Raw genomic sequence first — 144,179 nt, 5'->3', positions numbered from 1 at the left:
TTTCTCTTAACCTTCCCCCATCACTCTACAGAAACTGCTTGCACCAGCTACCAACTATTTGCTAAGCTAAACCCAGCAGCCAATTTTCCATCTTACCTGATCGATGGGGCAGCATGTGACGCAGTGGATCACTTTGTCTCAAAGCTCTTTTTCCACATGGCTTCCGAGACATCACACTTTCTTGATTTTTCTCCTACCTACTCGATGCTTCCTCAGAGTCTCTTCTCCTTGTTCCTCTTTTTCTTCTCGATCGCTGGAGGGCCCCAGGACCTCCTTTTATTTCTGCTCTCTCCTTCAGTCTCACAGCGTGAAAGCTTGTCTATCATGCTCATGATTTCCAAATATGTTCCCCAGCTCAGATCTCTCTCCTGAAGTCCATGCTGCATTATCCAACTGTCTACCTAGCACGACCACGTGAGCATCTAAAAGACATCATAAAATCAACCTTCCAGTCCAAACATCAGTCCAAAGCAGAAATCCAGGTTCTTCCCCATCTTCTCTCCCTCCATTTCTGGTAACCACATCCTTCTTTTCAGGCTTGAATCCTTGCAATCATTCATGACCACTCTCTTTCTCTCACACTCCACCTAGAATCTGTCAGGCAATTTGTTGGCTCTATGTCCACAACTGAACATTTCTCACCTGACCTTACCTTACCTTACCTCAGCCTCTCTCACCTAGATCACTGTAATACCCTCCAAACAGTTCTCCCTGCTTCCACCCATCTGATATTCTCCTCTCCACCCAGCAGCCAGAAAAATTCTTTTAAATGGAAGCCAGAGGAAAAGCCAAAGTCCTGTAATGGCCTACAAGGCTCTCCTTGATTTGGCTTGCTGCCTCCCAACTCCTCACCTCTCTGACCCATCTCCTATCATCTCCCCCTAATTTATTTAGTATGACACACTGACCTGCCAGCTGCTTCTGGGACAAGACAGTCCTGCTCTCACCTGGGCCTTTGCACTGGCTGTTCCCTCTACGTTTCCTTAGACAGCTGCATGGCTAACCTCTGTCACCTTTAAATCTGAGATGTCACTTTTTCAGTGCACCCTATTTTGACCTCCTTAGCCCTGCTCTACTGTGTGAGATTTGCTCTATTAACCTCTAATATATTATACTACATACTTACTTTTAGCAGTTTACTAGAATGTTGAATCCATAAGGCAATATAGTTTTGTCTATTTTGTTCACTTCAATTATTGAGTTCCAAGTGCTTGAAACTAAAAATGCTCAATAAATATCTGGTGAATGAAAAAACTGAATATTGACTTGCTAGATGAATTACCTTCATTTTTTAACTTAGTTTTTCAATAACGTTGAGAGTTATGTGTTATCTCCATTTGATCTTGTTAAATTAATTAAAGAAGGAGGCCATTAGACTGACATGGGTCTAATGCTTTGGTGGCCTACATGAGCAAACCAAAAACTAAGCCCATAATACTTCAAGGTAAAAAATCAAAACCTAAAGATTAGCAATCATAAACTAGGCTTTGAGCTGTAGCCCATCAAATAATTTACTTTCTATGTTTAGCACCTTCCCTGTCTCCCCCCTGGCTCTTGTCAGCAGAGAACTCTTGACTACTTATGGTTGGCGCTAACCGATTCAAATCAATGTTTGCTCAAGTAAACATCAAACTTTTAATATGCCTCAGTTTATCTTCTAAAAACCTGGAAGGACACCAACCTTTAAAAAGCTTAAGTAATTTGTACAAATCATAAGTTATTAAGTTGAAAAGTGAAATTGAGGACCTCGCTTTTTTAACCCCACAAATAGTATTGTTTCCAGCTTCTACATTGCTGCCTCCCTGTTTCTTTTTATGGGAACCTGAGAAATGACAAGTTCACTTGCACCAAAGATGCACTCTTGGATCCATGAGTAAAGCAAATTTCTGTAAATCAAAGCAGAATTTCTTAAAATAACAGCAAAGAAAAAGTTAGGAGTTTCTATTAGTTCCTAAAATAATTCACACATTTAAAAAACATAAATTTAAAATTATTTAAATAGGTAGAAACCTTTAAAAAAAACACATAAAGAGGTAATACATCACTTACTTTTATCAGGTTTAAAAGTTCCCTTGATGAAGTCATGGTCGAAGAGAATCGAGATGAACGTGGTGAAGCTTGATTGGAGCTTTTGGGCACGGGAAAGTGATGGGGAATTGAAAAAGAGTGAAAAAAGATCGAAAAAATAGAAAATGTTACTTAAATAATTTGGACAGATGATATTTCCTAAACCACTAGAGGCTGATAATCTCAGAGAACCTGTCTTCATTTAAAAAAATCTAAAGACCATTTTGCACATGCTACCTTTTGCCTTCAGGAGAACCAAACACTATTGTCCAGATGGAGATTATCTTTACCCAGAAGAGAAAACTAAGACAAAACCAGAAGAAAAACTACTACCCTCTTGTTCCTGGGCTTTTCAACTCAAAACTCAAGCTCCTCCCATTTCTATAGCTGGGAAGCCCTCAAATTTGGAGAAATGACTCTTGAGGAACCTGGTAAATTAAAAAATGAGTGATGCCCAAGGTACACTCATGCCTCTCATTATGAAAATGGCTGGCATTGGCACTAAGATTGGTAGGGAGAAAGATGAGGGATAGTTTTATGGCACCATTAATTCTCAGTTAAAAATCAATTTTAAAACTGCAGAATCTCTACAATAATTAAACATAAGAAGCATCTACCTAGCAATATTAGTATTATGCATTTTTAAAAATCATATGCTGCAGATAACTAAGTAAGCATTATTGTCATTGCATTAATAATGCAACATAAAAAAAGGATAGATAGGACACTTTACTGGGCCTAGAAAGCCCTTAGCTATTTTTCTTCCTTATTCCTTTCAAGCTTAGTTGTTTTAGACAGAAAGAACAAGCTACATAACTCCATGGAATAGGAGGGTGTGAAGTCAGGGCCATTTAGCCTGAACTGCCCCTCCTGACCAAGATAATTGCATTTGAAGGGCTTCTTGGAATTGTTAAATAAATAAATTTTGAAAAAGAATTTAACTGCTTTCCAACCTGGTTCCTCTGTTGCTCTACCCAGAGAATGAGCTTGGGACTATTAGTGACAATGCCTAACTCAAAGCTAGTCCCTGTTCAGGAATCAGCTGTGGAAGAGATGCCTGTGTAACTCCTTTAACCATGGTAAAGCTGCGCCAAAGCACCAAGAACCAAGATTCTGGAATGCCCAGTCTGTTTTTAAAAAAATATATAAGTCACTAAAGGCTCTAGAGCCATGTCTCCTACTGCTCAGCCTAGTAAACACAATTAAGTGAAATATTCACTAAGTATAATCAAGTATTCATTAGTAAAATAAATGAGTAGTAATCCAAGAACTAAGTTCTGGCCCACTCTATACCTATGTGGAAGATATTAATTGAATCAGATTCTTAGCAAATGTCTTTACATTCATCCACAGTGGATCAATAGAATATTTCTGCTTAAAACTTGTTCAAAGTTTGCTAACTTAACTCAAGAGTCATAATTATATTCGATCAGTTAAATCCTCACCACTGGAAAGCTTGGCTTTAGTTTTGAGCAGTTAATCTAAAAGATCATGGCATGGAGCTAATAGGGTAGAGTGAGTTCTAATGGGTTATACAGCTAAATAATATAGTCACCTTTAAGCTAGACATCAAGTCAGGCAACTAGAATTCAAATTCCACTATCCTATTTACGTGGGCAAGTCATTTAACCTCTTTGTATTTCATCTGTTAAATGGAAATGATAATACATCCCTGACTCATTGGTGAGACTAATGTAGGTGAAATAACTCTATTGACTCTAAGTTCTGTGCAAATGTTAGTTATGTTTAGCATCAACTACAATAATTGTCAAAATGGCCAATGTTGGCCAAAAGCCACATAAGATTCTCCCTAATCCCTCAAAATGATTTTTCGATTACATTCTGTATTTTAAAATTTATATGGAAATGAAAAGGGCCAAATAAAGCCAAGACAAACCTGAAGTAGAACAAAGCTTAAATCTTATACTATCAGATATCAAAACTTATATGTTATATTTTATATATTCCCAGTAGATGGACAACAAGAAAAATTTACTAATGTATTATATCTTCCACTTATGACCCTCAAAGGAAACAATTTAAAATATGTTAATATATTTTTTTAATATAATAAAAAATTAGTGGTTAATAGATGGTCACGGGGATGGGGAGCACAGCATAGGGAATGCAGTTAACATTAATATGTTGGATAGGTGGAGGGACAGGAGAGGGAGGGAGCAATTGGGGAGATCATTTTATGAACTATATAGATGGCTAACTAATGTACTATATTCTTGAAACTAATTTAAATAAATAAATTAATTAAAAATATGTAAAATTTTAATGTCTTCATTGGAGGTATGAATGAGAGCAAAATATTGGAACTGACCTAATTGTTCATCAACAGGGGCTAGTAAAATAAATTATGTCTTCCATCTTATAGAATATCATTCAGCTTTCAATATACAAAATAGGGAAGCTCTTTATGTATAGTTGCATAAAGACCTCTGACATATATTATTAAGCAAAAAAAGCAAGATGCAGACCTGTATGTATGATATGCTACTATTTAGAATTTTTAAAAAAGAGCAGTGAGGAACAATCTGCTTCTAAAATTTATATGGAAATCCAAAGAGCCAAATATAGCCAAGACAATCCTAAAGTGGACAAAACTTAAAAACTTATACTACCAGATATCAAAACATATTATGAGGGGGAAAAGAAGTTGAACTCATAGAAACAGAGAATAGAAAAAGCGGTTGCTAGGGGCTGAGAAGTGGCAGAGGTTGGTAAAAAAAAGTGCAAACTTTCAGGTATAAGATGAATAAGTTTTGAGGATTTGATATATAAAAGTTTGACTCTCGTTTATAATACCGTATTAAATAATAGAAATTTGCTAAGAAAGTAGAACTTAAATGTTCTCACACACACAAAATGGTTAATATATGAGGTGATAGATCTGCTAATTAGACTCTATGGGGGAAATCCTCTTACAACGTATACGTATATCAAATTATCATGTTGTATAATTTAAATGTCTCACAATTTTATTTGTTAATTATATCTCAAAAAAATAGGGAAAGAAAGACTTATTATGAGGCTCTATAGTTAAATCAGTGTGGTTTCGGTGCAATGAAAAGCAAATAGACCAATAAAACAGAGTAGAATCCAGAAGCATACATATATGGGCAATCGATTTATAACAAAGGTGTTACCGTAGTGTGGTAGGAAAAGACAATTCTTTAAAAAAAAAAAAAATAGTGCTAAGCAAACTGAATATTCATAAGGAAAAAAAATGAATCTTGACCCCTAACAACATACATAAAACTCAACTGAGATGAATTGGAGTTCTAAAAACATAAAACAATCAGGCTAATAGAAGAATCATAGAAGAATATCTTCATGAGTTTAGGGAAGCAAAATTTTCTATAATATGAAAGAAAAAATGCTAACATAAAAGAAAAAAATTTAAAAATTGGACTACATTAAAACCAAGGACCCCTGGTCGTCAAAGAACACCATTAAGAGGAGTTTTTTTCCCCCGCTTCTCCTCTTATTTATTGAAATATGGAAGATTAAAGGAACTAATTGTTTCAATTTGCAGAGCATAGGCCCCTCTCCACGTAATTAGAACCAGGCAGCTGGGCAGAGAGGAAAAGCTATTTGTAATACACAAATTGAACAAAGAAGTCATAACCAGAAATGTAAAGAATACTAATCAGTAAAAATTAGACAACCTGTTTTTTAAAATGGGCAAAATACCTGAACACCTATTTATGAAGAGGCTATCCAAGTGACCAGTAAACATGAAAATTTCTTCATATTATTTAGAAAAATGTATGTGAAAACCACTCTGAAGAATGAGAAAATGAATAAGATAGTCAATATCAAGTGCTGTCAAGAATGTAGAACAACTAGAACTCAACCTGGAAGAGATTATAAACTGGAAAACTGCCTGCCAGTATATACTGAAGCTGAATATGTATACTCTATGGTTCAGCAATTCTGCTCCTAGGTACAGAAATGCTTACATATATTCACCAAAAGACAAGAATTATTATAGCAGCACTATTCACTCTAGTCTCAAACTGGAAATAATCCAAACGTCCAAAGATAGTATAATGGATAAACAAAGTAAGTATATTATTTACACAATGGAATACTATTTAGCAACAAGAATAAATCGACTACTATAACAGCATAGATAAAAATATCAGCTGAGAGAAAGATATAGGCAGATTGGAATTACTACTGTATTATATAAAGTTCAAAAGCAGGCAAAACTAATCTATGGTGTTAGAAGGGGGAGGGGAGGGAGCCAGTGGGCTGGTTAATGACTGGATATGGGCTTTGAGATTCTGATAAAGTTTTCTTTCTTAATTTAGGATTACATGAATATGTTCACTTTGAGAAAAAAATAATGAGCTGATCGCTTATGATTTGTGCACTTTTTTTTCTCTAGGTATATATATACTTTAATAAAAAGTTTACATTTAAAAACTGGGGTAATATTTATATTCATATGCCATTAAAATCTCTGGGGATATCTGTCACCAAAGTTAACTCTAAATGGATCAAAGACCTAAATATAAGACCTGAAACAACAAATTGCATAAAAGAAAACACAAGTACTAAACCATGGACCTTGGTCTTAGAGAAGATTTTATGAATTTGACCTCAAAGTCAAGGAAAATAAAAGCAAAAATAAATGAATGGGACCATATCAAATTGAAAAGCTTCTGCACAGCAAAAGAAACCATCAACAAAACAAAGAGGTAACCAACTAAATGGGAGAAGATATTTGCAAACAATACCTCAGACAAGGGGCTAAGATCCAAAATATATAGAGAACTCATACAACTCAGTAACAAAAATAACAAACAATCCCATTAAAATATGGGCAGAGGACCTGAACAGACACTTCATCCAAGAAGGTATACAAACAATCAACAGATATAAGAAAAGATGCTCAACTTTACTAGCTATTAGGGAAATGTAAATCAAAAGCACAATAAGAGAGTGATGTCAGAAACATGGCGGAGTGAGAAATGTCCCCAGATCTCTCCCCCTGAAACAACAGTAAACTGAACATCTAAAATTCAACAAAAAAACACCCAGATTGCAAACCAGCACATCTGAGCATGGGATCTGCACATAAGGGCTAACACAGGTCAGAACCCTGGGAGTTAGGCAGTAGACTAGGAGAAACAAGCTGCCTCTCATAGCCAGAGCTCCCTGCAGGAGGAGGGGGAGGGGAGAAGGTGTGGCGGGTTCCCTGAACAGCACTACCTGAGAGAGCTGTGATCTCCACGTGGCCAGTGGCAGCGCCCAGGGATCAGAACAGAGAGCAGAGAAGAGGGGTTGGTAGAAAAGTGGGGATGGCAGAGAAACAATAGTTATTACCAGCCATGGTTGCAAAACGTGAGGCTGAGCTGCAGCCCCCATCTCCCAACCCAGAGGGCCACTCCTCCCATACCCTCCAAGACCGAACAACGAGGAGACCCAGGGGAATCTGAGCAAATGCTACTGAAATTGTCACTAACACTAACAGGGACTGAGACTGAGGGTAGTGAGCATGATTTAATATTTATAAGGAAAAAAAGGCATTATTAAGACTATATAAATTAGGGATCTAAAAGGCTTAGACACCACCTACTGGAAACCAAAAGAAAAATGCCTTTTTTGCAACAAGATAAAGAGGGACCTTTATATAATAAATATATAATACACTTCCATTAATGCCCAAGCAGAGAAATAGTCCATTAAACACAATGAACAACCAAGGTGACAAGGCAGCTCAGAAACAATGAAAAATCTCCAGAAAATAAGCTTAAAGACATAGAAATATGCATCTCAAATGACAGAGAATTCAGATGGTACTCCTGAAAAAACTCAATGAGATCCAAAACAATTCATATCAACAATTTCAGGAATTGAAAAAAATGACTAGATGAGCAGAATGAGTTCTTTAGCAAGGAGATTGAAACCCTCAAAAAGAACCAAATAGAACTTCTGGAAATGAAGAACTCACTGAAACAGTTGAAAAGTGAAATAGCAAGCTTGAGAAATGGAGTTGACCAAATGGAGGAAAGGTTCAGTGATATCGAAGACAGAAATCTAGAAATAAATCAGAAGGAAGAAGAGAGAAACTGAAGAATGAAAAATAATGAACGAGAAATAAAAGAACTAGCTGATATCAGGAGAAGAAACGTAAGAATAATGGGCATTCTCAAAGGGGAGGAAAAGAAACAAGGATTAGAAAGCATTTTCAGGCAAATAGTTGACAAGAATTTCCCAAATCTAAGGAATGAGCTAGAGCTTATAATTCAAGAATTCAACAGAACACCCAATTATCTCAACTCGAAAAGGCTTTCTACAAGACACATTGCATTAAAATGATCAAAAATCAATGACAAAGAAAGAATTCTCAGGGCAGCCAGGGAAAAGAAGATGGTAACCTATAAAGGAAAACCCATTAGATTACCATCAGACTTTGCAACACAAACCTTACAAGCCAGAAAGTAGTAGAATCAAATATTAAAATTATTAAATGAAAGGAACTACCAGCCAAGAATAATGTATCCAGCTAAGCTCTCCTTTAGATACGAAGGAGAAATAAAGACCTTTCCAGATATACAAAAATTGAGGGAATTCTCTACTACAAGGCCTGTATTACAGGAAATACTGAAAGGAATCAGCTCACCTAAAACAAAATGACAAAAAAACAAACAAACAAACAAACATAACTAGGAGCAAGGTGACTAGTAGGGTGATAGAAGCAGAAGAGTACAACCCTTACTAAGAACACAGCATTATAAGTTTAAACAATAAGAAGAGATTTGCTATAACAAGATAGTAATGAACGTTCAGCATACACAGGGACAAATTGAGACAATAATGACTGAAAAGGGGAGGATTCAAAGATATAAATTCACAAAGGGCAATGGAGATAAGGCACACATAGTAGAAAATGGACTACTATATAATAACTATCTTTTTCATAATTGTAATGGCAACCACACACCAGAAATTCCGAACTGAAGTATATAACATAAAACAAGAAGAACTAGGGAGAAAACCCACAGATGCCAACCAAAAAAAAGAAAACAAAAACACAAGGACAAGTAAGCAATGGAAACACCAAGCTACCAGAAAGCAAAAGATAAAATGCTTATAGGAAAACCTCATATTTCAATAATCACCCTAAAAGTAAATGGACTGAACTCACCGATAAAAAGGCACAGAGTTGCAGATTGCAAAAAAACAAAACCCAACCATAAACTGCCTCCAAGAGACACATCTCAGCTCCAAAGACAAATATAGGCTCAAAGTGAAAGGGTGGAAAATGATATTTCAAGCAAATGGCATTTGGAGAAAAGCAGGAATAGTGGTACTAATATTGGATGAAACAGACTTCAAAATAAAAAAGGAACAGAAAGATACTGAGGAACACTTCCTAATGATAAAGGAAATCATGCACCAAGAAGACATAACACTTATTAATATCTATGCTCCCAATCAGGGAGCCATGAAATATATAAAGCAATTACTAACAGAACTAAAGAGAGAAACAGACCAAAACACTATCATAGTAGGGGACCTAAATACTCCACTGTAGGATATGGACACTTCATCCAAACAGAAAATCTATAAGGAAATAACATCTTTAAATGAAACATTAGACCAACTGGGCATAATTGACATTTATAGAGCCTTTTTATCCCAAAACAGCTCCTTATACATTCTTCTCTAGTGCACACGGAACATTCTCAAGGATTGACTACATATTGGGACACAGAGATAGCCTCAACAAATATAAGATGGTTGAAATCATACCAACCATATTCTCTGATCATAATGTTTTGAAATCGGAGGTTAACTGTAAAAAGAAAGTGGAAAGAACCACAAATACATGAAGATTAAACAACACGCTGCTGTAGAATGACTGGGTCAGAAAAGAAATAAAAAGAATGATCAAGAGATACATAGAAACGAATGATAATGAAAGTACAACATATCAAAACTTTTGGGACATGGCAAAAAGTGGTAATAAGAGGAAAGTTCATATCATTACAGGCCTATCTCAAAAAACAAGAACAAGCCCAGATAAACAAACTAATACTTCACCTTAAAAAACTAGAAAAGGAGGAACAAATGAAGCCTTAAGTCAGTAGAAGGAAAGAAATAAAATTAGAGCAAAATTAAATGTAATTGAAAAAAAATAAAAAAAATAAATGCAACGAAGAGCTGATTCTTTGAGAAGGTTAATTAAATTGACAAACCCCTGGCTTGACTCACTAAAGAAAAAAGAGAAAGGACACAAATAAACAAAATCGGGTCGAAAGAGAAGAAATTACAACTGATATCGCAGAAATACAAAGGATTATACAAGAATACAATGAAAAAAGTATATAACACCGAATTCAATAACCTAGAAGAAATGGACAAGTACTTAGAAAAGCACAACCTTCCTAGACTGAATCGTGAAGAACTGGAAAATCTAAATAGACCTATCAGCAGTATGGAAATTGAAACAATCATCAAAAACCTATAAAAAAACCAATGTCACCAAAAAAAAAATAAATTAAAAAAAACTACCAAAAAGTAAAAGTCCAGGACCAGATGGCTTCACCAGTGAATTCTGCCAAACATTCAAAGAAAATCGAATACCTATTCTCTTCAAACTCTTCCAAAAATTTGAAGAGGAAACAATATTTCTCAACTCATTTTATAAGGCCAATATCACTCTGATACCAAAACCTGGTAAAGATATCACAAAAAAAGAAAACTACATCTCTCATGTAAACAGATGCAAAAATCCTAAATAAGATACTAGCGAACCAAATACAGCAACATATTAAAAAGATTATACACCATGATCAAGTGGGCTTCATCCCAGAGGCACAGGAATGGTTCAACATATGTAAATCTATTAATGTGATATACACCATACAAACAAATTAAAAAATAAGAATTATATGATCATGTCAATAGATGCAGAAAAAGCCTTTGACAAGATACAGCATCCATTTATGATCAAAACACTTAACAAAATCAGTATAGAAGGAAGGTACCTTAACATAATAAAGGCCATATGTGACAAACCCTTAGCCAACATTATACTTAATGGTGAAAAACTAAAAACCTTCCCTGTAAGATCAGGAACAAGGCGAGGCTGTCCCCTATTACCACTGTTATTCAGTATAACATTGGAAGTCTTAGTGAGTGCAATCAGGCAAGAGAAAGATATAAAAGCCATCTAAATAGGAAACTGTCACTATTTGCAGACGACATGATTCTCTATATAGAAAACCCTAAAGACTCCACAAGAACACTACTAGAAACAATAAGTAAATACAGTAAAGTTTCTGGATACAAAATCAATGTTCAAAAATCCATAGCATTCCTGTACTCTAATAATGAAGTGTCAGAAAAAGAAATGGAAAAAATAATTCCTTTTGCAATTGCAACAAAAAGAATAAAATGCCTAGGAATAAGTCTAATGAAACATATGAAGGACCTATATAAAAAAAATTATAAGACTTTGTTAAAAGAAATTGAAGAAGATACAAAGAAATGGAAAGATATTCCATGTTCTTGGATTGGAAGAATTAACATAGTTAAAATGACCTTATTACCTAAAGCACTATACAGATTTAATGCAATCCCAATCAAAATCCCATAGGCATTTTTAAAGAAATAGAACAAAATATCAGATTTCTATGGAAGCACAAAAGACCCTGAATTGCCAAAGGCATTCTGAGAAAAAAGAATGAGACTGGAGGTATCACTCTGCCCAACTTCAGATTATACTACAAAGCAACAATAATCAAAACAGCATGGTATTGGCAGAAAAACAGACACACAGACTAGTGGAACAGAATTGAGAGTCCAGAAATAAACTCATGTTTATATGGGCAAATAATTTTCAACAGAAAAACCCAAAAACATGCAGTGGAGGAAGAAAAGTCTGTTCACTAAATGGTGCTAGAAAAACTGGAAAGCTACCTGTAAAAGAATGAAACTAGACTATTGTCTATCACCACACACCAGAATTAACTCAAAATGGATTAAGGACCTGAATATAAGACCTGAAACAATAAAGTACATAGAAGAAAACATAAGAACTAAACTCATGGACCTTGGAATTAAAGAGGATTTTATGAATTTGACTTCAAAGGTAAGGGGAGTAAAGTGAAAATAAATGAATGGGACTGTATCAAACTAAAAAGCTTCTGCACAGCAAAAGAAACCGTCAACAAAGTAAAGAGACAATCATCTGAATGGGAAAATATATTTGCAAGCAACACCCCGATAAAGGCCTAATATCCAAAATATACAAAGAATTCATACAATTCAATAACAACAAAAACCAAACAATCCAATCAAAAATTGGGCAGAGGACCTGAACAGACACTTCTTCCTAGAGAACATACAAATGGCCAACAAACATATGAAAAGATGCTCAACATAACTAGCTATTAGGGGAATGCAAATTAAAACCACAATGAGATACCATCTCTCACCTGTTAGACTAACTATTGTCAATAGGACAAGTAATAACAAATGTTGGAGAAGATGTGGAGAAAAAGAACTCTCATACACTGCTGGTGAGACTGCAAATTGGTATAGCCACTATGGAAAACAGTATGGAGGTTTCTCAAAAAACTAAGACTTGATCTACCATATGATCCAGCAATCCCTCTACTGGGTATTTACCCCAAAGACTTGAAAACTCATATCCGAAAAGATATTTGCACACTGATGTTCATAACAGCATTATTCATGGTGGCCAGGATATGGAAGCAATCGAAGTGTCTTATGAGAGATAAGTGGATAAAGAAACTGTGACACATACATACAATGTAATATTACTCAGCCATAAGAAGACATGAAATACTGTCATTTATGACAACATGGATGGACCTCGAGATAATCATGCTAAGCGAAATGAGCCAGACAAAAAAAGTTGAAAACCACATGATAACACTTATATGTGGGATATAAACCTAAAAGCAACAAACAGGACAAACAAGCAGAGACTCATGGACATGGACAATAGACTAGTGGTAACCAGAGGGTTGGGGGGAAGGGGGAGGAGAGGTAGATGGGGTAATGGGGTGACAGAAAGAAATCTAACTATGGGTGGGGAATACACAATGCAATATATGTATGCCTTACTGTTAAATTGTACACCTGAAAATTACTGGATATTGTTAACCAATGTCACCAAAAAGATAAATAATTAATTAATTTTATTAATTGATTTTTAAAAAAGCACAATGAGATACCACCTCATACCTGTTAGAATGGCTATCATCAACAGGACAAGTCATAACAAGTGTCGATGAGTTTATGTGGAAAAGAACCCTCAGACGCTGCTGGTGGGAATATAAATTGATACAGCTACTACGAAAAACAGCATGGAGTTTCCTGAAAAATTTAAGACTAGAATTACCACATGATCCAGCAATCCCTCTTCTGGGTATCTACTCCCAAAATTTGAAATTATTTATCTGCAAAGATATATGCACTCCTAGGTTTATTGCAGCATTATTCATGGTGCCCAAAACATGGAAACAACAGAAGTGCCCTTTGATAGACAATTGGATTAAGAATATGTGGTACATATATACAATGGAATATTAGTCAGCCCTTAGAAAAGATGAAATACTACCATTTGTGACAACATGGATGGACCTTGAGATTACCGTGCTAAGTGAAATAAGTCAGACAGAAAAAGTTGTGAAACATATGATTTCACTTATATGTGGGATATAAAACTGAAAACAACAAATAAATAAGGCAAACAAATAAAAACTCATAGACACAGACAAATTTAGTGGTGACCAGAGAGAAAGAGTAGAGTGGGGGAGGTAAAAAAGGGTAAAGGGGGTCAAATACATGGTGATGGAAGATTTGACTTTGGGTCGTGAACATGCAGTGCAATACACATATGACATATTATTGAATTGTACACTTGAAATCTATATAATTTTATTAACCAATGTCACCCCAATACATTTAATTAAAAAAATCTCTAGGGAAAAATTACCTTGTTTTAGTGGAGTGGGTGCTGGGCAACAGAGATAACTGTAGAAAGAAAACTTCAGTCTAATACTCTAATTTTTTCTTACTTTCTGAGTCACATTACCCATTCAAACATTTAAAGAATAAACTCAAAAATAAAATTTTAAGATATGAGATGAAATAACACTCTTCTAAAATTCTAAGTTTGATTTCTTGGTGATTATCAAAATTCTTGTTACAAGAGGCAATATTTTATCAACAAATGAGTGATTAGGTATGGAAATGGAAGGTGTAAATAAGGAGATAAGACAGTTCATTATTTTGCTAATCAATCAACTTGAAGTCTTTAACAAATGTACTTTGATCTCATAAAAACCACAGCTCAGTAAAGGACTTAGGATGACATACAGAAGTTGTGATTAGACAGCTCTCCTCGTCTGAAAAGTGTCCTGAGAGGGCCAGAGGATGCGATATGGGACATATTTGCCAAAATATGAAAAGAATTCTCTGCCAGCTGGCAAGGATGCTGACAAGGAAACACCATTGTTTTCTATTTAATTCTTTCTGAATGTTTTCCCATCAATTCTTAGCCGGACTGCTGGCAGTAAAAATACTTATCCATTCTTTCATTTACTTCGATCAATGCAGTCAGATTCTCTAACAAAAACTTCTGGGTCACTGCTTGTTTTGTCCCCAGAACAGGCTGTTCTTGTTAAATCAAGGTGATATCAAATGTTTTGGCCCCTGCTTCCAGCAGCCAGTGCTGAGTCTACAAGAAGAGATGAGCCTTTCTTCACAGAGAACATGAAAAAGGTGAAGAAAAGGGTGACAGCAAAAGAAACTGCTGCTGCTCTGAGATGCACAGCAGAGAAAACAGGAAAGAAAATGAGAATTAGAATTTATCTTTTTGTTTTTCTCCCTGAGGCTGTGGAAACAGACAAGGGAGGCAGTGGTTCTCAAAATTACTTATGACCTTGCACTGATTGGTGTTTGCAAGTTTTTCTTGGTCTCTAGGCTCCAAGCCTGCTCTGCAGAGTATCCTCCCCTCCTCCTCTCTCTCTTTTCCTTCCTTATTCCTTCTCTCTCTTCCTTAGCTCTTGGTTTCATTCTGTTTTGGGTTGTTTTTAAAGTTTGGTTTATTAAAATATAATTTACATAGAGTACAATTCATCCTTTCTGGGTGTACAGTTCAATGAATTTTGACAAATGTATACAGTTACGTAAGTTACTGAGATATAGAACATTTCCAGCAAGATAGGGAACTTCTTCATCACCCATCAAAATTTCCCTTGCTTCTTTGTAGTCAATCCCATCCTTCCACCCTAGGCCCTGTCAACCACTGATCAATTTTCTGTCTTTTTCAGGATGTCGTATAAATGTAATTATAGAGTATATACTCCTTTTGAATCTGGCTTCTTTAACTCAGCATAATTCTTTCATAATTTATCCTTGTTGTTGTATGTATCAAGAGTTTGTTGTTTTGTATTGCTAAGTAATATTCTATTGTATGGCTGTTGGTTTATCCATTCACCTGTTGATGGACTTTTGTGTTGTTTCCAGTTTGGGGCAATTATGAATAAGGCTATCATAAACATTTGCTAAAATATTTTTAAAAAGATACTTGAAATCGTATCGACTCTCTAAAGCCACAATGTTGCTATCACTCCTAGGTTACTTTTTCTTGGTATTACCTACTACATCGCTCATAATCAGGCTTCCTTCATTATCTCAAAAAGTCTTTTTTAAAGTTGGTTTCTTTGAATCAGGATTCACATTACATGAGGTTGTTATGTCTCTTTAGTGTTTTCTCCTAAGGTAGTCCCCTCTCTATTCATCCTCATGTCATTGACTTTCAGAAAACAGGTCTGTTTTCCTATAGAATGTTTCCATATTCTGGATTTGTCTCTTTGCTGCCTTGAGGTGGCATTTAACTTTCTTCTCTATTTCTGGCATTTCATGTAAGTTTACTCTCAGGACATAATTAGATTATTGAGGGTGTTAATGGGTAAATTGAGGCATATTTAAAAAAAATTTTTTTAAATAAGAGTTTATTTAAGCAAAAATCCATTCCACAGTGGGCAGTGCCAAGCCAAAAGTGGTTAGGAACACTCCATCAATAGGAGTAGAAAGAGATTTTTTTTTATAGAGAAAAGGTAGAAGTAAAGCTTAGAAAATTATTGATTGGCTATAGTTTAAAGCCTAGTTAGCTGCTTGTTATTAGTTGTCCTTAGCTTAGATTTCATAATCTTGAGGCATTTATAAGCTTAGATTTGGGGTTGCTTGTGAAAGCCACCATAGTGATGTAAGGTGGGGCAAATCCACCGCCCCCCCGCCCCAACCCACCCACCCAGTAGGGACTCAAGTGCTACACCAAGGGATAAGGCAGGGGTCTTTGACTGTGTGCAGGAAAAAATTTAAGCACACTCCAGAGTTAAGAGACGAAAGGAAAGTTTATAAGAGCAGGAATGATGCTCCACAAACAGAGATACGGTCTTCTCTCAAAAACAGAGAAATGAGAGAGACTGAGAGACAGACAGAGACTGAGTGGGACTGAGAGAGACAAACAACAAGAGGGACCCTGAATGTTCGGGGAATGCAGCGTATATGTGATTCTTAGTTTCTAGGAATTACAGTTTAAAGACTTTTTTTCCCTATTTTCCTTTGACGGTATGGGTAAATAGTTTGTTAGTAATCCCAGCAGGAATCTTTTTCTGTTCCTGTAGGTTCCCTGTGGCCTGGTTCTGTGGTCTGGCAGCACACTGCAGGCTCTGAATATCACTTGGTTAAATATTTAGTTCTCATGCCTCTTTCCTATTTTATTTCTCCCTCAGAGATTTTATTCCCTTAAGGGGATGTTGGGGAATAGGTCTGTCTTCTGTAACTTTTTCAAAGCTGAGATAGGCTTGTAGTCCCTGCCTGTCAGGAATAAAAATGCCTGGAAGCCTGTTCTAAGGACTCTAGAGGCAGAGAATGTGGGGTGGTTTTAGTAACTGGAAACAGTTGGAAGTCTTGCATGACTGTCATCTTTATGTGGAATTAAAGAAGCCTGGAAAGTACAAGATTAAAGAGACAAGGGCCTAAAAGTAATAAAAGTAAGACAGTTACCAGGGGTCCTAGGAGGGGAAAAAGCCAAGTGATATTTGGTAGGTATCCTTTAATGGAGTCCTATATAACTTGAGTGGTGGAGTCATTTTATAGCAAAGAAATTTCTGGTATTAACACAGGGCGGAAGGTGATGAGAGCTGTCTAGACAAGGCTGGATGACAGAGGAAGCCAAGAAAGCTGTGTAGTATAAGGCTGGAGCAGGCGTGGCAGCTCCTTCTTTCCTCAGACTCAGGAGGGACAGAGAATCTCCTTTCCTGGGGGAGGGGGATGTGTGAAGTGGCAGAAGTTAAGTCAGATGAGGGCAGTGTAGAAGTAAAGATCAGGCCGATCCATGAGATTACTTATACTAGCAAGAAGTAAGTCATTATTTTTAAGTTTAAGGTTTCTGAGATCCTTTACTAAGGTACACCCAAAAAGATGGAGACTCTTAATTTAGGTAATAAGTCTTGGCCAATTAAGAAGATGGACACTCAGGAACATATAGGAAGGAATGTGCTATAATCTTAGATCCAGTCTCACAAATAAAGGGAAAAGTAAATTATCCTACCTTAGGCTGGCTGGCCAGTTGTTCCCATCATCGGGTAGTCAGTGTAGTCAGTCTTGGAGAGAGGCCCATGAAACAGGTCAGGACAGAGTAGGCAGCTCCAGGATCTAGTAAAAATTCAGTTTTCCTACCTGCCATGCTGAGGGTGACCTGAGGCTCCACTTTTGTGATGGCAATTGATCTTTCTAGGACTGGAGCTGGCGAGTGCTCTGGCCTCCTCTGTCAGAGAAGGTAGCTCTCTCAGTTGAGAGGCTAGCCATGATGGGAGAGGGCGTAGGAGGCCCACCCCTCCCTGGCTTCCCGGGGCTGGATGGATATTTGCCTTTCTAGAGCCCTTCTTTTTTGCAGTATGTGCATTGATTGTGTCCCAGTCCTGATGATGCCAACCAAGGTCGAGGTTCTCCTGGCCTAAAAGGTTTTTATCGCTTAGGATCACCTCGAGATGGTCCCTGCATTGTGGCAGCTAAAATTTGCACCTTTTTTTTTTTTTTACTCTTTTCTCTGCCTGGTCCCAGTTATTGAGCAGCTTAAAGCCCTCTGACACCAAGGTAGCCTGTGGGGTTTGGGGTTCGGCTCCCAACTTTTGGAGCTTCCTCCAAATATCTGGCACAGCCTGAGTTATGGAATGTATAGCCAGGAGTGCCTGGCCCTCATCAGACTTTAGTATGTTTTCTAAAAGCCTCAGAAAACTGGTTAAGATATATAGCTGTATTCTTATCCTTTTTCTGAGCAATCTCTTTTACTTTATTATAGTTCATCGACTTAGTTTAGCATCTTTTTAAAATTTCTTTCAATATGCATAATAAGAAAGTGACCCATCCTTAGCTGATCTTTCCCATCCTCATAGTTCCACTGAGGATTGTTCTGGGACTGCCTTGCTAGCCACTTGATTGACAGCAAATTCCCCGGCCTTCTCTAGAATCCGAGCCTTTTCATCCTGGATGCAACAGTGGGTCAGAACTACTATAACATCCTGCCAGGTTAGGGAAAAGGTCAGGCCAAATTTAATTAATTCATTCCTAAACTTGTCTGGGGTTTTGGTAGAAACAGCCTAATTGTTCTTTACACTGGCTTATATCTGACATTGAGAAGGGTAACATGAACCCTAGCAGGCGTGAAATATAGAAGTTTACGTAATTATTAGCAAAACTTAGTTTTTACTATTGTAGAGACTTAGTTTTTTCTTTTTCTTCATTTTGTTAAGTAATCAAGAACCTGGTTAAGACAATATAAAACACAGAAAATTATTTTGAGAAAGCACAGGATCCTTGCTTTCTACTCTAAAAACTTTTCCATAACATCAGTAGCAGACCAATAGTCCAAGAAAAATCATCTTATTTAGCAGAGGCAACCCAACTTTAATTTTGTATTAGCTTACTTTTGATATTTAAATTTACTTACTTATAAGAATAAACAAACAAATAAATAAATTTACTTAATTAATTATATTTACTCCAATCTCTTTTAGCTTAACCATATATAAAAGAATTTCTCTTCAAGATTTCTCTTCACAAACCTTCTATTACCAAAATCATACATTTTCTTTTCCATCATAATTAGAGTTCTTAAAAAACTCTTAGAAACTTCAATTTCTAGTGACAGCTAAAGAGTAAGCAATTAGCATTCTTTAGATTGGCAAATTTATGAATACATTTTGTAACCCCTAGAAGAGTAGGATTTTGTTGGCAATATATTTACCACTTTTAAGAAGCATTTTTAATAAAGTAAAAGACATTCATTAACATTCTAATTTACCTTTTAATTTATCCACAATAAGCCAAAAGTAGTGAACTCAGACTTATCTAATAACACTGTTCCAGCATTTCATGTTATTTTGAAATATCTAGATATTTAATAATTTTTATCATTTACTAAACTTAGTAAAACTCTAAAGTTTCGAGCTACCAAAAGAATTTGGAAAACCACATTTCGGTATGTGTATACATATACATACACATATATACATATATATATACTATGACATAATTATTATTTCTTAATAACTCCATTAATAACTCCATGAGATTTTAAAAGTCCATTATTACTAAGCAATTTTTTTTTTGTAAACTCAGGTAAAACAAAAGATACTATATTTAATTTTACCATATTTAATGATAAAAAGTCGAAAAGACATGTCTATTTAACCAAAACTTAAACTGGCCTTAGTATCAAATATTTTCTTAGATCACATGATCTTAAAAAGTATTTGGGTCAGTTTTTATTATTTATTTAATTTATAAAAGCACTTAATTTTTTCAAAGCTGATTAAATATTTTAAATTGGTAATATCATCCAAAAGCAAAGACATTATTTTATATATAGAACACAAACATAGATATCAGAGATCATACACATAAACAGAGTTACCGATGATTGTAGAAGATGCAAATTTTTCATTTGCCCTTGACAGTTTTAAGGAGGCTGGGAAAAAGGCAGGGGCGAGGTATGGGTTGTGAGACTAGCTGCTTGTGTTTTTAAAAGTGTCCCCTTTTTTTTCTTCAATTACCTTGGCCTCAGGCAGTAGTGGCTATGTTTACATTTCTGGTTAGCTGCAAGACCTAGAAAGTTACTGAGAGTTAGAAAAATCTTATAAGACCTTAAATTTTGTGAAGTTTCTGAATTGTAGAAAAATATGAGTTGTTTTTTTTTCTTAAGATTGTTGTGTTTGAATTGGTTCTAGTGATTTAAGAGACAGCCCAATGGAGAGTCTTTGGGGATGCTTGGTCTCCCACCCACGGTTAGTATAGATGTTTGTGGAGGTGGGGGTACTATGGGTCCTAGCTGTGAGGAAAGACCACAGCGGCACCTGACAACTGAGCCCTAGTCCTCGCCATCTTGGAGGGCATGTGCGTGGGCTGGCATGTGTGCTTGCCACAGGAAAAGTGGAAGAGAGGGGAGGGGGTTGTGCACCGCTAGAATTGGGCCAGCAGTGGGGAGGGGGGCCCAGTCTGCTGACAGGGAAGCAGGAGCGTGAGCTCAGCTTAAGGGCTGAAACTGAGGGTGAATCCCTCCACCAGCTGAGGGGAGTGTGTGGGCGGATGTCCCTCGGCCCGCCAGGGGTACAGCGGTCAAAGCCTGATACAGAAGTTGTGGGGCTCTGCTGCTGCACCTTGGAGAGAAAGGGAGGAAAGGGAAAAAGAAGTCTAGCTCCTCCAGAAAGAGCTACCTTATTAGTCTCACACTGCTGGGGATGAAGAGCTAAGTTAAGAATTGTTGGAACATCGAGGGCGGAGAGAGATAAATAAAGGGAAAAAACTACCTTGTTAGTTCCGCACTACTGGAGACGAAAATCGAGAAAACTTGGCCCCATTGGGTGGCAGCTGAACCCAATCCCGAACGATCAGGGCTTTCTCTGGAGATTGCTCTGGCGTTCCAAAGCCAATCGAGAAATGAAAATATGACACAGAGGGGACAGGGTTGGAGAATTTAGCCCAGGTGGCTACCGTATCCCCGCCTCTTCCCCATTACGACTTCCCGCTAGAAAGGGGAGGAGTCAAGGAAAAGGCTAAGGAGCAAGATCAGGAAATTAGTCCAGGTGAGCTCCTGCAGCCTACTACTTCTCCAGTACCGAGCCCCCAGCTAAAAAGAAAACCAGGGGCCAAAAGTAAAAGATAGATGACTCCTTGGTATTCACCTTCCTGTTGTGGCCGAAAGGTTCCTGCGCAGTTTTAATTTGGAGTCCAGGTGGGGTGATCCCTCAGTGGATCTTCTTCTCGATTCCAATGGAGGTGCCGGGTTTCAGGGAAGTTAGAGGAAGAGAAGTAGGAAAGACAGATGAGACTGATAGACTACTCAGTTAGAGGGCTGGTCTCTACTAGATCCCAAGAACGGGGTCAACCGTTGCCCGAAGGACCTTGGGTGGATCGAGTTTATTTCCTTCGGTTCCTTGGTAGTCAGCTAAGAAAGATAACGCAGGACAGGGCGAATCCCCCGAGATTCAAATTCTGCACCGAAAGAGGGAGGGTTCTTGACTGAAAGCAAGAAAGAATTCAAACGCATGCCAGAGTTAGAGTCAAAAGGGAAGCAGTAACGCTCCTCTCAGAGACAAAGAGTGAGAGAGCTGAGAGGGACAGAGAGAAAAGAGAGAGGAACCCTGCGTGTTCAGGGAATTCAGTTTATATATCATTCTTAGTTTCTATGAATTACAGTTTACTTTGCTTTTCTATTTTCTTTTGATGGTATGGGTATGCAGTGTGAAAGCTAAGGGCACGTAGAGTGAAAAGAATGGATATAAAGTGAGAAAGCATGCTGGCAGTCTCCAGCCTTTGACTGTAAGATCCCCATGTTTTTTGGCCATAGGGAATGAACGTAGGGTACAACTTAAAGACTCTGTTTTCCCTTCATGGAATGGGTAAATGGTTTGTTAGTAATCTCGGCAGGAGTCTTCCTTTGTTCTGTAGGTTTCTTTGTGGTTTAGCCATTGGGCTGATCGGCACATTGCAGTCTCCGAATATAGCTTAACATTTAGTTCTCATGCTTCCTCCCTACATTAGTATGACCTCAAACTGATGGGTACAAAACATTATTCTGGTTCAGTCCCCAGACTTTTACAAAGGGATAAGATATTGTTGTTCTCCTCTTAGGAGAGCTAACTGCGGCCCCCAGAGGCTAATCCATTCAAATAAGACGGAGAGAATTGAAGATTTAATGGAAGATGAGAAACGGCGGGCAATGGGATAAATCGTTCGTTATCACGAAACAGCTAAGTGTCAAAAGAGGGTCAGATTTCGGGCTTCCAACTCTAGAGCTCTTTTTAATACATCATAATGTTGATAGATTTATTTGTTCTTTAGATCTTTAGTTGTAGTTAGTGGCAGTAACTGTAGCAATAAGCAAAGACTAAATTGAAAGGGGGAAAAAGCTGCTAAGCCAGTTTTGCAGGAAGTCTACTTCTGTAGCACTTGGTTTGCTCTCAGTTTGGATCTATTTTTTATTTCTGCCTGTCTGCGATAGGTGTTTCCAGAAGGAAGAAGAGAAAAGCATGTTTTTCTCTCCCTGAATATCTGCCTGAGTAGCTAAGGAGCTGTAGTCAGGCCCTGGTAAATGACCCGAGTGGCCTAGGCCTGGAAATGAGCACTCTATTACCTGTGTACCGTCGTCCCTTGCTTGCGAGGCCTGTGAACAAGGTCAAACAATTTAGGGTGCCCTAGAAAAGGCCACCTGCTCACCCAAACCTAACCTTAATGTGTACATACACATATCTCTTTCACTCTTACTAGTCCTACATCTGAAGTACAACTTTGAGAGAATTCTTTCCCTTCAGCCAATGTGTTGTTCCCAAGATTACTTTATTAAAGTGCAAATAGACCTTCGAAGAGCTGTAAGACCTATCGCACCCGTTAACAGTAGCTCAATGCTCCTCTAATCATTCTGATTCGGTTTAGGAGAAGGTCCCTAATATTGGGTAATCATCCTTTCGACAAGGATCCAAGCTTTCATCAGATACTGGTGTTAATTAGCTTTGAGAATATTGTTTGATTTCTGCTGCATTTATTTTTACAATTACTTTATATTTGTGGCAAATGTAATTTCTATTTTATGCTGTCACAAGATATTTTCTTTTGAGATATTTATTTATATTTTTATTTTATTTTTTCCCCCTCTTTAATTCACCCCCGCCCCCACTTTCACCCCTGACCCATGGATGTTGCCGTTTCCCTTTAAAAACTGGATCTCTGAAGGTGGGGCGTTCCCTCCCACACTCGCTGTGTGCACCACACCCAGGGCCAGGGGCACCTGGGGCCAGGCGCACCCTGGGCCAGGCATACCCAGGGTATGGTCCATGGCTCCACGTGGGGCATGAACCCAGGACCTTCTGCTGCAAAACAGATATGCTAACCAATACACCATGGAGCCACCCCAAGATATTCATTTTTTTAAAGTGAACATATTTAATAAAAGCTATTAAGTAAATAATAACAGAGATGATAATAATGACAAAAATCAGGAAGGCTATGTGCAAATGACTGAATATAGAATTATGCCATTCTTGACCTCATAGTAACTTAGCTTAACATTTAGAAATTAATTTTAAATTATAAAATAATGTAACCAATTCGGAGAAAGTTTGGGAAAGAAAGGAAATAAAAACGACTATAAACCTTTCACTTGCAAATATCATCTATGACCCTATTCTCATTTGAGTGTTTCCTAGGAAGGATCTCTGGCAGTAGGGTCCCTGGGATAGAAGAGCCATGGCAGGCATGTCTGATGAAGGGGAGAGAGGGACTAAAACTAAATATTTAATGGAAGCAGTAAAGCATAATAGTTAAATGCACAGGCTTTAGAGTTAGATTCCTTGAATTCAAATCCCCACTCAATCACAAACTAGCTGTGTTATTTTGGGCACACTACTTAATTTCTCTATGTCTGAATTTCTTTATAAAGAGGGGGAGAATATCAGTAACTACTTTATGGAGTTTCTATGAAGATTACATGGAATATTCTAAGTAAAGCACAGTGACTAGCCACAGGGTTATCCTCAGTAAACACTGAGTATTAGTGCCAATGTGCTCATTTCCACATAGACTCTAGTCCCATGGGTGAGATTCCCCACCCTTTTGACTGCATTTGGAAGGAAACTGCCAACTTGGGACTCTATAACTACTATTTCAAAGTTAAGTACATCGGAGGTCTGCAAACTATGGCTCCCAGGGCCAACGTCTTCTGATGCCTGTTTTTGTAAATCCTTCGGTTAAGACTAGTGTTTACACTTTTAAATGTTTGGAAAAAATCAAAATAAGACTATTTCATGACATATGAAAAATATGTAAAATTCAAATTTCAGTGTCCGTAAACAAAGGTTTAGTGGAACACAGCTGCAATCTTCATTTATGGGTTGTTCAGGGCTTCTCTGTTGTTCCAACAGCAGAGTTGAGAAATTTCAACAGAAACCATATAACCTACAAAATTTAAAATATTTGTTATCTGACCCTTTACAGGGAAAATTTGCCAATCTCTGTAATACATCATAATTGTTAGTAGTGTGGGTTTTGGAGACGATGAGTTACCAGAAGCCTGAATTCCCTTCTAAACAAATGGGCACGATGACAACTCATTAACTGATTGCTGTAATTTAGAATACTTATCCTAAATATAATCTAAACTCAACAAAGAGTACCCAGTGTTTTGACAATGAAGAAGAAGATCGTGGTGATGGCGGTGATGATGATGATGATGATGATGATGACGACGACGATGACAATGACAATGTTTCTTTAGCTGATAGTCCATTGTGACACCTTTCCTTCTTAAATTATGTAGATATCTTCCATGGAAACATATTTCCAACCTGGGAGACAGTCTCTCTTTTTCAGTTTATTTTGTACATCTATGCACCCTAATAGTTTAACTCTATGAGTATAATCTTTCCCCCTAATTTTTAAGTTCTTAGAGGGTTTCTTAACTAAACCTCCCAGCATTTAAAAATGTCTTTAGCTACTGAGCTTTCTAACTCACCTCTCCTATCCATGCCCAGGTTTGCAAAAGTTCACAATTCTGTTTGAATGATAAACAGAACACCCCTACAGGCTCAGTTTATTTGATTCTTGACTATGGAGCAAGATATGGTCTTGATTATTTTATGCTATCTTGAGACAAGATAGCAACATACATCATCGGAAGTCAAATGTTCTCCCAAATTCATTGACTTTTTTTTTTGCCTTTAAATAGACTATTTTTTAAAGCAGTTTTAAGTTCACAGCAAAATTGAAGATGAAGTACAAAGTTCCTATATAACCCCTGCCCACACACATGCACACACCCCCCACCCCATCAACATCCCACATCAGAGTGGTACATTTGTCATAACTGATGAACTTACATAGACACATTTGTCACCCAAAGTTTGTATTTTACATTAGGGTTCACTCTCAGTCTGGTACATTCTATGAGCTTTGATAAATATTTAAGAACACGTATCTACTATTGTAGTATCATACTGTATAGTTTAACTGCCCTCAGAGTCTTCTGTGTTCTGCTTATTCATCCCTCCCTCTATCCTCTGGCAACCACTAATTTTTTTTTTACTGCCTTTTCACGAATGTCATATAGATGGAATAATACAACTATATGTAATGTATCCTTTTCAAATTGGCTTCTTTCATTAAGTAATATACATTTAAGATTTGTCCATGTATTTTAATGGCTTAATAACTCATTTATTTTCCCCACCACCCAGCCCCTGGCAACATTTTTCTACTCTCTGTTTCTATGTGTTTGACTTAAATAAATTTGGAAAGGATTGCAATGAATCTTTAGATCACTTTAGGTAGTATGGACTTTTGTTAATTTTTCTGACTCATGAACAAAAATATATCTTTCCACTTGTTTGTCATTTTAAATTTCTTTTATCACTGCCTTATAGTTTTCAGTGTGTAGATCTTTCACCTGCTTAGTTAAATTTATTCTTGGGCATTGTATTCATTGTACTGCTATCATAAAAGAGATTGTTTTCTTAATTTCTCTTTCTGATAGTTTATATTTGGTGTACAGAAACACACCTAATTTTTGTATATTGATTTTATATCTTGCAACTTTACAGAATTTGCTTATTAGTTCTAGCTCATTTCTTTTAGTGTTAAATAATATTCCATCACTATAATATACCACAATTTTTTTATTCATTCACCTACTGAAGGACACCTTGGTTGCTTCCAAGTTTTGGCAAGTATGAATGAAGCTGCTATAAACATCTGTGTGCAGGTTTTTCTGTGGACATGTTTTCGATTCATTAGGGTAAATACCAAAAAGAACAATTGGTGGATCATATGGGAAGAGTATGTTTAGTTTTATAAGAAACTGACGAACTGTCTTCTAAAGTAGCTGTGCCATTTTGCATTTCTACCACCAATGAATTAGAGTTCCTATTGCTCCAAATCTTTGCTAGCATTGGGAGTTATCACTGTTCTGCATTTTGGCCATTCTAATAGGTATGTAATGGTATTGCATTGTTGTTTTAATTTATATTTTCCTAATAGCATATGATGTAGAGCATCTTTTTATGTATGTATTTACCAAATCTGTTTATCTTCTTTGGTGAGGTGTCTGTTCAGGTCTTTTCCTCGTTAAATTGAGTTGTTCATTTTCTTATTATGTTTTAAGAGTTCTCTGTGTATTTTGGATAAAAGTCCTTTATCAGATATGCCTTTTGCAAAAGTTTTCTCCTACTTACTAAACTTTGAAACAAATTATTTGTGATTCTTTTTTTTGGAGAGGGAATATGAATTTTCCAGTATTTAAATATCAGTTAAGAGAACTGACTACAAAATCATGAAGCTAAAATCGTTTTTCCATTTAGCATGCAAAAATTATTTGTTGGAATGACAGTTTTCAGTTTAGGTAATAAAAATGTTGCCATCACTATATTTGTTCATTCAATAATTATTTATTGAGGATTTGCTATACTCCAGGGATTATTCTAATCTATGCCCAGGACAGAGATAAAGAGTACACTAACCATAAACTCTCTGGGGGAATTTTATGGCCATGAAGAAGATGGAAAGATCACTTGTAGCTGCATGAACAAACATTATTAAACTTTCTTATCTCCTGTTCGTTATTCCAGAAATACATTTGAATGAACAGTCTAACAAAATGACTGCTTACTCCCCAAAACTCTTTGAAATAGTCATCTTAAATTCTCTAGAACTGCTGTGTCCACCAGTTCTAAAATATATTACGATCTTTACGAGACCATAATCAAGCCCTTATAATTAAAGACCTGCCTTCAACCCAATTCCCGGACTTCATAAATACCTCAACATCACCCTTCGAGCTTTAGGACTCTGTTGTGCTAGTGCACACGCTTTTTCTCTTAATGTGGTAAGAATAAACTTAGCTTTGTCTTTTTTTTTTTAAAACATCTTATTTATTTATTTTTAAGTTTTTTATTTTCAATTAGAGTTGCCATTCAATATTATTTTATATTCGTTTCAGGTGTACAGCATAGTGGTTAGACATTTATATAATTTATGAAGTAATCCCCCCAATTAGTCTAGTATCTACCTGGTACTACTTACATAGTTATTATAATATTATTGACTATACTCCCTATGCCGTACTTCACCTTCCCATGATAAACTTAGCTTTGCCTTATTAATAGGTTGTTTCTCTGAAAGCCACTGTTTGACAGGACTGAATTAGGGTTTTTAAAATATTCATCAGGTAAGCCTCATTAGAAACATGATATTTGAAAAAAAGCCTCAAAGAAAGGAGTTTTGCTCTAGAAATTGGTTGGGAGGAGAGTGTTCTAAGCAGGGAGAACAGCCAGAGCAAAGGCTGGAATGGTTGTCAGGCTTATGTTGATGATAACAGTGAGACAGGAAAGCGTAGTGAAAGATAAGGTCAGAGATAATGTGTGAGCTTGAGCGAGGGCTGTGTGTCTGTGTCTATGAAGAGAGGCTAGTCATGTAGGCCAAGTATATGTTCTTTTTTGTTTTCCTAAAATCATGCCTGAAAATAATTTCCTCTTTTTTTGGAGATTACTTATACTCAAGCTCTTTTCATCTGCATTTCTCCCAGTATTTTGTCCAATCCTTCCCCAGGCCGCGGCTGCCTCAGAATTTCCCTGCCACCATTACCTTATTTTCTTCATACATTTAGGCCAGTCCTGTCTCCAAGGTCATGACCATTCTGTCACTTGACAAACCTCACTAGTTTGGTTAAAAACTAGGAGGGAATGAAATCTCAGGAGCTGAGAAATAATTTTAATATGAAGAAAGTAGGTATAGTGAGGTCCACCATAGAGGGCTGTGTAAAACATGCAACTTAGTTTCCTTGGTTATTGACTACAGGAACTAACCAGGAAACCAAGAAATTTTCATTAACTTTAGAGAAATGAAGGCCAGTGGAGCAACAGATGGAAACTAGGGAGCCGGATTATATAGAATGAAAAAAACAAAAAAAAGAGACAATAACTATGGAATTAAAGATGGATGGGCAGCAGCTGGAAAGGACAGAGAAGTTAAAATTTTTTCTGAGTAGATGGTTTAACCATATTTAAAAGTAGAATGAAAAGAGGCTGATGACCAACTGTTTGGATAATTAGAATAAAAAGGGTCCTAGTCTTGGATGATTAAAAGCTCATTTTGACTGACATATTCATTATTGGTTCAGTGAAATCCTAAAAGGGTTACTCTCATTTCTAAATATGCTGACCTGGAGCATCGCTGAGCTGGGTAACAGGAGACTCACCACAGAAAGTTCAATGGTGAGAAGGGTTAAAAATTATGGGAATTACTGTCAACGAGTTTCACAAAGGTCTTCAGACAGACAATCTAATTATATAGATAAAAATGCAACACCATCAGGAAGAAAAGAACATCCTTAATATCGTACATATATATATAATATGTATCATCATATTTGGAAATATAGCTAAATCTTTTGGCATATTAAAACCCAACAGATTCCTCTCATTTTAAAAGAACAGAAAAAAGACAGGTAGTCCATAAATACTATAAAATGCAAGAACACTGAAGAATGGGTTACATCTTGGTGTCACTGTACACCATCTCTTTGAGAAAACAGCCCCTGCATGCCCTGGCTTGACAAGTGATCTCTTCTGTGTTCCTCTGCCAGGCTCTCTCACAGCATGCTCCGTATTATACTGACATGCCCTATTTATGTGCTTGTTTCCCTAATCAGAGTGTATGTCGAGATCAGTGGCTGTCTTATTCATATTAGATTTACCAGTACCTAGCACAGTGCCTGATACACAATAGGCGCTCTGAACAGAGGGTGAACTGAAGTGAGCAATATTGGCAGAAGTTAAGTAGGGAATGTCTTCTACTTCTCTTGAATCTGTCTTTAACCAATGTGATTATCACCCTACTAATTAGAAGCATTTATGTAAAAACAAACTTCCATCCATTGTTTGTTTTTCTTTCAGCGCTCCTGTGGGGTTAAGTGATTCTAATGTAGGAAACCTAAAAAAACTTGAGGCATTCTAATATCTGTTAAGCATAAAAATGAAGACCAAAAGCTTTACTGTATTTCTTTTATATTCCAGCAGGGGCTTTTACATAATGAGCAGAATGGGCCACTGAATTTAGGACAGTAAATTAACAATCGACTAGTCAGTCTACAAATATTTATTGAAGGACTACTTTGTGCTGTTCTAAAAATCAGGGACACTGTTACAAGTTAAATCAACTTAATGAACTTACATTCCAGCAAACACACGAAGAAGAACATTTTAGATAATATGGGCTGTGAAGAAGAAAACAGGACAGAAAGCGGCATGAGTAAAGAGGCTATTTTACTAAGTCTGTCAGGGTTGGTTTCTGGAGAAACTGACATTTGGCTGAGTTCCAAGTAAAAAGACGTCATCTCTGTCATCTCCGTCATCTCCAGGATGATTGGGAAAAGAACATTCCAAGAAGAAAGCATAACAATTCAAAAAGCCCCAGAGGAGTTTAGGAATAGCAGGAGGACTGTGGCTTGAGCAGGGTGGATGAGCAGAAGAGAAGAGTTTCTACTTCCTCTTTGAGTCAAACCATCATCGTGCTAAAGGGTTTAGATATCATCCAACACATAATTAAAATCGGAGGATAATGATTAGATTAAGAAAATGTGTATAAGACATTATTCAGATTGACATCTGAGGAAGTGACTGTCAGGAGGGCAAGAATGGAAGCAGGAAGGGAGTTCACTGACGCCGAGAGAAGAAAGAGTTTCCAGAGGGAGAGCCTGTGCAGTCTTGCCAAATGTTGCTGACAGCCCCAGTAACATATGAACAGAGAATAGGCTCAGGTCGTTGGTGATCTCAGTCAGAGCTGTTTAGCAGAAGGATAGGTATTGAGAGACATTTGAGTGGATTGAGAGAAAAAATGAGGATGCGAAAAAACAACTACAGTCAACTCTTTTGAGTTGAGTGGAGTCCAATTTAGTACCCAGACTAAAATTCAAGATTCGTAATGAAAAATTTACTTTTATCAAACATTGCTGGGAGTTAAATAGTCCAAACCATATTTTAAAAGATAGCTATGTTACAAAATTATCTGATTCCGACTGCCAATAACTTGATTCATAATAATGATAGTCAACACTTGCATGAGGAGATCAGGGCTGCTGAGAGAGTAGCCCACAGTCTCTTTGTCTCCCTCGGGGAAGCATCAGGACCAGAGAAGAAAGACCAAGTTCTGAGAATGGGTTTGGGGAAGATACACTAGGAGGAAACTGCCCAGCTCTCTGTCCTCTCACCAGAGCTTCAGGGCAGTTTGCAGAGTGACAGAAATGGGCCCTGAAGTTGGTGGCAAGGGAGCGATCTTAATTATATTGGGTGAAATCCTCCTATGCAGACAGAAAAAATGGTAACACTGTGTCTTTTTGGCCAGAAATGCCTGAGAGAGCTGGAAAATAACTTTTGTTAGAATTGTGGGCTGTATGTACACTTTGAAAAGTTTGAATTAATGATCAGTGCAGTGGTTTAAAAAAAATCAGAGTTTCAGACATAGGCTGAAATGATAAGGTAGTATTTTTCTGGAAAAGCTCTTTTAGGATAGGCAGGGCCAGCTTTGTGTGTCTACAATGTTTGCATTTGCACAGGGTTGTGCACTTGTTTTAATGCTTTACTTTTCTATCTTAAAATTCTTAATTTTTTAACAAGGTGCTCTGCATTTTCATTTTGCATTGAGCTCCACAAATTATTGCCTAAAGTGTAGGTTAGCACTCATCTCTAAGGCAGGCATTTGCTGCCAAATATGGAACAATACTGACATATTTTAGGATCTTGAGTAAATAGGCAATAGTAATATGTTGGTGATTGTATTCGGGAACAAGGCTACGCAATGTGGATGGATAGATAAGTTTAATGTTTCTAGGAATTGCTGCTCTCTTAGACCTTCTTGGAATAGATGTCTTTATTTTCACAATTAAAAGAAACAAGCTAGTTTAAAAATATGGTACTTCTGAATATTATTCAGCCTTAAAGAGAAAGGACATTTTCACACATGCTACAAAATGCACGAAGCTTAAGAATATTATGCTAAGTGAAATAAGCCAGTCATAAAAAGACAAATACTGTATGATTCCACTTATATGAAGTATCTAGAATAGTCAGATTCATAGGGACAGAAAGTGAGTTGGTGGTTGCCAGGGCCTGGGAGGATGAGGAAATGGGGAGTTTTTTTTATGAGTATAGAGTTTCAGTTTTGCAAGATGAAAAGAATTCTGGAGATTGGTTATGCAACGATGTGAATATACTTAACACTACAGAACTGTACACTTAGAAATGGGTAAGATGGTAAATTTTATGTTCGTGTATTTTACCACCACTAAAACAAATTAATTTTAAAAAAATGTAGATACTCCTGAAAACACATAGAGAGGCACTTACGTAGAATACATGAGATATTTTTCTCCATGGTGGAGGAGATAGGAAGGATGAGATTTCTAGGTGGCTCATGAGAGATTTAGTGTCCCAAAAGACAGATTTCAAAGGCTTGGCACATTATTTTATTTTTTTGCCTCCAAAGAACTAGATCATATGAACTACGTTATATTGTTCTGACTTTCCCTAAGTGTGTGTGTGTATTTTTATTATCCTCATAATATTTTATCCTATCTTACAAACAAATAGTTTCAAGAGCCTACAGTGCACAAGGCACTGCCCTTGGCAGTGGATACACAGTAGAGAATCCCACAGTTTCACCTCATTCCCTGCTCTCACTGACCATAGGGCTCCTGTCAGGGAGATAGATTATCACATAACTCACTCGTAATAAATGTTATGAAACGGAAATTTGGGAGCCAAGGAGAGACTGTAATGGGGTTCGAGGCTTTAAACTGGAGGTCTGGGAAGGCTACCCTGATTGTGGTAGATTAAAGATGGCTGCAAATGTTTTTCCCTTCTCGCCATGGAAAGGTAGGGTCTTTTTGCCCTCCCTCTGAAACTAGGCTTGTCCTGCGGCTTGTTTTTACCAGTCGAGTGCCGTGGAAATGAGGCTGTGTAACTGCTGAGGCTGGGCCCCGAGAAATCTGCAGTTCCTGCCTTTGTCACCTGGAATGTTTTCCCCTGGGAGCCAGTCATCATCATATAAGAAGTCTGACCACCCTAAGACCACCATGTGGTGAGAAAGCTCAAGTTAGCATGAGGAAAGAGAGAGGCCCCATGGAGGAGGCCTGAGGCATCAGCCATGCAAGCAAAGCCTTCCTGGACCCTCCGGCCCAGCCTGGCCCAGATGAACACGGCTGAGTTAGTGACCCCAGCTGGTCTCACTCAGAGCAGAAGTACCCAGCTGAGCTGTGCCTGAATTCCTGTCTCATGGAATCATGAGCAAATAAAATCAATGTTGTTTTGAGCCACTATGTTTTGAGTAGTTTCTTATACAACTATAGCTAGCTGACACATTGAGAAGCGATCTTTGAAACAGAAGCGATGTTTGAGCTTTAGCACACGAACAAGATGCCTAATATTGCACGGTGGCAGTGGTTTCCAAATTCCCTAAAGCAGAGTAGGGGAAGAGTATGGAACCTGAGAGGCAACAGATAAATTAGTATTTACTCAAGCAATGAAGACTAGCTTTCTCTGAGCCTCTTGAGTGTAGTGGTGGTGGGATGAATTTGTAACAACTGAAAGCAAAAAGATTAAGAGTTGCTCATAAAGGAATAAATATACCCCAGTGCTTACTCTGATTTTGTGTCACCAGCCTATCTGTAAACTTATAAATTCTCATCTATTCCAGTACTTTTCCTGGTCTCTGGCATCCATTGCTTCAACTCGAAATTCCAGGTGCTGCTATGTGTATACTCCCAAAAGCCCAGTTGTAGGGGAACACTTTGTTGTATACAAATGGAGAAATTTCCTGGAAGACCTAAATCTCTGCTTCTACTGCATCACCAGCCACAACACCTGTGAGGCCTCCAGAAAGCAACATTTGCCAGCCAGGGCTTCTCTCTTCATCTTCCTCAGGAAGGGGACTTAAAATAAGAGGAGAGGTCTGACATTCTTTGTGCTAACACAGCCACATCCAAGTCTCCCATATTTACTGTGTACCGGTAACCTATTTTATATATCACAAGCAGCCCTTGAAGAAGGAAGTATTACCCCGAGGTCAAAGATATAAAACCTGAGATTCAGAAAATGTAAGAGCCTTGTCCACATTTCCACTGCTAGTAAGTGACAGTTCTGGAACGGTGGCCTTTAAAGAAGGCAGGCCCCTCTCCCCATGCACTCCAGACCAGCGGTCCCCAACCTTTTTGGTACCAGGGACCAGCGCTCCTATGAGACTCTAATGCCTAATGATCTGGGGTGGAGCTGAGGTGGTGATGCTAGTGCTGAGGAGTGGCTGCAAATACAGGTGAAGCTTCATTTGCACACCCGCCACTCTCCTCCTGCTGTGCAACCCGGTTCCAAACAGGCCATGGACCGGTACCAGTCCGTGGCACAGGGTTTGGGGACCCCTGCAGACCATTCAGTAAGAAAGGCCTGAGTTCTTTGCACAGGCTCTCGAGGTGTGGGCACACATATTCTTTCAGATAAGGTCTTCATTCAGGGAGTGGGAGGAAGATAAGTTAGTACTTGGAATTCTATTGTCTTGCCACAAATGGCCTTTTCTGAAATAAGTCTATTTATTGATAGAATTTATAAATAGCACATGTTTTACATGTGGCGTTAAGCACAGAGGTCTTCATTTTGAGTCAGAAGGCACAGTTCTACTTCCCATATGAGCTGGAACTCTGGAACAAATAGCCATATTATTCATAATTTTCAGACCTCAGTTTCTGTCTCCTTCACTAGACTGAAAATAATTTAAGGGCAGGGAACGTTCTGGTCTTCTTCTTATCTCTAGCATCTAGGTCAGGGCGCTGAAATGTTTAAGGGTAGAAAGCATTAGGAAAGACAAGAAGAAAGAAGGAAGGGATTTATCACGTAACACCAGTCATGGGGTCAGCGATATGAATTAAAAAAATTTACAGGGTTTGTTGAAAGGCATGAGATCGATCCGGGTGGAAAACTTTTAAGGAGGAAATGAGAGCTGTAGCAAGGACCTCATTTGCAAAAAAGGGCACAGAAAATGGAATTGATAGGTACAGACAATCGAATGTCTTGGCAATCTTCCCTTTCTTTTGTTTCTCTCAAAGCAAGTGATAGCTCAAAATGACAAAACTGTGGAACAGGAGGATGGCTGTCAACAACTCTATCTGGCAGCTTCGTTTTTAGTTACCTTGGTGGACAGCAACAAGAATGGAGAGATCAGAGGAGCCTCTAACACAAATGTGAAATTCTGACTTTTTGTGCCACCATACTTACCTGATATATGTTCTTTGATGTCCCGGATGCTTTTGACCTTTGCAGAGAGAATTGCCATTTTAGGATTGTGCCAGAATTTAAACTGGGAACATCAGCTGCAGAGGACAAAGGAGTCAAGCTAATAAGCTCTCCAATTCTGCTTCTTGCAGGCTGCTTCAGTTTTGAAGGAGAAGGCATTATTTTTAGAATTCCTTCTTGCTTTCATCCTGTACTCTGAATGATTAACTCCTAGTGTCTCCCTTCATATTAACCCATGTTCCCTTTCCAGTTGCTCCTGGAGAAGTAAGTGTATTAAAACCAGATGGATCAAATGTTGTTTTTTTGTTTTTTTGTTTTTTTGTTTTTACCATTTGCAGTCTGTCCCCACCTCTCACCTTGCCATCTTCTGCCCTGATCCTCATCAAAATCATCTTTATTTGATCTCCAGGACAATGGCTTGTTTGAGAGGTGGTAACCTTTTAAGATAAATCTTTAATAATGTTTAAAGTCTAGTTTAACTCTTCTGGTGTCCAGAAAGGGTGACTTCATTGGATCAGCAAGCAGATTGTAGCATTACTCAACTTAATGTCATTAATACACAGTGGCTGAAGTAAAGGGGTGAGGGAAACACACAGTTCAGCATTTGAGGAGTTTGTTTAAAGCTTCCACAGTCTTCATAGAGTAGACAGATGAAGTCACTGTTTACTTATAAATCTACGAATATTTTTAAAATGTAGGTTTATTTTGTGGTTCATTTTTGCTCATTTATTCTTTACTAATCTTAAAATAAATCTCAGAGAGAAAATTATAATTTTCTTCCATTGAGTTCAAAATCTATGACCATCTTTTAGATAAATTTTCTTCAGAGAAAAATACACACAAATGGTTACATTTGGGGAGTATTTGTGCCTAAAACAAAAACCATGTTCTATGTGAGTAGTAAATAGTTCCCCATATTGACTTATCTGATTAAGTGTATTATTTAATGTGACTCTGGTAACCAGTTTAAGAGCCAAAAAAGATGTTTGAAATTAAGAACAAAATCTTAAGTGAATGTGAACTTATAATGGATGCATTTGGTGACCCTGCCAAAATCAGGTGATGTGTTCTTCAAGTTCCTCTGAGTCTGCTTATGGTGGTTCTTGTGATGTAATGATTAAAATTTTAAATAAATATAATTTGTCCTTTAATTCTATAGAATAGGTTTTAAATGAAGACTGAATCTGACATAAAATCTTAGTATTCATTCTTTATAAAGTTTCAAGTAATCCAATCTCAAAAAGAATTTCTCAATTTCTTTGGTATGGGTCACCCAAATGAAAATTGGCATCTGAGATCTGAAGAACACAGTGTTAAACTCTGAAATACAAATGACTTTGGCAGAAGCACAAATGGGTGAGGAGAGGGGAGTCAAAGGGAGAGATTTCTCTCCTATGAACACGTTGTCCCCAAAAAACTGCCACATGTTGACAGTATTGTTGTTAAGACTTTAATAAAAAAAAAGAAAAAAAAAAGTTTGAGGAATCCAGTCTGAAATCCAGTGTGAAACATCAGCAGTGAGATCTCGGTACAAATGAAGAAGGTCATCAAAGTTTGGCATCTCTTTTCTTTGCTCTCCTTTCTACTAAACATCTCTTATCAAGTTAAAGAAGAAGAAAATTTTCTTTGAAAATACATTTGTCCTTACGTGCTATGTGAACGAAGAGAATGTAGTAATAGTATATAACAGAATGTACTGGTTCTTTTGATCTTAAATATCTTTTACAGTCCTTTGCCAAGTTAAAAACTTGTCCAAACAAGTTCTCCCCCTTCAACCCCGCTCACATATGCACATAAACATCAACCTCCCCACTCCTCCAGTAAAACCCCAAAATATCTGATCTGTTTGAAATGATTCTTTCAGTTGCTACCACTACATTCAGGACTTAGTCTGATCTGGCAAGGCAGACACGGCCCCTCCTGAGCGGGCCCCTGGACCCTCTGCACCCATCCATCTCCTCCTCCCTCCTCACAGCTCCACCATATTGACTTTGAGGTCCTTGAACTTGCCATACTCCCTCTTTGCACATCGAAAACTTTGTGTTTCCTGCTCCCTTTACCCCCATGTCTACCTAACACTGATCCATCCTTCCACAGTTGTCACCTCTTTCTGAAATCTTCTCGGATTACCTCCATGCTCAAATCAAGACTGGCACCTCACCAGTGTGTTCTCACCCCCCACTGCTGTCCATGCTTCTAACATGACATCACACTGACTCAAACCCTTTGTCTTTTTCTATTTACTGTTTCTTTTATCACACCACAAAACCTGCCCCATAGCAAGTATCTGATGTACATTCGATGGATAAATTGTTTAATCAGAGTTTGTTTCTAATCTTGTGTTTAGCCCACATTAACTTACTCACTTGTGTGCCTAAGTAGATGAGGACAAATAAATCTTAAATAGTTTGCTTGACTAAGAATATTTTCCTGATAGTGGTGTGGCAACTTGGAAATTAGTGGAGGAAGTAACAATAGTTACTAAACCAACTGCCTTTGATTATCTTCTGTGAATCATTTATTTAACCTATGAATGCTTTAAATTATTTTTCTGGGGATAAGAATAATGATTAAAAATAATAAAGATCGCTTTTATTATATATATATGCTAAACGTTTTTTGTTCCAAGTGCTATAATTATAACTCCAAATTTTATTACCGTCCCTTAAGACAAATGTCACCACATTTCCAAAGTCATTATGGACCCCGTAAAGGAAAGCTATAGAAAATGATGGTAAAGAGACCCACTCAGTTGCTTTACGAGGCTCCTGTTTGACCTCTTTAACCAAACTAAGAAACCAAGCACAAAAATCATCTAAGAAGTTAACATTTGGAACATTCTCCCAATACCATTAAGCCTATCGCACCCAGTAATATTGATCTGTACAACTTCAGTTCTGCAAGTCGGCTGGTAGAGAGAAGAATTATTTTAGAAAGATCATCTCAGGAAACTTATTTATACTCTTTGAAGTAATGAGTCCAATGAACTCTTGAACTGGAGACTTAGAGTCTCTAGTTTTTGCTGTCACTTGGAAAAGAATTACTCGATAATTTTCTATGTAATTTATTGGAGGGCAACAAAAATGACTGACAAAATTATTAGCTCTTGACTTTTTTGGCCTGCCTTGGTACACACCAGATAAAACATTTTAAGGGTGGAGCTTGAAAGTCTAATTAAACATTAAAAATAAATGTCTCAATATCAGATATAGTTTATACTTTAAAATGGACATGAAGGACTGTTAGAATATTTTACCCAGCAATATTGTGTTTCAGAAAAATAAGGTTATAGATCTGGAATAGAATTTGGCATAGAATTTGGCACAGAATCTTTTTCCACAAAGTGTCATGAGAAAAAGCACTGAAACAAGAAACTTAAGACAGAGTTTTAGTTCCAGGTTTGCTTCTGTGACCGTGGCCGTCACTTCAACATGAACTTGGTGTTCCACAGCTCCCAAATGAAGGAGTTGGACTTTTGGAACCCTTATATCTTTGAAGATCTGGGTTGTATTATTCCACATGCAGGTAAAGTTGGTGAAACCAACTACCATTTAAGCAAATAGCCCTTACTCGTCTTAATGGGGAAGGAGGTTTACACATGTCCTGCTGCTTTCCACCCAGGGGAATACAGATGGACCCCAATCAGCAGCTGCAAGCTGACCCAGGCGTCCATAGCCTGTTCCAGAACCACATGGGTCGAGAAGCTTTGGAGTCAGTTGTGTTGTGCCACCCTGACCCAAACTGGCAAAGTGAGAGAGCAGTCAGGTGTGCTAGCAGCTACATACCCCATCCTCAGGCAGGTGAGTGGGGTGAATGAACAACTGTTCTAGGGAAAGCCTCTTTCAGGTTATTTGTTCTGTATGTAGAGCCCAAAGTCCTTCAAGTGGCCTGGACCCACCTACCCCTGCCGTTTTCTTCTGCTTTTCCCCACACCTTTTCTGGATCTTTATTTCCTTTCTCATTAGTGCAGCTAGCTCCTCGCCGGCTCACACAGAAGGTAATGTACCTAAGTCATTCACCAACCGCCCCCCAGCCCTTCTGCCTGTGTTGTCCTTGTTGCCAGAGCCCAGATTTTGTTCAAGGGTGTCTCCAGCCCCATGTGGCTACGTGAAAGGGCTCTCAAGCCTCAGGGGGAAACCCTGACTGGTGTGAGCCAGTCATTGTGCTTCTGTTGACCTATTGTCCTTTCTAGTGCCTGGTTTCGGTACGGGCAAGTACTGCAGTTCTGGCTAAAGGCAGACGTCATTTGCGAGACTTCTGGGAAAACACCTATCTTCCTGTCTGCATGCCGTGCCTTGGATGCCGCGGTCATCTTTTGAAAATGAGAATGATAAGCGTCTGGCTGAGTGAGCCTGGCTGGGTAGAGAAATGGAGAGAATCACCTGGGTCCTTGGTGATATGGCTGAATAGTTTAATAAACCCTGGAATTGAATTCTCTACCTCTTGAACTTTTGTTAACATGACATAACAATTTTTTTCTTACTGCTTTTTTGATAAGAAGCCAAAAACATCTTAATATGGCTCATGCTGGCACACTGGAGAGGCACTGAGAATCCCCCCTGGGCTTTAGAATCACATGGATCTGGTTTTAAGTCTCAGTTCCTCCACTTGTATGTTGTTGTTGAGGAACTTAGTGACTTAAAAAACAAACAAACAGAACACTAACATGCACTACTGCTCAGTTTCTATAGGTTGCAAATTTGGGATGGCGTGAATAAGCAGTTCTGGTTTAGCTTCTCTCCCCGCATGAGACTGTAAACAAGTGTGGTCTGGAGCTGCAGTCACCTGAAGGCTTAACTGGGGCGGATGAATCTGGCTCATTCGCACGGCTGGTGGGAGGCCTCTATCCCTCTCCACCTGGGCTTCTCCGCAGGGCTGCTTGAGTGTCCTCTGTTTTAAATAAAGGTTTTATTATTATTTAGGTATGACAAGGCCAACAGGTGAGGGGTTGTCAAGAGGCAGAGGGGTTGGGGGAAAACATGGGTAAGAACCTTTGCTGCTGTTTCCTCAGGAAGGACCAGGTGAGGCAGGGTAAGCAGGTTTAGGATCGAATCATTTTAACAATTTCAGTGGTCTCTAGTTATCTAGTTCCTGGCCACAGGGTGATTAGGGCGGGTGGATAGTGGGGTTCTGTTAATGAAGAAGAAAGGGAGAATGAGTGGTAACCAGCAGGCGGTCTCAGCATTCACCTGCTCTACTTTCAAAGGGCCCCACGCAGTGTATTCAGACCAAGTCCACGTACAGTATTAAACCAACCACATGGCAGGTGAAGGGCCAAAGAAAGGACATGGAACTACTATCTACATTAACATTTCTTGCTGCCTGCTAATAAGCATTATATGAAAAGGGCAAGCTCTGGGTTAGAACTTGTTCTTTCTACAGGACTTCTGAGAAGTTATATTATGCCTAGATATGTAATGACTTTCCAAGACAGGAATAAACAGGCTGCATTTCCCTAGTTTATTCAACTGCAGAAGCTCTTTAAAAATTTTCCTGGGATGTCTCCCGGAACTAAGTTCCATGGGACTTTTGCCAGCAAACTTTAGTCTATACAGTATCAACTATCAGCGTATTTTCAGAATCTCCATATGTGGAAAAAGCAAGTAAGCTCCTCTCAAGTCAATGGGCTATTTATACACACACACACACACACACACACACACACATATGTATGTATGTATGTATGTATGTATATATATATGTGTGTGTGTGTGTGTGTGTGTGTGTGTGTGTGTGTGTGTTTTATTTTTTTTTTAAGAGAAGGAAATGAAAATAGGAGCAGCTGGTGAGTCAGGACATGGGGCGTGGTGCCGGCCTGCTTTTGGGTGATTGTGTGAGCTTGACAAGCCCCCTGCCCTCTCTGGAGTCTCCCGTTCTTGTTTGCAAAATGAGATCTGTAGGAGATTGCCAGGATGCATCTGAACAAACTAAAATTCTACAACTTCACAGCTCTTAGAAACATCAAGAAGGGAGGTCTGGATAAATTATTGCTAATGGGAAATGAGAAAAATAAAGAAAAAGGTTTAAGATTAAAAAATCTTTTAGAAATCAAGAATAATTTTAAGGGGGAAATATCTTAATGATCATGAAGGATGGGAAATGGGGGGTTGTATTAGCTTCCTCTGGTTATCTTAACAAATTACTGCAAATATGGTGGCTTAAAAAATATATCTTACAGTTCTGGAGGTCAGAGGTCCAACATGGGTCTTACTGGGCTCAACGTGTCAGCAAGGCCAAGTTTATTTTGGAGGCCCTAGGACAGAATGTACTTTCTTGCCTTTTTCGGTTGCTAAAGGCTGCCCACACTCCTTGCCTTGAGGCTCCCTTCAGCCATCTTCAAAACCAATCATATTACATCTCACTGACCATTCTTCCCTGTCACATATACCTCTCTAATCACAACTGGAAGAGGTTCTCCCTTTTTAAGGAACCATGTAAGTAGGTTGGACCCACCCAGATAATCCTAGACTACTCCCCCTCTCAAATTCCTAAAATTTGGCAGAGTCCTCTTTGCCACTTAAAGTAGCAAGAGATTAGGGTGTGGACCTCATGTTGGTAGTGGGGCATTATTTTGCCTACTATGTGATGAAATCTATTGCTTAAAGACTACAGGTGTTGACAAATTAGTAATTGATAGTTGGGCATGGGGATGGGGAGCATGGAGGAGGGAATGTAGTTAGCATAAATATGATGGCTAAGTGGAGGGCCAGGGAAGGGAGGGAGCGAGTGGGGGGATCGTTTTATGAACATTGTAGATGTCTAACCAATGGACTGTCTACTTGAAACTAATTTAAATAAATAAATTTACTTAAAAAAAGAAACTAAAGGATATCACAAAAAATTGAAATTAGGCTTAATAATTTGTGAGGTATGAAGAGGCAGAGAGGGTTGATATGAAAGAAAAAAAAAATCCGAGAAAGATGTTACAACATGAACAAAAATAAGGCAACACAGTTAACAGTGTTAGAGCAGAGGCGTAGTATCGGATTGCCTTTTTCTGTCATATATCATCATACCTTCACAAAACAGAACTAAAAATTGAACACTCATACCATTTAAAAAGTAAGATTGCGTTAGCATTAACTAAGTTGGTCTTGTAAGGCCTCGCTTGACTTTCAGGAGTGGAAGGTGGTAATGGGAGCCCCAGGAATGGCCCAGAATCATTGCAGAGTCCCAAACAGTGTTTGAAAGAATTGGCAGAATCCTGGGGAGGCAGAGGCAGCCTTGCCTTTGTTTCGTGGCTTCTAGATGTGGAACAAAAAAGAACATAGCATTTACCTCCAAGCTGAGAGTAGGCTTGGGACCAAGGGTGGCTAAAGCATCAGTCCTAGGGTCAGTGACATGGAGGAACCTGATTCAAGTAAAGGGATCCAAGTGAGGGCATATACTGAGCTTTCCCAGACTCAGTGCTCTTTGCATTTTGAACCAAGTAATTCTTTGTTGTGGGGAGCTGTCCTGTGCATTGTGAGAAGGTTAGCAGCAACCCTGCTCTCTACCCACCTAATGCTAGTAGTACCCCCTCCCCATGCTGTGACTACCAAAAATGTCCCAGGCATTACCAAGTGTCTCTTGAGAGGCAAAATCCCCCAATTGAGAACTGTTATAGATGAAGAGAACAGGCGCGGGGAAGCAGTGAGCCAGCAGGTGGAGCCCACGAGCCTGGAAAGATTCTTAGGTTTCAAGGACGTCACAGGAGAAACCCTTTCGTGGGGCCTTTTGCTGGAGTTCCTGGGCTGATAGCCACTAAGATCCGCAGGTCAATTTGCATATTGGTCTCTAACCAATGTGGCAGCCTCCAGGTCAGGAGAGCTAAAGTATAATTTGTTTAAGGGTTGTACTCTGGCTATTGTCCATTAGTTATGCAAGGCTTTAAAAGGAAATTCGCCTGGGCGAGTGATATGCTTGTTTGCAGTATAAACAACTTGGCATCTATTATCTTGTTTTACTTCATCTAGGTTAACTGCCAGTACTCCTGATCCCTGATGTGTAGAGGAAGGACAAAAGGAGGACAGTGGAGAAATGCTTCCACAAGCCTATACAGATGATTTTATGCAAATTAGAAAAAGTGCACCCCTGTCGAATAAATTAGAAAAGGGTCTCTGCCTGGGGGGGCGGGGGTCAGCGGTGGGGCTAGGAGAGCAGATCCTACCTCATCAGCAGCCCTGGCCCCGCTCATCAGGGCACACTGAGCTGTGAGCTCTTGCGGGGCCACCAGAGAGGTCAAGCTCTGTCTCCCACACTGCATTTTACATATCAGGGGAGACAGAGGTTTACACAAGCAAACCTTGGGAATCAGACATGCGGCTGGGGAGTCCCTAGCTAGGGCAGGTCCTAAACTTTCTTACCAGCAAAATTCGAATTTTAACACAACAACGCATCATCAGAAACGTAGGCATTAGATTCTATAGGAATGAGTGAAAGGTGGTTTAGAAATACTCTAAGGGAGGAGAAGGCAAAATGGACATCTAGGAGAGGCAGTACCTAGTTGTCTCTGTGTGTCTGGCCAGAGGAGCCCATAATTCATTTATCAATTTAGGACCTAGGCGATGAGGGGGATACATAGATAAACAAGAATGCCGTGCTTTGCGAGGGAGGACAGCCCTCTGAAAGTGCCCCTAAATTTCAAACGCTGATGGCTCCAGGCCTCTGGTTTGAGATGCCAGCAAATCAGGATTTGCTGTGCGCACTACTGTGAACTTCCTCTGATGACCCCAGGACACCAGCAGTGTTGATTCTCCTCCTAGATGGCCTGGGGGTCATCCTGCCAAAGAACAGAGAATGAGATTCTCAATCAAGAAAACTCTCATTTGGTGCAGCTGTTTCTCTGCGTTATGGCTGGAGACCCTGAAGCACAGAGTCAGGCCAGCCCCCAACGTTTGCAGGACCTACGGCAAGAGTACGAATGGAGGCCCGCACATCTAATGTCCAATATTTAAATGCAATTTGCTTCATCTTTGTACTTGGATAAATATATCTTCCCAGTGACAAAATTGGAGAAAAAAAAAAAAACCTATGGTTTTTATATGACTGAGAGTTTGGCAAAAATTTTAAAAATAACTGGATTTCATTGCTATTGCACAACTGTGGGTGTTCTGTTAATGGGCTGACATGTTTAAATGAGCAGTAAAATAAAGACATACACAATTCATATGTAATTATACATTTATTCATAAAATTAATGTTCCTTGCTTTTATTTTAGCAAAATCACTAATTATGTTGTTATAATGAATATTTTCACATAGACCGTGTTCTATTCATGGTAGTGCCAAACTAGATTACCTTTCTTGAAGCTTAGTTTTTATTTTTTTAAGTTTCCATTTGGAGAAACTTTACTCTGTAGCAGCAGCCGCAATTGAAATTGTCAACGAAGTTCTTAAAGTAAAACTTCAATTTGGAAAAAATGAATCGTGAATTTTATATGTTGAACGTTGTAATTGGGTCACATAAGATACATTGTCATCGTCACAGACACTGTTACAAATATTTAAATTTCATCCTATAAATCGCTATCACTTATATCATGATTTTAAAAATCTCTTAAAATATTTTTTTAAGAAGTCTAGAGCTGTACTGTATTATAAAGATTGATGTCCTGTTTCATGCGTATTATTTATGCACCTATATACACATACATTTAAGAGTAACAGGAACTGTCGTCGATATTGTGCTAATCCATGAGTAACTCCAGAATCGTAGATTGGAACATGAAGAGAAACCAGAATTTACTGCATTCAGGCCATGGGAGAGAAGGTTTTGGATAGCTAATTAATTTCCTTTCCTCCCAGGAGCTTCTGCTGCCACAGTTTTCCTCGTTTTCCAAGGCAGTGTCTGTGTCTGATGTCAGCACTAACTAGCACAGCTTTGTACCTTCGAGTGTGGTTACCTTTTGTTTGGAGAACACAGGGCAAAAGATGTAGAGGATTCCTTGGGGCCTGAGCAGTGTTAGTCAGCAGCAGATGTTCAGGGCCTCAGGCTGCACCGAGTCAGTGCTGAGTGCCTCGTGAGGGGGCTTTCCAAAGTGACGGGCCCGGGACTCCCTGCACCGGTCTATAGCCAGTACTACTTGCTAAACAGCCAATACTGTAGTGGGTTGAATGGTGGTCCCCCAGCAGATGTGCTCATGTCCTAATCCCTGGAGCCTGTGAATATGACCTTATTTGGAAAAAATGTCTTTGAGGATGTGTTAAATTAAGGATCTTGAGATATTATCTGGATGGGCCCTAAATACAATAACAAGTGTCCTTACAAGAGACAAACAGAGGATAGACAGAAGGAGAGGAGGAGCAGGCCATGTGAACACGGAGGCAGAGACCGGGGACAGGCAGAGACAGGCAGAGGAATGCTGATCTCCAACAAAAGCTACCAGTGGCAAGAAAACATTCTCCCCGAGAGCCTTCAGAGGTAGCACTGCCCTGCCAACACCTTGATTTCAGACTTCTGGCTCCCAGAACTGTGGGAGAATAAGTTTCTGCTGCTTTAACCCGCCAAATATATGGTAATTTGTATGACAGCCCTAGAAAATCAGGTTTTATTGCAATTACTGATAATGTTAAGCATTTATTAAACATGATTATGTGCTTGGTACTCTGCTGAGCCCTTTTTATACACGTAACTGCATTTAAACCTCACAATAGTCTCATGAGATAGGTGCTATTCTTATGCCCACTTAACAGATGAGTAAAATGTGGTTTAAGCAGACAAAGTAGCTTGCCCAAAGTCATGTGGCTAGTAAACTGGGATTTGAACCCGGGTCTGTCTGAGTCCAAAGATCTTTAAGCAGACAGAAGCCTCCCTGCCCAATCATACATCCAGCTCAGCAGAGACAAACCCCGTGCTTAGTGGTGTCTACTTGAATGCTACGTGTTCTTTGTCCTATTTAAAAAATGCCTGATTCTTTTAGCAACCTCTCTCCCAATTCTCAGCGATTTACCACCACCTCAGAAGTGAGATATAAATTATGATTCACCGTTCTTCTGACTCAGTAGATTAAGGGAACACTGCTTCTGTCAGAAAGAAACATTTTAGGCACACACAATTACATATAGTTCTTTGCATCTACTTAGCCTCTAGGTCATCCGAGTTTATTTGCAGATGTTGCCAAGATGAGTCAGATAACTGGGGAAACTATTTGTCCTTGGGGAGGGACAGCGGTCAGTATGTGTTTTTATTAGTTTCTTTTTGCTGATTTTAAATTTGTGTGCAGACTAGCTCACTGTCCCATGAGAAATAGAGGGAAAAGTTTTCCTTGATACTTATATATTCTCTTTGCTCACCAAGTTATCAGAACAACACTGGACTCTGGTGACGGCATGATTTAGGAAATAAAGATTTCTTTCCTTCTCTACTTTTGTCCTGTCTTTTGGGGACTACAAGGATTGTTCTCATCTGCTGACAAGCCCGAAAACTGTGTGTATGGGGTCGGAGAGTGTGGTGGTAGCAGTGAGGTCTGAATGAAATGGTTACTTTTATTTTGCTATTCTTTATTTACCCCCATTTTACAGGTGGAAACACTGAGTCTTGGTGAATCAAAAGAATTTCCTTTAAGATAACTCAACCAGACAGACTTCATTACAGATGCTGTGCTTGTCCTCTCAAGAAACCATTCCATTTAGTGAAAAACGAGAGCTGTTATACAACGGGTATTGAGGCTAATTTTAAAGCAAGTCATGTGTGCCTCCTGTTGCTCTGACCCAAATATGAGACAAGGATTCAAAGTTGCACACAACATAATCCCAGAATAAATCAGGAAGCCCTACAGGGGCAACTTGGTTGGTTACGGGAATGCAAACCTCATTTTTCTACCACTGCAAGGCTTCCTCGCTGGGGATTCACTTTCTGGTCCAGTTAGGGCACTGCCTGCGAGACATGAGTCCGAGCCAGGCCTAGGGACTGACCTTGCAGCATTGTTCTCTCTGTACCCGGATTTTCAGAGCAGTAAAGAGATGCTTATCTAACCTCTCCCACAAACGAGGCTTTGTACCGTGCTGACCAATGACACAGCTAGTAAGGGTTGAAACCAGGACCAAAAGTGTTCTCTTGTTCTCTTCCGGGGCTGGTGATGAAGATGAAGGACAGAGCTGGGGCTGCTGATAATCATTAAGGCGGCCCAAGGCTGAGAGGCATCAGTGCAGACAAAAGGCGCCAGCCTAATAAGACACAAGTTTACCCCTATCTCACTTTTCTGTCCTGGGGCCCCAGGAGCCTCCCTCTGTCTCGTTTCTTTAAACCAAAACCTTCTCTCAGGAAAGAATCTGATTGATTCATTTGCATCGAGGAAAATGAACAAATTTATCTTCCTAGGAGCATTTGTGTTTTTGAAGACTTAAACAAAAGTAATGGGTATTTGTGCAATTTCAGATGTCAGAGAAGTTAGGCAAGAGGGGTGGGACTGGCTCTGAGGAACAGAGAGTGCTAGAGGGTGGGCAGGAAAGTTAGGGTGAAAACATAACAGTTGTTACGGAAAGGAAGGCGGAAACGTAGAAAGGTGTCCAGAGTGGATGAAGGACAAATGGGAGCTAAGGAGGCAACGAGCTGAAAACTTTGAACTAAAAACTCACGTAGGAAGTTATCTGTCAAGTAAAAGATTCAAGGAAAGAAAGTGCGTATGTAAAACTCACCCATTTATACTTGCATTCATTCATTCATCTACTCAAATGAAATTCCAGGTATTAGAGAGATAGCTAGGAAGAGGACGTATAACATTTCTCTACACACAGAACCATGGAACTTTCTGACTAGTGGGTGAGGCTAACAATAAACACAGACTTTCATGTCATTGTGTTCTGGAGAAATAGAACAGGGTAAGGAGATAAGAGAACATTGGAACTGAAAGGCAGTTGGGGTGGGGGAGAGTGACTGGATAAAGTGATTAGGAAAAGCTTCCTATGTAGGGTTGCCAGATTTAGCAAATAAAAATATGGGACTCCAGTTAAATTTGAGTTTCATATAAATGATGAATAATTTTCCAGTATGTATCATACAATACTTGGGACATATGTGTACTAAAAAATTATTTGCCATTTATGTGAAATTCAAATTTAATGATGTTCTGCATTTTATCTTGTAACTCCTATGAGGCCCCCATGAATGAGACGCGAGAGGCCCTGGGAGAAAAAACAGGAAGTGCAAAACTTCCCAGGCAGAAATGAGCTTTGCTTGTTCAGGAAGAAATCCAGTGTGGCTGAAATAGAGGGAGCGGGGAATGGTAGTAGATATGACCCCACAGAGGTGGGCAATGGCCAGATCACGTGGGGCCCCAGGTCAGCATGAAGAGTTTGCATTTTATTCTGATCTGTGGAATTTTAAGGCATGCCCTCAGCACCGCAATTATTCATTTCCACGAATATTCCAGTTTAGTGCTGTTTCCCCCAAAGCTGGTACCACTAATATTGCTTTAAGACCAGAGTTTTTAGGATGGGAGAGTAGTAGATTCCCTTGCCTTGGAGGAAAGTGAGCACTGTCCCCTCTAACTTCATCTGACTTCTCTCCTCTTCTTCCACCCCACTCACTATTGTCTTCAGTTTTCCTAAGCACCGGAAAGAGTCTTTCACCAAACCAAAAGAAATGAACTTAGAATGCTACTGAGAGAAGAGTCTTAGGGACCCAAATTCTTACTAGTGTATAAATGACTCCTAGGAAGTGTTTTGAAAGTGAAGTAGAGGAGAGCATATAGGTCAAGGAAAGATGGGACGAGAATAAAAAAGGGAAATCTGTGGGCGCCAATGTCAAGTGCTTGGCAGATTGACCAGTTGGCCTAGCTGTGCTCCTGAAGTTGAGTGTAGGCTGAGTAGAACTGAAAACCAGTTCTCCCCACTGTGTTGACATGGCCAATAATCTCTCATGGAAGAGAGATTCAGAACCAGGCTGGCTGTGAACTGATACTGCCAGATGGCAGAGCAGTCAAAATATTTAGCTGTAAAGCCCACACTGTTTGAGAAAACATTGAACCTGTATTCCCGCCACAGACCTTGGTGGGCTCCTCCTGTCTGATAACGTTTCCCGCCTCCTCTGCCATTTGCATCAGTGACTCATGGAGTGACTCATGGCTCATCTCTAGCAGTTTGCTCCTTGCAAGGATCTATCTATCTGAACCAGTCTCTTCTCCTGCTTTCTAGTAAAAGAAAAGGGAGTCTTGACTATTTCTGCGAGAATAACCCTTACTTTCGATGTACTGTGGGGGTTTTTCAGATACAATGCTAATCTTGTGAAATAAACAGAAAAGCAACTATATTGTTTTCTAGCTGGGGAAATTGACTGTGAGAGGGTTGTCTTGCCCCAGGTTTCAAGTGGCAGAGCACGAACTTGGACCTCTGACTTGTGTCTTTTCTAATACACAGAGAGTTGTCAATTCATTTCAAAATTATATAATATGTTGTACAAGATCACACAGTTACTTGCCTCCCTCTAAAATCAAAACTTTTTTTTTCTATGAAACCATGGTTTAGTAGCCAAGAGTGGTATCTGCAAGGTTTCTCTCATTTTTTGAAATTTTTCTTCCATTTTTTTTTGAAAAGGATTCACGTTAGAGGTTGAATTGCTGGGTGATGAACTGATTCTTTCAAAAAAATTTAATGACCCCCCCATCCCCATTATACAAATAGTAAATGTTTATTGCAGAAACTTTGGAAAAGTTAGAAAAACATGAAAGTTAGAAAATAAAAATCACCTGTAATTATCCCACTCAGCTATAATTGCTGTTGATATTTTGATGTGTGTCCCTCTTTTTTTCATACACATGAGCATATTTCAACAAATTGGAAAAAATGTAGTATAAACTGATAACTTGCTTTTTTATTATTTGCATGATCATTTTCTTGCATTATTAAATTTTTTTTCAGAGAATGTTTGACCCATAGCATAGTGTCTATCTGTTAACTTCAAAATCAAAGGCCAAAGAGAGGCAAACAAGCATTTATTTGAGATGAAAGAATAGCTATCTGGGAAGCAGTGATTCAGACAGAAGCCCAAATAATGTTCTGATTAGGAGACTAAGGCAAGGCGTATTTATGAGAAAAGGAAGGGGAACAATTACATCAATAGAAGGAAGGCATTTCTATCGGTGCAGATAAATTAACATACTGATACTAATGATCAATGTTTTCAGTCCAGTAGTCATCAGTCTGGTAGTCATAATACCTGCCTTCTTGTTAGCCTTGCAAACAGTCCAAAGGTTATTTGGCCCAGTTTTAACATTCCAAAGACATGCAATGCAGTTTCTCTGAGATGGCAGCTCTGGCTCCATTTTAAAGTGGCTCTGTCGATATTATCTTTTATATCCTATGAATGATGTCCCTAATTTACTTAGCCCATTAGTATACTTTCAGGTTGTTATTACTATTTTTTTTCTTATTATAAACACCACCACAACAGGCATGCTTAGCCTTATAAATATTCGGTGATGTTTCCACTCAGCGAGTTGTCTGGGCCTTGGTTTGAGATCTTCTCCTTTCCCTGTCACTGCCTGGGAACCCACCTCATCAGAGCCTCCCAGGTCTCAGTGGCTGCTGATGAATGTTTTCTGTCTGCACTCAGTGCCTGAAAAGTTATTTCTAAGAGCAGCAAATGAAGAATCCTTTGTAGGCAGAAGTTATGCCTACAAAACTCTTTTGCAAACCACCGCACCGTTTTGCCCACAGGTACTCCACACTCAGTTGTAACTGTCTGGGGGAAGTAGTAATAAGCTTGAAGTCATCAACGATGGTGTGACCTCTGGGTTTCTTTAATTTCTTCTCTGGACAAAGTTACTATCCCTCCGTTCCCTTCTCATCAAGCACTATCAGTTTGTTAGTTCTAATAACTAGAAAAATTGGGATGATCATTATTCCCAGGCTATAATTCACGAAACAGACAAGAGAGGTCATAAAACCAAATAAAGCTCAACTGAGCGCCTTAAAAAAATCTCATTTGTTGCAGGATTCTAAAAATAGTTGCCAATGCTGTCCTTCACTTTTCACAATTATTTTCTTCAGTTCTAAATCTGAATGGCACGGAGCAGCAGAATTTATACATTGTTCGTAAGAGAACAGACAGCTCATTAATTGTTAACATTGGTGGGATTTGACTGTTCACCATCTCCATTCTGAACTATATCTGGGTCCACTTTTCTGAGATGATTTTATGTCTTATTGATAAGCTTAGGGCTATTAAAAGAACAGTGCCCATCTTATGTGCAGCAAGGTTACAGTGCCTCCCCACCCACCCAAGGAAGAGTGTGGGTAACATCTACACTAATCATCTCATGTTCATTCACAAATTCATTTATTCAAATGTTTGAGACTCTCCCATGTGCCAGGCAAGAGAAAAAGCCCTCGTCTGCCAGGAGGGAGACAAATATTTAACATAATGAAAATGTTAAGAAGAAAAATAAAGCCAAGTAAGAGAATGAAGCATGTGAGTGGATGGGGGAGGGTGATGTTTCAGATTTGGTAGTTAGGGAAGGCCTTTTCGGGGAGGTGGCAATTAAGTGGGGAAACAAGTCACAGAAATAACTATCTGGGGAGGAGCAGCAAGGACAAAGGCTTCTAGATGGAAAAGGCCTCTAGACTGATGGTGGGATTTAAACGAGAGAACCAGCAGAGGTGAGAGTGGCTGAATGCAGTGAGATAGGGAGAGGGAGGGAGATCTGAGAGGACCAGGGCCCAGCTCTGGAAGGGCCTGTAGGCTGCTGAAAGATTTAGGATTTTATTTCCTGTGAAGCAATTGTCTAGAGGTGGCCCTGAGGCAGAGAGGGAAGCTAGTGGCCTCAAACCTTGGTCTGCTCTACCACGCTCTTTCCTAAGTATCCGTTCATTACAGACTCAGTCCCTGAACCCAGCAGTGACCATCTTGGGTCCCAGTAAGCTGAAAGCACTTAGGGATTCTGAGGGGAGTCGCTGGATCCTGTAAAATGATCACGAAGGTTGCCAGGGCCGCCATTTCGGTGGTTTTACAATTCAGATGAGCAGCTCCTAGGTCTACTGGAAGCAGATGAGATTTTTAACGGAAGCAAACTTTATTCCTGCTATACCACCACCACATGTAATCAACTGTTACGTGGGGACTGTCATGCCTTCTAGGTCCTCCCTGTAGGTTATGGGGTGAGGTAACTTGACAAGGGTCAAATTACCTCACCCCATAAGGTCACACTGCGTCTTTGTTCAGACTGTTATAACAAAATAGTATAGACTAGGTGGCTTATAAACAAAAAATTATTTCTCACAGTTCTGGAGGCTGAAATCAAGTCTGAGATCAGGGTGAGGCTCTCTTCTGGGTTGCAGACACTGACTTCTTATTATATCCTCACAGGGCAGAGAAGAGAGAGAAGAAACAAGCTCTCATGACTCTTATAAATGCACTAATCCCTTTCATTGAGGGCTCCACTCTCATAACTTTATCTAATCCTGATTAACTATCAAATCCCATCTCCTAATACCATTGTGTTGTGTGTGTGTGGTGGGGGAGGTGGTGGTGGTGTAGAGTTTCAACATATGAATTCGTGGGGGAGAACACATTTAATCCATGACACGTGGTTATTGATGGTGGGATTTATACCGTGATTTAACTGACTGGAAAGCCTGTTTTTCTTACTCTGCACCACATTGTATTATCTTTCCTAAACTTCCAGTGATCATCTGTTGTGTGTTTGGCACTGTGCTGGGCATGCACTAGGGATGTATATGATAATAAGAGGCAGTTCCTGCCCTCAAGTGTCTTAGAATTGAGTGGGCTGTTTAGAATCTCTACCACATCTCCCAGAACGGAGTGAGATTATAACAAACAGCCCTCCACTCCCCCATCCCACACACAATTTTAGACTTTCTGAAATGGAGTTTTGTCATATTCTTCTCATTAAAGAACCTGCCAGCTGCCAAGCAGGATGTGCCATTGCCATGCATGAAAAGCATTATTGACCCATTTGTCCTTGGTTGACATTGGTACTACTGTTCACAATTGGATGTTGCTTAAATTTGGATCCTTAATTATCACTTAAAAAAAAAAATCTTCAGAGAGATAACTCTATGATGCAGGGCTAAAATGACAAGTTATTCTTGTAGAAGCCTACCTGTCATATGTCTGCAATGCAACGGAGGGCAGCAGGAATCGCCAAGTCCCTGACTGATCACACAATTGTCAGAGCCAAGTGCAGGATCCACTCATGCATGATGAGGGACCATAATTCAGGTGGAGAACAGACAGCTCTAGCAAAGCTTCCAGATGACTTTTATAGAAGGTGTGAAATTTCCAGTGGTATCTTATTCAGCTCAGGAAAATATAAACTACCCACTAACACACACATAGGTAAAAATTCCAATATCCTTCCTTATGCCTCAAAATGACCGCAGTTATAAATAAAATTACTTGTAACTTCAGTACCCTCATTTCCTTTAGAATAGTTAACCAGAATTTTTAATTATTTTGTCTTCGTCTTTCTTCCAGAATGAGGTTATTTTTTCCATTGTTTCCTCAGCAAAATGCCTAGAGCAGAGTAGGCACATGTCTTCTCATTGTAGAATCATTAGCAGGGGTTGGGGGAAGCGGCACATTTCTGAGATGCTATATACCTACCCATGGCCCAAACGATTTGGAACTGTCTTTAGTGTCTGGGAGATACTTAGACTCAAAAATCTTATTATGATGCTGAAAAAAAATAAGTGCTATGTAGTTGCCTATAGTCTTCTCAATTAATCCATTTTTTATTTTGAAAAATTTGAGTTCTCTTACCAAAAGCTATTATTGAGCTCCAAATAATGTGTTGAGCAATAGCATTTAAAATCTGATGCAAAATTGACCATGTATCCTCTTTCTTGTTTACTTACCTATTTGGGCTTTCTTCCTTGATAATAAGTGACTATTACTGTACAGCCCTGTACTAAACACTTCATATTGCATGTTGGCCATCTGAGCTAAGCATCCATATTTTTCTTTACCATTGAAGAAACTCAGGTTCAGAAAAGTGAGGTAACTCCCTTTCACACCCATAGTAAATACCAAGCTTTTACTCTCACAGGTGTGCTATGCTGCCTCCAAACATACACAAATTCCTTCTAGCACAGATAGGAGTGTTGTCTGTACCCTAAGACATGCATTCTTTGACGCCAGTTCTAAAATAAGGGTGGAATTTATGGTCTGGTTTGGGACCATAACAATTTCCCTCTTCTGGTACTCTTTTAAGAAAGGCACTGTGTTCTGAAGATTTGGATTCCAACTACTCTCTTGTAAGGGCATGGTGTGACTGTTGGCCTTGGTCTTAAAATACATTTTACCCTGCACTCCTAGAGCAGAGGCGAGAGCTCTGCATGAACAGCACAAGTGAGCAGGCAGCAGGGCTTGATCAGCCCCTGGTCATGTGGCCTTCCAAAGGACTGACAACGTAGCACTTCATGAGGGAAACAGAAAGGCACGAGGTCTTTGGAACCTGGAGTTGATGGTTTGCTGCACATAGGCACATGTTTCATTGGGAATGTTGTCAAGGCCAAGACATACAATTTGCTCAAAAGTAAATTGTAATATGTGTGACATAATCACCTAAGAACTTTTGTTTACAAGCCAACATGGAATCCTACCCATGACATACTTCTCCAGGTGCCCCAAGTTTTCAGACTTCAAATGCCATGTCTGGTTAGGAGGAATTTTCAGAAGGTCTGAGGCATCCTTTGAATCTGCCTGTCTGACAAATAATTCCCATCAACTTATAACTAAGACTTGAGTCGCAAGTCTTGTTACAGTCACCTTCCTGCCCCTGCACAGCACAGCTGCTAAGGGAGAGCAGCAGGGTGTCTGGGCAGGAGGCACAGCTAAGGAAGAGTCTTTCGAGGAGTAATTACTACTTCCCCAGGGAACTCCGTTCTACACATTGCATCGATAAGAACACCCAAATTCTACCCTCTTCTCGCTTTGCTTATTTAAAAAAAATAAGCAGTTTCTCTCACACATTCAATAGCTCAGTGATAGGTGTTGTGTCTCACCATCTCGGCCTTCTACTCATTAACTCATGCCCTCTCCTGTACCTGGAATGCTGTCTCCCAGGCAACCTTCGGCCACCAACTACTAAAATCCGGACTGCCTTTGAAGGCTCAGATTAAGCCCATTCCTTCACAGAGCTCTTCTTAATCACCTTGCTAGAAGAGTTCTCTCTCCACAGACTCTTACAGCTGATTTATATCAATCACATGGCGCTTGACACAAACCATCCTGTGCCGAAGTCATCTCTGTGTGTATTTGATCCCGAACTAGCAAAGGCTCCTGCCGGTATTGAAGTCATTTCTCACAGATTCCTGCTGGCTCAATACACCTGGCTCAGCCCTCTGTACCAAGCACTCTTCTAGTGAACCTGGCAACATGCTTTAAAGGTCTCAGGAACATAAACTCAAGAACATAAATGGGCGAGAGAGGACAGCAAGCGCTGTTCAGAAGAGTCCAGATGAGCTGAGAAAGGGAACAACTGCCGACAACCATATGATTGGATCTCTGCCAACACTACATCATCAGTTTCTGGGTTCCACTCTGCTTGCTCCTACAACTTTCAGTCTGGGGCCCAAGCTGTCTTTGATGACCTTAGATCACAAGCCGGGTACAGACACAACGATGGCAAAATCGGCCTGGGAACTTTCTCCCTCTGGGTGAGTGCCATAAACACACTGGAAAAAAAGAGATGAAGCTCCTAAAAATGTCAAGGATGACAAAAATGAGTTTCAAATCTATATCTGGAATGAGAACTAGTGGCTGGTGGTGCAATGCTATGAGAGCAGAGAGCAAACAAAGGCACAAACACTAGTTTGTTCCTACCTTCTCCATCAGGGACAATATTTTCCAAATTAAAAGTATAAAGAACAATCGGGTTAGTATTTGAAATCTAAGACTGATGAAGGGATGGTAGGAGACACCTGTTTAAAATGAGTTCAGACAAAAATATATCCAGGTACTGTAACAATCTGTGGGTGTGAATGTGGCACTGCTGTCAGAACTCTGGAGAAATGATGAATAATAGAAGACTAGAGACTGAAAACGCTGCCCTATTTCCCAAAGAACAAATAAATCAGATTCTAGAAACTCCAGAATGGTGAGTTTAATGTGAAACTCTGGTAAAATCTAGAATAATAGAGATGGTGAACATTTTGACACCTAACGATTGCTAGTTGCTATTCAATTTTTGATTCAACAAAGTGTCATACCAAACTAACTTCCTTCCCTTTCCTGAAAGGATTATTAGAACAATCAACCAAGGAAGTAACAGAAAAACAATAGCTGATAATTCAGAGATCAGTGAGGTGGACTGAGTAGAACACAATCTTGTAACAGCTGACACTTTGTTTACTTTGTGCTAGATGTGGTTCCAAGGGCTTTTCATAGAATCCATTTAACTCTCATAAAAACCCTATAATGTCTGTATTAATGTTATTCTCACTGTCATTTGCCTGAAGGCCATACAGGTAGGGTTCCAATCAGGCAAGAATGGCAAGGCTGATAACAAGAGGGGAAACGGAAATCCTTCCTTTTCCACACAGGTGAGCAAACTTATTCTCTCACTTCCACACAGGAAAGGGAAAAGTGTGAGAACTCTTCTTACCCACTCGCTTTTCTGAGGAAGGGACAGTGACATTCTGATTGCCAGGACTGGGAGATGCCGCTGAGCATACTTTCTTGGCATGGTAAGGTCACTGGGCAAAATCTGACACTGCAAAGGGAGTTTGTAGGTTTAAGTGGGTAAATTCCATGGCTGATATTCAATATTTTAACAACCAGTTTACTACCCCTAGACCAACAATCAGAACAGAGGCAGGTCATAAACCATTGTCGTGGCTAGCATCAGCCCAGGTAAAGTTTATGTCAGTAGGATTATTAGCCTGGGTATTGAGAGCCTCGTTGTGATTTTAGCTTCACCAAAACAGTCTTCTTAGTAAGAGACAAGCTATTTTGATTTCCATTAGTCTGACTTCTATGTCTTATTTTTTCAGTTCGTTCCAGGGCTTAGAGGGGAAAGACAAGGATATGATTAATGGTCACCACCAAACCCCCAATAGTCCTTTGTACTTTTCAGATAATAATGCAGTTTCAGGTGACATTTTAAAGGTGATACTGACAACTAAAAGGCATTCAAAAGTCAGGATCAAGCCTACACTGTGGACTGTGTGGTATGAATTAGATGGAAAGAAGACGGGCCATTCATGTCAACCTCCTATTTAGACACAGATGGACCCGAAAGTCCACCACAGGGTAGGTGAGGAGGGGCCAGGATCTGTGACATGAAATGATCTTTGGCAAAGAAAGTGAAAGAGCTTTGGGACCGAGGTAGCACCCCCATTACTCTAAGAGTAAGGGTTCAGCAAACTATGTGCACTACATGGCTCTTAACAAGAAATGTGCGAACCTCTGGACTAGAGTTAGGAAAGTAACTCTATAGCCTGGGGTGTGGGGAGAGGGAGGGAAGGAGAGAAGGAAGAGAGGGAGGGAAGCAAGAAGGAACAAGTATGCTTAGAGCTGAGACCTTTACTGGGAGAACTGGGAAAAGGCAGAGAGGAAAGAATGAGGGCAGAACTCTCACCATATCTTACTACGTGGGGATCCCTTTGCATGTGAGCTGAGCAATACTATAACCTTTCAAGCTGAATTATTTGTATCTATTTGGGTGAGTTCCTAGAAGGTGAAGAAAGTGGATTTTCCCGTCTTTCATAATTGGGAGCACAAAAACAATGTAAAAGGCAAAGACAGGTAATCAAAAATGTTTTAATGATTAACGTTTGGACATTATTTAACAGTATGGGTATATCCAGATGAGCTGAAGCACATTTTGACAGCACACTATTGAATGTTATAGTTTGTTTTGAAATATGTAAAGACTTTCACAATCTAGTACCTAGGAAGACATACATTTACAAATATACACATTCTAGATTTGATAAGGTAAATGTAAACAGATGCTGTGACTCCTTCTAAACAGAAAACCATGAGGCTAGTAAGAGAACCAACTGGCTCCCTATAATATGAATGTGCAAAATTAAAGCATGATAAACTGATATTTACATAAATATCAAACCAACAATTAGTCTATACATTGTCAATGACCTTCTAAGATGTGTCATGAGTGGTTCAATGAATAATTTTTTCCCCAGTGGAGAAGGTATTCAGAGACTAAATTCCGACACTTTAAAATGACACACACAATATAGTCTCTTTATCTGTTTGACCACTGCCTCAAGGATGTGAGACATGATTTTATGATGAGTAGTCTATTATTTTTAAACAAGCGGTTCTAAACAAATCTTTAGATTCTAAGCAGAAAAAATTGCAGGTGCTATTACATTTACATTAAAAAAAAAAAAACCCAATCCAATTTCCCAGTTCTCTTATGCTGTAGCTATCTGTTTAATTTTACCTTAAATTTTTTAAAGGAAGGTCCTCTTTTCCCCCTTTATTAATTTTGGTAAACTAGGCACATTTTAAAAGGAAGTTTGTGTCAAAACAGATAGCAGTACAGAAATCAATCCATATTTGGACCCTGGCAACCAGTTCCCTATTGCTCATCTATAGGACTCTGTCAAATGGTAAATAATCAATCATTTCTCTTGAAAAGTATATCTCCTCTTTCTCAAGAGTGGAAAGAAACATGGGCTTTGTTTCCTGTATAAAAACATTTAGCACTTCAGAAATTAAAAACGGCCTACTCATCCTACACACTTCCTAAAATCTTGAAGATAAAGAATATATATTTAAGTTTCACCAAGACTGCTTTAGAGCCCCACCCCCCGCTTTTTACATTATTAATAGTGGCACTCAAAATAAAAAAATAAGATCTGTTAAAAAGTTAAACTGCCTGTTTGTTCCACTAGGTTTGAGCCTGCCTGATTTAAAGCCAATATTATAAAACTGAAGGTGCCGTTTCTGATTTCACATGTACAAGTCACTTGAAATTGTGTCACACACTAGTTTCATAAATCACGGTCTTTGATTCTTCTAAACAGAGCTATTAAAAATGAATAAAAACTTGAAACATACCCTAATTTAAACTAATAAGCTTTGGGCCCTGCTTTTTAAATCTTAAGGCATGTGTGTTTCTCTACTGTAACAACATTATACAAATTTACAATCACATGCATGATCTACAGTAAAAAAAAAAGTTTGGATAACAGTGTTTTTAAATTGTGAATCACAATTCAGCACCTATCATGTTATAACTAATAAGGCAACAGCAGTGTCGTATACTATAATAACGTCCCCTACGCAATCTGAGCGCGGGGGTCGGTGAGAGCCCAGAAATGTTAAAAATCTTACGCCTACTTGTCTAATCTGTATACATTTTCTAGGGGTTTTGAACTGATGAAAGAGGTCCTACACGAATCACACTATTGTAGGCCGCACTAGTTACAGCAGCTGTTAACGAGCATCGGGCACAACTCATACTGTGCTTACAATCAGACGACGTGGTTTGGAGGTTTGCAACTCTCCGACCTCAATCCTTCCGTTGCTTCCTCGGCTTCACATTGTTTTCCAGGGAAGCAAAGCTGTTGGTGTGTCCGTTCACAGCAGCCACGGACCCGTTCTGGTGGTCCCTCAAGTGCTCTTTCCTCCGGGAGGCCCCCTTCTTGTTGTAAGTCTGAAATGCACAAGGGCAGGTGGGAACATACGACTCGGGAGCTCTTTGGGGAAACTGCATCCCTAACACTAGGCCTAGCTTCCTTTTAGGACCAAATGCTATCAAGAAGGAACTAGTTGAGCAATATGAAAATGTTTTTTTTGTTTGTTTGTTTGTTTGTTTGTTTTTCCACAGGTTTCAATTACTCTTCTATTTTTTGAGGCTTAGCATAGGGTAAGTTCACTGAATCATAGGCTACAACACAAATACTATTTTCAAAATTAAGTAGGAAACTGAATTTATACTTCGTTATTTTGCCCTTTCAGTATCTAGAAAGCAGGGGATAGGAGTTGTGTGGCCCAACTGGTTTCTCCCACTCTGCAGTACCTCTCCTGCCACTCATCTTCCTTGTCTACAAGATTTGCTCATTACTACAGCAACTATTTTGGCCTTATGTACAAAGTGCCATGCTACTGAAAGCAGTTTAAGCATTATGTCAGCTCTGTCAGGTCCTTCCTTTAACCGCTCCTTGTAGATGGTGAATAACCCAAAGTGTAGCACAAACTATTAGCAGTATATGAACTCAACTCAAATATGCCATGCCCAGGTATGTGTGAATAAAAGTACAGGTGGGCACAAAGAAGAGGGCATGTGGCTGAGGCCCCAGGTAGCTGCTAAACACTACCACCCTTTACTGCCTCTGTATCTGTGGCCTCTGTCCTTGCTCCTGACCTCCTGTGCCTGCCCTGGAACCAGGCACTGCCCACTGGAGGAGGAACACACGTCATCCAGGGGAGATGGGAGGCAGGGGAATCAGCAGTGGCCACAAAATGGTCAGGTTCCACCGGAGATAATCTGCCCTAAATGGACCCTTCTGTGAGCAAAAACCTGCATTATATCGTGCACTTGGAAATAAACTGAGCCTACAAACTTGAGAAGTGGATGTGTAAGGAAACTGGAACAAAAGGGCAGATTTCTATCCATAGCTGATAGATTGTGATGGAAATTTCTTCAGACATTTAATTTAGCCATGAAGTTCAGGCTGTGAGACTTGACTGAAAATCACCTATCACGTGTCTCCCACAAGCCACAAGGGAAGCAACATAGGAGCCTACTCGACAGTTTTGCTCTTCTACACAAATCCCAAGCCTCCCTGGTCAAAGATCTGGAACTCAGGAGATCTGGAACAGATTTAGCATCTTCTACGCTAGCAGTGACCCAGCCCTCCAGAAGTCAGGGGCATCACTACACTGTGACTACATTAGAGCCCGGTGCCTGGCACAAAGCGGGGGCTCCACGAGTCCCCTTAAAGGGACAGATGAGGGCCTTTGCTGATAAAGCCTCAAATCCCAACTGTCATAGAAGAGTGAGACTTACCTGAACGTAGAAATTTGTGAAAAGAATGATCAGAGAAATCATGTATCCAATCTGGAAATATAACCAACCAAGAGGGAATGCACACGGCCAGATGACCCCACAGGTGGTCTGGATGATTGTCAGCACAAACTGAAGCTGGTGGGGGAGAGGGAACACAGCTGAGCAGTGCGGCAACAGCCCACGGACAAGATGCCATGCCCGATGGGCTTCTACCTGGCATCCCTGAAGTTCGTGGATTAACACTATTAACCTTTCTGTAGGTACCACGAACACAATGCATACACTAAATTTATCCCAAATTATATATTTGTCTATATTTGTCTTACATGTTCTCTTCTCCTCCCCTCTAAGCTGCTTAAGTCACCTTCCCTGAAATTCAGGAAATAGTTAATAGTATCTTGTATGTTTGAAGGTTGCTAAGAGAGTAGATCTTAAAGTTCTCAATGCACATACAAAAACTAACTATGTGGTGATGGATGTGTTAACTAAACTTTCATAGTAATGTCACAATATATACGTATTATCAAATTACGCTGTACACCTTAAACTTATACAATTGTTATATGTCGATTATGTCTCAATGAAGCTGGAGGCAAGAAAGCAAAAAACACACACACAAACTTCAGGAACACAGTACAGAGAGATGCCAGGTTTTTTTTAAAGGGAGGAAGAAAACATATGAGGTATATGTAAGGGAACCAGTGATGTCACTGCAGAATGTACAGTCCCACAGGACACTTTTCCTATTCCTTATCCCTGTACGCTTTTGGTTTGGTGAAGGCTGATAAGTACATTTAAACTCTCATCAGGATATAATGCTAAGCCCATAGAATATTTCTGAGGAGTAAATCTCGAAAAGCTCGTGGAAGTGCTTAGAGAAACAAGAAAAAGGTGTTAAAATAAGGTGTGGCTACTGGAGGGTGCATCTTCAAGAGGAAACTATCAGCAGAAGGCTGGGTTCTGCCCTCTGGAGTTTTGGCCCAGCTACCACTGTTTCTATATAAAGAATTGTTTTTTTTCTTTTTTTCTTCCTCTCTTTTTTAAGGTGAGTACTCGAGGTTGATAAACAACTAGAAGTGGTCCTTAAGATAAATTGAGGCAAACTGGGTGCAATCTTCCTCCTCAAAGAGCAGAGCCTAATGGAAGATTAACTTTCTCATTCTGTTCTTTTAAATTTTGCTTCCACAGGGCCATGGCTGTGTGGTATAAATCAATCTCATCACTTCTCTCAAGTGTAATGAGAAGGTTAAAGAACAATTATCTTTCCTCACAGGCAGGTGAGAAAAAAATTACCAAGGAATGTATAGCAACTGGCAAAAAGGTGATAATGAAATGTCAAACACATAAGTAGCTCAGTTCTTCTCAGGTCCCCCCCGCACCCAACTGTTATTTTTAAATATTGAAAAATCACAATTGACTTGGGGGGTATCTAAATCAGTTTGGTTTCCTTAGAAAAATATGTTAATTAGGCAAGGCTAGGGCTAAGAGTTTAATGTCTAAGCCCCACAGTCAGCTAGCTTTGGCCTACTGCCTCAGCATCCTCAGCTACAAAATGGGGATAATAACATGGAATCCGGATATTAGAACAATTCATTTAAAACTGCTTACTTAGCATGAGTGCCTGACACTAGTAAACTCAACAAACATCAGTGTTTACATTAACAGTAACAGCGTTAATGATCAGTTCATGGAAGAATTCATGAGCCGGGGGAACAGGGATCTATAACATACTGACAATTGGAGAAAGCCTAAGGAAAGGATGGTGTGAAATAACCACCAAGTACAAACAGTTGCTGGGTGGCCTTGGCATGGTAAACCTCAGGAAGGGGATTGTCATCTGAAGCACAGACAAGTGTTATTCTTGCCTGTAGGTGCTCCATTACACAAGGGCTGAGAGGTCACCCAGTACCTGCCTTAGCAAATATCCTCACTGCCTAATAAGCTACAAGCGCCCTGGACACCCACTCCGCAGCATCTTCTGAAACTCCTGGGCACACAGATAAACAATTTTCACTTTGGATTTTCTATTATAATTAGAAAACACATATACAGACACACATACGCACACATATGTACATGTGCTCTGTGCACAAACTGAGAACAAAGGACTGAACCTGAAGTCAGGAAATTCGATTCCAGGGCTCGTTCTGCAACTCAACCAGCTGTACACCCATGGGCACAGTTTCTACATCAATTAAAATTAAGAAAATTCTCTGCTCTGCCTACTTCATGAAGTTTTAATGGGATCAAATGAGGAAAGTGGGAAGGCACATCTTAGATGCTATTAAATAGCAATAAAGCCGGGAAGGCGGCATAAGCACCCCAGGGAAGAGCTCTGTGTACCCCTGGTAGCGCCTGCTGGGGAAAGAGGCCGAGTCACTCACCAGCTGCCCCTGCGTGATGTATTTCTTCCACCAGAGGTACGGACGCATGGAAGGGACTGAAGACAGACCATAGTACGAGTACATGAGGACATGGATGAAGCTGTTAAGTGTGGCACCAAAATAAGCTGCCGGAACAGAGGAGGTATGGAGAGAAGGATGCGTCAGTGTTTTATACATAACAGATAAGAAAACAAAATCCAAGATTCTTTTTAGAGCTGAAAAAACATATTTTTGCACAGAGGCTAGGAAACACTGCAGCAGCAGCGCTGCCTGGATATGTAATCAGCATTCAGTTTCCACTCGGGCAGGTGGCCATCGGGATGCTTTAAACCCAGGGTCAACTGTAGCTGCCAGGTGGACATCTAACACAGGAGCCACGAGACCACCTGCTCCACTCTGGCACCTAAAGGCTTTGCTGCCAGATCCCCACCCACTCCCAGAGGCAGTTGCTTTGCTTGACAAGCCCAAGTGCCTCAGATTGCTACGGTGAAGGCTTGGGGAACACAGCCGATGGGCACTATGTTCAAAGATGGCTGTCTCTACACATTGGCTGAGGTTTAGAGAGGCCTCTGAAGTCAACTCCTAATTACTTCCTAGGGCTGCAGTACTGAGGCCATATATGTATTTTTTTTTGATAATACGGTTGAAAGTTCAGTTCCTTAGAGATAAAAGACCCATCTTTCATCACATAATTTTTAATTTCCAGTAGGACCACCAGTTCTTTTTTTAGACTCTCTATCCTCCTTTCCCACAGCAGGCAAACCAAACAAAGCTATCTGGCTTTTCTACATGCCGAGGTGAACAAGGCTGGGGTCGGAAAATAAGTTTGTGCTTTTGGCTATGATAGTAACTGGCTGTGAGACCTTGGACAAGTCATGTCCATTCTCTGGTTGTTTCTCATGGGTTAAGTAGTACTAGTTAAAATCTGTCATCTTGCAAGTTCTTTGAAAATTTAAAGCCTTCTTCAAACGTAAGGAGATGCTGTTTTTATTAGAAAGTTAAGTCACTTAATCTGCAGCCATGAGGTTCATGATGGTGAGAAAAAATTCTATATGTGAATCTTGATGGGCCACATTAATCAAAGGCAAAAACGTGTGAACAGCCTCAGAAGTTCTCGGTCAGATATGTCAGTGATGGATGATAGGGATTTTAATTAGGACATCTGTTAGAACTCTCAGGATGAACCTGAAGGTGACAACTTAATCTCTGAAAATTAAGAGGCTTCAGATGACAATCTTTCCCAAACCACCCACACACCCTTCTTGATTTTCTTCAAATTTTGGTGCTTGTCACAGAAGACATACTGCTAAACACGTTTCAGGGAACATGAGGGTCATTAAATTAGAATGCAGACTTCCTAACACACTACTTAGCTAAAGCTGTATTTCATTAATTAGCCTTGTTCTCTGGCATTCATTCAGTGGTGTGACTTCACCTTCCCGGCCTGCCCGTCAAACATCTTCCAAATTGTAGAGAAACAAGAATTAGAAATAACCCGGTACAGCTACCCTCTGTGACAGAAGACATTGTCCCTATTTCTTAATATGCCCCAGGCTAGGAATCAGTTATTTCCCTCATTTTGCCAAATCAGCACAGGGCATTTACCAAAATAGAAAAATGTTTCATCAGCTTATTGAGTGCCTATGCCACATAAACTATCATTAAAAGCATCCCAGACACAAAGTTCAATTGCTTGACCTAGATAAAAATCTATAGAAATGGCACCTTTTCTAAAAGCCTTAGTTTCAGTTTGGCCTCTTTGCTCATACCTGTCCCCAAATCCCCCCCGACTACATGAGACTTACAATGGCCGCAGGGGACCCAGTTCATCACAAACCACCAGATGTTCAGCATGGAGGCATGGTGGTAGACGTGGAGGACTGTGATCTGGTGGTAGTTCTTACGCAGGATGAAGAAGAAGGTGTCCATGAATTCTATGAGTTTGGAGAAGTAGTACCACCAAAGGACACGGATAATCTACGAGGAAGGGGGCATCAATGTTTCTCTGCAGTATTGCCTCTGATATGTTTGCTAACATCCCAGGAGCCCAGGTAGCCTTGGAGAGGCCTGAGTGCCCCACTGGCTCCCAAGGTCCATCAGCAGTCAGGTGCACGGGTCACTCTGAGAGTGGCTTTAGCCAAAGAGCTTAACGGGGGGGTGGGGGTGGGGTTGAAATGACATCAGGGAAGGTTTTCAAAGAGACGCTGACACCCTTCAAGACTAACAAAGCAGGAGGCTCAAAGTTCAAATCCCTGAAGTCTGCTTGTTTCCTTGGAAGGAACCTGAAGAGCCATCAGTACAGAAAAGCCACCTGAAAGGCACTTCTGATTTCAGGTGCTGGCGTGGGGGCAGGTGACAGGACACGAGGCAAAGAAGAAAAGGAATCAGAACTTTCAGTGTCAGGTCCCTGCCCAACTGAATATGTCATCCAGGTGTTCTTAGGAAATGACGGCCCATGTTGAGTTTACGCCAGCAGACTTTCATGTAAAATTCAAAAGACTCAAGAATGGAAGTCAGAATCTAAAGACCAGCACCGGGAAGGTACCTTGGAGAAACAAGTACAGCATTTAAGACATTATTCTTGATTCCATTTATATAAATACAGCATAAATACTGATAACACATGCAATTTTCCCCCTTGGAAACTGTTAATAGGATTTTTGCAGACAAGAAAACTTTAATTTTCATTTTATACCTTTCATGTTCAAATTTCCATACTGTGTGTACCTAACTTTTTCAAGTTCTTTTAAAAATGTCAACAGGGATTACCAGGACAGTGAAGTTATAAGTCATTTTGTCTTCTGTATATGATTTCTTTATTAAAGAAAGACTACTTAAAATAATAAGAGACAATACCTTCATGTCTGCTTCTCCTGCGCTGCGTGTGCCCTGACAGAAGAAGTTGTATTCGCCTTCCCATACTCCTGTCACTAACTAAAAAAAAGAAAAAGAAAAAAAAAAAGAAGAAGCTAATCACCAATAACATCAGAACCATGTAAAGATATATTCAATTAAACTTCATTATTTTCAGAATCTATAAAAGTTGACCTCAGGCTGGCTGAGGCAAGTTTGCTCTGAGCGAAAAACATAATGATAGGAGAGTATGAACAAAGTTTAGGTTTAAATGACTTAAGTCTCAATGTCTCAAGCGGTGGACCCGGGAGTCACGCTAGGCTGCACCCTTCACAGATGCTTCTTTATCGAGCTGATTTCCTCCAGATTCCTCAATTCACGAGGCTGTCACAAATGCCCTGCCAATTCCAAGGCCCTACCAATCTAATCACAGGCTCCCAGTCCTGTCTCAAGTGGCCTCAGGGAAGATCACCATGTCACAATCAGGCTTTCCCTCAGTCACTGCTTCTCGAACTGTATAGCACCAGAATCCCCTCAAGGGCATGTTAAAACATGCATCGTGGGTGGGCATTTCTGATCCAGTAGCAGGCCACTTGTAATGGGGTCCCCGAGTGATATTGATGCTGCTGGACTAAAGACCACACTTCGAGAACCACTGCTGTAAGCCTAGGGATAATTTAGCCCAGCTCCATCATCTTCATTATTTCCCGTTGCTGTGTCATCCCCTGGACCCAAGAATAGACCTCTGCAGCCTGAGGAAATTGTGCCCATTTCTCAGAATTCACCTGCAGCAGAGTAGGCACTGTGGTGTCACAGAAAGGACTCCGGAATTGGGGTGCAAGCTCTAGGTTATAGACCTGCAGTATCACTGGTTCACTGTGGAGGCCTCAGTTTGCTAGTCTGCACACAATGAGGATACCTGGCCTAGATGAGACCCAAAGACCCACTCTAACAGTCCAGAGGGAAGCTTTCATTTGACCACCCTGTGTGTGTCCACTGTCTGTGTTCTAGACAAACACCTATGAGATGCTATTCTTTGTCTGAGTAAATTAGCCTAGGGTGACGCAGAGTTTTCCTTGTGACTTTCCCTCTGGTGGCCAATCAGTACCAGATGGGGAGAAATCTGAGGTGGCCTGCCTTGTGTCTGATCTCATCATTGTATCTAACACAAGGGATTGGCCCTGGGTCTCAAAGTGCATTGCCCAGTCCACCTGCATTAGCATCACATGGGAACTCATAAGACCTGCAAGTTCCTAGACCCACCCCAGACCTTCAGAATCAAAATTCAGGGGTGGACTATCAAGGCCGGGTCTCCGAGTGCTGGATCACGGACCCTTTGAGAATTTAATAACGTGGCATCAGTATCACCCAGGAATTTGTGAGAAACGCAAAATCTCAAGCCCTACGTAACAGACACCTACTGACTCGGAAACTTCTGGGTGTTAAGCCCAGGGGTGTGACAGGTTGTTTTCCTGGTGATTAATGCAGCTGAAGTGTGAGAACTACTGGTCGAAATCGGTAGCTCCCATTCTAGCTGCTTAACATGATTACCTGTGAGCTTTTAAAAATTGCTAATGCCTGGCCTCCCCCCAGACCACGAACCAGCATTTTGAGGGGCCTTTTACCAAGCTCTCGAGGTAATTTCAATGTGCGACTAGGAGTGGGAACCACTGGTTTCATGCTAGTTAACTTCAAATAAGAAATGGTTCGCCTACTGGTGCCTTGAGAAAGATATAACTGAGAATCCGGGCTCCAGAGCCTCCCTTCCCTGCCTCCCCATCCCCATCCCCCTGCCGCGAACACAGTTTAGCTGGCTGAGCAACCCAGACTCCTTCAGGGAAGAGCAAAGGACTACATGGGTCTGAAGACAAAATTGTTAAACCTCTACCCAGTCTGACCTCAGAAATAAATGCAGACAGTGGGTGTAGCCACTGTACTTACACTAAACACCCTAGAACCTGACAGTTCTTCTATGAACTTCCTTTTTGTTGTTTTCCTTCTGCTTTGTCATCATCTATACATAAAAAAGCATTAAGAGTTAACATGGCCAAAGGCCGGCACAAGGATTTAAAATACACATGAGGGGAGGCATCATTTAATCATGAAAAGCACCCTGGATTAGGAAGCAGGGCTGGTCAGGCAACTGTCTCCATCTAGGCCCAGCGCTGAGGCAAGCTGCTAATTCCCTTAGGCTTTGGTTGTTTTTCCTGTAAAAAGATGAGGTTGGACTAAATATCTCTAAAGGTTCTGTCCTAATTTTTGACAATGTCTTCTTGAAAACAGGCCGCGCACAAACTATACTATCTGCTCTTTGAAAGGCCAGCACCCATTAGAAAGTATGTTATCTTTTAAGTCATATATCACTCTCTAAAGTCGTGGCCAGTTAAGCAGACCACATGCAGACCTGTTAGAAGTTCCAAGAATCAAGACAAAAAGCCCGAGTCCAAAGTGTGGTTGGAGGTGGGTGGGGTGCTGGTGTGCATGTCCTCAGGTGACCTGAGGCGGAGAGAAGGAAGTGCTGCATTGGCACAATGTTCGCTGCTCTTCCTCTACCCTAAGAGGGAATGGATGAATTATCTTCTGTGGCTGGAGGGTACAAAAAGGGAACTGATGGTTCTTGATGAAATTTTCAGAGAACTACCGCAAATGAGAATAAGAACGACACAGTCAAGTTTTCATAAAGATAAATTTGTACAATTTAAAATACACTTTTATTTAAGACAACAGCTATATGTGGCAAAATTCAAAATTTACTAACATGATTGTTCTTATATGTTTTTTGAAATTTTATCATCTTATTAATCTAAAATTCTACGACCTACCATCACTGTTTTCCAGCTGCTATTTTGGTTTATGGTGTCCCAAGACACCCTGAATTAGTTTTCTTTTGCCAGTTTTAGCATAGGACGGCTGGTATATGTGTGTGTGCAGAGGTATGGATGACTGCGTTCATGAATGTCTACCTTGGCAGGGGTGGGGGAAAGCAAAGGACTTCTCTGGGGAAGAAGATGGGAATTCTTCCCTGTAATCCCACAGATGCCCCAACCTCAAGGGTGGGCGCAGACTAAGGGGTCTGTTAACCCTAAGAGAAGGTACTCTCCGATGCATGCCTCCTTTATTTAAAAAAGTCTTTCAGAAGGAATCCAGGTGGGATTGCCTCAACTCTTCAAGCTTAATTAACCTAAAATTCCATTTGCCTTTCCCCACATTAAAAAAAAAAGCTAAAACCTGTCTTAAAATACCTGTGTTTGGTGGCTAAAGAACTCAGACCCAGGTCTTGGGCAGTGAGCTTGCTCAATACGAAAGCATAAAGCAGGTACATAAACTGGAAGCTGCTCATTCAGGGTCACCTCACTGCCCTGAGTCCACCATGTGTCTCTACCTTGTATAAAGGGGTCCTGCATGAGCCCCACCAGGCTTCACTACAACTCTCACTTTATCAATCGCTGCTGCCACTCAGCACTTCTTGGGCCCCTGTGCCTCTCAAACTATAGAATTTTGTGTTTAAAACCCTTCAGGGACTCATCCTTGACTTCAGAACGAAACCCTAAATCCTAGGCACAGTATTCAGGTACACACATTCTTCTATAATGTTCCTTTAAAGTGATCTTTCACGCCTCCCTTAACAGCAGTCAGACAGGACCCACTTCTGTTCTTCAAGCATGCCTTTCTGTAACCACTACACAGTGACCACGGGGCAGAGCAAGGTTTGGGTGCTGGCCAGAACAAAGCTAAATTCTAGCTTTCCCACATTTAACTAGGTGATCTTGGGTAAGGTATTTCAATCTCTTTAGATGGCAGTTTCCTCACTCTCTAAATAGGATAAAAACAATACTCCTGCCTCTTAAGGCTGAGAAGTTAATGAGCTGAAGTGTGTATTGCCTATCTTATCCAACCTGGTGCACAGGATAAGCACGTAAATGTTAGCAATGACCATTCCAGTTTTCCTTTAGCTGGAATGCTCTCTGCAACCACGTACCTCCACCTCCAGCTCTTAAAATCCTATCTATCCTTCAAAGTTCAAATTCAATATCTTGATGACTGCTCCCTTGAGCACTCCGGTCTGAAGTCTGTTCTCCTTTCTCCAAGCTCACCCTGCCATGACTCATACTTACTTCCTCAAGTGCTCTGTTTAAAGCCCTTTGTTAAGCTCTAGGAAGTGGTGACTGTCGTTCCCTCATCCACAGAATCCAGCACGGGCACCTGTACACAAGAGGTGCTGAATAAATATTTGCTAAACTAATGACAAAGAGCTCAAGGTGCTGCCTTTGTTCCTCAAATCTAGGCCTAATGTTTTATTTGCAGAAAAAAAAGAGCTTTATTTATGTTTTGCAAATGGAGCAATTGAAACACAAGAAAGCCTTTTAATGAGGCTTGAATATGACAATATTCCTCTGAATTTTGTTCACTAGATGCAAACCGGTCTTCACCAAATGTCATATTGATGACATAGAAAGTTCAACTCTTAAATATTCTTGGCTTCAGAAGGGATAGAATAATTTAATATACAAGGACCAAGCACCTGAGTTAAGGTTTATTCATATAAGACTCCCAACAATCTTCCATGAAATGGGCCAGCATCAGGGTCCTGTTTCCTCCATTCCCCTGTCAGAAGAGTACAGCCTCTGAGTAACAGATCCCAGAGGCTTTCAACGCGGAGGCTGGCCTTCCCTCCAGCCCCACGAGTACTTCAGGAGAGGGGATAACGCTCTAGCCAAAGACGCCTCAGCCACTGTTTCCCTTCAGGGCTCAGGCTTGCCTTCTTTCCGAAGAGCGGTTTTGGTCAGTCCCTGGAAATTCATCAGAGTACTACAGGTGCCACAAGGAGAGAGGGCCCAGGAGGCTGAAAGAAAGGACAGTTCTCTTTACACGGGGCTTCTGGGAATCAGCCCCAAAGAGGGCAGGACTGTGTTCCATGGGAAGAGAGGGCCGCCATGAACAGCTCTCCACTACCTGGACGGTTTCCAATACCACCAGCTACTCCGAAGGAGCATTACTTATCCTGCGTGGCTTTTTCCAATCAAGATACAAACAGCACCACTGTAAACCATATGTGCTTTCTCCTTCCTTGGAGTAAAGCAAACTTTAATTAGTCCAGAAGCAGGTGAAGAGCTAAATAAAATTCAAGCTGAGAGAGAAGATTTCTTCTCTTGTTAGGAGACAAATTCAATAACCAAAGGTGGTTTTCTGCACCTTTTCATTTAAAGAAGAAAAGTCAGGCGAGCATCGCAGCTGCGTCTGGATGATGCAGTTCATGGGGTGAATCATTTCTAATGGTGAGAGCTGACTTTTCTAACACCACATTTAACCACCAATGAGGTATATAACCTTTAGCATAACTGCTTCCATGGCACCTTCTGGAATGGTACCTAAGCAGTTCAAGAAAACAAAGTCGTATGAAACAAAGAATAAGCAGAAAAATATCCTGGGTGGCCCTTATCAATTATTCACCCCAACGTCCCAAGATATCAGAGTAACAACATAACCCTTTTCCAAAAGGGGCTGGCTGCCTTTAGTGATAAGGGCTTATGAGCTGTGTGGCTATTACCCCTTAACCAGAAATGGAATGAAAGACAATGAGAACAGAGACTACTCATACTGGCATTCAAGCGTATCGAGGAACACTTCTGAGCAATCCATCAAAATGTGTTTAGGGTTGATATTTTCACAACTTTTGGTGATTTCTGTGTGAACCCCAAGTGTGTACTTTATAGAACTAGTAGAAGCTCACAGTTTCAATAAGGAAACAGAGATGAGAAGTGGTAGGGTGGCCCGAGGTCACACAGCTTCTTGGAGGCACTGGTGGGACTAGCACCCAGGAATCCTGATTCTCAGTCCAAATGCAATCTCAAAAGCAGTTCCTAACTCCTTTCACCTTCTTTGTCTATTTCTGAACCTTTAGTAAGAGCATATGGATACTCTATCCATGATGAATTCTGTGGAAAAGTAGACTTTTAACTGTATCTTTATTTCGCCAGATGTTTGGTTTAAAATTAACCATCAGCTACTCCAAAATTAAAACTATTTATTCCCTCTAGGGTTTAGCTGGCCAATCTCAGCAGTGCCATTATGGAATAGGGTCAGGTCAAAGCATGTGGTTATGAATTTCAAATCTTTCACATTCTGAGCATATGGATGCCCATTAAGACACTATCACACCCATGACCTCCAAAAGTGTTTATTTCTTCTTATGACCAGGAACACCCTTGGGTTACAACTGAATGGAACACCCCTGGTTAAGTCATAAGGATGGGCTATGTACACTAAAGAAGTCTTTAGGAAAAGCACAAAGAAACAGTTTGTCCTCAGCCCAATTTGAAACAGGTATGTCTGGCACTTCTCCCTGGACTCTAGGTCCGGCCCTCTGCTATTCAGGCCTCCTGGGAGGTAGTTTCAAGTAGTTTGCTTCCACATATCCAGTAAGAAACACTCGTTTTATATTTCACAGGGGTGTTAGTGGCTAGGAGAGAGAAACCTCAAGCTAAGACTTAGCATTTTGAGGCAGTACTGGTCCAATGATTTAGAGCACAGACGTGGATCCCAGGTCCACCCCAGAGCTATCCCTCTGCAGAAAGGGGATAGCAATAGTCCAACGAACACTAAATGAGTTAGCCCAGTACCTGGCATAAGGCAGGCACTATATAAATCTTTGCTATGATTCTAGCCAGACATTCACTATTTCTGCTTCCCATGACCGAAGGCCCATGACTAGGTCTGAAGTGGTGCTGCTTCTATGTGTGTACAGAAGCCCCAGCCAGAGCACCCTCTACATAATTTAAAGCGAGATCGCCAGCCTACTTATTGACTTTGCAGACTAAGTCTGCTTTGGTTGAAGACTGTAGAGTGACATGCTCCTTGTTACACCAGCTGCAAGCCATGTTACCAAAGGTCTGCAGGGTCAGTTTAGAGAAGACAGGCCAGGCTTTGGACCAACCCCAAAGCTGCCTCTCTATCGGAAGGCATCCCTTCCTCTTCCCCTGGGTGTGAGAGGTGAGCGGAAGTCTGTCTGGGACGCACCCTTCTCTCAATTTGCCCCATCGTACGGCATTCTTTCAGGGCAGTGCCAGATAAACTGAGGGGCAAGTAACAGAGTAGGAGCTTCCACTTCCTGAGAGGTTTCTTTCCAAGCAAAAACATTCAGTTGTAAAGGATCTAAGAGTAAGAAATATTTTAGCCAATGCGCAGGCTTTTCTTACAAGTATTAATCTCACCAGATGTTTTAACTTCTTGTACCTCTGGTTAAATGGGAAAAAGCAGAATAGTAAATATCTTTATCAAAGTATTTTGGTAAAGAAAATAATTTTTAAAAATAAAATCCAATAATCTACTGCCAGATCTGTTAAGTGTTTTTCCAAATCCTATTTTCCCACAATAACGTATCTATTTTAGGAAAGCCTGAAGGGAAAGAAAAACAAGGCAGTTTAGAATATAATGTTTCCAAAGCAACTGCTCTGTGGTTCTGCTGAGGCCCTTCAAAGCCCGAACCCAGGGAGGAACGCCTGTCAGGTGCCTTTCAGGGGAGAAGCTTCAGCAGCATTTACTCCACAATTACAGAGAGGTTAGAAAGCATGAGAAAGATACCCATCTCATCAAATGCTTGGGTTCTTTCATCTTTCCAATAAAGCAGCATGAGAAATCTTCAAAAGATTCAAAGAAAAAAATACAGACATCTGGTTCTGGCAATGCGCAAGCTGAACAAAAGCAGAACCGACTCCTTCACTGTTGACATAAACAAGAGAAATGCCACATGAAACACACCAAAAAAACTCCAGCATCACTGAAGCCTAACTATAAGGTGAGGTTTCCTCCAAAAAAATTATTCAGAAAAGAGGAAGTTAGCTTACATTCAAGTCCTTTTAAAATCTTTTATTTGGGGAAGACACATTTCCCTGAGATGACCCCAGTGATACTAGTTTGGGAGACTCACACAGGACATCTGACAAACCATTCTGTTTTTGTTTTAAAAAAGGTAAAGAAATTTAACACAGATTTAATATTTATTCCGAGGCATGACCTCACAGATGTAGTTGGAAGAAAACTTTTTAAAGACTATTTTAAAAAGTAATATATATATATACACACACACACACACATACATATACATACAATATATCAAATGGCTAAGTTTGGAGATCACTGTCCTATCTATTATCATAAAGGGGAAAAAAACAATGTTTCCATGTTATGGAATGAAAAAAAGAATAAGCAGTAAACTTTTAGAAATAAAAGATATATAGTCATTGAAGCTAAGAGTGAATGAAATAGATGAAACAGATTAGACACAAGTGAAAATGAGTAAATCAGAAGAATGCAGGAGATATAGAGATGCAAAAAGTAAAAAAGAGAAACCGTGGAGTCAGAGTGTCTGACACATGTTTAATAGGAGATCTAGGAGATAATGGAGAGGGAGGAAGAGGGGCCATAGTCAAGGAGATGATGCCCGACTACTTTCCTAAATTTTTAAAACAAAAGTTTTCAGATTGAGGGCACACAAGTCCTGAATGAGATAAATAAAAATGGATAACTACCGAGGCACACTATTGTTTTATTTTTAAACACAAATAACTGGAAAGAAAAAGATTACCTACAAATGAACAAAAATGGACTGCATTTATTCCAGACTTCTCTGGAATAAATCTTTAAAGTGCTGAGAAAATATAACTATTAATCTAAAATTTTATGCCCTGCTAAAATACTATTCAAGCATAAAGACAAGTAAAATGATGTCAGACAGAGACTTAGTTTACCCTTCTCAGAAAAGAAATAATTTGCAAGAAGAAAACTGAACCGCAAAGGAAAAATAAATTTCACAGATCAGTAGTGAGCATAAAAATCAGTAAGCACTGATTGCAATAATGATTGTTTAGAACCTTACAAAAAGGTGGAACAATTGCCACCAATAACATAGAAGATGGGGGATCAGAGATGAAATCTTCTAAGATCCTTATATAGTTGAGTAGAACAGAAATAGTAATTCACTTTAGACTTTATTAAGTCAAGAATTCATGTTAAAAACCTATGGGTAACTACTTAAATAACAGAATGAATAACTTTTAAATCAGTAAAATGAAAAAAGAAATAATATAAAAATTCAACAGAAAGAATAAAGGGCAAAGAAAAACACATACACATATAAAAATAGAAATTATTCTAAAATAACAGTTATGCTAAATGAAAAGGGATTACATTTCACCACTGAAAAGCAAGAGATTGTCATTAAACTCCTATGCATATATCTGGTAAAAAGTAAAAACAAACAAAACAAACAAAACCCAACAACCAAAAAAACCTAATTACATTTGTACAAGGAGATGTGTCCAAGAACAGTCAATTCAACTGTTCATTGGGAAGCTACATATCCACCCAAACAAAAATGGATAAAAGGGTGTAAGAAGTTTTAACATTAAAATAACAGAGAAATTAAACTTAATGAATTAAATCCCTTTTTTAAAAAAAAATTAAATTCTTAAGATTCAACATGGGTTCACCTCAAAATATACTGTCATGTATACATACATATGTAGTAAAAACATAAAAATATATCCAGAGAAGAAACATATGAACTTTAGAAAAAAGTTACATTTGGAAAGGGGCTATACTTTAAAGGCATTTTGTAATTAAAAAAAAAAAAAATTAAAACCAGTAATGTCAATATTTGTTAAATGCATAGATATAATTTGTGTAATTTTTCCCCATATTTTGAATTTAAAATAAAAATTGCAAAGGGAAAGAGAATAAGTTTTGGATCTATGCCAATCCAGATCCATCTATCCATGTAGTTAACTGCCAATCATTGTTTTAAAATTACATTTTAAATGTGCTAAATGTTTGAGAGAATTCTCTCACATTCACGACACTGTTCTAAATGCAAGGGAATAAACATACGCAAAGACTCAATAAATAATCTTGTTTGTAATCTGTGATTTATCTTTGTTAAATAAAGTACACCCTTGGTTCTGGCTTTGCTTTTTTCTATCCTAATGCTGGGGACACATTTGGTGGAAGACACTAACGATGGAGAAAAAAAATGTGGAAGATACATTATAATGACAGCCATCCTGTGAGCCAGTGATTTCAGTGAGAAGATGCTAGAGGGCATATTCACCAGAGCACTTAAAGGAAAGGAATGTGTCCTGTTCCTTGGGAATAGGGAGGCAAACTATGCTGGAAAATCACTGTTCTGGAGCTAAGTCCTCTCACGACTTCACTGAGGAGCTGAATCCTGCATAGAGTCCTCAAAAGTAAGATTCAGGTAGTTAAACCAAGATAGACTTAGGTCAGAAAGGAAGAGACAGTTTTTAAGGGGTAGAGAACACAGAATGAGAGTGTGCTGCTGGCGGGCTTGAATAGAGCTGGGCATAATGGTCAGACTAAGAAGGCTCAAAGTATCTCCTCCTGAGGAAACAGGCGAGGAGTTGGCTCAGTACAAAGCCACATGGGACTGTGCAATAGCAACCTGGTTTTCCCCAGAAGCTACTGATGAGTCCCCAGATCAGTGCATGGGAGCAAGCTGATCAACAGGGACATTCCCTCTTGGACCATAAAAACAGAGGCACTAGATCCTCTCTGCTTAGAGTGGTAAGAGCCAGAGGCACAGAAGAGAAGAGCGGACACACCAAAATGGTTCCACACCAAGACAGAGCAGCTGCCTAAGTGGGAACCCCATGATTGATGTATTAACACAAAGGAGTTAGAAACAGCTCAAAGAGCTCGCTGGTGAGCCAGGGGAAAGTGGAGTCCAGCCTAGGTATATGCTGCACAATGAGGAAAAGCCACAGTTTTGTGACGGGTGGATGTGGATTCCCAATCTGAGGCTTGGGAACAAGGGGATAGTTAGAAAAAACAGTGGGGTATCTATTCAGATGAAATATGCCCTAAATCTCTGGGGATAGAAAGGAACGCAAGATTTTTATGTTTACTCTGAGGGCAGTTTTACAAAGCTTAATGCAAACTAAGTTCTCTCTTCTATAATCCGAAATTTTATTTCTGAGCCTTCACCATTGACTGTGATCTTAGACAACACCTAATTTAACAAGCAAAAGCTAAAAGTCTTGCCATAAAATCCTAAACTTTCAATCTAAAACATCCCACTGTTCAAATATACTTCTAATCAAGGATCTATGACCTTTGTCCGGAAATTAAACACTAAATAACCGAGATAATTAGAAGTAATGCCATATCTCTCCTTTTAGTTTTCTTCCTACTAATAGCATAAACTATGAACAAGCCTGTGTTCTTTCTACATTTTAAACTCAGTTACACAATTTTAAACATGTTGTTTATTTACTTTTTTTCTTCTAGCAATTTTAAAGTTTCAGCTACTCTCCCCACTTTTCTTTTTACCTTCCTTCTTTCAGTATTTCTCCTTGTGTCCTTTAGTTACAATTAATTTTATTTGTCTTAACCTAGAACTTGCCACAGCAGCCGTGACTGCATGCCACAGGATTAAATAAACAAAAAAATCAGTGACTACATATTTGTTTTAAAAACTCTTCACAGATCCAAATATGTAGATAAGCAGGAGGGTAAATAAAAACTAATAATCATGACCGTGCCAATTGTGTGACCACAGGCATATGACTCCAACTATGGACATTTCTTTGAAAATGAGGGGCCCAACTGGGCTCCATGAAAACCTTAGTTTGTTGTTGCGCAAATCCATGACTGCCCTCCCATGTTTCAGTACTCACTAGAGTATAAATGCTAAGTAAAAAAAAGAAAAACTAGTAGCTAAAATGAAATTAAAAACTTGACAAACGATATCTTGTAATGGTATTACTGATGAGTTTATGTAAGTACAAGAAAAAAAGTCAGAAACATCAAATGTAAATATTATTTAACTTGAAGTATCACAGCTTATTTTTGACTCAGATATATCTGATCTGGGTAGAGTTTATCAACTTAATTTAAGGAATTATTGCCTCCTTATTTATTACATCTCTATGTACTCTAAATTGTGAGTTAAAAATGTTATTTTCCTTCTCTGTATAGTTCTTAAATCTCTATATTCAGTGCTTAGGCACTGCTCAATGCTTTCTATTGTTCTCACCAAGCTGAAGACAATTTATACTGCTTATTATAATGCTTTCAGAACCCTTAAATTTACTCATTCATATATATAGTTATATAGATAGTTATATAGTTATATAGATAGATAGATAGATAGATAGATAGATAGATAGATAGATAGCAGCGATTCATATAGTTTTTGTCCTCTCTTTACCAAGAAATTACCTGAGAGGTTAAATTATGTAGTTATAGCTAGCTAGATCTTTAGGGCTTGAGAAACATACAAGGCAGATGCTTAAGTTCTATAAGATTAAATAATCTTAAATATTTTTCCTCTAGAATATTGCTATATGTAATAATAAACTCTATAAAAGCTTTTTAAAGGAAATGGCTATATCACCTATCGATTACGGGAAAGTAAACAGTTCACTCTGAAAAACCTGACAGCTTGCCTCAATTTGTCCCTTGAACACAGATGTGCACAATGCTGGGCCCAGGAGTCACTCCTGTGTACTGCCCCTGCCTCCAGTCCTGCCATATCCACCTTGGAGGCTAATTAAACTGCCTTCGTTCTAGAATAGGACAGAAAAAAAAGCAAAAAAGGAGCTGTAAGCATTTTAGAGTGTCAAACATAAAAGTTAAGATAGTAGCATCTACCATTCTAGTCACAAAACCTCTACTGCGGTTTATGAAACGTATGTGGGAGAATAAGACACAGCTCTCCCATAGCTGCAATACCTCTGACAATCAAATACAATGTTTTCCAAAAGCTTGTACAACCCTATCCACCCTCATACGCAGCCACATCATCATAGCCTGAGGCTGATGGAAAATTTATTCATTCTTCTAAATATTAATTTTAAGATTCATATTGATCTCTCTCCTTCCCCATTTCCCCCTATCTTCTTTACTACTCGTTGGAGAATTAAAGCCACAATAAAAGGTTAAAAACCTAAGTAGGACTGCTTAAAGCGTTCATTTTATGTATGGCTTAATTCTCCATCCCAGAGACTAGCAATAGTTTGGTATTGTAAGCCTGAAAGGTAGAGTCCTTCCCCTAAAAATGCACACAGACTGTGCTTACCACAGGAGGGCAGCTTTCCTCCCCACCTTCAGCTTCAAAGGCCATATTACAGTATTGTGCAAAACAGGGAGGACATAGTATTGATTCTTTCATTTTTATTTAAGCTACAACATTTGCTTTTGAGATCATCAAATGTGGTTTTCAATATTCCAGTTATATAGAAGAAACAACTGGGCCTGAACTTACACAGGCCATTCAAACCCTAAACACAGATCTCACTATCCACTCTTCTTAGTTTTTGAAAAATAACTTGTCAAATCTCAAAGCTATTTACAGTTATCAGATCAGGATAGAGAGGCTGACTTACCACAAACGTAAAAACACAAGTACCACTCACTTCCTTCCTCTCTACCCCAAACGGGAATCATTTTATTAAACACTTAATAATAAAATGCTCACAAATCTGTTTTTCGTGTTTTGTTCATTTTCTAATCTGTATTTTGCTTGTATAAGAGTATTTCCAAAATATTTATTTTAACTCTGAATACAATACGAAACGTAAAAAAAGAATCAATAGCAAAGGCTTTTCTATGTTAGTCTAGAAGGCATAGTCGCACAAACTCTAGTATTTTGAAAAAATAAATTTTAAAGCATACCCAAAGTGCATTAAGTCCTTGCTCTTCTAGTTTTCTCCCCATTCCACCCAGCTACCTTTCTTCATTTAGAGACACAATTCAGAACTGTGATATGAATAAAGTTAAGTGAGGGGAAGCAAGCCCATGTTAACCTCTGACCTACCTCATAGAACATATAAAGTGACAGCAATGTGAGTCCAAGGTTATACACCACTAAAATCCCCCGGCAAGAGAACGGCTGCCTGTTCTTCATGTATTTTGGTCCCAGCCACACAATTAGTAAATATATGATGGAACAGATAAAAGTAGGTATATAATTGTCCAGAAGGAACCATCCTTTTACTCTGGTGTCTGGAAAATAATAAAAGATATTAGTGATTAGTAAGTTAGATATAAAAATCACCACATTTTTCAAACGTTAAAAAATATTTTTTCTAACCACAATTTTATAATAGTTACCTAGAATCAACAGAAGAAGTAGCATGAGTTTTCAATCTATATCATACAAAGTGAAGCTCCTTCTTACATGCTCTCCTTGTTACATGTTCTGAACAACAATGTGTATATTACTCATGATTTTTGCTAAGTGCATTAATAAAGAGTAAATTTAAAAAATCTTTTCCAACAAATCTTATGGAAAAAAAGGGGAAAGCTAAATTTTCCATTAACTGGATTTATTAACCAGATTTGTTAAATTATTCATGGGATAATGAAACCCTAGAAATGGCAGTCTTTGAACCTTGAAGTCCTCCCAGCACGTGCAGACTTAGAGAAAATGTGCCGTTTAGCCAGCTTAATGATAGTCAATGAATAGATAGGCAGCATCTGCTATGAGTGCAATGGTCGACAGCATAGGGACAATTTTTTTTTGTGAGGGTGAAGCAGTGACGATTAGATAAATGACTATGTAAGGTATTAAGGAACCAGGTAAGGAGTTGAAGCTTGAGGGAGAAGCTACACTAACTCAAGGGACCTACTGGTGTAGGAGACATCGCCTGCTCTCATCCCTTTCCAAAGTAGGAATAATGAGGAAAAGGAAAATTAGTTCCAAGTAGCTGCTAGCATCAATCTGACAGCCTTCCCCTTAGATAGGGGTAAACTTTCTGGCAGCCAGATCCCCTAGGTGTTACCTGCCCTCTGCAAGATTCAACTTCCTCCTCTGGCTGACTCCTAAGAAGCCACCTCTGAAGCATGTTCCCCTCTGCATTCTGTTATGTGAACTCCTCAAACCTGTAGCTCCTCAATCTTATCTACCCTCCAAGGCCTCCTACTCTGGAGCTCAGGGGCACATGCAGGTTTCACTTCCTTTATCTTCTGAGAAGTAGCAGCTAGTGGGGGACAGCCTTTGCCCCTTCTTTGACCTCCTAGCTGAACCATCTCGCTACTCTCTCTGATGCTTTTCCCCTTGACTTTGTAGGACAAGCATAGGTTAAGTAAAGCATATGTTACTTGGAGAACCTACTGTCAGTCTCCTTTCTTGCAGACACCCTAAATCCTCTCCATGTTTTTCTCATGGCTTTCTTCCCTTGGCTCTAGAGGGAGATGACCTCCACCCTCTCCCACTAGTTGTGCTAGGCTGGTAGAGGGTTACTGCCGGTTCTGCTCAACTGCGGGTTCTCAGAAGTCTTTCAGGGAAGTGGCTGGTCCCAGTGAACTTAACCAGGGGACTCTTAACACCTTTTGTACTCAGCTCTGGGCCTTAGCTGTCAATTCTGAGAGAACAAGTTCCCACTTAACAACTAACATCAGATGTTTATGTGTACGTTATATATCACAAACACAATATATATACACACGAAAACCTCCCATTTCCTTTTATGTAGAGCTCTGTTTGTACCTTGCTTTTAAAATTTTATAACAGATCTTTATCTTTCATTATCAGCAAGTATCCAACTTCCTTCCACAATGCCTAGCATTTCCTGGGAACTGGCCCCATCTCCAGCCCCAGGCAAGAAATCCTCAGGAATCTAGCCAAATCATGGTTATCCTAACCCACTCTCTGGTGACTGGTTCAGATATGTGAAGCAAGTATGACCACTGAGCTTTGAGGAGATGACAGCTAGTCAAGGTCTCTGGGCAAGAATTTCCTTGTTCTTAAACCCACGCAAATGAGCTGATTTCTTCCTCTTCCTCTGAGGGTGCTGCCTGGGGCTGCTGTAGCCAACCTGCAACCATGAAAAGTTGTGTGGGGGAAGGGACCTATTCAGAGCTACTGATATACTAAGGATGCAAAGGAGAAAATGACAAGAGTCCTTGGTTAACAACATTGAGCCCCTTAATAATTCAGGAGTTGCTTAATCTTACAATACAGGCTAGTAGTTTTTATTATTGTTTCAGCTGTTTAAAATTGAATTTGGGGGGCATCATCCCAACACAAGCACATACAGATGGATCTATATTATTCTTTTCCACTAGCTATACATAAATTTATTTAACCTGTCCCCTATTGACAGGCATCTAGATTACTACCAGTTTTGAAAGCAATGCTGTAAGTAGCATCACTGACCAAGGTCAGTTCTAGGATAAATTCTTAAGAGTCAAATAGCTAAGTCAAAGGGCACGTGCATTTTAATTTCAACAAAGGACGCAATTACCTGCCAGAGAGGTTATACCAATTTAGACTCTCCACACCCACATCCTCACTATTACCACAGATGGCATCACACATATTTCATCTTTGCCATACAAATAAAGAGCCTTTTGTTGCTTTCTTTTGTATTTTAAAAATCATGAGACTGAAAATCTTTTAAAAGATCTGTTTAAAAGCCTCTTAGAGTTTTTCTGTGAATCTTTCTGTGAACCTGAAAAGTTTCTTCTTTATAGATAAGACATTAAGAGACATTATAGATGACATTAAAGGAAGGTAATACACAGCTGATTTACTTCCTACGAGATAATAAACGACTAAGAGGAGTATAAGTGAATTCAGGTATATATATTTACTTGTTGACATGCTAGAACATGAAAGAACATTAAAAAGCCCTAAAATGATAAAAAAGGGAGTGTTTCAAACTCATTTCAGCAGGGCATTTTGGAAGCCAGTTTCAGCTGGAGACTGACAAGAATTGAGGAAAACATACTGGTGATAGTGGAGAGATCTGTGGCATACTCAGGCTACAAGCTTTATCTCCAGCCTAAGCGAGCTGTGTCTCAGTTGCAACAGCCAGGGGACACTGCACCAGTTCAATAACAGTCTGAGGACTTCTCCAAGCCCCTTGTTATCCAGGACAAAGCATGAGTCATCACAGAAAATGCTAATGTTTTCTAGAATCTCATCATGCAATATTTACAAGTGGTTATGGTGAGGGTAGGGAAAAAGTGAGCAAAACCAAAAATCACCTTACCTCGGGGGCCTAGCAGTGCCTTGAAATAGGTACTAAGTGATGCATCAAAATTTTCCATTTTAAAACCTGTTGAGAAAAAAAGACAGTGATTAATCGCCACTCAAAATGCTTCTTACACAGTATTTTTTTTTCATAAAAGAACAAGAACAAATTCTTTTCAAAGGTTAAATTACTCATGTTAGAACAAAAATTTTTTTTTAAACTCACAAAAGTAACACGTGCTAGTTCTAATATGAAAATAAAAGGAAACACACAATCCTGTGAATTCGCTTTATAAACAAAGTGCCAGTCTGAACTTCTTTTCTCAGTTCCATAAAAACTCTTTCTGTGAAGCTGAAATCTCAGTGAGGAGAAGAGTGGAACTGGACTGAAAGGTGGCAGACAGGAGCCGATTCCACCTGGGCAAGAACCAAAGCCTGAGCTAAGACACAGACAGGAAAAGCTGTATCACAGGAAGGAATGCCTCAGTGAAAAGACGGTTTCCTCCGCTTGTTACTTTTGTTCATTATATTTCATACCCATAGTGAAAAACTCATATTAAAAATGAAATGACACGGTTAAAAAAAAATTTCATCACTTCCCTCCAAACACAATCCCTAAAGCCTCACCGTCAGAAAGAACCTAATGACAATATTTGCTGGGTATACTTCCAAAGATTTTTTTTTTTGAGCACTAAAGGTCATGCCAAATGGGTGTTTTTACAGTTGTGAACTGTAGATGTAGATCACCCATTAGATGATCAAGTCAACTTGGCAATAAAAATAATAAACTGATCATAATAATCAGAGTGAGAATGAATATTGTCTCATAAACTTTCACTGTTACTGTATCATATTTATAAGTATGATGTACTCAGCTATAATGTAAAATATATTCCTATTGTGTGAGGCTCATAGTAAAAAAAAAAAAAAACCTTAAAAAAACACTGTTATACTGAAAAGTGTATATATAGTAAGTTCTTACTTACCGTTGTCAATAGGTTCTTGGAATTGTGGCAGAACAACATATAAATGAAACTGTTTTTACCAGAGGCTAAACTGACATAAACAAGAGTTAAGTTCAGCATCTCATCAACATTATAATGAAATGATGTTACTGGAGGACCTGCCATATATTACTTGGTTGTTTTCACTTAATAAAATATCTTGAGGATAGTATCATATCAATAGTTATCCATCTATTTCTATCTTCTAAGATTTTATAAACCCCAACATTTCCCTCCTATTTAAGATATACATTTATAGGATACCTAGGCATTTTTTTCATATGTGTACTGACTAGATTTTCTATATTAACGTTAGGAGGCATACATTTTCAACTTTACTCTTACAGAAATAATCATAAATATTTTACCCTCCAAGAGCAAAGGCAAAAATTAGTTTTATTAACTAAGCTATTAATCATTTAATGCTACTTCTCTTCCTTGGCTCGCCACACTGAAGCATATGTATTCTTTGCCTAATGCATGGATAAACTTCTACTTTATAGTTTATCCATGAAATTACCCAGTGGGCTCTGGTAGTTAGAAATGAGTCAATCCAGCCCAGCCCAATTGTGAGACAGAGAAAGGTAGAGCCATCAATGACACTGAAAGCAGTAGCCGCCAGTGTTCTATCCTGATATCTATGTCTCGCCCTGGGGGAGGATATGATTCCCTCAGTCTGTGACTGGAAACCAAGAAGGTACCAGCTCCTACATGTCCAATTGCCAACAATTAGATATGTCACTTTGTCCCTCAATAGTTATACAACCACACTGTTAGGTCACTTCTGAAATTCAAAAAGTAAATGGATTTTTAACATACAACATCCCTAAGACCATTCTTGTCCTGAGCCATTATCTTCCTCCAGGTTGAACTTTTTCAGGGGACAGAAATTCTACAAAATCTTGCAGAGAGTCGGTTGAACTTTACATTCCTCAACAGAACTCCTCTTAAAAAGGATTCTATCCTTAAATAAGAATTGTTGTATTTATTAAAGGCTATTAGAAGTCGTCCTGCAGTTAAAAAATAATTTAACCTTAACTATTTTTTCATCATCAATTGAAAATCATCCAGAAAAATACAAGTTTTGGAATACAACCTTTATGTTTTTGTGAAATCTAAATCACTCTAACACAATTTAAATTCATCTGTGATGGATAGTAGGGCATGAAAATGGAGGACGCTTGCACTCGAATCAAAAGAAAATAAAAAGACTTGGCTCAAGGAGGAACAAGGTTGTAAACACCATGACTACTGAAAGAATTACTGATGGACAGCTGTCCAAGGTGTCCACTAAGGATAGATTTACCTTCTTCCAAGACATTTTAATTTAGACCCTGCTCTTACTGGATGAGTATACAGAGTATTAATCGGTTTAACAACCAGCTAATAAGGACAAAAGAGCTGAAAGCAGGTATAGAGGCATAACAGGCTAGCAGGCGATAAAGTAGCTCAATGCTGGGCTCTTCATCAGACAATTTGGGTTTGAAACCTATTTTTTCTACTTACTAGTAATGTGACTTTGGACAAGTTATTTAACCTCCTATCTGTAAAATGGGAGAAAGAGTAAAGTAATTGCCTCAAAGGTTGTTAAGAAGGTCAAATGATTTAATACACATAGATCCTCAGGACAGTGCCTGGCATGCAGTAAGCTCGCAACAAATGTTTCCCACCATGTGTCTGCCACAGGTTCAACCCCATAATGAATACTACCATGTGTGGCTGCCAGGGCTTTTCAACAGGGCTACTGCTGACATTCTGTCCCTGGCTCCAACTACTAAACGCCATCGGTGAGCCCACGTTCGTAGTGACAACCTACAACATAGCCCAGGGGGACAGCAACAAAGCTGAGGGAGTTAACTTGCCAGGAGAGAGGAACCTGTCAGTATAAACATGAAAGACAAGGCTAAAATGAACATCTCATCGAAGACACAAATATCAAACACCTATTGTGTACAAAAAATTGCTGAACTGGAATAAACACAAAGGAGCATACCCGGAGACCCGGAACAAACTAGACTTTCACGACAGGGAAAGCAGCCAGATGCGTAAAAGAAATACAAAATTGTTTGCAAACGAGTAGATGTTAGAATGATGCATGTTAAAAAACAAGCTGTATATACATGCTTCATACCAAGTTATAAAAATAATATTCAAATAACAGTATTCTGGTATCTAACATCAGGAATATCCCTGACAAAAGCAGTAAGAGAATCATAATTTTTAACTAAGAGGCCGTTCAGAGAGCTGTAACCAGTTTTGGTTTTCATGTAAAGAGGATGTGGAAAATCTGGAAACAAGAGTAAAGAAATGTTTAAAAATGATAGGAAACAGACCTGTGGGATGGAGTTGAGGCACGGGGGAGGTGGGAGAACATTAGTGGACTTAGAAAAAAAGGAGGCTTAGGAATTGGTATAAATGACCTATTATTATGAGGACAACGCCTAGGACAAAGTTGAACTTGAGAATCTAGGCTAACATCATGGCAACAGAAAAGCAGCTTGATTAAACATACGGTAAAATTTCAGTCCAAGTGAACTGAACTCAGCAGCAGGCTACCAAAGAGTGCAGAATTTAGTATTTGGAGATACCAAAAAAATTCTATTACAAGCCATCTGTCCTGAATAATCCAAGTCTAAACCCAGCTTGAACAGAGGCTCCGCAGAAGCTGGCAGGCACAGGAGCCCTGCTTCGTCTTTCTAACATGGGCCATCTTCTCTACAAAAGCACACGGTGATTTTGTCAGTAACGGCATATCTGTTCTTAGATTGCATTTCTTCTCAGCTTGAGAATTCTTCTCTTAGGTTTGCAGAACCTTTCACAATCAAACTCAGGAATATATAAAACAACTAGCAAAATATTCTCTAAAGACATATGAGGAAAATAACCACCATAATTTTCAGAGTTGTTTGTTATGCTTTAAATGTCTATGTTGAAAAGGGAGGAAAGATGGGCAGAGATGGCCCCTAGAACACAGGCTCCTTATCAGCAGAGTCCTGATCTGTTAATCACGGGCCTGGTTCTGTGCTGGACTCTGCCATGTTAAAGGTTTTCCCCAAACTCCTCATACTATGCCCACGACTAGACATGTACTACAACCTTCTTAGACAGGGTTGTTTGTTTTTACACAGGTTACCAAGAAACATCTTTACCAAAGGTTTATTTTCATCATTTACTCTGTACAACGTCATGTTTCTGTCTAGCCAGGCACAAGTTTAGCATCCCTTGCTACCGCTACCATGCATTCATTTTTTCATTCATACCACACACTGGGTGCCAGGCACTAAGGCCCTGAGGGAACAAGTTCTAGGCTTGGGTAGAAACACACACATATAAAATAAGTTATATACAGTACCGTTGGCAAAATTAAGTAAGTAAGTAAGTAAGTAAATAAATAAATAAATAAATAAATAAAGTGGGGTAAAGAGGGTGGAATCACAGAGTGGGAATTTACTTTGGAAAATGTAGTTAGAGAATGTTGCCCTGAGAAGATGACAACGGAGCAGAGCAGGTTGAGAGAGCAAGCCACCTGTCTATCAAGAGAAAGGGCATCTCAGTTAGAGACCCAGGTGAGTGCAGTAGCCTTATGGTGAGGGTTGTGTGGCATGTTCAAGGATCACAGGCCAGGCCAGGGGTAAAGGGCAGGCAGTCACTCCGGAGGCTCATGCTCCACTCCCTGCCTGGCGCCCAGACCTCACTCAGCAGTAGTTCACAGACATCAATCACATGGCACAACATGCAGAGAGCAATGTGGCCAACAGGCTGGGAAAAAAGAAGAAGGTGCCAATCTTTAAATGCTCTCACTGTCACCATGCCCTCAGCCTCCAGGCTAGAGCTCACCTGCCAGCACCATGCCCTTTTCCTTCTCATCTCTCTTGCTGAGCCTATCTACTTGTGCCACAGGAACAGTACAAAAGGTCTCAGCAAATGAATTCTTCACTGCTAGGCCGGCCTGCCCCACTGAATGAGTTAGGTATTTGCTGAGTGGCCTGTGCGCTGAGCCATAATCTTTTGTACTTCTCTGAAGGAAGGGGAGGCATGGGGCCCTGCAAAACCTTTTGCCTATTGATCTGGAATCATGGGAACAGCATGACCCACTTTGTACAAGATGTCCAACCACTATGCCAGGGCTGCAGAGCCTGCCTGACTGCTACAGTTCCTCATCTTCCAAGCTGCATGTGGACCAGTGACATCACTTCTCTATAATCTGAGTCATTCTACATGCAGCTTGGGCAAGCTGGGCCATGTGGGATCACAGCTGCTCTGTACAATTGTACTAGCAGGGACCAAGCCCAGGCACTGGGCCCGTGGAAGAGATTTGGTCCTAAACGCAACAAAAGAATAAGTCATTCTTTGGTCTGGCTGGTTCCCCATAGGAACAGGGGTTGTTCAGCACCTTCCAGGAACCAGACCACATTGACGATAAGCCAAGCATGGCTTCCCCTTCTTTAATTTAACCAGAAGTCTGTGACACTCACTCAACCTATGGGGCTTCCCAGCATTACATGTCATGACAGAGAATAACAGGATCCATTAAAAAAAATTTCCAACCATGAGAGTATCCAAAAGCTATTCACTCACTAATTCAAGGGCCATATACAGAAAATGATAACTGTGAAAACAGGATAAGGGTAGGAAACAGAGACAGGTATATAAATTAGAACAGATTTTAAAGAATTCCTCTTTTATGCATATTTTCCAAAAGACACTCATAGTTGAAAGCCACTTCCCACTATCAAATTCAAGAGTGTCTTCGGTAACCACGCAACTGTATTATAATTGTGCGTCACCGTATCTAAAGAAAAAAATTAATTGGGGCTGGTCATTCTCTATAAATTAATTACCCTATATTAAAAGTGGATGTGGCAGAGTTCAGCACACCATCACTTAGAGTAAGTACTGTACATGTGCCAAGAATATGCCCTGCGACAAGGACTGAGTTTTAGGATTTAGGTGAGCCTGGGGCCTGAATTCTAGAGAAACACTGAAACTACCATAGCACAAGATACAGAAACCTGGAAATACTGACGCAAGCAAAACACAAAGGGCAAAAACCAAATCCCCTAAAGAGAGCAGTGCTCATGAAGAAAATCCATCTGTTAGCTCTCTGCAGGAGCAGTATGCCCAGGTGAATCATCTGTGTGAGGTTAAATAAGCATCAGTGTTCACTTTGATCTAATATCAAACAGAGTTTGCTAGAGGCCTGTCTGAAAAAAGATACTACAATAAGCTTTCCAGAAAACTAGTCCCCCGCCCCCCCCATCCTTTTCCATTTGGCTCCCAAGAGGGACAACAAAATGTGAGAGTATGGGGGTGGGGTATCAATGCAAGAAGGCTGCTGGGGTTAATGAGAGGTGGCACAGAAAGTTGCTTCCATTATAGTTCTCAAGATGAACCTACCTGCCTCAGTAAAAATGCAAATGCTAATAATCACTTGGGCCATTTACATCTGGAGCAGGAGAAAAAAAGCTACTCTGCAAATGAAAACTACTGGGATCTTAAAGCAAATCTGTTTTAAAAGATACCAAGATTTAAAAAAAAAAATTATTAGAGTACAGAAAGTTAATTTCTTAAACCCACAACTAGGCTTTTTGCTGACTTTAAAGATCCTTAGCAGTAAAGATATTTAGGGTCAAGCCTTGTTTTTTTTTGCTGCTAAGGCAATGGCAGCAGGAAGTAGTCAGCTTGCTTTGAAGGCCCCCTTTCCTGTGAAATCAGTCAAGTCGTGTTGCTTCTGGTTTAAAAACATGTTTATTACAGACGTTTACCTACTGTTCAGCATGACTTCCTCATCACATCCTGTTTTATTTATTTTTTGAATTGTCACAGTTCATCTAAAAATAAGTCAATTGAGCTAGCCCTATAAGAGACAAGGGGTCATGATGAAATTTCCTTCCATTTTCTTTGCTCTCCTACACATTCATCCCTTTTAACATTCAACTTTTGTTAAGAGGCATGGGAACATTCTTCAGATTGGCTGCCAATAACACAAAAAAATTAAATGGCACTTTAACTTGGCAGTCACGATACTGCTTCTCAAATTTAAAAAGGTTTCTCCAGGTTGGAGAAAATCAGCTCAGGAATGAGGAGGAAAATAACCAACCACACCTTGCTCAGAAATGTTAAAATATAAAACACTGTCATAAAGACCATAGGGCAACAGTCTCCAACCTTTCTGGCACCAGGGACCGGTGCTCCTATGAGAATCTAATGCCTGATGATCTGAGGTGGAGGAGCTGAGGTGGTGATGCTAACGCTGGGGAACAGCTGCAAATACAGATGAAGCTTCACATCCTTGCCTGCCACTCACCTCTTGCTGTGTGGCCCCTTCCTCACTGGCTACAGACAAGTACCATTCCAGGGCTACAGTGGGGGCCGGGGCGGGGGTGGGGTGGGGTTGGTTAGGGACCCCTGCCATAAGAGAAAGAATATCTAAGTACTAACATGCTCTCAGATAAGAAAGTAAATTGACAACAGAATTCCTTTAGAATGCCAGCATTTAAATAAATGACTCCACATAAAATCCTGGCTGGAGAGAAGTATCTGCCACATCAACAGTGGAACTGTCATTCTGACAATCCAGGAATCTATGCTTATTCTTCTGTCCGCGCCCCCACCAACAGGATTCCCATACTTGCTAACCTCCATTCTAAGGGCATAACTCTTGTTAATATTCTGATGAGTCATTTTATCATACATTGTATATGTAGAAAAAGACATAGCCCTATTGGGGGTCTCAGGTAAGTAAATACAAAATTAGGGCATTGATATGCACTATAAAGTACTGCTACAGGTTAGCTCTGTAGTTAAAGAAGGCTGAACAACCTCATTCTGGTATCATGGACATCTTGCAGCGGAGGGAGGAGAATTTTAAATGTTGCAAAACTTAGTGTTACCATATACAAAAATAAGATTAGGCAGGTTAAAAAAGAAGCCCCTACCTCCCACTCCTTGGTTGCCACTAGTTAATTAAAAAGTACTACTTTAACCATTCCTGGAGAAGGACATTCTTCTAAAGCAGTGAAGAATCACCCCAGTGTCTTTGATCTTAAATGAATCATCTGTGGTCATTCCTCCCCTTGTCCCAGGCCCAGATGAGATGTTACAACGGCTTTCCCCCTTGGCCTCCTCTTGTAGCTTCACTGTCTGGACAACTCAGTTAGCATACAGCAACTTCAATTTTTAGAAAACCTGGATTATGTTTTCAAGGTATTACGAGAATGCACTCGGTACCTCCTCAGATAAAGCCCAAATCCTTCAAGAGCAAGTACTCCAATTTGTTCTATGTGTACAATAATTATCTGTTGGTGATACTATGAGCCAACATACCTGCTATTATAAAATAAAAAAGAGGGACAACAATGTCAAGCATTGACACCCATAAACCCACAATGGCAGCTTCTTAAAACATGGACTACAACATAGACTAAATTCCAGTTACAGAAGGTATTTCCTCAGAGAAAAGGTCCTCTTCCACACTAGTGATCTGGAATGCTAACAAAGATATTCTACTCCTGTTTAGAGAAGGCATTTTACAAGGTGTGAAAGAAACAAATACCAAAGCAATACTACACACCCACAACATATATCTTTCTTAAACATTCAAAAAAATTTCTTCTCCACTTAGGGAAAGAGGTATACTTTTCTAGTTTTGGAAGGCAATACATAAATATACGTGATCTAAGAAACTCAGATGTAGATAACTTTTTTCAGCAGCAGGAAGGAGTGTAACATGAACTCAGAACTATATTCTAGGGAAATTCTTATTCAGAGAGAAAGAACAGACTGTATCATCGAATTCTCTCCTGTTCTCAGTGGGGAGGGCGGGGTGGGGTGGGGGGGCAGAGATAAGGAACCCACATATCCATTCCCTTAACCAAAAAAGCATTTGGAGAGGAATTCACTGGAGAAAATGACTCTTGTAGAGTTTTATTACAAAGATAACGACAGTTTTCATTTGAAACGAGAACAAGAAGCAGTGATGATATTGCTTGGGTTGAAGCACGCCCTGCCACTGGGAAAAAGACAATGCTGATCCACACACCGAATGCTCCGTGCTGGTGGATCAAGGCCAGATGGCTGCAGATGGACTTAGAATTCTGCTCTCAAACTGCTTGCTGACAGTAACTAATTAATCCCCACAAGGCTAGATAGTGAGATAAGGTAAAAAGATCCATCAAGTGCCAGGATCAGCTTTATTTTTATCCATCTCCCCAATCTTTCACAATATGACTGCCCTTCACTCTAGCAGTCATTTGAAAGGCAGCTGACTCACTAAATTAACAAATACTTAATGAGTGCCCATTATGTGCCAAGTATTGCTCATCAAGGAAAATGAAAATGACAGGGATTACACATGACCTCTGCCCTCTTGAAACTTAAAAGAGCAAGCAGTATGCAGATACCTGTGGGTCAATCCCTTTTGGGTAGCAGTGGTTAGGAAAACACACCCTGGGGCCAGACAGCCTGGGTTCACATTCCTGCTCCATAACTTACTATCCCTATAGCTTCAGGCAAGTTACTTAACCTTAACAGGCATTAGCTTCCTCATTTGTAAAATAGGTAATTATAGTTAGTACCTTCCTCATGTGATTAAATGAGTTTATATAAAATGCTTAAACTAGTGCATGGCACACAATAAATGCTGCAAAAATATTTGTATTACTATCGTCATTATAAAGACCTTTGGCATTGACCAACTTCACATTCAATGTTTATGAGAGTTTTGCTAAACCAGAGTTCACTGGAAAATCTATGGGCCATGAAACTTGCCCATATCTATACCTCATAGCTGTTATTCTCTACTTTGGATGGAATCACATCAATGATAAGAGTCTCTAGACAAATTCCTCTAGAATGTTAAGGGGGTGCTGGTCATTGACTTCTTTGTGAATAGAAGATCAGTGTTCATACCATCCTTAGGACAGAGCAGAAGTCAGTCCGTATCTTGTATGCATTTTTTTTGTATTCCCAGCAACTAGCATATAGTAGATGCCCAATGAATTTATTCATATACTACCACTGGAGAGGTGGTGGAGTTGTCAGTCACAGAGCTTGGTTGGAGCTAAAGTTTGAACTGAGGTCTTTTATCTTATAACCTACTACTCTTAAAATACTCCATATAACCTTTCAAGGGAGCATCCTCACATGTTATTGTCAAGAGGATGGTGACAATATGTATTAGTAGCGTTTGAGTTCGTATAGCTTTAACCATGAGAATAAGATACAGAATAAATAACACTATCAAAGTAAACAAGAACGAAAGACCTAGAGGGGAAGACAGTGGAAAAAGGGGTGGCAATCCTTCTCGGCCTCATTTTCATATACCCATCATCACTTCCACTATATCTCAATCAGTGATTAAATTATAGGCATGCACACACATGCACACGCACACGCACACGCACACGCACACACACACACATTTTAAGTGTTATAATTATTGGTTATACTGTAATTATCTGTTTATCTGTTCATAATCCCATTAAGTGCTAAGCTCTTCTATAGTAAAAACCTCTGATGTTCCCATTTGTATCTCCAGAGAACCTGGAACCTGCCATGCCTGGCAGACTGCTGATTACTGGCTGAAACTATGACTGACTGAATGAATGCCTTCATGCCGTTTAGAGTTTCATATCAATAGGTTGTCAAATCTGTCTGCATCTCAAAATCATCTAGGAGCTTAAAACAACAACAACAACAACAAAAACAGGATTCTGGGACTCACTCCTAGAAATTCTGATTCAACAGTCTAGAGCCTGAGAAATGTGTCTTTTTAAAACAATCAGCATGCAATAAGTAGTGTAAGCTCTTTCTCCATTCTGGAATGTTGTTATAAAGAATACCATTGTCAACAGGAGAGACTCTTTATCCTCTGTCACTTCCTGAACCAGGTGTCCGTGGTGGCCAAATTCGTAAAGCTCAGAGAGGGAACATATCTCTCTTGCTTCCTATAATCCTCAGCAGCTGTTTGTAGCACAGAGAAGGAATTTAGCAACTACTATTTAATCATATTTAACTGGAGTAGTGTGGGGTGCCATCGAGTGGCTGCTATTGCCAGAAATCATGACACACACTTGGTCAGAGTGACCTGAATACTCCTTGGAAGGAGACAAGGTGAAAGCAATGGGAAGAATCTGGACACTGGCTGAAATGTGGGCTCTGGCGCAGGCCCCATTCACTACCTGGATTAGAGGATTACGATTTCAAGTGAATTTGGTATCCTCTAAGATGGAGCCTCTCCTACAGTGAACTGGGGCTGCATGTGCAACCAACAGAATACAGCAAAAAGGATGGTATGTCCCTTCTACATTTAGGTTATAAAAGACATTGTGACTTTCATCTTGATCAGGCAGTGTGTCTGTCTCTGTTTCTCAGATTACTAGCCCTGCGGGAAGCCAGCTGCCATGCTTAGGAGTAATCCTATGGGGAGGCCAATGTGGAAAGAAACTGAGGCCCTCTGCCAATAACTACCCGAGTGAGCTTGGAAGCAGGTCCTTTGGCCCCAGTCAGCTTCAGATGACTGCAGCCATGAATGCAATCTCATGAAAGACCCTGGGCCAGAAAGAACCATCTGGCTAAGCGTCTCTGGAGTTCCTGATCCTCACACTGTGAGAGATAATGGTTGCTGTTTTAAGCTGCTAAATTGTGCAGTAGTTTGTTACTCAGCAAAAGACAATATGCTTAGAAACTAATGAGGTCAGTGGGGTTGGGGAAAGAGGTTCCTAAAAGTCAACTCCCCCTTCGCTAGCTTTCCGTTTGGTTACTACACACAATCAAAGCACCAATTAGAAGCATGGCCCTAAAAAAATAAATGCTTCCCCCTTGATTTAATTGGAACTGGGAAGGAAATGAAAAGGCTTGTTATCTAAAGTATAAAATTTGTTATGAAAACAATACAACACTTTTATTACTAGCCTAACACCTAAAGATAAGAGTGGTAACACTTATTATCGATTGTATACATTTAGCTTTTCAAAAACCCAATAAGGAATTATCCTCATTTTATAGATGAGGAAACTAAAATTCAGAGATTTTAAGTAACGTGGTCAAGCAACAAACAGAGCTATTTAGTTAATTGCAGGATTATGTGACTTAGGGTGGTTTATTGGAACTTGGGGATTTCCTGGGATGCAACAATAAAGAAAAAAGTCCTAGGGACACTACCCTACTACATCCAAATATTGTGCATTTTCAAGCTATCGTTTTGGCAGCTTATAATCTGCAATGAATTTTGAAATGTTCCCTATGAAAATGAAAAGCACAAGCCTTTTTAGTCTTTATCTCACAGTATCCAAGAAAAACTTTTTTTTTTTTCTGTGAAAAAAGTAAAACAATTGTTCTCATGATACAAACTAGCAAGGAAATTTTTCAGTGTAAGAGTTTCTACAAATTTGTTTCAAAACAGCTATCGAGTCCACAAACCACTGACAGGTACTCTCTCTGGGCCTCTGCTGAAGGCCCTTCCATCACGGCTCAAAGGATGGTGGGCATGACTGAGTGGACTCCTCACAAAACTGCACAGCCAAGCAGGTGCTCTGGCAGAAGGGGCAGGCAGGTTCACAACTTCCTCTTCCACAGAAGTACAGAGACAGCTGGCTCACAGGACTGAGAACTTCGACATTAGCAGTGCAAGAGTGGTTTTCATACCTGGTAGGTCAGAAGGGTCAACCACCAGCAAGTTAGCGTAGCCCAAACAGCTCTGGCCCTTTCTCTTTTAAGAAGATCCACATAACACCCACCAGAATGGCTATAATCATAATGACAGGCAATTACAAATGTTGGCAAGGATGTAGAGAAATTGGAACAGTCATACATTGCTAGTGGGACTGTCAAATGGTACACGTGCTATGGAAATAGTTTGGTGGGTTCTCAAAGAGCGGAACACAGAGCTACCATATGACCCAGAAATTCTATTCCTAGGTATATATTCGAGAGAAATGAAAACATATGTCCATGTAAAAACCTGCCACAAATATTCACAGTGGCGTTATTTAGAATAGCCAAGAAAGGGAAGCAACCCAAATGCCTACCAACTGATGAATGAATAAACAAAATGTAGCATGTACCATATAATGGAATGTTATTCAGTCATAAAAAATATCTGAAGTACCAATACATGCTACTATATCCTTGAAAACTCTGCTAAAAAAAAAAACACATACTATATGATTCTATTTATATGAAATGTCTATAATAGACAAATCCATGCAGACAGAAAGGACATTAGTGGTTGCAGGGATGAATGTAGGGGGGATGGAAAATAACTGCTGACATTTAACATAATGAAAATGCTGTGGAATTAGATCTACTTTAAAAAATTTTAAATAAACTTTAAAAATGGAAAGATACTTAAGATTTACCTATAAGATTGTCATCAGTGGTATAAAAGCAGTAAATGGGGAAGGCACCTTTAAATATCCATCTAGAAGTAATCTGCTAAATAAATTACGGTAATAGGCACAGAATTAAATATTATGCCATCATTGGATTGAAGCTGTTGGGCATTTAATACAGAGAAATGAAGACTTATATTCATCCAAAACCCTGTACATGAATGTTCACAGCAGCTTTATTTGCAATAGCCTCAAACTGGAAACGACCAAGGTGTTCATCAACAGGTGAATGATAGACTTAACAACCTGAATAAATCTTCAGAGAACTATGCTGAGTGAAAAAAAGCCAATCCACTTATTATATAACATAATATTTTTGAAAAGATAAAACTATAGAGATGGAGAAGAGATTAGTGGTTGCCAGTGGATAAGAGGTGGTATGAAGGCAGGAAGAAAGTAGAAGTGACTATAAAAGGGCAACATGTACTGAAAGACCATTCTGTATCTTGTAACTTGACTGTAACAATGTCAGTACGCTGGTTGTGATACTGAACTACAGTTCTGCAAGACGTTACTATTAGGGAAACTGGGTAAAGGGTACTTGGTATCTCTGAATTATTTCTTACAACTGCTTATAAATCTAGAATTATTTCAAAATGAAAAGTTACATTTAAAAATGTCTACAAAAGTGAACAAGACTAAGTGATTGATTTTTTTAAAAAATTCATCTACCATCTTCCTCCTCCTGCCCCCAATCCAATGACACATGGTTGTGACTTTCTGGCATCTATAAATGCTTGTAAAGGAAGATTGGTGCTGGAAAGGAACACTCGTAACTATGACTCCCTTTGTAAAACATTAACCCTTCACCTAAATGCTGGTGTTTTCACTTTTTAAATTTCCAGAGCTGTCTAACTAACTTCTCCGTAAACATTCATCCAGATTACTCAGGTAATGGGGAATACTGTTTCGATCCATCTAATGTTCTGATTCACTTCAAGGGATCATACATCTCACATCTGTCAGTCTTCATAGCATTAGAAAACCATTAAATATATCAAATAAAATCTTCCTAAATAAAACTTAATCTTTGATGATTCAGAGGCATTTCGTAGTCTTGAAGTTTCAGAGTCAGAATTATGAACACCAAATCCTGTTTACAGAATTGTGATGAGCAGGCGTAAATAATTGAGATAAATCTGTAAATCTATTGTACCTCCATGGTTTAAATCATAAGCTCCTGATATCGGTTACTTCCTTGCCACTTTCCATTCTCAAAAATGGAATATTGGAATCTTTAGACAAATAGTATGGAGTTGTCAGATTCCAGATGTTTTGATAATAAAAATATTAATAAAAGCTTTTTGCAGTATAAAAAAATAAAAACTGCATTCTTCCATCTTTTGGATCATTTCTTGTAAATCCACTGAAAAACACAGTGGTTAAGCAGCACTTTTACAATGTGGAAGAGTCTTATCACTATGCAATTCTACAGTTTACTGCAGGGAGTGTTTTGGAGTCACACTTGTGCTCTGCAGTGGGCCTTTTGCTGCCTGTCAACAGGAAGGAGCCATTGAACTCCCACAGCTTCCAGGGGACAGTGGACACATTCCAGAAAAGGCTGAGATAACTTCTTCCAAAACCCTCTCTGGAAATTCTCCAGCAGGATTAGATCTCTTCCTAGCAATGCTTTTCTTTTCACCAACTGCTACTTTCAACAAATGTGCCGCTGTGTTTAAAACCCCCTTGACAACTATTAAAGGTGAAATATCGAGAATTAGGCCCTAAGGTGATTATATTTTAGTGGAACTGCAAGTATTTTAGAAAGTCCTATTAATGTAACTGAATATTCTGACTGGCTAATAACAAGATTTTCCCTTCATTTCAATTCTCCCCAAGTACCAATATTCAACTCCAAGCTGTCATAAAAGCCATTTTGCTGTAACGAAATGAAAGGAAGCCAGTGATCAAATTAACATGAATCCAATTCGGTGCCTACTTATGGAACACCAAGGGAGAGACACTAACAGATCCCAACATGAAAATGAAGGCCATAGATAAGAAGGAAAAAAAGAATAGCTATTTGTGAATAGAACTTGTAAAAATTCTTTCCTGGAGAAGTCAATCAGGTGAAAATTTAGGAAAAAATTATAGATTGTATTATTGTTTCACAACTTGCCTTTACTGAGTACCAAATGTGTTTAAGGCTTTATGGTAGGTGTCAGAGATAAGAGAATGTGGTTCTTTCTCTTATGCTCAGAAATCTGTCACCTAGTTGAAATCCATATTTTTAACTCATTTCGAAACACAAATCAACAACAGCAACACACAGACAGAGACACACACACGCACACATGCATGCCCTCTCTGAAAGGCAGAGGGAGATAGATACAAAATGACATATATTAACCTTCTTTGATTTGGAAAAGCTATCATACATTTTCTTATGCAGAACCAAATGAAAACAATTACTTGAAGAAAATTAATGTGGCATGTTTAAAATGTATTGTGGTTTTCTCCAATTTTTTTTTTTTTCATATACATGAACAATTTAATATATGTCACCAAGGTGGAGAAGGGAGAGGATAGTGTCTTAGTCACCTTAGGTGCCTATAACAAAATACCACAGACTGGCTTAAACAATAGAAATTTATTTCTTGTAGTTGTGGAGAAACTCCAAGATAAGGTGCCAGCAGATTCAGTTCCTGGTGAGAGCCCTCTCCCTGACTTGCAGACAGTCACCTTCTGGCCATATCCTCAGCCTCACAAGATGGGGAGAAGGGGCTCTGGTCTCTCTCTTCTTCTAAGGACACTAATTCCATCATGGGGCCCCATTCCCATTTTCATGACCTCATCTAAACATAATTACCTCCTAAAGGCCTCAACTCCGAAAACCACCACACTAGTAGGTTAGGGCTTCAACGTATGAACTTCGGGGGTACACAAACATTTGGTTCATAACGGAGAGGTAGTTTTCCATTTAAGAGGTAAAAGGAATGAATCGCTGTTTATAGAATCTAGAGAAAATTGCTATTTTTTAAAAACTTAGTCTCTAAAGTGAATTATTTTCATTCATTCATTCAAGCAATCAAACACATAATCTCTACTTTACAAAAAGGTTGTGTTCCAGATGAGAACTTATAAACTAGTCATCTGGATTTTGGAAAATTCTATTTTCTGATTCTATAGAAATTGTTGTATTATATAGTTCTTAACCTTCTGGAGATCCTACAGCAATTGTAAAAATTTGATTAAAGGAGACCTCCTCTCTATCCCCAAATGACAAAGAATTTGGATAGAACCAACATTTAGAATCCTCCAAATCCTAGGAACCTCCAATTCTTAAATTAAGAACCCTAGCTATATGTGGTTGATAGATCTCCAGAAGGGCCCTAAACTACTTAACTCATAATGAACAGGTATCTAGAGGGCTATAGATTTTTACTATTTTTATGAGAAAATAGAATCTATAGTATGGGTAATATGAATTATAGCCCCTGGGCTCTGACACAATACAGTAATATGATCTTTGGTATGCTGTTAAAACCTGTGTAGACCTCAGTTTCCTGAGCTATAAACATGTAGATAATGATGCCTACACCTCATGGGGTTTTTGTGAAGAGAATGAGATTCTATGAAACACTTGGCTCAATACATGAATACCTCAATTCATGGCAGCTATTTTTTAAATTATCGTCAGCAAATATCCATTAAACATACATTTAATCCACAAGACGAATCTGCCTACAGAGAAGTCAGAGTCTAGCAAGGGAGAGAGAAGAGATAAATAACAATAAAGTAAGATGCCTTGATAAAGTATGTGCAGGAGAAATGGAGGAATAAAAAAAAAAGGATACTTGACTTAACATAGGGACAACTGGGCCAGGTGAGGCCTCACAGAGTAATGTCTGAGTTCAAGCTTGCCAGTGGGGGATGGGACGGAGGGGAGAGAAAAGTGAAAAATGATATTGTAAAAGCAGGTAAGGGCTCTAGGTTTGAGTTTAAACTGGGTGGGGTTGAGACTGGGGATATACAGAAGGCTGAAAAGAAGGTGAGATCCAGGCCAAGTCAGTTAGAACAGGGGTCCCCAAACCCCGGCCATGGACCAGTACCTGTTTGTAGCCTGTTAGGAACTGGGTTGCACAGCAGAAGGTGAGCGGCAGTCGAACGAACGAAGCTTCATCTGTATTCGCAGCCGCTTCCCAGCGCTAGCATCACCGCCTCAGCTCCACCTCAGATCATCAGGCATTAGATTCTCATAGGAGCACCAGTCCCTAGTGCCAAAGAGTCTGGGGAACGCTGAGTTAGAAGACTACTGTAATAGTCCACATGAAGAATGGAGGACATCCTAATGCCATGGCAGGAGAGAAAATGGGCGAGGGGAGGAAGTCCAAGCCTCTGGCTTCTCATTCTGCAGTGGATGGGGGTGCTATTTGATGAGTCAGGGAGCGCAAGGGCAAAAGGGTAGGTAGGAATAAGAGAACAAGGAAAGTTCTGACCACCTAGAAATGTACTTCTCTGCTACCAATCTTATTATCATCATAGATTGATTGTACAGTTTCAGACATACCTGTTGAGTTAGGAGGCAGGCCATATATTTGAATTATTAAACTGTGGATTAGTGAAAATTCACTGTGTTGACATATTCTCTGATAGGAAAAAATTTGGAAGATGAACTGTGAATTGAGTTCATAATGTTAAGAAGTTGAACTTAAGCTAGGACCTAAGTCACATATTTGTTTAGGGATTTATATACTCTTGTCATCCTGAGAAAACATTAAGCCAGCTATGCTCAAACATGAATTACACACTGAGTGGTTGAATTATTTAGCAAATTGCTATTTTCCTTCACTAAATGGTCTGCTAATGACTGACTGCTATAAGGAAGCTTTCCAAAGTCATTCTCCTATCACATTAATATCTAAGAGAATACAATAACCGTTTATGACCTAACCCAGCTCACCATTTCAAAGTCCTTTTCTTTGACTATCATAATGATTGTAACAATAGCAACTAATCAGTCCTTACTATGTGCCAGTAGGTTTTTGCTATAAATTTACAAGGACGATCTCAATCCTTATAGCAGCCCTTTCACATATCTCCTTTTCACAGATAAGTACACTGAGGCAAGGAGCAATTAAGTCATTTATCCAAGTTTACACCAATGGCCGGCAGAGTGACTCCAAAGCCTGCTCTTTTATCCACTAAGCCTACTGTAAAAATTATTTAAAATGGATGTTTGTTACAGAAAATCTTGAATGTAGAGAAAATGTTTTTTTTGGTTGTTGTTTTGTTTTTTTGGGGTTTTTTTTTTTGGTTACATTTTAAAGTAAAAACAAAAAGCAGCCAAGAGTGTGGCAGAATCCATGTTTCCCCGTCTACTATTTATAAGCAGAGACCTTGGACAAGTTAAGCATTGGATGCCTCAGTCTCCTCTTCACCTGGAACATTCCCTTGAAATGAGAGTAAGAATATTTACCTAATTGATGAGAAGGTTCATGTAGAGGATTCGCCATGAAGCTATGCTAATATTATATAATAAACACATATGTAGAATATAATTCTATTCTACTTTTTTCTATGCTTCATAAAAAGCATATATTTGTACTCTAGCATTTCGACACTGTACAATCACTTTATGAACCTAATTTGAGCTTGGGAGCAATATCTTATATAAATGCTTTAATTATTCCCTCATTATTAGTTATTTAATGTTTCCAAGTTTTTACTATTCTTAAATAATACTGCAATGAACAGCTTTCCACATAAAACTTTAGCTATATATTAAATTATTTCCTTAAGTGAAAGTCCTAGAAACTGGCCAATTAGGCCAAAAGGTCTTTATACTTCAAAATTTCTTTCCAAAACAAACATACATTTTAAATAATTTTTACCCATCAACGTTCTCACCAGCAGGGTCTACATCAGCAGTCTATATAACTGCACTCTGGTCAACACCAGGCAATTAATGAAGAAAAATTAATTTTTTCCACTAATTTAGTCTAATATAAAATGTTCTATGTGTATATTAAAAATATAAATCATACAGAAATCCCAATGTCTGAAAAAACAAACACTGAACATAAACAATAAAAATTTATATGAAGAACTATTTCTGGTTAATGCTTGTAACAGAAAAATAAGTAATAAATTCAAATGTATCCTCTACTTTTCTAAAGTATTATCTGTGAATATAAGCTGGTATTTGTTAACTGGTCACTTATGTTAAGAGTCTTTCACTTGGGTTATTAGTACAGGTGTCCCCCGCTTTGAAGAGTTGTTTTGCCCCTTTTATGAAAGACCTACATTAGTACTCATTTTAACCAAAAGAAATCTGAAGGGGACTTTTGCTTTTAGGAAAAAAGGTGAAGTGAAAATAGCACTCAGGTTTGTTTTGCAGCAAAAGAAACACTCAGCATCAAGCTGCCAGAGCTTTGAACTGTGCCTGTGAACATCCGTGCTTTATCTCGATTTATTTTGTGCATCTGTTAGCAAGATGTGTCCTAAAGATATCAGAAAAGCCTAAGGGAGCCCGTAAGGGAGTACGTTTAGTGTAAAACTAGATGTAATTAAGCGGTTTCGTGGTGGTGAATGAAATAAAGACAGTGTGTGTGCAGTGGATTTGGGGTCTGGGAACCAAATTTTTCCATATAAATTAATGGTAACGGCTTCTTCGCTTTACACCGTTTCGGCTTACCAACGGTTTCATAGGAATGCTCTACTTTAGGATATTGTCTGCATTCCACAAAAATTCCCCCTAAAACTAAGGAACTTAGTCTAATTACCAAAACTAGACTTAAAAACTCTGAGAGAAGCATTATGTCTTAAACAATAGTAATCCTTGAGAACAAGTATGGATTTTAAAAAGTACAGTTCAGGCATTTGTTTATTTTGTCTAGAGACATGGAATATTTTTTTTAAATGGAATCTACAAACCCAACCACAAAGAAGCCCTATAAAACAGTAAATTCAGTTCTACTAAGAGAGACCCATAAAAACTAGCTTAAAAAAAAAATCCTGTATGAACTTAACTGAAATAAGACTCTTTCAGTTGAATTTTTAATTGTGTACATAACATTTTGCAGAAGATGGGCCATTTTTGCTAATCAGTAGCTGAGTTGGCCAAATTTGGTTTATGTCATTAGTATTATCATCAATAAAGCATAAAACAGCTTGATTTTTCCAATCCCATGTGGAAGCACGGAGTGAGAAGTTAGAAAAATATTTTGACTTTCTCACAGAGAAATTTCATATGCATTTCTCACAAATGAGAAACCCTGAGTCCCCTTGCTTGTACTTTTCAGCTCAGTCACCACACCCAGAATAAATAAGTGGTGTAGGACCCAATAGCTTTAATTTAGAATCAACCAGCTCCTACTTGGGTCATAAAAATCCTCATGATGACAAGTGTTCCACTATCCAAGAATTAAGTAGCACTGAAAGGAAAACTTGATTAGCAAAATGTCAGGCAGGCACTGGGATAAGCTATTCAAAGCCTATTAGGATAAAATGGCATTAACTCTGGCCTAATTTATTATAGCATCAAACAAATCTTGCATCACTACAGACTGCAACACCTCACTAATGAGTTAAGAAGATTTCATTATGAAACCATATTTTTCCTTTAGAGTCCCTGGCTTCAGGATGATAAAACCATTAAAAATAGAAAACACAACAATGTTAATAATCAAAATAGTAACTAACACTGAACACTTATGAGCTAAGCATTGTACCACGCATTTCACATGCACTATTTAATCTTCTCAGTAACCATGTAAAGGGTCATTTTTTTTCCACTTTACAGAGGAAATGAAGGCTCATACACTAGAAGTTATTGCACACAATCACTGAGCCTGTACTTGGTTTATGGGATTCAAATCCTGGCTGCCTGGCCCCACAAACTGAGCTCTTAACTGCCTTAACTATAATTCTGTAGCAAAATTACACTAAGTTTAACTTTGTCTGCTAGGAAAATAAGAAAGTCATCAAACTAGCAACCTGCAAATACCTAGAGCACACTACTGGGTCCTAAATAATAATCTCAGGTTTTGTGAGGAACAATTTGTACCCAAGGCAACCTAACACCGGTATACAAAAGTGAGCCAACGGTTACAGCATTTATGTGATATACACTTGATCTGGTTTTTCTTCCCCATTCAAATACCCTCATTAGATAGACTTTGGTGTCCTACAGACAGCATAAATGAGTCATTGATTCTCAGGTAGCAGGCCTGCTTAGAAATTGACATAAAAGCAAATAACGTGTGATTTCAGTGAGGTTATGACTGAAAAAATTCTCAAGTGTAAACTTCTGGTTTGAGTGTACTGGAGGATAACATGATGTGGAATGAGAAATGTGTCTACCGTGTTCAGCACTGGGCAGTTTCTAGAGCCAGGATGAGTAACGAGTTTTTCCCATGTCTCTTTAAACTATGGATATGCAGCACATAATAAGATCAGTTTTAGATCTCTCTCTATCTCTAGATATTAACTATATAGGTTTATGTAATTAAAAATACACATTTTTAAAAACATGGATATAAAGACTAGAAGATTTTTTAAATGGGCCTCTGGCAATGAGTCGGGGTAACTAATCTTAGATCAAAACAAAAAGCTGAGGAATGCTATCACAAAATATAAGAATTTCTCCATCTCTAAAGATCACAAAGAAGTATTAATTAGCTTGAGGTCTGACTTAAGGAAAAACTTTGAGAAGTATGCAAACACTAGAAAAGGCCTGCATAAATACCACCACCACTCCCCAATCTCTCTTCAATAATTATGGTAAATAATGAATATTATGAGCCATATACATACTTATGCATGCCAACTATTCATAAGCACTCTTTTGGATGAAATGGACCTAAGAGTCTGTAATTGTCCAGTATAACTACAATTACATAAACGTAGTGTGGACAAAGAAAGGGGTTCTACACAAAGTAGCCTCACAGGGTGACCTAATCATCAATTCCTAACTGGGCAGGTCATGGTGAGTGCTCATGCCCCAGGCATATAACTGCATTAGTAAAAAATTTATTATTACCTTAAGTAAGCCCTGTCCATTGTTTTTGCTCATTAAGGTTAGTGCACCTTTGAAATAATCACCCTCAAGAAAGCATATAATCTTATTAATTATTCTATAATCCAATTTCCGCCTTACTTTCCCCCATCTCCACGTAATCTGACTTGAGTTCCCTCAAATCCAAATGCATAAAAGAAACTGCAAATTGTCACTCTCCAGAGCATGTGAGATCTTGCTTTCTGGCAACTGTTGTTTGGGCTCAAATAAAACTCTTATGAAAATTCTTTACAGGTTTGGATGGTTCTTATGTGGACAATAGAAAGTACCACAGAGCACCTGGTACAGGGAGAGCCAAAGGGCGTGAGGGCTGTGGTGAGGAGGAGAAATCTGAGGTTGAGACACGAGAGGCTTCCCCAGAGGAGTGGGGCTTGAGCTGACACTTAAGAGATTAGTAGATGAGGGTAGACCAATGAATGCAAGAAGGGTTTCCAAATACCAAGGGGCGGGATAGGAGTGGGGCTGCCATACTCTGAAAAACTAAGATACTGGGCAGGCCTGAGGAATATTTAAAATTCGACCTCAACTTCATTAAGCAATCAGCATGTGTAGAACAATTTGCCTTCACTAGAAAATCAAATCAGCAATGATTTAAAGCAAAGTAAAAGATGTGAACACTATAAATATTAAAGGAATTGATTCTGAGCAGTGGATGAGAGACTTCACGCAAGTGGCATGAGGCCAGGTTATTAGTGATTTTAGAAGGTGGAAAACCTAGGAGGCAGAATGTTGATGGGTATTTCAAGCTGAAGGCATAGTATGAAAAGAGGCACAGAAGGGTACAGTAGGTAGAAGAGACAGGGTTCCAAAGTAATGCAATCATCTCTTAGCCTATTGATGTTATCTTTCAAGCACTTTATAAATATCCACTTCTTTCCACCACCAGCCCAGACCAGGGCACCATTTTCTTTTATGTGGACTCCAAGCTGGCTTTTAAGCATCCACTCCTATCCCCTCCTATTCATCTCTACACTGCACTACCAAAACTGATCGGGCCACTCCTACTTGAAGCCTTTCAACTGTGTCCTCTTACTTTCTGGATACAACCTATAATCCCTCACTTTGCTTAGAGTCCCCTTCATGCACTGGCTCACACCTGCTTCCAGCCCAACTTCTGCCCTTCGCTCCTGCTCAAAGACTCCCCACCACACCCACTTTCTTCCATCTTCTCCACTGCACCCTATTCTCAGGCAGATCCAGGCCAGGAAAGCTCCCTTCCCCACCCACCCCACTTCCCACTAACCTCATATTTATGCTGTAAACCTCTGCTGAAAGATCTTTTACTCCAGAGAAATCCTTCCTGACTCATCCCCCAAAGCCCCAAGCTAAATTAGTCCCTTCTACTTAGAATCTAATCACACCCTAAATACACGTTAACATTTGGTTAGTATCTATGTCCTTGAGGACTAGGGCTGTGTCTGTCTGGTTCACCATGTACAGTTCACTCAGCACCTGGAGCACAATGAGTACTCATTACAAATCTGAATGAGTGGTATGCTGGGTCATGAGGTTAGAGAGCGCATTAGGGACAAAATGGGAAAAACCTTGAAAGCCAGTAAAGTCCATTGACCTTTATTCTATAAGCAACAGGGAGAAGATGGCTGGGCCAGGCATTGGCCTTGCTGTAGACACTGCTGGCCTCTATCACTGCTCTCAGCATCAACCAGAATGGCTGACTCAGCTTTACCAGCCTTCATCAAAGAAGCACAAAGAAACTCAAGGTCTGCTTTCCACTTCCGAGTGAGAAGCCCTCAGAGCAGCAGCGGTGAATCATTTACCGAGCAGGGCAAGATTACAGTCTTCTTCTTGACTTGCCTCTTTGGAAACTTGGTCTGTCCATCTGCTCACTGCAGCAGGCAGTAATGGGTGACTCTGATCTACGAACAAAAGAGATAACCCCCTACTTTAGGTGAGCTCATATTTCCACATGTATACTCTAACTTGGGACCCCAAATTTACCCCATTTTGAAATAGGTCATTCCTCCCCCTCTTAAAGCAAGTTCCTACCCACTCACTCCTCTCTAACCTCCCAGTGGTAGTTTTTGATGTCACATCCACCTCTGTGAAGTGTTAATCCAAGGTAAACCCAACTTCCTGAACTGACTGTTTTGCTGAGATTCAGGCTGTCAATATGAATTCCTTAAAATTCCCTCTACTTAAAATGTCATGTCACTTTTTACATGCTACAATGCAGCTGAACCTGGAAAATATACTAAAAGTGAAAGAAGCCAAATGCAAAGGTTACATATTGTATGATTCTATTGATAAGAAACATGAAGAATAGGTAAATGAATAAAGATAGAAAGATTAGTGGATGCTCGGATGCTTGGGGGAAAACAAGAAGAGTAACTGCTGGTGGGCACGGGTCTCCTCCTTTGCGAGTGATGAAATGTTCTGGGATTAGATAGAAGGAATAGTAGTACAACATTATGGATAAACTAAATGCTACTGAATTGTCCATTTTAAAATGATAAATTTTATATTATGTGACCCTCATGTCAAAAAAATTCAAACAAAAAAAAAGTCAGTCTTTCCCTCCCAATTCATAGAGTGGCTTTCCATCCTCCTATGTGCACTCTGGGTCCTTTCCTTCCTTTTTCAACAATTTATTCGTCTCTCATTTCCCTTTTTATTTCAATTTACTCTTTCCATAGGATCCTTTTTTTCCTACTGATGAGTTTATTCAAGTCTTCCCCAACCTAAAGATCCTTCCTTTAATCCTGTTTTCTTCTCCAATTTCATCTAGAACATCTTCAAGAGCTCATAAAAAGCAGCTCATATCAATAGCCTCTGCCTTTTCAGCACCAATATTCCCTTCTAGTTCCATTTCTGACAATAAGGAGTCTAGAAAAGAGTGAAACTTACCTGCTACAACACTTCTAAAATTGATAAGAAAAATGTATAAAATTCTTGTAAAAATCAATGGATGAGCCTGTAAGAAACCCTGAGGTCAAGAATTGACAGGCATGAGTTTTTTAGATGTCAGATACTCTTTAGAGCTGCACTGTCCCATAACAGGGACATGAGCCACATGTGGCTATTTAATTGTACATTAATTAAAAGTAAATTAAACTAAAAGCTCAGTTCCTCAGTTGTACCAGCCATATTTCAAGTGCTCGATAACTACCTATGGCTAGAGACTATTATGTTGGATGGTGTAAAATATATTCCATAGAAAAATTTCAGTATCTAGAAATAGAGTAGCTCAAGATGTACTGGTACCTGATTCAGATAGTACAGAACCTGAAATTACAAAATCTTGAAAGAATTCCCCAGAATAAAACAGAGGAGAGGCAGATGTAGTATTCACTAATCCCCAAAGTAGAGCTCTATATAATCACTCACACATTATAAAAAAAAAAAAGGCCACAGGAACCATTTAGCAACACATGAAATTATAGCGGTTGAATGGTTAAATAGAGCAAGGTAGAGATATGGGACCTGATGCAGCAAATTTTTATTAAAGCAAAAGCATTGTCCAAAATCAACAGTTAAAAAAAAAAAAGTAGTATCTATCAAACAGGCATGAACGAAAAAATTAGCTCTTTTTAAAACTATTCCAAAAAACAGCCAATCTGAAGCCTCAAATATTATAGTGTACAGGTAGCAAAGAGAATGGGATAAATAAAACGATAAAATGACCATCTAAAAAACTGTGTACGCTATCCTGAGAATCTAATCTCTTAACTTACTACTTTCTGCTATGGACTTTTAAAAACTGACCACTACGGTCCTACAATAAAACATCCATATAAGCAACTAGTGTTGTTAGAAGACACGAGTTTACTTAAAATGATCCTACTTACGTTGGATAACCTAGACATACATTTATTTGATAATATAACCAAAACCAGTCTACCTGATGAATTTTAAATATAAAGGTGGCATTCAGAGATCCTGTAGCAAAAAACGAATGTACTTAGATATAAGAAAACAGAAAATAAGAGCTGCTGAAGAAAAAAAAATGTCCTTATAGCTACGAAGGGTGGCCCTTATTTAAAAATACAATAAAGAGCATCTGGTTAGAATAGTGGTTCTTGAAGTATAGCCTGGACACTGCTGATGGTCCTTGGGCTCTTTTCAGGGGTTCCGTAAGATCAACACTATAATACTAGTAAGGAGACTACTTCTTCAGTAACATCTAACTCATCATTGTAAAATGTCCCATAGACTACATGATGTGTGATCTCAAAAGACTGAGTGCATGAGCATATAAGAGAATCCAGCTGTTTATCATTAAGCCAGACTGGCAAAAATGTCAAACAATACCTGTTTTCACTAATTTTTTTTTGTTTTTTCATGAAAATGTAGGTTATTTATGTTATTTATCATGTAATGGGTTAATTATTATTTTTAGATGCATCTAAAATTTTTATTTAAAAATAATGTTAAAATTAATTTCTAATAGAGTAAGTGCCAATAGATATAATCCACATAAACAAAAGTTCTGAGGTTCTCAATTTTTAAAAGTGTCGGCCCAAAAACCAAAATGTTTGAGAGCTGCTGTATTAAAAATTGTGTACAAACTTTTTCTGCTCTATAAGGTTTATTTCTAAAAAAAAAAAAATTTAACTTCCTAGCTTTAAGGCAAATATCCCAAATATACCTCAAAAACAATATATATGTCTTTACACTTGACTTTAGGAGTTAAATGTAACTTGGAGAACACAGAGTTTCAAAATCAAATACTCAAATCCTTAAAATTTGTTAAAATACAGTCACTGTGAAAGCAAGCTAACAATAATGAACAAAACTTATCATAAATATTTTACTTTACAGTATTTTGTTAAATAAGTACTTTGTTAAACTGGTTCCTTACTAACCCATCAAATTATATGTAGAATGGTATTACAAGAAACACTACCGAAACAGGATGAGCTGATTTTCACATTACTATGCAGGCATAAAAGTTTTTTTAGCCAAAGCGTGATACTAATTCCCCTTCCAAATGAGGATACTCCTCATAGAAACTTTTTCACCAAAAACTAAAATTTTAAGTCATAAATAATGAGACATGCAAGTTTCTGTGGCTAAGCTGCATTAGGTAGAACTGCAAATAGAATGTATTCACTCTATACAAATGCTGAAGTGTTTATATATTTATATACAGAGAGAACCCTAGCTCAGAATCAAAGTAAAAAATTCATATTCCTGACTTCAACTTGCCATAACAAAACACCTCTTAAAAACCACACTTTCCATTTGCCTGACTATCACATTGTCTAGTTTTCACCAGGTCCTAGTTTATTTGGCTCATTTTGCTTATCGGTCCAAGTTAGCATTGTGTAGGAGGTTCCTCAAAAATTCAAAACGTGGTTTCCTCAGACAAAAACCCATCTTTCCCTGCAGGCTGTAACCCCAGCTGCTATTTACTCCCAGCATCAGTGGCTGGGGCCTGTGAGTTCACCTTCTTTCTTCCTCTAAATGGGGCGTCAGTGGCAGGTGTGGCCCTGACATTGTACAGGAATATAATTACCAGAAGGAAAGCAGAGTCCCAGCTGAAGGAAGAAAAGCAGGTCAGGAGAGAAAGAGATAGACAGAATGAATATAAATAAAAAGAGAGAAAATTACATGACACTCCCTTGTCCTCAAAACAAGAATCTGAGGGACATTTCACCTCTCCAAGCATGACTTTCATCTTTCAGAAGTTTATTCCTTTAAAAGAGAGCAGTGTCAACAAGAAAACACATACTTACTATAAAGGTACATTGCGTGCTCCCATACGTTAGGAAGAAACTCAATGCTTTTACACTACAGCTCAAAGCATTCAGCTTTTAGCACAGACTCAGAGCAGATATTTGAAAGATTCTCTCTACAAAATGTTTTTTTCTCTATTTGCTTTCTTGGTTTGGAAAATATTACAGAGAAATGCTTATAAGCCAAGTAGACTGTCTCATTAGGGGAAACAACTTTTTTATTTCAAGAAAGAAATAAAAAATCATGACTGTGTGGATGGTAGAGCTGAAATGGAATAATGCGCCTTGAAGTACAGGACTAATGCCTTCTCCTACTCCTCAACATGGTTTAATCCTGTTGCACTCAGGTAATGCTTTCCAGATGTTTTGGGGGCTTTGTTTTATAAGGATACTGATTAATGTAAATGATAACCCACAATTTATCACACATAAATTTTAATCAAACCAAAGAGAAGGGAAAACAGAAAGTTTAGTTGGTCAAGTTAGAATGAATGGGATCTCTTGTTTCAATCTAATTTCATTTTCTGAAGAATAAAATATAAGTAACTCATTACTAAAACTGAAAGTGAATTTCATATGTGGTTTATGGAAGTCATCACTTTATTAGTCATACTTTATATTTTTATAGACTTTACAATTTTTAAAATTATATTCAGTATAGTCTTCATTGAAAGTCTTTTCATTTGTAAGCTCAAATCACATGGTGCAAATGCCAAGAAGAAGGACAGTGGTCAAAGAGAGATAAAACAGTATCACAGACAGATAGGAAGGCAATGTGGTGCCACAGCAAAAAATCATTAATGTCAAGACATTCTACACAGCTGCTCTGAAATGGTTTTTCTCCCATTTCTGAGGAAAGAGACTGTAATATCAATCGTTACAACCAAGTTTATTATGAAGAATGAAAGAATTCAGAATTTTCAAGATGTAACCATGTCTAAAATAAGTGTAAATATAGTTTGACAGCAAACTGGTATTTTTAAAAACAGATGTGTAAATGTTATAGCAAATAGCATCCATTTCCCTTTCTCCAGCATAAGTCAAGTTTTATTTAGGGCTCCATCCTCTCCAACTAACTGACATGGTGAGATCTGATAGTGTCAGGACCCGGAGAAGAGAAGCATACGACCCCAAGTGACTGGCTGGGTGACAATGAAACCAACCAGAGCCATAGAAGCTTCTGGGAAAATGACGTGCAGCAAAGGGTAAAATATGCAAAGGAAGGAGGTTGTTTACAGAATTATGCTATTTTTATTTAGTTTATTTAAATTTTATTTAGTACTAATTTATTTTTATTAAAAAAATTTTAAGGGTGTGCACAATTCAAATGGCAGCAAAAATAATGTAGGTGAAACACCAGGAAAACTTAATTTTAAGGACTGTGGTGTATTGGATTCTTAAAAAGCATTGCTGAGTCTCTTCACTGGAGAAATTTAAAAAGTATAGATAAATCATGACCAATGACACCCAATTCTGTATCCTCAATCCCAATCCCAAAGGCCAATTTCCCTCTGATCTCTCTCCACCTACATACATGTGATGCTCCTGAACCTCAAACTCGACAAGCCCAAATCTGAATTTATAAAAGTTCCCTCTGATTCCCTTATTTCTATGACTAGCTATATAACCTTTGCAGGAAACCAGCCCTAAAAGCATGCTTGATCTCTTACCCTGCACAGGATATCTTGCCACCGAGGCCTCAGGTCCTGTTGATTGCACTGCAATTTCAGCCTCTCTTGTCTTCACCTCCACCGATCCCTCTCCAGTCTACTCATTATCTCTTTGCCAGAACTGTCTTCTGTGGACTTCTTGACATCCAGAACCTCCTCCTAGCCAATCCAACTAATAAGTGCATTTGTCAAACTGACCTCTTAAGGCACAGCTGTCATTCACTTGGCAAACAAATACTGACCACTGTATTAGTTTTCTGCTCTAACTAATTACCAAAACCATAGTGGCTTACAGCAACATAAATTTATCTTACATTTCAGGAGAGCAGGAGTCACAAATGAGTCTCAATTGACTAAAACCGAGGTGTCAGCAGGGCTGAATTATTTTTTGGAGGCTCTCCTTTTCCTTGCCTTTCCAGCTTCTTGAGATTGCCTGCATTTTTTGGTTTAGGATCCCTTCATCCATCTTCAAAGCCAGCGACATTGGGCCAAGTCTCTTCACATAGTTATCTTTTTAGTTCTCTCTGCCTCCCTCTTCCACTTAAGGACCCTTATGATTACACTGGGCCCACCTGAATTATCTACGAGACTCTCCCTATTTTAGTCAGCTGATTAGAAACCTTAATTCCATCTGCAACCTTAATTCCCCTTCGTCTATAACCTAGCATATTCACAGGTGCTGGGAACTGGGACACTGACATCTTTGGGGGATCATTATTCTGCTGACCACAACCGCTTGATATAAGACACCAAGACAGGCAAAAGTTAAACAAAATGCAGACTTTGCTATCAAGATCATGCTAATCCTTTGAAACTAAATATTAACTGGCTTCCTGTTGCTTAAAGAAGTCTAAAGCCTTCATGATTTCAAAATATTTCTGTAGCATTATCTTATACTACTTTCCTGACACACCCTAATACTGTATTCAAACTGTCTGGAGCACCACATACCTGGGGTTCTCCACACACATTCTCACATAATTTGCTCTACCTAACAGGCCCTCTCCACTCTCCTGTCCAAATTATACTTCATCTTTTAAGGCCCAGCTCCAACGCCACCCACCCTATATATCTCTCTGCTGTCTTTGAATACCCACAATGCCCTGTTTCCCCAAACTGACACATTCAACAATGACATAAAGGAAAAAGTTTAGGCAGAAAAATGGTTTCTAGTGCTGCTCTACAGCTAGCTGTGTGAGCCTGGGCAAGCCAATTAGCATCTCGACCTTGGTTTCATCATCTGTCAAGTGAAAAGGCAGACTAGATTATATCTAAATTCTTTCCCTGTTCTTAAGCTCTATGAAATTGAGAGGATTCTTAGTCACTTATTTTGATCCAAAGCCACTATCTAATAAAGGCCACCATCATGTCAACTTGATTAATGCACTCCCTTCCTAATCTTCCCTGCCTACAGTCTTGTGCTACTCCCTTTGTCCCCCAAAAGCATCTTTCTAGGTTACTCATCTCCTCAAAACCAGTTAAAGGCTTGTAGGAAATTTAGGACCACCAGGACCCTTACTTCCTCCTTTGGGTTTCCTCACTGACTTTAAGTTCCTTCCTTACGTGCTCCTCCATCCCCCAGCTACCTGCTCCCCTCACCTCAGAGCCTTTGGTTTGAATGCCTACTTCCTCTTTCCACCAGATAAGATTCCTGCTTATTCTCCAGGCAACGACCTTCTTGATCTTCCCAAAGGGATTAAGATGTGCTTCCTGTCTGCTTCCACTATGCTGTCATGGCTCTCACCACTATAGTATTGATAACTGTTCATTTGTCAGTATCCTCCACCAGACTCTTAACTTCCACATGGGTGGGGCTGTCAATCTCACCCACCACCAATGGCACAGACTGATAGTTGTTGCCCAAATTCTGTACAGATAGAATTTTTAGGTGCCCAGAGCCATTATTATTTTGGGATCTCCATCACAGCTAAGCCTAACTGCAACATACATGGCCATATCCACAGAATCAGTAATTATCTATTGACTCACCAAAATAGCTCACCTCTTCTATTGGATTATAATCTCTTTGCCGCTAGGTGTATTGTCATGTATTTCTGCAGGATCTATGCTCCTTAGCAGAGGGTGGCACAGTGAAGTCCTCAACAGTGAGTGAGTGTGAAAGATCAATGAATTAATGACCAGTGTGACCACTGAAGCAGACAAGCTCTGTCCAACCTAACTGGCCTACTTCCACCTGGGCTCAATGTTGTGATCAACCAAAATACAGTTAAAAAAGCGTGTCAGTTTCCACTATTATTTTATCATGGACCAGCTGGGTGCCTAGACAATGGAGTCTATGCTATTATTTCCTTGGGCACCGTGCCACCAGTGTGGTCTACAACGGGCATATTCTACCTGAATGCTCTACGAGGGAATATGCAAGTAGGCAAGGCCCTTTAAAATAACAGCATGTGTCACCTCTGCTCCTGGGCAGGTGGGATGCCTAGCAATTTGTATGGTCTTCAGGCTGCTGCGCTCTACTCCTGGAAGGCGCGGGGGTGGGGTGATGGCAACATGAGCAGGGTAGCCACTCTCCAGAATCCCCCACCCAGGTGAACTCCCCATTTGTGAAATATTATGTATCCTCAGTCTTTCAAGGTACGCTCACCTTCAACAGCCACTAGCACACATTACTGAACTGATTATACTTGAAAGGTACATATTTGGAGAGACATACATGCAAATAATTACTAGATATCTACTACATGCCAGACAGTATATAGGTGGTACCAAGGATAGAGATATAAACATGGCAGACACTGAACAAAGACAAAAGGAAAGCACTACTCATTCTCCCAGTAAGAATGAGAACTGGGGCAGACAAAGGTTAGGTATCAAAACCAAGGTTATATAAGTAAGAAGGGATGGGACCATTTAAGTCAAAAGGATCAAAGGTTCTAGGGTGTGAGTGTTTGACCCATGAAAACAGGGCTTTTTCTCCTATTAAGTTTGCTTTGCTTTGGTGTTTTTGTTTTTGGTGGGGAGCACTGATGAGGAAGCAACCAAACACAGCTTGTGTAGAGTGGAGATGGGATTGGACAAGGCACATTGGAGAAATGAAGTCCATGGTGTGTTCAGAGTCAAAAATACAGGCGATAAAGTGGCAGGAAATGAAGCTGAATCAAAGATGGCCCTGAAGAGGGAGTAAATGAACTTTTTAGGGTGGAGAAAAATGATCCTAGTAACATGTCAGAAGACCACTGTGACAACAGAGTAGGGACGAGAACACAGGGGTGACAGAAAGGAGCCAGTGAAAAAATATAGTCATCCAGGAAGGGATGGATGTGCTTCAAGGAACAGAAAATGGAAAAGGAAGGGACAGCAGAGAGGGACAGAGAGGAGCCTCACTGACTGACAGCTGGAAAGAGTGGGGGAAGGATGTGGTTGAGGAGCGAGAGAAGGACCAAAGAACTGCTGCCAGCTTGATGGTTTTGGCAAACTGGTGGATGGTGGTGCTTCTGGCCATGGCCAACGGGAGAAAGGTTTGTAGGGCATCCAGGTGAACCTCACAGATGAGAAGTTATGAGTTTGGAGCTCAAAGGGAAAAAAGTGGAATTGAAATAAATATCTGAAATGGACAATTGGTAGGTGGGTGCATACTTGAAACCATGGGCAAGTAGAAATCAGCCTTCCAGCAATACTTTGCATACTATTTGACTAAATTTTTAATTGTGAGAAGCCCTTTAAAATATGCCAGTCTCATTTCTCAAAATGAGAAACTCAAGGATGAAGCTCCATACACCAGGGCTGAATGAAAAGCACCTATCTCACGGTACAGTGTACTCTAAGCCATCTTCCTTTGGGGGCACTGAGCCTATCCCAAACCTATCACTCCTCGCAAAGTAAACAAAAAGAAGCTGCTCTGAAAATGAAGCAAGCATGGTATTTACAGCAATCTCCTGGGGATATAGAAGTTCTGAGATACTATCTTGTCAGGGCTCTTGGAGAAGCTCCCACCTGTTTCACAGGGCAATCACCTTCTTGGTTGAAGCATAGTTGTAGAGAAGACAACCAATGGCTAAGGCAGATAGATCATGGACATCAAGATCCTATGCATGCCTCTAGCAGGTTCCTTGAAGGCTGGGCTTAAAGAGACTGAGCTCTACTCCAATCATATTCCTAACATTAAATCAGACTATAATTGCAAAAAGCTGAGACCCCAATGTTTAAGAGACCTTTAAGCAACATTTTCTGCTATATGCAGCTACTTATAACTCTTATCTGATTGCAGTCTCTTAACTGATGTGATTACTTGAATACTTAAAAAAAAATTATGCTCTCCAAGCTCAATTATACAAAATATACAAAGGCAGTGTTATAGTCTCAGCTGAGTTAAAAGAGGGTAGAGAAACAAAATTAACAAAGTTATGTAACACGCCAAAAAAGATATCTTAAAAGATTTAAATTCAAACCTGTGTAATGTAAATAAGGCATGTGACATGAAAACACATTTCTTTTTTAAAACTAAATCTAAATACCCACATTTTATAAATGTTGTTTGGGTGTGGGGGTGTTAAAAAAAAAAAAGCCTGCTATGATATGGCATTTTTAAAAGCAAACAATCTAGTAGTCATTTATTCACCTCTTCTACAGCATGTGTCTAATGTCAACAGTTGTTTTATCACCTGATTACGTTCCATGTTAACATATAAGCCATTCTGTGATTTTGTGATTCTCTCACTTTAGTAATTATGGTACTCGCTGCCATCATAATGTTGTCAGAATTTCTTCACTTTCTTTCTGGGTGCGGTCAGGAGGTCAAAGAGTCTAATAATTTCGAGAGAACTCAAGGTGGTGGAAAGTGTGTCTACCCTCAGCCTGAACAAGTGGCCCTTAACAGGGTCTATGTCAGAATGACCTAGTAGATGCTTTCAAAATACACACGACTTTCACCTACACCCAAGGGAAATCAGACAATATGCGGAGAGAGGCTCCCTAGAGGGTTTGGGTGCCTTTCCCTCCCAGTTCACATCTCTCAGGTCTTATACACCTTGTAAATCAAACCAAGGTGGAGCTGAGGCCAGTTAAGGAAACTGATGCTGGACATCTTTGGCTAGTCACACTAGTCCAGCCAATTAGCAACTGGGCTTTTGAACACTGATTTCTCATACTGATCATTATACAGAGCTCTTCTGTGTTTGCACTTCTGATTACACCAAAAAGAGAAGGCCTAAGTGCAGAATATCTAAAAAAGGAGGAAGGAAAGAAACAAAAGATTACCTTCTTTCAAGGATGGATCATAAATGTTATTCCCTTATTAATTTACTTTGTTTAAACATTTGTTTAGTTACTGTCAAAATTTCTATGTGGGATACACTGTCATCCTCCCAGAATAGATGATGAATAAGAAACTCAACTTTGTTTCCTCTAGTTCTGTATCAAGAGCTGCAAATGCAAAGATTACTATTTAGGTCTAAGATGGCTACAATGTGCTTTTAGCCACCCTGTTATGCATACAGCTGTATGCACACTGTAGCCATCTTGCTTCGGTTTCAATCCTGATTCTACCACCCATCTACTGGCTATGGAACCTTGAACAGGTCACTTAATCTTTCTGTGGCTTAGTTTCAGAGAGTCTAATAATTTCAAGAGAACTCAAGGTGGTGGAAAGTGTGTCTACCCTCAGCCTGAACAAGTGGCCCTTAACGAGGCCTATGTCAGAATGACCTAGTAGCTGTATGCATAACAGGATGGCTAAAAGCACATTGTAGCCATCTTGCTTCGGTTTGAATCCTGATTCTACCACCTATCTACTGGCTATGGAACCTTGAACAGGTCACTTAATCTTTCTGTGCCTTAGTTTCCTCATCAGCAAAATTGGGGTACCTATGTCAGGGGGTTTTGTGAGGCCAAAGTGAATTAATATACACACAGCACTTTAGAAAAGTGCCTGATACGTGATCCTGAGCAGCTATATTCATTATCTACAGATCAGCCTCATTTTTTTTTTTTTTGATAAATTGCAAAGTATTCCACTGGCCCAACTATAGTATAATTTATTCTTCTTAAGGACATTTACTCCATTGATTCTTCCAATCTTTTGCTATTATAAACAATGTTTCAGTGAATAGCCTATAAAATAGAGGGATCTTTTTACAATGATCATCAAATTAAAACAGTCCCTTATTTAACTTTCATGTATAACACTAATGATATGAATATCTCTAAGGTAGGCACAGGTATTATCACCTCCAAATTCTATACAGAAGTCTGAAAAGAGGTGGAATGACTTACTGCCAGAGCCAACATAGTCATAAGTGGCAGAGCTGAAATGCTATCCAGATGTGTGGCTGCTAACCTGAAAGGCATCATCTTCAATCTATTTCCTACAGTTTTGCTTATGTAAAAAACATAGTAGGTGCTCTTATAAATTCACCTCAGATCCACAGTAGAGACAATAATTCAGAAGATATGTAAGAAGGAAATTAAAATTTTCAGAGGTGTTTATCAGCTCACATATAGTGCAAATGGAAGTGTCAACAACTTCTGTAAATGCTAAAGTAATTTATTTCTTCTGCCAAAGACTGAAGCAGAGGTACCCTGAATACTACCCCTAGGGACATACACCACACTGCCAAACTCCCAGGGAAGTGAATGAATAATTATTGAATTTGGTATCATGAGAACTATTCTTTAGGGAAAGAAAAATTCATAACAATTACTTTGTAGTAGCATTTGCTGTGCCAAGACAAAGGGGCACCGGTACTCTGTGGTTCAGAATAACTCAAATAAAAACCCGAGTGGCCAATTCTCCAGCATGGCTTTAATTAGGTCTGTTTAGTATGGGGTTGTATAAGATTTGTTCTGACAGAGTGAAACTGTTGACAATAGAGAAAGGAAAGGGCAAAGGTAGAACTTAACAGAGATGGAATCTGTAAACTAGCATTTGCTAACAGAAGGGTGGCTAAACTAGCATAAGGATTATAGTTAGAAACTGCAGGTATATTTCAAGAAAAATGGTTATTCTAACTAGAGGACACAGAGCAGTACCAGCACTAAAAATCTTAAAACAAACTGAGATCCTAACTCCCAGTCAGCAAGAAGACAAAAGTCTAACATAAGATATAAGGAATACTAAGACATTACACACAACTGTACTTCAAACAGAACTAGCAGAGGAGAAGGAGAAAATGTGGGAATTTCACCTTTCTGAACATTCACCAAGCATCAATATTTTAAATCCAGGAACCCCACAATTCTAAAAGCAAATGCCTACAAGTCAAATAAAAATGTTCCCATGGAGGAAACATGCTAGTGGGAGCCCAGTGGGAACCAAACAGTTTGGTAATGATAACATTTGTGGGTTGAAATCAGGGTTGTGGTTGTGGGTGCATGGATGGGGGTTTCTATTACAGAAACTCAAAATTAGGTCGTTACCTTCCTAAACAATTCTCTTTGCTAGGCCAAAATATCTCCAGCTGTTATGTTTAACATCTCAAAGCAGGGGTCCCCAAACCCCAGGCCACGGACCAATCAGTGGCTGGCTAGGAACCAGGCCGCACAGCAGAAGGTGAGCAGGGGCTAGTGTGTGAAGCTTCATCTGTAATTGTAAGCCTCTCCCCAGGACTAGCATCACTGCCTCAGTTTCCCCTCAGATCATCAGGAATTAGATTCTCATAGGAGCACTGGTCCTTGGAGCCAAAAAGGTTGAGGACCGCTGTTTTATAGATAAAACTTTCATTTCCATCACTGATTCTGACATCTACCTTTCTAAGACTTAAATGATTTCAACATTCATTCTCTATCCCTAAGTCAAACAAAAACAAAGGACTTGCTCTTGGCCAAAATGAAAATAAAAAATGTTAGTTCTGAAAAAGACTTGGAAATAACCTTAGTTCAACCTTTCATTTTTAAAGAAAGGAGACCAGTACCCAAAGTTGATTTTCTTATGGTTGGTGGAAAGTTAGGACAAGAAACCATGGCAGCTAGGTTCTATACAAGGGAAAGGAACTCTATCTTAGACAACTATGCCTTCCAATTTTTTCAAATTGTGCTTTACTATAATCCTGTATCATGAGGCATTTATTTTAATATCTATTATGTGAGCTGAAGTAACCCAGCTGATGGAAGGCGCCCAGAAGCTTTGGTTCTTACTCCAGGATCTGTCAGATACTGACTGCATAAGGTGTAGCAATACTGGAATCTTCCTTTTCTCATCATTGATACTTCATAAAAAGGTGGGAAGCATCCTGATTTCAGTAATTTTACAATGTGGAAAAGTGCTCGTAGTGACTTTAAGATGCCATTGATTACAAGCTGCATCTCTACTCAGATAGTTAAAATATGAAAAACTGTCTGAAAATGGATGAAATGTGGTAGAAACATGTACCTGCAGAAGGGCATCAACAAAAGGCAGCCACGACAGACTGGCTGCAAAGAGGAGGAATTGAGACTAAAGGGGAAAAAATGGTTTGTGTGGATATGTAACTGGACTGTCAGGATATGTCCACTTGATTTCAAAGCTTCCTCCTTCTCTCTTTATGATACCATGTTCCTTCTATCACCCAGTCTTAAGAGTATCTTTCCTCTTATTGGCCCTTGAATCCAATTGATTTCCAAGTTACATAGATCTTACCCTAGCAACAAGCTGGTACAATTAACTTTCTCTCCAGTCTGTGCTCATGGCTGTGGCTACAGCTGGGGCTTTATCACAGACCTGGTTTCCTCTAACAACCTCTCAGCCAATGTTCACACTTCCAGCCTCTGTTCACGCCAATCTATCCTACACACCCTGACAAAACTCATTCTTGGAGCACAGCATTCATAATGCATGCTTTCTAGTTCAAAAGCTTCAGTGGTACTCTGTTACCAAACACTTCAGGAGAGAGAGCAGGCTAGGAGGTCCAACCACCTGGGCTGCAACGGTTTGTGATCTTGGGCAAGTGTCTATACTTCTCTGAGCTTCCCATTTCCTCGCCTGTAAAGAGGGACTGCTCATAGTATCAATTAATAGTAACTGAAATAAATCCATGTAAAGTGCTCTCAATGTAGAGTTTTACATACAATATACAAGTTGGCTATTATTATTAACATCAACATCTTGCCTTTCAAACCTTTTCTTCCACTTCTGCTCTCCAACAGCTTTAGCCAACTGGGTTACTTGTTTTTTGACAAATAATTCTATAGTTCTTTGCTCTCCAAACTCCGTCTCGTAGAATGCTTGTCTTCCTATCTCTGCACATCAGATTCCTCTATGAAATGTAAGCCTAAATTCAAATGTTGGTTCAATTCTATTTAGTTTAATCCAATCATCGTTTTAGTACTGACATCCTTGGGGAGGCCATTACAGCCAACACTGGCTCACTTTCCCCATGTCCACACAGGCCCTCCCTGAAGATGTAGTAGCAAGCAGGCAGGTGAGGTGAGATTTAAATCCACTTCCTCTGTTCTGGGATGGGCCTCCAGGTTATCAGATTTCCACTGTTCTAGTTATTACTTCAAGTAAACAAAGTCTCAGTCAATCTCAGTCAATCGCCTCAAGGCCAAGGACCTTCTTTAGAGAGCAGAGGGAAGGGAAGTTCCCACATGAGAATATGGTAACAGGAAGATCCAAACTGTTGCTGGCAGTCATCTTGCAAAATCAGCCTATGGACATAAACGACATCTGAGAGGACTTCAGAGAAACAAGCAAAAGTTCTGCCATCAGGACTTTTTGGTCCCGTGGTCATTTAAGCCCATGTGTCCTAGGTTTTCTATATCTTGTACCAAAAGCATCCTAATCAATTCAACGGTGCTAGGTACTGATATGTCTAACATGGACAGCTCTGCCACTTTCTCAGCTATAGTTAGACAAGATCCAAGAAAATCTGCTTCTGACACTCTTTTAGACCAAGGTAGAGATTAAGTATGAGTGTAAAAGGATTAATGTGTAAGTTAATTCAGGAAGTCCTTTGGAGTCAGGAACTGTGTCATTTGTAAGTTAATTCAGGAAACCCTTTGGAGTCAGGAACTGTGTCATTCAACTTTGCATACAACCTCTCCCCCATATCTATCTATCTACCTACCTATCTATCTATCCATCCATCCATCCATCCATCCATCCATCCTTTCCTCCCCACTACCACAACACACTCTCAACTGACAAGTCAATGAGTTAATAAAAAAGAATAAGTCAAATATGGGCTAAAAGGAAGGGAATAGATTTTAAGCAAATTTGAAGATGACAAATTGTTAATCCTGGATGGTTTGAAGATGGATCTTTAAACATGAGGTTAGATTTTTAAGTTACAGAGTAACAGAGTTACATAAATGGCACATAGCCCATTGAACCAATCCTAGCAGTGTAAGAATAGACAAAGGAGCAGGTATAAGAGACAGAGCCACGTGAATTTGGAAAAATCACTTGGCACTTCTAGCCTTAGTTCTCGATCTTAAAATAAATAAATAAATAAAAGAAGTAGGGATAACACTTCTCATAGGATGGCATAAGAATTATGTATGGAAAACAACTGTTTATAGGAAGGTACATCAATAATACTTGAAACTGAATGCACACAAAGACTTAGTTATGGATAACTGATGGAAAGATTATCCCATCAAGAACAGAAGAGTTGGTAGGCAACAGAAGAATTCAAAATAATTACAAACATATTAGAGAGGAGGAAAGAAATGGCTGAATAAGAAAGAAGTAAAACCATCACTCACTCTCTACCGTCAACTTAGGCATTAAAGTTACCCTAAAGAAAGGTAACCAGGTTTACCTTGATATATATAATTCAAGTGGGAAATAAGATACCCAAGGATTGATATATTTACCTATAGCAGCAGCAGGTCAACCAATAATTATGTTGAGAGCAAATGAGAAGGTAGTGAAAAAAAAAAATCCGTGAAAGATCTTTACGAACATCAAACATCCAAAAATTAAGACTTCCAACCAGGGAACAAAAGACTCTGCTGATCCCAGGGAATGAGATAACTTAGCTCATTTTCAAAAGTGACTTCATAGGGATACCAGAATTAGTATTTGTGAAAACCTAGTTTCAAATATTTTCCCAGTTTTTGAGACTCTGGAGTTTCATTCTTGGCCACATCCCCTAAACCTCACTTCCCCTTCCCCAAGAAGAAAAAATCAGTGAAGGAGGAAACATTTGGCAAACACGCTGGGCTCTTTCGTTTGTATCATCTCTTGAAATCCATATAACAATTCTGCAACATGAAATCTCCATTAGAAACAGACAAGGGAATTGAGTCAACCGGATGAGGGCAGTGTCTGAAGTCATGAAGTAGTTTTCTTGAAAAATCTGACAAATTGTAATAGGCTTTCTACTTTCACTTTACAGCAAAGTTCTACTCTATATTCTGTAAAATTAGTCATCTGTAACCATCAATAACATTTTTCCTTTTGTCTTCAGTTAAAAATGGAAGAGATAGGAAAATGCAAAAAGAGAAACACTACAGAAAAGTTCCTGGCAATGAGAAGCTATAATCTGGGGTAGGAATCTAAAAGGGACATGAGTGACATTTCTCTTTCAAGTGCGAAGCTTTCCTGGAGAATTCCAAGCAGTGTCTAAGCTGACCAAAACAAACAAGCAAACAAACAAACAAAAACACGAACAAACAAACAAAAAGTGATACACTTGTTCCCTAACCGCAGATGGAAAGTAGAGGTGTTTTGTCCAACAGCCAACGAATGCAAAATCGGCTGTGTCTGTATGTGTAGATTCTGCAGCAAATGTTGTTGGCTGAGATGTGCAAGCAAAACAAGTCCAAACCAAGACGTTATCTACCAAGTGGCTAGGGCAACAAGTTACAAAACCTAACAAGCACCATCAGCTCTTCCGTGCAAACCTAAAAAAGCACTTCGTACCGCGATCCCGCTATTAAAGAATTAAGGCTGCTTGTTCCGCACAATTCCCCGGCCCAACTTATAAGACATGCACTGGAGTCATCCATACGGGACTCCCCACCCCAAAGTTGGCCAAAAGCATTCTTTAAATTTGCAATCAAGAAGCTGGGAGATACGGGCTTAACTACAATCGTGAGGTGAGGGAACCACCAAACTTAAAGTGCAAGAGCAAGGCATGTTTGCAAGACAGTTTCAAAGTACTCTTGCTCCAGGCATGACTCCTTCCACCCCAAGGCAGGAGATGGAGTCGGGATGAGGATGAATCTTATTGACGTGAAAACTGTAAAAGGACACTTTTCCTTACAACTCGTACCAGACGCGACCCTAGTGCTTTCCCAGGGCCAGTGCAGCTCCCGCGCCGCGCGCTCCCCTCCTCGCCCGCCGCTCCCGCGCCCGGACTCCTTACAGGGCCGCCCGATCGCCCTCGAGGCCCCGCCCCCTTGCTTTCGTACCGGCCTCATCACTCCGGAGCACCTCGGGCTGCAGTTATCTGGTTTTAATAAAAACCGGAGTGGTCCGAGGCTAGCAAGCTTCCCTCCGGGGAACAGAAGCAGGCCGGATGGTCCCCGCACCGCCAGCTCAGGGCGGGCGAAGTCCGGCGCGCCCTGGCTCACGGTGGCGACCTGACCCGCGACCCCCGAGGCTCTCCGAACTCACCTAGGTTTTGTTTTCCCCAAAGAAAGAACTGTCTCTCTCAAAGGGCGCCTCCCTGGACTTCCCACTCACGAGTTCATCCCGACCCGGCGGGCGGACCTGAACACACACACATCCATCTATTCTGCTTCTGCTCTGGGCGCAGTGTATGCTCACACGGCGCCTGTCAGCTTGCAAAACTGCCTGCTTGCTGTTTCCAACACGCCGAACAGGTGAGCCAGCATCGCGGTGGAAACTCTCGGGGCGTTCAGCCTCGGCGGCGAAGCGATCCATCTCGCTCCCGCACAGCTATCCCCGCGCCCGCAGCCCTTGCCTGGGGAGCCGGGTTGGGGCCCTCGGAGCCCGCGGAGCTGTCGCCCACGGGCCGTCCGGGTTCCTCTGCCATGCGGGCAGAACGCGGGCCGCGCCGGCAGCTATCCCTTGACACAAGGTTCCGGACCTATAGGCGGTTCTCAGCCTTCCCGTCCCGGCCGCGCGCTCGCACGGGTGTCATGGCTGAGCGGCGAACCCAGGCGAAGTTTCCAGGAACTGACGGCTTACCTCTTAGCAGCAGCGTTGAGTGGCGGCGAGGCGGCGACAAGAGCGCCTGTGGCCAGCCCGAACCGAGGAGGATGTGAGAGGGAGGCACCAGGGGCCAGGAACGAACGCGATGGGAAGAGGAAGGCGCCGGGTATCTACAATCAGAACGTGGGCTGACTGTGACGTCACAATGGCGCGGCCAGCCAATCGGGGTTCCAAGGCTGAATCAAGCGCTATGATGTCATGCGGCCCCGGAGCCAATCGCGAGACAATAGAACTTTCGTGATTGTAAATTCCAGAATTCGGTGCCTTGGGGAGCCGAGGCCGGGGTTGGTCCTCTCCGGTTCACGTGTCTCTGGGCAATTTTATCCCCTTTCTTCCTAATAAGCCTGCGTGGAACACAGAGCCTGCGCAATAGCAGCAGTGAAGTTCCCGATGCCCTGAACTCTGATTCTCTTAATGCCAGGCGTGCCATGGTTGTGTGGCCGTGTTGGGACGGCAGAAGCCCGCTCTCCTAGCTGGCTTCTCTACAGTTCTGAAAGGGATCTTGTTCGCCCTGGTTTTAACTAATAGGGTTTAATGCCATCGGAGACCACCAAGTCTGCAGTTGAGCAAGATAAGGTAACAACGAAAAAACTGCTCAGAACTGATGTTATACCTCAACTTCCTTGTGATTTACCGTGATTTTTCTTAGGGATTTTGATTTTTCCTTAGAAGTAGCTACCAACTCCATTTCTACTCTAGAAACTATTCCAAAGTCTTGTTAAAGGAGGAAAGGTGGTGGTTAAGTGACGTCTTTTCAGCTAAACAAATTTAAGCACTTAAGACGAAATGCTTTGTGCTCAGGGCACAAATAGAAGATCCTTGCTGTTTTTCATTAATATTTGGATAATTTAAGGCTGCCATCATCCTAGTATCCTACGCTTTCCCTATATCAAGCCCCATAAATTAACCCTTTCTCCTTGTGCCCTCTTGCTATATTTCTACTACTTTGTGTCCTTCCACCCAACATAGTCAACAATTTAATGTAGGCAAATTTATTTTACATATTTACAATGTAATGTTTATTATGTGCCAGCTGTGTTCCAGGCATTGGGCCATTGCAGTAGGAACACAGGTGTACAGACTATATACAAATTAGGTAATATAAACATACACAAATAATTGAGATTTTTAGCAGTCAATTGCTGTTCAACTCCACAAACACTGAATGACTTCAGTTTGTCAGATACTATACTGGTGTTAGGAATAAAAAAACTTCAAGGAACCCTTCCCCTGTAAAATGATAGTCAGGAAACAAGTACAATGAAGAGTGGTAAAAGCTACAACGGAAGCCAGGATACACAGATTAACAGGTGAAAAACATATTAGAAGCATTAGCGTTTGGCAAATGTATCTTTACTCTTCTGCCAGTAGTCCAAGGCCAGAGCTGATTCATCTCTTTGTCACCCTGTCTAAGTTCTGTTTTTCCAAGTCTTAAAAGTTTCAAACTTAACTTGTTACTCCAAAAATTTCAAGATTAAGTCACACTCAATTTTTTTGTGTGTGCTCATCGATCAAAATGTATTAAGCCCATATTACCAAAATACCTACATTTTAAATTATGGATTTATATAACAAGTCATACATAAAATTTTAAATGTTTTCTTATTTTAAGATAAAAGTAAATACAAAATTCTAATACTTTATTCCTATCTTCCAAAAGATACCTTTTCACATTCCCTTTGACAGGTAGCTCTTAGTTAATTAGTATATCTTGGTTTCCATTATAGCATTTTCCATTCTAAACTGTAGTTGTTTCCTGACTCTACTATCTTGTTTAATCCATGGGATGCTCATACCCCCACTTTAAAGACCATTGCTTTAGATTTTAAATGCCACTATATGGGGAAATGTTGAATTTTGTTGGTTATTTATCCGCAGATCTTAGTATAGTTTCTGATATATAATGAAAGTTTAGTAAATATGTTTTGAGTGAGTGAACTATTACTCCCTCTCCATCACCATGACCACCATGGTGCTTCCATTTTCTGCTCCAGAATCCCAACCTGCTGTCAGATAATTAGGACTGTTGACTCTTCTCAAACATAAGTTGGTCAATACAACTTACGATTGTATTTCTTAAGTTGGTATTCCTTAAGAAATACAATTGTAAGTTGTATGCAATTCTAATTAGAACGCAATTCTAATTAGTAAGACTGTTGTTTCATTTAAAGATGAGTACTATATGTGCTTAGGAGGTATCTGCATGACATGATGAAACCTGCCTTCTGAGATAGTATATAAGCCTGTGTTTACCTCTGGATATTTGAAAGTTGACTAAAATGTAGGCCAAGTATATAAGCTAGTTTATGCTAAGGATGCCATTATGCAGTCTCCATTGGTTTCTGCCTTTTCTTTTATCTTCCCTGTGATCTTACTCTTTTTCTTCTTTTCTAGTTTATATTTTCTATTTTCTTGTTGCCACGGGTTCCCATTGGCCTGGCTTGTCTTTGCTGAGGCAGATAGAGAGTAAAGGCAGTTTCCTTTCCCCCTTAGACCTTGGAGTCAGTTCCATACTCCTATTGTTACTTTGGTGCTACTCCTTTTATTGCTGTTCAACAACATGACTGAGATTTATCCCTATTCCTATCCTCGAGTGTTCATCTTGGTGGATGAGAACCACTTGAAGGATGCCTATGGCTGGTCTGCCATGTTGCTTTCCCAGTGGCCAGCAGAACCTCTGCCAAATAGCAGGTGCTCATAAATATCTGCTGAATAAATGAACAGTTTGAACTGTTTCTAGAATCTCCAGTCTTTTCTTCTCCACTTCATTATACACTCTTTAGTACTCTACCCAGGAGTAACTGGGCTACGAAAGGAATCTGTCCTCAGTGGTCTCTATCTACACTTACTATCTAGATGACATTATCACCCCTTTGCATGACTTTGGATTACATCTATATTCTGCTGACTCTCAAATGTATATCTCCACGCCCAGACTCATTCTCCCCACCTCCCACCCCCCAATTCCAGATTTATATATTTAACTGCCTAGTAATGATTTCTCCTCCTGGATATCCAAAAGGTATCTCAAAATGAGAATAATAAAAAATGAACTCACGATTTTTCCTCAAACCTGTTCCTCTCATGCTCTTTCCAGCTCTGTAAATGACAACTCCATTCATCTGGTTTCTCAAGCCAAACACCTTAGAGCTATGTTTAGCTCCTTTCTTTCACATCCTACATCCATGCATTAGCAAACTCATGCCTGTGCCATCTTCAAAACATATCCAGAATCTTTTTACTTTTCACAATCTTTACCATAGCCATGAGTTTCTCGCTATTAGTTGCTGCCCAGAATTTTGTAATAGCCTTCTAAAGGTACCTCTGCTTCTGCTTTTGCCTCCTACAGTCTATTCCCAACCTAGCAACCTGAGTGATCCTTTTAAAACCAAAGCCAGATTATGTCACTTATTTGCTTAAAACCATCTATCACCCTGTCATCTTGGTAAGAATAAAAATCAAAATCCTTACAATAGCCTATAAGATCCTTTAAAACTAAGCACTTTACCATTTCTGTGACCTTCTGAAGCTACTTCGTCTTCTACCCACAATGGGCTCCTTCATATTCCTTGAGTACACCAAGCATTAGACTTACCTCAGGGCTTTTGCATTTACTCTTCTTTAGAATAATCTAATCCAGAAGGCTCCAAGGCTTATACCTATGCATTGTTTTGTTCTCTATAAATACCATCTTAGAGAGTTCTCCTTGCTTACTCTAAATTTACAGTTCCTTCCTTGCTGCCCACATTTTGGAAGCTTTTTACTCTGCTTTATTTTACTCTTTAGCACTTATCACTGTCTGACGTACCATAGGTTTATTTTTAATATTTATTTATCCCTCCTCTCTTCATAAACTCACTCAGGGCACAGACTTTGTTCTGTTCACCACTGTATCCCCACACTTGGAATACTGCTTAGCACCTGGTAAAGCACAATAAATATTCAATGGATAATTGAATGAACACATGAATGGAAAAACGAAATACAAATCAGTAAGATGTGTTTTTACTAGTACCACTTGGCCACAAATTAAGTCCAAGAGAAAGAAAATACCAACTACAATAAATTAAAAATTATTATCTATGGATTTTATTTTTATGCTCCCTAGAAGTCAGTTATAAAGTCAATATAATAAGTTTTTCTTGCCACTTTTATGAAATTTTAAAATAAGAAAAATTAATGTGATCCAAAGAATACTTAATATTTTTAAAGTGCTATAAAAGGAAGAAAGACTATAATTACAGTTATCATGAAGAAGTACCATTTTCAAACTGGTATGAATTTGGAATATCTTACTCTTCTATAAATGCAGCAGTTGTCTTTAATGTCAAGCAATTTCTCTTGGAATAGAAACTGTCATTATATTTTAAAATGAATTGGATTAGATACCAATTCTTTCTCTTTTGATTGCTTATAAATTTCTAAGGCCTTTCCCAATACATTCTCATTTTATCCTATCAGCACTGTAATGAGTTGAGGAGTTAAGCGACATATCCAAGGCTGCAAAGCCAGTTAGCGAAGAATTAAGATTGAATTCAGTTCTCAGTTCTCAACTTCTTCAAATGCTTAACAACTTCTTCAATGCTTAACAATAAGATTTTTGAGGACAGGTTCTCAATGTGTCTTTTACTTTACTGGGTATCAAAAGATAAATTTCATAATTGATTTATATTCTGTAACATTTTTAAGAGCTGAAGATTTCTAGGAAGTAGACAAAAGCAGATAACCAAACTTATGTGCAACTGGCAAAGAGTAGTGATATGTTTCTGTTATTAAGGAGTATGTTCTGATTCAGCAGCGTATTCTGCAAGTACTCTACATGATTTTGGAGCTGGTGATATAATACAGAATATGCTTTGCCCTAATTCTGTCATTTATGAAACAAGCTCTCCAAAAATTAGCCACATAGTGTTTTAGTCATTCCGGGTCATGTGATGTTTTCATAATGTGTCATCGAAGGCCTTGTTTTTCGTGTAGCTGCAATATTAGACGTGCTCTTATATGTCAAAAACTGGTGGTACGATTTCTTTTCACAATCTCAAGTTCACCTTTTGCTGAAAGTAAATATGGCATCATAAGTCTCATGAAATTCTACAAGTGTGTGTTACAGTTCAATTATTTTTGCAAACTATTACTTGACATCTGATTGTGAAGGACTTTTTTTTTTTCAAATTCATATATTCCCTAATATCAGGTTCACTCAGATTAAATAACATTTCAGTATTGTTTTCTAATCTGAATGATCAAGTGATACACTGCCCTCTTTTAGATGTATTTCAATAAAATGAACTCAGGTAAAAAACTATGAAGCTGTAAGATAGATACCCTATGAGGATAAAATTGAGGCAATTTTAGACTATTTAAAGTCTGAAAAATAAAAAGTACGATAATATGTTATTATTTTTGCATTTTGCTGATCAATAAGATTAACTTCTACTTAATCTATATCTTAATATTTTTATTTTTCACTCCACCCTCCAACCCCTTTTACTTCTGTAAGTGTGACCTAGGAGAGAATGTTTCTTTCCTAATCTCCCTATAACCTAAGCACTCTGTGTAGGCCCTTGTTCTATCATTCATAATATTAATGTTGTAATTGTTATACTTCTCTTCCCCAACTCAAGGCCAGAAAACGTATTATTCATCTTTGCTCCTTAGCATCCTGTTATGCCAGATACATAGTAGGCATTTAAGAAATGTTTTGGATTAGACTTTCAAAAGACCATTTACTTTCTTCATGATAAAGACAGCAAATAAAACATAGTGGGCTGTTTCAGGATAGAGGAGAAAGACTTTTGGAGCCCCAAATTCATTTCAACAGTTTAATATGCTTTGATAACATGGTAGGCAACTTCCGAAAGTACTCCCAGTGATCTCTGGCACTTGATATTCGTGCCCATGGAGTGGACCTAGTGACTTGTTTTTAAAGTATATAAAGAACATGGCAAAAATGATGGACTGATGCTTCTAAGGGTAGGTTAGAGAAGAAGTGACTTCTATCTTACAGGCATTCTTTGTATAGCTTCTTGGCTTGAATACTTTGACGAAGCAAGATGCCATGTTGGAAATACTCACATAACAAACTTAGGGCGGCCTTTGGCCAATAGACGTTAGTAACCGAGGGCCTCGGTATGACAGCACACAAGGAACTGAATACTGCCCACATGAGTGAACTTGGAAGTGGAACCTCCCCAGTAAAGCCTTGAGATGACCACAGGCCCGGTCAATATCTTGATCGCGGTCTTTTAGAGACCCTAAAGCAGAAAAACCCAGCTAAATAAGCAATGCCCCGATTCCTCGCCTACAGAAACTTTGAGATTAAAAAATATTGTTTCACATCACTAAGTTTTGGGATAATTTCTTTTAAAGCAATAAATATAGTTTTGCTTTTTAAATCATAATCAGAGACAGAAGAATTGAAATAAAGTTTACTTGTCAGAACGATCAAAGTAAACCTAGTATTTTGATAACTATGTCAATATTCAGTTGTAAGAATTTGTCTTTCCCAGTATGGTTTTCTCATATCACAGAAAAACATTTACACATATGGGGATAGGTTGCCAAATTTCCAAAGAAGGCAGTAGAGATCAAGGAAGTCACTTTGCAAACCTATTAAGCTGCTGCTTCAGTGAAGGATAACTTACTGGAAAGGGACCCTCATTCCCAACACATCAACAAACATTTTCTCAGCTCAAGGGGCTAGTCAAGTGCCTCAAATTTTCATTTCATATATTTGAATTAAGGCATTGCAGGTTACTATTAAAACACAAACATAAAAACAAACACAAACATATGGGAAGAATAATGCATTGTACTTTTCACTAACTAATGGGTAGACCCAATTAGTTTATTGGATAAGCTAATTAAGAAGAACTAAGCTCTGAAAGTGTGAAAGCCTGGAAAGTCTGGTTATGATTATATAATCAAATATGACACAGTGAGTGTATAGGACAAGCACAAAAAGAGAAAGTTAATACTCAGGAAACATTCATGCATGCTCTATTCACTTTTGAAATGATCCTAGGCAGCTACCAGGATATCTGGAAGTCAGTGGATGTTAAGTATATATTTACTGAATATTCTTTGGCGACCTGGTTTGTGCCAGGATCTGAGATAATAAAACTACACTACTTAGTAGAAAATGATGTGCTTTAACAAGTGCAAAAATTAGTGCTACCAAACTTCAGATGTTGGAGAGTATGAGGAAAGGAGATTGAGGCAGCAGGATCTTTACAAAGGCTATACTCTACTTAAAACTGCTCACCACCTTCTTTCCAGGTCTCAACTTAAAAGTCACCTTTTCAGATTGGATTTTCCTATTACCCTGGCTAAAATCAGTCTCCTTTATTTCCCCTTCCTCAGCTACTGGGTTAGACTTAGTTCACAGCGCTTCTCACAATCTGTAATTGTTTTGCTTATTTTTATCCCTACCTTCCCAATTATTTTAAACTTCAGGATTGCACAAACAAGTCTGACTTGTTCACTGGGGTGTGCCAGACATAAAGTCTAAAAGCAATAGATATTTGTTGAATGACCGAATGTAAAATATGAAGTAAAAAAAAAAGGGTACTGGTTTAGGGACCGAAGAAAAGCTGGGTGTCTAGACATGAATGTCCAGACATGGATTCCAATCAAAGCTCTTCCTCTGATGAGCAGGGCCATCTTTGCACTTCATGCTCCAAGCACCCAGGGCGGGGATCGTCAGGGGCCCGCGCCGCTTTCTTAAGCCTGCCTCCACTCCGGGGCCCGCATTACTTATGGGCCCCACAACACCCGGCCCGGGGACCACACTCCGCCTACCGGGGGCCCCTCCTCCACTCGCGGGGCGTGGGGACCGTTAACCGTTCGCGGCGAAGGGCGGTGCCGCCACCACCCCGCACCCCCGCCCTTCATCAGCACTCCGCGGGCGAGCGTTTTCCGCGTCCCCGCCCTGCTCCCCCGCTGCAGTCACCCCATTCATCCCGCGGCTGTAACCGCCAATCACGGCGCACAAACGGCGCCGCATCTGGCGATGGGGCGGGGCCTCGCGAGGGGCGCGCAAACCCCCTTCCCCGCCCTGAGCTCGCGCCCGGGGCGGGTTATTCCCGGGCAATGACCGGACTTTTGTCCTGGTGTTGACCCTACCCGGGACTTGGCGTGGGGCTGGGAAAGGCGCTCATTTAGGGAGAGGAGAGTTTGTGTGATCCTGACTGCGGAGCCTTTAGATCGGAGGTGGCCCGAGGCCTTGGGGAGAGATTGGAAACTGGTCTTGTCTCCCGGTGGCCTCATGCCTCTCGGATCCAGAGCTCAGAGCATTCGGATCCGCGCGAAGGACGTTGCTAGTCCCGAGACGCGCGACTGGGTAGAACTGCTCTGGGCGAGAGAAAAGGGTGAGATGAGGCAACAAGAAAATGTGTCTCTGTGGTCATCTCAGCCTAAGTCTGGTACTAGGAAAGGGCCTCTGGAGAGAAGCTTTACAGCGTTACTCAGCTTTCACAGTCGTCTTTTATAGTCCGCGAATTAGCCCGGCAATGTAGGTTTCGTTAATGCTCGTCCAGGCTGCCGAGAGTGAGGGTAAAGTAAAAGGCTGCTCCCGCTGATGTTAAAATTATATTTACTTTATGTATCATAAATTGTGTGATGTAGAAAATATTTATCTTGGTAATTTTATAAATGCACCTTTTCTTTTTTTCCTTCTGAGATGTCTTTCATAATGTTTTATTCACCAGGAAAGATAAGAGTAAACCTGTGGCTTTTCTTTTGGAGGCAAATGTCACTCCCTACTTCCTCGCACTGCTGCAGCCCTCTTCCCACTACCAAAAAGAAGAAAAAGAAAAGCCAGAAAGCAGTTTGACCACAAACTGTGGCTAGATGTTTTCACTTCTTAATCCTCCTAACCAATCTGTAGATACAGGCATTATCACTGGTTTTAGATGTCAAAATAGGCTCAGAGATTAATCTGGCCAAGATCGAAGTTTGTAAGTGACAAAGTTTGGACCCTTTATACCTTTCTTTCCCCCAGATCATGAAATTTCAATTTACGATAAATAGAAGGTGGAAAGAAATCTAATGCTTTTGAAGTCCTTAGCTAAGGATGGTGTGTCTAGCTAAGTGCAAGCACCTCTTGGAGATGGGTTTATGTTTTTTGAGAACTCTTAAGTGCATAATTTTCATGCCAGAACTTTGAAGGGTAGCAGGAGAGGTCCTTGAAGCTCTGAAATGCCAGGTCAGTTATGGGCTGATGCTTTTCACCTAGCCTGACCTGAAACAAAACCCCTTTTTGTATGTAATTCAGTATTACCTTCCCAGATGCTGGAGGGCTGCCCAAGGCTTGCTCAAGGACTTCAGTCTTTGTGGCAAGCAAAGTACAGAAAAATTAGGTCAAAAACAGTTAATTATGTCATAGAATGCTTTTTGGGGAGAGTAAGTAGCAAACTATAATCCACTGACTGGCCGGGTATATCTGCTCCATGCTTCATGTTGTGAGCACTCAAGGATGGGTGAGAAACTTTTTCTGCCCACTGGAAAAGATTATAGTTGGGGCAAGTGCATTAGTGAGTCAAGTGTGAGAATAGCAGTAAAGGAAGGCAGCACATAAAGTGACAATAGATAAACACAAGGCAACAATTGTGGATGTGATGAGCTTTGACTCAGCAGTGTAGGTCAAAATGCTGAGGAAGAAAAGGAGGCCCCAAGTTAGGGAGTCAGGACTTTTCTTCACCAAGCAGCCTGAGTGGTCTTTGAAAAGAAATGCCAAGACATGAAAACAACTGCAGTGCCATTTGGTAGGTGATTGGATAAAGAAGGTATGGTTATATATATGCAATGGACTATTAGCCATAAGAAAAGATGAAATATTGCCATTTGCAATGACATGGATGGATCTTGAGAATATCCTGCTAAGCGAAATAAGTCAGATGGAAAAAGTCGAGAACCGTATGATTTCATTCATATGTGGAATATAAAACTGAAATCAGCACACAAACAAGACAAACAAAAACATACAAACAACAGCATAGTGGAGAGGGAAAGGGGTTTGGGAGAGGTAGAAAAGGGGGTCAAATATATGGTGACAAAATTTGACTTTGGGTGATGAACACAATGTAATATGCAAAAGAAGTATTAGAGAATTGTACACTTGAAATCTACATAATTTTATTAACCAATGTCATCCCAATAAATTTAATAAAAAGAATAAGTAAAAGATTTGCTATGAGAAAGAGAGAAAAAAAAGGAAGAAAGAGCAGTGTGACACCTTAAACATCCTTTAATAGCTTTCCTATTGCACTTAGTACAAAATTCCAAATCCTTAATACGCATTTAAAGACCTGCCTGAGCTGGTCCTGCTTATCTGCTTGTCTCTTTCTGAGGCATTGTTGTCTATACCTGTGCCAGACTACTCATCTCATTGCTTCTCAGAGATGAAACTTTTTCTTACCCCAGACTTATTACACATCCCTTCTGACTCCTTGTCATTTCACTACCATGTCCATCTTCCTCTTATACCCTTCCCCAGTGTATCTGTCCTTCCATCTCAGCTTCAAGTTGCTTCCTCCAAGCTTTCCTTCTTAAATGGGGCTTATTATTCTGTCATCAGATCCTTTCCGTTTTCCCCTACACTCATAATTTGTAAGATATTATTTGTGCAATTATCTTTTTGATATTTGCCTATCCTGTCATCGCTCCCTATTTTCCATAAGACATAACAATCTATAATATGCATTTATTTTTGCAATTATTTGTTTTTATGTCTGCTGGCCTCACCTGTTTTGGGGCTCCATGCAGATATGGTTTTGTCTCTCATGGTATCCAGTGATTAGCACAATGCTTGGCACATTTCTAGTGCTCAATAAATATTTGTTGAATTGATGTTCAGGATCAAATGATCTAAAGTACATGTCGGGGAATAGTAGGAGGCAGGCTGAGTAAGGTATGATAGAGCCAGATTGTGGGTGGCCAGAGAGAGGCATTTCTACTCAATTGGTTAGAATTGCACTGTTAGATATGGAAGCCACTAACCACATGTGGATATTGAGCACTTGAAATGTGACTGAGGAACTGAATTTTAAATTCTATTTATTTTTAATTAATTTACATGTTCTAAAGTATATTTGAAACAATGTGAGTATGTGAATCTACTTTTTCAGCTATAAATTTTATGAAATCTAAATGCAGATCAAAAATTTGGGTGAAAATTTATCCTTCAATTTGAGAAGTACAGTAAATACACTGGATTTTAAACACTTCATACAAGAAAAAGTAAAATTTCTCTTTTTTTAATGCTGATTACATGCTGAAATGGTAATATTTGGATATGTTGGGTTAAGTAAAAATATATTTTCAGAATTAGTTTTACTAATTCTAGGTATATGCCCAAAGAATTGAAAGCAGGAACTAAACAGATGCTTATACACCAATGTTCATAGCAACATTATTCACAATAATCAAAAGGTGGTAATGCCCAAATATCCATCAACAGATGAATCAATAAACAAAATGTAATGTGTATATATAAAATGAAATATTATTTACCCTTAAAAAGGAATGAAATTCTGACACGTGCTACAAGATAGATGAACATTAAAAACATTATGCTAAGTGAAATAAACCAGCCACAAAAGAACAAATATTGTATAATTCCACTTATATGAAGTACCTAGTACAGGCAAATTCATAGAGACAGAAAGTAGAAGAGGAGTTACCAGGGGCTGGGAGGAAGAGGAATGGGGAGTTATTGTTTAATGGGTACAGAGTCTCAGTTTAGACTGATGAAAAATTCTGGAAATGGATAGTGGTGATGTTTGCACAGCATTGTGAATGTACTTAATGCCACTGAAGTGTACACTCAAAAATAGTTAAAATGCAGCATTTATATACCCTTTTCTCCAATAAATTTTTAAGAAATTAATTTCACTTATTCCTTTTTGAAAATGTGGCTACTAGAAAATTTAATATTACATATGTTGCTTTCTTATTTTATTTCTATTAGACAGCACAGGTTAGATAACTGGGAACCCTGAGAGAGGGTTAGAAAAATTCTGTGATGATTTCACTAATGTCTGTGGCACCAGGAAGGCTGCTTATCAGGAGGGCAAGAGGGTAGCAGATAATGATGAACTCAAGAATTTAGGATTTGGTGGAATGTGTTAATGTAGAAAAAGGCACATGAGGAAAAGACTGGGTGGGAGAGGCGAAGGCAAAGGAGGATTCAATCTGAGAAGGGTTTAATTTGTGGCTGAAGCAAGAGAATGTTCTAGAGATAGTGTTTTCTCTACTGTAATGAGATAACCTGGCAGTAAGCCCAGCATGATGTTCCTTAATTGTAGGATCAAATGAGTATCATGTGTGAAAGAGCTTTCAACTCCGAGGTGAGAGGGCACAGGTGAGGCACAGGTAAGTTTAATCGCAACTATGGGATTTCTTTAACATATTTGTGGTGATGCTTTCCATCTGCTCTGGCTTCTGCAGAAAAGCTATAGCTTTGGAGAGTTTTCTGCTAATGCCACATATTTTGTCTTTTATATAAAACTGTGAGAAGGTTCATCCATTATGACTCCCTGATAAAATTATAGAAACCCACTCCTCCAAAATTGCACCGTTACCACTTTAAGAATGTTGCTCTTGGAGAACAATTGTCTTCAGGTGTTCAATATTATCCTGCTATTTATGAGGTTTTCTACCACCCAGAAGCCCCGCAAGTACTGGCCTAAACTCAGGAGTGTGTACTGGGCCAGAGGACCAAAGGTATGTGAGAAAGTGGTGGGACAACAGTCAGAGACAATCTTAGTCTGATGCTCAGGGAAGCCATGTGAGATATATAATCCCAAACTGTTGCAGGTCTGGTCTTCTGGGTTCTCAGAGATTTGAACCACACTAGGCAGCTGGCCCTGGCCCCAGCACATCCTGACAGCATCCTTTAGGAGACAGAGCAGCTCTTTGGGTTTGCCCTGGTTTAAGGATGGTCATGGATGGAGCAAGAAAACCAGGTCTAGCCTAGTCAGAATGATGTATGCCTCTCCAGAATTAAAATTTCAGCTGAGTTAGGCTGAAACTGGCTCTGACCCTGGGAATAAAGCGGGGAAAGCCTAAATTCACCGGAGAAAAGTCTCTATACCCAGAATATGAGTTTAATACTCTACAAAACAATGCAGGATCTGCCAAAATGAAATCAGAAAGATAGAACTGCTGAAGAGTTTGCACCAAATAAGTGTTTAATTTCTCTATATTGTTATTTTAGATTAGTTAAGTGCAGCTTAGTTCTTATAAAAGATCCCTCTAAGGCCTGAGATTATGTTCTGGTCTGACATAATAGTTATAAAAAATAGTTATCAAAAGTCACTTCCTGGATCAACTGTCTACAGCATTGTTGCTGGTATGAGATGAAAGAGTATGGGATTTTTAATATCATCTAAATTCCTACATCCTAGTCCTGTTGTAAATAGTATCTGCGGTGGTACTTTACTCTTAGCTTTTTCTGTGATGGCCAGATCATAGCTAGGACTTTGCATTATGTTTCTAGTTATCACAAGTAATTAATAGAGTAAATTGTTACTTTTTGTTAGTTCTAAGAAGAAAGTTAAATCTGCGCTCTACTATAACTAAGGCTTCTAAGCCTTAGACTTAGAAGTTGACAAAGTAGGAATTAGAGAAGTTACCTGAAAATAGAGAAGTATTCTAAAAATAGAGAAGAAGATCCACTTTGGCCTGGATCTCTTAAGTAACAAGTGATTTAACTTAACCTATAATGATTCTAGTATCCACAGCTTCTCACTTCAATGGGAAATGTGAGCATTACACAGATTCCCGGGAGAGGAAGCAGCATGGAGAAGAAGTCTTTATTAAAATTTTTAATTGCTTGAGATTATTAAGATTTGGCTCCAAAAGGAGACTATTAAAAACACTATTTTTATAAATTAGCAAGCTTTTTGATTTATTTCATTTTATCTGTAATGCCAGAGAATGTATTTCAGCTACAGGTGCTAAGGGATTAAGAGTTACCTAAACCTTTTTATCTAGCAATACCTATGTCATATAAATGTCAAAGGTCTTTAATCTTCTGGATGGTTCTTGGAGAACCACAATGTGATTATAATGTCTGCCCACTAAATTGTCATGATATGAACATTTCCGAGTTCTAAATTTGTGGTAGTAGTTACTATAGTTGTTTTTCATGAGAGAGGTTAATGATTATGATTCTGTATTATAGTGTCTTGTACCCTTGTCCACTGACAAGTCTGAGTTATTTTCCTAAAGTCAAGTAGGTGTTTACTCACTAACATTAATTAGAAGTCTTTATAGGAAGAGCAGAAACCACTGCTTTTGGCTGTTTCTATTTTCTAAAGTGTTCATAAAATCCCAAATCCACATATTGCTTGGTCTGAATGAGTACAGATTTTAAAATCACATAAGCAACATTATAGCCCTCCAAATAAAAGGAAGATAATAATTCACTCTCAATATTCTAGATTAACAAATCGATCTGTTCTTTAAAATCTATCTTGTACTTTTCTTGTCCGTTTGAATAAACATCTTTTACACTCTTGAGCAATTTGAGTTCTGCTATTTTTAACTTAATAGTTAATTATGATGTTTTTCCTCATTGCTACATTATCTTTTTAAAAAAGTCCATTGAATGACTGTACCATAGCCATTGCCTAAGCCACTGGTGCCTAATACAAATTTCTAGCCCTTGAACTAAAACTACTGAATGTAAAATACTGGGAGGAGCTCACGAACTCCCATGAAATAAGTTCCGCTTTACCCTGGGTTGCCAGGGCATGGGTAACTTTGAGACTCCTCTAGTGCTGGATAAGAATGTCACAGTTTCCCATGATTGTAAATAATGTTGCAATGAATATCTTTGTGAACACATTTTTTTTTCTTCTTTGGATGGTTTTATTTTTTTTGGTATGGCATAACTCTTTCTGAATGGGATGAACCAAAAGTATGCCTAATTTGTATCTGACTTTCTTATAATCTTTTCCCATATTCATTAATCTACAACTATTTCTAATAACAGTAAACCCGATTTTAGCTACATTTTAAATTCTAGATGTGAGATAGCCAATAGTTTAAATCTAGGGAAATTAAAAGGTAAAATATAAAATTGTTGCATACTCTACTTGGTTGACTGACTAGGTTAGGGAGGAAGGCTGTGGAGGTAAGAGGTGGATCTGCAGCCACTCGAGGAACTAATCGGCGGTAATAGTATTAACTAACGTTAGTGATCGTTCTTTGTACTTAGCAATTTTACATTCTTTATCTGATTCGGTTCTCTGGACCCTGTGAGGTAGATGTGATTATTCTCATTGTATTTATGAAGAAGCCGACACCCAAGGTTGGTAAGCAATTTGCCCAAAGCAACTAGTCATTGAATGTGGAAGGTTTTCTTCCTCTTCTGCTCTGTGCTTCCTCACATCATACTCTGGGATCCATTTATTGGCGGGCACTTTTTTCCAGAGAGGTTTTCTTCTTTAATTTTGTCTCTGTTTTAAAAGTCAGACAATTGCAGCCCAATCTGTTCAGTTTAAAAAACCAGATAATAAGCAACACTTAGTTGCAAGGTGCTACACCAGGTACCGTAGGCAATACAGAAATGAGAAGCACAGGGGCCTCTAGAACTTTCATCTGGGAAATGTAAACAGCATGTTTAAGACATGAAGGACCCAGGGACTGTAGTGGGTTTAGTCTGCCTTCTTTGATGGTTGAGGAAACCGAGGCCTAGCATCGAGGATTCTCCACTTGAGTTATTTTGAATAATCCGCCTGTGTTGGGCTCTTCCTCAGTTATGAGCACCTCAAGAGCAGGGCACAGGTTCCCATGCCTATTGCTGTCCCCTGTATTTACATGCTGCTAGAGACACGAATGGGCACACACTCCCTGCATTTGACCTCAATTTCTTCCACATATCAGTATACCTTGTGATATACTTCCTCATTCAACCAGTATTTATTTAGTTTCCACCATGTGGTGAGCATTGTTCTAGGTACCTGGGAGATCAGGGAACAAAACAGACAAAAATCCCTGCCCTTCCAGAGTCAAAATGACTAATCGCATTTTTACTATCCAGGAGTTTGATACCCATTTCGTATAGGTATACATCGGGGTAATTTTGAGTGTCTCTATTTCTAGCTTCTGTATTCTTATTGCTAAAAAAAACTTGTGATTGGTAATAACTGAAGAAGTTTCAAGTACCTCCCTTTTACCTCTTTCCACATAAATCTGAGCTTCATGTAGAAGTTTTGAAATTTTAGGCAACTGTCTAGGCAAAGACAGAGTGACAAAAGTGTGTAATATGTTGGGAGCTGGTGAAAGCCCATGTAGCCAGAGTGTGGGGCTTGTGGAGCTGATTAGCTGATTAGAAATTAGAGCGTCAGCTTGAGATTAGAGGGCCTTGGGAGAAGCCATTTAGTTTCTAGGTAATTGAGAATGTTTTGAGATTTTTGAGGAATAAAAAGGTAAAATCTTGCCTGTATTCGGAAGTGTCTCCTGGCAGTGGTCAAGATGACCCAGAGCGGGTAAAACAAATTACAGGAGTCTTACACAGAGCCTGTTATAAAATAATGGACTTATAGCAAGACAGAAGAAATGAGAAGAAGGAAGAGAAACTGCAGAAGTAGGAATAACAGAAGTAGGTGGCTAATGAAAAATAGAATTGTGAAGGTGATAGGGAGGCACCTGGGAGATTGTTTGTGTCATTATTAAAAATGCAGGGCAATGAGCAGGCATTTGATCAATGGAAGTGCATGTTATAATGAATGCAGTTTTGGATATTTTGTATCAGTTATCTAGGACAACATAACTCATATTGTTTATACCAAGTAATTATATTCAATTCAACTCAACACATTTCCAGAATTCCTACCACTTGCTAAGTCTTATCATACAAAGATAGGACAATTCCTGCCTTAAATAGCTCTTAGCTTGATGAAGAAAATAAATACAAAAACAATAATAAAAGGTAAAATACAGTATTTTATAAGAGGGGTACAGAAGGCATCAAGACCTGAAGAATAGGATAGAATAGGAAAACAATTTTTTAAATTAAAAACACTTTTTTTAAATGCCAAAACTATCCATTGACATAATTAAATTCAGATACATCTAATAAATATTGACTCAGTGTACACTCAAGTGTAGTGAATATACTATGAAAATCATAGTGAATTCCTTTCAAGGGGGATGGCATGAGATGTGTGAGTGAAAATTCATGCCTATAAACAGCTAAAAAAGATTGGCAGAGATGATTTGAGGTATTTCAATTAAGTGTAGTCTATACTTATGAACTGAGTATGCACACTCTGGCAATCTCTTGCTATTGTTCCCACTTTGACTAAAATGCCACAGTCTAAGCTTTCTTTGGGCTGGTCAGTTCCCAGGCAGCGTGGCTAAAAAGGGCAGCTTCTTTTAAGCACTGCAATGGGCACTGTAAGCACACGGACAAACCTCTTTTAAAACTCATAGATTTTTCAGTACTATATTCCTGAGTTCATTTCATAAAAAACTATTTTCTTCCAAACTGTCAGTAATAAATCCTTCAATAAGTGGTATGTGATAATCAGTTTGTACCATGAACTGGTTGGTGTCTGTCTCCTTCTCCATCTGTAGGTATCTCTGGAAGTTCATGCCTAGTTGAGTCTGGTACAGTTACAAATAGTGTATTTAAAATTTTTCCTTAAAATATTCAATCTTTGCCTGCCCCAGAGGCGGCAAACACTTCAGCTAATATCAAATATTACATCAGCTCCTACTCGTTCTGAGCAGAAATAAGTTTCCATTCATGTGCTTCCACCTCATCCTCCTTGCCCCATTCTTTTATGTAGTTTCCCCTTTTCTGTGCATAGCAAGTTGCTTTTTTTTTTCACATTTATAGTATCAGAAGAGTTAGGAGCATTGTCCATGATTCTCTTGGCTCTTTTTTGTTGTTGTACATAATAAACTTTGTTTTATTTTCAGAGTCTTTGTTTTATTTAATAACTGTGAGGCTGGCATCAAATGGCATGTCAACCATTAATTGCAGGCTGAGACAGACTAGGAGGTGTGATTCTGTATCCTCTTACTAGAGCTGGCAAGTCATTGTTTTCAATTCGAGTGTTATCTGACCACCAAACAGGAACTTCTGTATTCTCTTGCCTTTTGTCTCAGGACTAGAAAGGTTATTGGGTCCACCAGCAGACTTCTCAGCATCTCTCAGCCAATGCCTCTGCCTTGTCTCAGACTGGGTGCGAGACGTAGCCTTGCTTG

At 39.4% G+C, this 144,179-nt stretch overlaps 2 protein-coding genes across 12 annotated transcripts in view; both read right to left on the bottom strand.

Moving 5' to 3' along the window:
• Positions 1-21,102, bottom strand: part of GCM1 (glial cells missing transcription factor 1) — a 54,258-nt gene extending 33,156 nt beyond the window's left edge. For 4 of the 9 annotated variants that reach the window (XM_039853008.1, XM_039853007.1, XM_039853013.1 and 1 more), the window contains exons 1-4: positions 17,690-18,181; positions 13,309-13,440; positions 2,050-2,128; positions 1-1,886 (exon numbers count right to left, since the gene is read on the bottom strand). The exon at positions 1-1,886 is cut by the window's left edge and continues 1,390 nt beyond it. The gene's annotated coding sequence lies outside the window, so the exon portion shown is untranslated. Of the gene's footprint in view, positions 1,887-2,049; positions 2,129-13,308; positions 13,441-17,689; positions 18,182-20,945 lie in introns of those variants that run through there. The other 5 variants (XM_039853014.1, XM_039853011.1, XM_039853010.1 and 2 more) reach the window with 3 other exon arrangements.
• Positions 21,103-57,640: 36,538 nt separating this feature from the next.
• On the bottom strand, positions 57,641-126,078 carry ELOVL5 (ELOVL fatty acid elongase 5). Of its 3 annotated transcripts, none has more exons than XM_039853126.1 (9): positions 125,934-126,066; positions 107,307-107,405; positions 83,133-83,198; positions 79,952-80,139; positions 66,124-66,201; positions 65,073-65,244; positions 63,268-63,392; positions 60,884-61,018; positions 57,641-59,527 (listed from the first exon to the last, which is right to left on the bottom strand). In XM_039853126.1, the coding sequence occupies exons 3-9, from the start codon at positions 83,188-83,190 to the stop codon at positions 59,384-59,386; spliced, it is 900 nt and encodes a 299-aa protein (XP_039709060.1). In that variant the 5' UTR covers positions 83,191-83,198; positions 107,307-107,405; positions 125,934-126,066; the 3' UTR covers positions 57,641-59,383. The 3 variants fall into 3 exon arrangements, with proteins under 3 accessions (XP_039709060.1, XP_039709058.1, XP_039709059.1); XM_039853124.1 differs by having other exon boundaries at positions 107,344-107,405; XM_039853125.1 differs by lacking the exon at positions 107,307-107,405 and having other exon boundaries at positions 125,934-126,078.
• Between the last annotated feature and the right edge of the window lie 18,101 nt (positions 126,079-144,179).

Source organism: Pteropus medius, unplaced genomic scaffold (genome assembly GCF_902729225.1).
Source record: "Pteropus medius unplaced genomic scaffold, Ma_sr-lr_union100, whole genome shotgun sequence".
NCBI lineage: Eukaryota > Metazoa > Chordata > Mammalia > Chiroptera > Pteropodidae > Pteropus > Pteropus medius.
Note: the sequence above shows the minus strand (reverse complement) of the source record. Positions and strands in the feature narration are given on the sequence as shown.

Excerpts from the sequence above, each read along its gene's own strand:
- ELOVL5 (XM_039853124.1), bottom strand. The coding sequence starts at position 107,368 with ATGGACAGACCAAGTTTCCAAAGAG. Across the intron at positions 80,140-83,132 it reads GGCACTGCTAGGCCCCCGAG|ACACCAGAGTAAAAGGATGG; the intron begins GTAAGGTGATTT and ends ATTATTTTCCAG. Across the intron at positions 65,245-66,123 it reads CAGGAGAAGCAGACATGAAG|ATTATCCGTGTCCTTTGGTG; the intron begins GTATTGTCTCTT and ends CCTTCCTCGTAG.